The following is a 130,052-nucleotide window of genomic DNA, read 5'->3' as shown; positions in this document are numbered from 1 at the left end:
TAATGAAAACTGTCTCTCTCTATTATTAATAAAATTTTAATTATTCCAAAAAAGTGTAAGTGCTATTTTATCATTTATTAAAATGACGATTCAGAATAGAGTTACATTTTGTAAAACATTGTAAATTAGACCCAAAAGGATTAGTTAGAGCTACTTTTTGTTAGCCTTAACATCCAGTGACGTTCTGAGCTTGAATTTGAAAAGAATTACCGATGCTGATTTTTGAAAGGTTATTGGATTGGGTTTTAACAATGCTAATTTGGCTAATTTGAGACCATTAACGCACGAAAAATTTGGCGCTATTAACATGTAAGCGGATATTCATTCCGGTCATGCTTATAAATGGTCCCAAACTGAGCTGAAGCAAGATTATTATTCCAATTATTATGTTACAGGACGCTAAGAATATCATATTTTACTTAACATAACGTGTGGGAATGGGGGAATTTTTGACAAAATCAGAAAAAAAAATTGTATCTTTTGTTTTTTTTGGGTTTTTTCAATTGATGTTTCCAAAAACAATTTTGGAAACGTTGAAGGGCAGTCGGAATATAAAAATTTAGCGTTTTGCCTTGACTCGACCAGTCTTGTTCATTTTAATCTTTTACAAATAAGGGTTTTCTAGGTTTGTCTTGAATACAGCAATAATTCAGGGCTATGTATGTCTAACCAAATTTTCAGAACGTTAGTTTTGCTTGTTTTTTGAAGCAAAAAAGCCTGTTAGATATCAATTCAAGAAACATTTTGTGACAAAATATATAAATTTTTCAAACTTTCGAAATGTTAACAAAAACCACTGTTTATCAGCTTTTATCAGCATTTTCAATGATCGACCAAACTTTTCGAGCTGTCCCAAAGTAATAATGAAGCTAAATTGTCCCAAGAACTGTTGACTATTGACAATTTAGCACTCATTGAATGCAATAAAATAAATGAAAATATTTAGTGAACATTTACATTCATCTGGCATACATCTGGAATTCGAAAAAGAAAAAAAATTTAACCAAAAATGAACAAAAATTCATGAAATTATTTTCGCTCTAAGTTTTTTGTTATTATTTTTAAAATTTTGCGCAGAAGAAAGCTCTATTTGAAGCTTTGAAAACTAGTTTTCTAGTGAAAAACTAAGTTTGAATAACAGCTTTTTTCGAACACTTACTTGCTCAATTGACATGCTTGAAATTAAATTAAGGGCAAAAAAAACTCGGATCAGTTGTTCTCGACACTGAATTTTTTTTGGAAAAAATTGAAGTAGTTTGAGATACAAACGAAAGTCTTATAAAATAAGATATCACTCCGCTTTTTTTGATAATGATTTGTCGTGCCTGATTTTGCGTCAATTTTTTGCAATACTTTCTGAACTTAAATTAGCAACAGAACTTGAACTCAAAGTTTGGCATTTTAATCATACTTTCTTGGTTGATTTGTTTTTTGACTGGATTCAAAATCTCAAATTAATTTCTTACCTAATTGAGTTATTGGTCATATCACGAAGGATTGTTGGTTAAAATTGCTATTGGATTATTGTCAAAACCAAGGTTTGGCTTTTTAAAAAAACCAGGATCGGTAATAGCTGGCATTGTCTGAAAGGTAGTTGTTTGTGTTTTTTTTTTCAATTCGGGATTAAAACTGAAAACATTCTGCTTCCAAGCTCATTCAAAACCAATAGAGGAGATTAAGAATTGAGTAAAAATAGATGGAATAATAAAAAACAGTCAAGCGGAAAGCCAGATGCTTTATTGAAAACGGTCCAGAAAGCCGTCCGACAATTTGTAAGCGGCCAAAAAATATTCATTGTAATCCAGACTCGCTTACAGAATTTTTGACTTGGCTCATTGCCAGAGAAAATTAGGCTCAACATTTATGATAATTAAGCAAACAAAAATATAAATATCAAGCAGTAAATATGCAAACACCTAGGAGACAAAAGCAGTTGAAAATGATTCCCCAGACAAAAATTGATCCAAAAAATTATTTTTCTTACAACATTTTGAAAAAACTCACTTTTTTATTTTATGCAGTTGACGTTTCTTGAACTATTTCAAATCAATTCTCTCAACCTCTGAAAAATGACAGGTTTTTATAAAAAAAAAACAGTTCATAATGATTGCAAAAAAAACTCATAGTTCTATCCATTGAAAAATGTGGGGGGTTTAACATCGGGCGTTTTGTTTTGGTTTTGAGTTATCCACGAAAAATGATGCATCACAAGATGTAAAGTAATTTATCATATTAAACCCAAGCCAGTCAGGAGTCGAAAAAAATGAAGTATTTGAAAGATTCTAGAAGGCGAGCTTATTTAGCTAGCCACTCACACTTAAACGTAACTAGCTAGCCCGTCTCCAATAATCAATCGGATTGCAAAAACTTAGTTGTTTTACTGATCGAACTATTCAAGCAATGAATTTTCGATCAATTTCAAGTTCAGCCATATCATATCGTAAATCTGTTTGAAAAAAAAATTCAATGAAAAAATTGTTTGAAAAAAAATTTCAGGTTGCTTCATAGAGTGAATTAAATAGCGTAAGATAAAGTTTTTCTCAGTAAACTATTCAAGCGACGAACCTTTGAAATATTTCAAGTTATTTCATGGAGCGACTCAGTCGGCAAAAAAATCAAATTTTTCTTGAGCAATCTAATCAAGCTATGAAACTATGAGTTAATTCAGAGGATTTCATGAAGAAAAAAGAATGAAACAAGCTTGAGTTTTTCTATTAAAGCCAATCAGCCAATAAAACTTTGAAGGGTTCAAAAACCAAACCGGTTTGCAAAAAAAAATCAAATTTTTCTATAAAATTTTTCAAAGAAAACCATTGAAACCTTGAAACTAATTTCATGGAACAAATTAATCCGCAAAAAACGTATTTTTTTTTAAAAAAAAGCTAACTTATAAAAATTTGCGTTTTAAGTTGATTTCATGAGAAATAAGGATAGCGTAAAGTTTTTGTTTTTCTTTCGGAGCAACTCAACTGATTAAATTTTAGCATTATTCATTTTAGTTCATAGGCTGAAACGATGTTTGAAAAACTAACGTTTTTCTAAGCAAGCTGGAATCGGATGGCGAAAACTTTTCCAATTAAATCATTCAAGCAGTAAAATTCTGAATTATTATAAGTTATTTGATATAGCAAATCAGTCCGCGAAAAAGCAATAAAGATTTTAGAGGAGCTATTCAAGGTATTAAGTTTTTTCAAGCGAAGTTTTCAATGTTATTTTTGAAGACTGAGTCGATCCGCGAAAAGATTTAATTATTTCACCAAGCTATTCCCAGTCATGAAGTTTTGAAATGTTTCAAGCTTATTCATTGGCCGAATTGGTTCAAAAAAAGTTTCAGTTTTTCTAAGTAAGCTAAAAAAAAGTCTGAAGAAATGAAATTTTTTAAGTCATCTTATAGTTGAAACGGTTTTCTAACCGTTATGGTTTTCTAAGCAAGCTTTTCAAGCTATAAAATTTTAAGAAATTTCAACTCAGTTTAAAGATTTAATCGGTTAGCGAAAAGTTTAAGTTTTTCCAAGCAAGCTATTCAAGCATGAAACGATGAAATAATTCAAGTGATTTCATAGAGTAATTCGGTTCGGGAAAAAAAAGATTTTCCAAGGATGGAGGTTAGTGTTTTTATTGGATTAAATTCAGGCTGAAATGAACCTAATAAAGCAAAAGTTTTTTTTAAAAAAGAGGGGAGTTACTGTCTAGAATTGAAGTTGAATCGATTTGATCTTGTTTGACAAATTTTGGATTTTTTTATGAAGAATTCTAGAAATTTTCAGACTTGAGAGTGATGCTTGAACCTTCTGATCTAAGACTATTTAAACATTGTGCTCGATAGAAAATTGGAAACATTGCGTGTATAACGCAATAAGACTTTCAATTGATACTAGATCGATTTATAAAATTTTTATTCCACTGGGATATTTGATAATTAAATTCTGTTTTCAAAAATAAGTCGATCTTTTTCTCGTGACTTTTTTACGTTAGGAGTTTGATGGTGGAGTTTGTTTTCGTTTTAACAAAAGAAATGAACCTAACTTTAATAACAAATCAAAAATCAATCCACGAAAAAGTAAGTTATCGCGACCTGTTCAAGGGTATGAACTACAAATCATCAACTCAAAAAAAAATTCGTTTTTTATAGAAAAAAATTATACAAGAGATTAAATTTCGAAAAATTTCTGATTGTTTCATAGCGCAAAATAATAGTTTCTCTAAGCAGGGAGGTTGCTGTTGTTAGAAAAATCATTTCAGGCTGAAATGAAACTGAGCACGCAAAAACTCAGACAAAAATAGGACAGCAAACGTCTAGTTTTGAAGTTGAATTGAGTTGATTTTGACTTAAGAGAAGACTTCTTCAAAAAAATCTAGAGTACTCCAGATTTTTGAGAAAAAAATTGTTGACTTTTTTTAAACGCTGAACCGTAAGGATTTTCTTAAAGGTTGCGGTCGACAGAGTTAAAACATTTCATTTAGTTACACATTGCGTCAAGTTTTTTATTTCAAAAAAAGATATACTAACAAGCCCGTCTCATATGGTTAATCAGCTAAACACTTGTTCTTCTGATCCAGCAAAGAAACTTCAAAAATTTAAGTTTATCAAACTTTCAAAAATTTATATTGTAAATCTGTTTAAAAAATTTAAATTTCATAAACCACATCTGGTCTTAAGAAAAATCAGTTTTCAAGGGCAAGCTATTGAGGCTAGGAAAATTGAATGAAATTGGATGGCGCAATTTTGAAAGTTATCTAAAAAAATTTTTCCAGATTAGAATTTTTGAGATGTTCTAAGATGTTTCATGCAGCGAATCAGATGACAAAAAGTTAAAATATTTCTGTTGAAGCTCTTTAAGCAATGAAACATCAAAAATTTCAAGTTATTTTGAAGACCGAATCATTCTGCAATAAGTTGAAGACTTTCTAAGCAAGCTATTTTACCTACAAATTTTGAAATATTTCAAGTCGTATCATGGATCGACCCAGTTTCCGTTAATTTTTCAAGCAAGCTAATCTTGCGATGAAACTTTGAAATGTTTCAAGTAATTTCATGAACGAAAGCAAATGGCGAAACGTTCAAGTTTTCCTACACAAGCTGCGAAATAGTTCAAGTTGTTTCTTAGACCGAATCGTATTGTAAAACAAATATAAAATTTTTTGTTTGAAGCCATTCAAGCTAAGATTTTTTAAAAATTATATCAAGTTTTTTCATAGAGATAATTGGATGGCAAAAAATAAATTAGCTAGGAAAAAATTAAATACTCCAACTTATTTCATGTAGCAAATCGAATAGCAAACGGCTTACTTATTTCTATGGAAGCAATTGAAGCCATTGAAGCCATTCATAGACCAAATTATTTTGCAATAAGTTCAAAATTTTCTGGAAAGCAATTACAGCGATGAAACTTTGAAATGTTTCAAGTTAATTCATGGTGTAAATTGGATAGCGAAACGTTAAATTTTTACTAAGCAAGCTATTCCAGCCAAGAAACAAGAAACTTATAATAATTCGTCTTTAAATATTTCGTCTCTCTTAGACCGAATGATTTTGCTTTTCAACTCAAGCCCTTCTCAATTCAGGCCCTTCAAGTTATGATACTTTGAAATATTTCAAGTAATTTCGAAAAGCTAATCGGATGGCAAAAAATTGAATTTCTCTAAGCAAGCTTTTAGTTATGAAACTTTATAAGTTTTCAACTAAAACCGTTCAGTGAATCGGATGATCAATTAGTTCAGTTAGTCTAAGCAAGTTTTTCCTGCTAAGAAGATATGCTAATTTTCAAGTACTTTCGTATTTAAGTCAGATGGCGAAAGATTAAAATTTTCAAAGAAAACTATTTCAGCTATGAACCAATGAAAAAAATCTTTCGAAGCAAATTGGATGCCACAAATTTCAACTTTACTGAGCAAATTTTTCAAGATAAAAACTTTTGAAGTAATTCAAGCAACTTGTTGAAGCGAATTGGACAAAAAACGTTTAAAATTTATTTTGATGCCCTTGAAATGATCCAATGTTGAATTAATTCAAACTGTTTGTTATAGCAAATCAGTTCGGGAAAAATTCAAGCTTCTCTGAAACCAGCTATTTGGGCTATTAAAAAATGAATAAATAATTCAAGTCATTTCATAGAGCAAATTGGTTGGCAAAAAAATGAAATTTTCTTAGGCAGCAATTCAAGCTTTAAAACGTCAAGTTATTTCACAGAACGAATCCCTTTGCTAAAATTTGAGTTTTCTTAAGCAAGCTATCGGAACGATAAAAATCTGAAATGATTCAAGTTGTTTCATAGACCGATTTGCTTTGCGAGAAGTGAAAGTTTTGTAAGCAAGCTATTCAAGATATGACTTTTCGAAGTAAGTCAAGCTATTTTGCTTAAACGAAATGGAAGGCAAACTGTTTACAAATTAATTTTGAAGCCATTGAGTTGATCAAACGTTTAATTAATTCAAACTGGTTCTTAGAGCAAATCAGTTCGGAAACAGTTCAAGCTTCACTTAACTCAGGTATTGGAGCTATCAAAATTTGATAAATTAATTCTGGTCATTTCATAGAGCAGATTGGATGGCAAAAAAATGAGTTTTTTCTTAGGCTTCTTAGGCAGCAGTTCAAGCTTTAAAACGTCAAGTTATTTCACAGAACGATTCCCTTTGCCAAAATTTGAGTTTTCATAAGCAAGTTATTGGAACGATAAAAATCTGAAATGATTCAAGTTGTTTCATAGACCGATTTGCTCTGCGAGAAGTGAAAGTTTTGTAAGCAAGCTATTCAAGATATGACTTTTCGAAGTAAGTCAAGCTATTTTGCTTAAACGAAATGGAAGGCAAACTGTTTACAAATTAATTTTGAAGCCATTGAATTGATCAAACGTTTAATTAATTCAAACTGGTTCTTAGAGCAAATCAGTTCGGAAACAGTTCAAGCTTCACTTAACTCAGGTATTGGAGCTATCAAAATTTGATAAATTAATTCTGGTCATTTCATAGAGCAGATTGGATGGCAAAAAAATGAGTTTTTTCTTAGGCTTCTTAGGCAGCAGTTCAAGCTTTAAAACGTCAAGTTATTTCACAGAACGATTCCCTTTGCCAAAATTTGAGTTTTCATAAGCAAGTTATTGGAACGATAAAAATCTGAAATGATTCAAGTTGTTTCATAGACCGATTTGCTTTGCGAGAAGTGAAAGTTTTGTAAGCAAGCTATTCAAGATATGACTTTTCGAAGTAAGTCAAGCTATTTTGCTTAAACGAAATGGAAGGCAAACTGTTTACAAATTAATTTTGAAGCCATTGAATTGATCAAACGTTTAATTAATTCAAACTGGTTCTTAGAGCAAATCAGTTCGGAAACAGTTCAAGCTTCACTTAACTCAGGTATTGGAGCTATCAAAATTTGATAAATTAATTCTGGTCATTTCATAGAGCAGATTGGATGGCAAAAAAATGAGTTTTTTCTTAGGCTTCTTAGGCAGCAGTTCAAGCTTTAAAACGTCAAGTTATTTCACAGAACGATTCCCTTTGCCAAAATTTGAGTTTTCATAAGCAAGTTATTGGAACGATAAAAATCTGAAATGATTCAAGTTGTTTCATAGACCGATTTGCTCTGCGAGAAGTGAAAGTTTTGTAAGCAAGCTATTCAAGATATGACTTTTCGAAGTAAGTCAAGCTATTTTGCTTAAACGAAATGGAAGGCAAACTGTTTACAAATTAATTTTGAAGCCATTGAATTGATCAAACGTTTAATTAATTCAAACTGGTTCTTAGAGCAAATCAGTTTGGAAACAGTTCAAGCTTCACTTAACTCAGGTATTGGAGCTATCAAAATTTGATAAATTAATTCTGGTCATTTCATAGAGCAGATTGGATGGCAAAAAAATGAGTTTTTTCTTAGGCTTCTTAGGCAGCAGTTCAAGCTTTAAAACGTCAAGTTATTTCACAGAACGATTCCCTTTGCCAAAATTTGAGTTTTCATAAGCAAGTTATTGGAACGATAAAAATCTGAAATGATTCAAGTTGTTTCATAGACCGATTTGCTTTGCGAGAAGTGAAAGTTTTGTAAGCAAGCTATTCAAGATATGACTTTTCGAAGTAAGTCAAGCTATTTTGCTTAAACGAAATGGAAGGCAAACTGTTTACAAATTAATTTTGAAGCCATTGAATTGATCAAACGTTTAATTAATTCAAACTGGTTCTTAGAGCAAATCAGTTCGGAAACAGTTCAAGCTTCACTTAACTCAGGTATTGGAGCTATCAAAATTTGATAAATTAATTCTGGTCATTTCATAGAGCAGATTGGATGGCAAAAAAATGAGTTTTTTCTTAGGCTTCTTAGGCAGCAGTTCAAGCTTTAAAACGTCAAGTTATTTCACAGAACGATTCCCTTTGCCAAAATTTGAGTTTTCATAAGCAAGTTATTGGAACGAAAAAAATCTGAAATGATTCAAGTTGTTTCATAGACCAATTTGGTTTGCGAGAAGTTAAAGTTTTGTAAGTAAACTATAAGTTTTGAAAGTTTTAGGTTCTCTCATAGACCAAATCAGTTCGCGAAAAATTAAAATTTCGAACTACTTCTTCAAGTTATGAAAATTCAAATAAGTGAAATTGTTTTTACTGACCGAATCCAATTGCAAAAATTTTACGTATATCTAAGTTCGCAAAAAGTTCAAATATAGCAAGCTACTCCAGCTGTGAAACTTTGATTTTTTGAAGTTACTTTATAGAACCAATCGGATCTCAAAACAATTTTCAAGTTACTTCAAGTTTAAAGGTTTCTAAGCAAGCTATTCAAGCTATAAATTTAAAGCGATTTGATGAAGAAAATCGTATGGCAAAGTGTTTAAAATTTGATATTGAAGCCATTGAATTGATCAAAAGTTGAATTATTCCAACATAGAATTATTTCACAGACCAGATCGCTTTGCAAAAAAGTTGAGTTTTTAAGCAAGCTATTCAAACGACAAAAATTTAATTTGTTTCAAATTGTTTCAAAACTCGAATCGGTTTGCAAACGTTTTAGGGTTTTCTTTGCAATTCAAGCTATGAAAACTTCGAGTTAATTATCAGGCCAAACTGTTTTGGGAAAAATTATTTTTTTTTTCAGCAAGCTATTCCCGCAAAAAAATTTTTACTCTTTAAATATTTCGTTTTTCTTTGACCAAATCATTTTGCGATTCAAGCTGTTTGGTTCAGGCCCTTCCAGCTATGATACTTTGAAATAATTCAAGTTTATCAAAGAGCTAATCAGATGACAAGAAACTGAATTTCTCTCAGCAAGCTATTAGTTATGAAACTTTGAAATAATTCAACTAAATTCAATTTAAGAATCGGATGGTCAAATATTTAAATTAGTCTAAACAAGCTTTTCTTGCTGTGAAGATTTGAAATGTTTAAAGTGTTTTCCTAAAAAAAATCAAAAAGAGAGAGTTTAAAATTTTCAAAAAAAAACTATTTCAGCTGTGAAACTTTGAAGAAATTCTCATAAAGCAAATCGTATGCCAAAAATTTTAAGTTTTCTAAATAATCTAATTCTGCGATGAAATTTTCCAAATTTTTCAAGCAATTTCATAAAGCGAATAAGTTCGCTAAAAAGTTTGAAATTTTCTAAGCAAGCTATTCAAGCTATGAGTTCCAAGCGATTTGACGAAACGAATCAGATGGCAAAATGTTTAAAATTTGAAATTTGAGTCATTAAATTGTTTAAATGTCAAGTTGAAATTTTCAAGTTACTACTCTGATCAAATAGCCTCAGGAAAAAATAAAGTTTTTGTAAGCGAGCAATAAAACTTTGAAATGTTCAAGTTGAAGTTTTTATACCGAATATTTCAAGTTTTTCCATGCAAACTTTTCACGTTATGAAAGTTCAAATAATCGTATATATTTTGAACACCGAATTGGTTCGCAAAAAAACTGAAGTTTTTCTAAGCAAGCTACTCTTTGAGATTTTCAAGTTACTTCAAAAAAGAAATCGGTTCATAAAACAGTTTTCAAGTTTTTTGAAGAACAAAATGTTTCGCAAAAATTATAATTTTTTAGAACCGCCATTCAAGCTATTAAACTTTGAAAAATTTCAAGTTGTTTCATGAAGTAAATTGGATGGCGAAAGTTTTACTACGCAAGCCCCTGGATCTTATGCGGGATTAAATTCAGTTTATCAACAATCTGGATCTTATGCGAGATTATATTTAGTTATTCGTTAGAGATTTTTATTTTCAGCACAGTCACTCTTCCTAACTTCATCTTTTCAATTTCTAATTCGAACGTGATGGTAAATTTTTTTGTTTAGCTCTACTCCTGTGTTAAAATCCATGCCATTGGGTGAAGAGAACGTTTTTTTTTAGTGAAAACTCCTTGCAAATTACCCGTCTATACCCGTATAATACAATGCTCAATTCTTCGGTGCAATTGAGTTATACGGATCTTTTCTGGTTTTTCCCCAGCAAGTTAAGGGGAAGTAATTTTTCTTTGAATTTGTTGGAAAAGGAAGCGAAAGTAAAAAAAATTATGCCCTAGCATTAATTTTAAGACAAAGACATCGAGCCGCACAATCGTTTTGGCTATATAAGATACAGTCAATTTGTAATTCAGTCAATTCAGCCAAACGTACACAGAAAAATAAGTTGCAGACAATTCAGCCACTTTTTCAAAAAGGTTAGATTAAAAGTCGGAATTGCAGATCATTCTTGGATTCAGGTCGCCGGCTCTAATTTTCGTATAGAGCTCTACCCACTATGGAAAAGCTCCCAACACCATGGCGCAATTGCAGCGGTCTCTATCGAATACTTTCAAAAAAATTCTAGTTTTTGTCGTATTGGCTGAAATATCAGTGATTGCCGTGATTGAATATTTTTTTGCTGAAATGTCTGAGTTTCACATCAGCTGAATTTTCTTTGGACGAATTTTCTGGACGCGAGCCATAGTTTTCATAGTCAGTGATTATCAAAATATCAAAATCTGTTTATGAGAAGCTTATCTTTTTAGGCATCCGGAAAAAGCTCACCTCTGCATTTTTTGCAGTGACGATCTCAAGCAGCATCAACAGTGATAGCTGTGATGTGGCGTGCCCGTAAAACTAGCCATGAAAACACAAGGAAAACGAACAAAAAACTATTTCGAGCGCTATCACTCATGCCCCCAGTACTACTGAAGGATGGTGGCGAAGAATTTTGTACACGGTAATTGATCTGTTTGGCAACAGCTGGAAACATGCTGGAATAAAAGACCTCTAGAGCAGCTGCAGAAATACCGGTACACATTTCGGTTGAGCCAGCTTGCGAGAGGTTCGCAATGAAAAACCACGCATGTTTGAAATCCAAACGAGGCTGCCGGAGGCTGTTAGACAAGGGTTAATTTTGGTAACCTTTCTCTTCAATTCGGCCATCGACTGCGCATTATCCAGAACACTCGAAACAGAAGGTCTTGAAATTGCACTAGACGATATGGTTGTTGCGAATTTGGATTTTGGAGATGACATTGCTCTGCTCGACGATAAACCGGAAGACACAGAGTACCACCATGATCGAGTGTCCAAAAACAAAGCGTACATTGGATAAGAAGTAAATGTCGACGAGACAGTTCTGCTCTCACTGAGTTGTCCAGAAAGTTACTGTCAACAGCGAAAAAATAGAAAGAAAAGAACATCTTAATTATTTGCGAAACAGTATGCAACTGAATGACGACATATCAAAAAAAGTCGAAACTCAGAAAGGAAAAGCTGCCGGAAGCTTCAACAACCTAAGGTTATTTGAAGTCAAAGGCAAATTATAGAAAGCATCAAATCGAGAATTTCCAAATCATCCGTCAGAGGTGTTTTGCGTTATGGAGCTGAGACGTGCTCATCAAAGACACCGATATCAAGCGAATGAATACCTTTGATAAAAGGTGCCTACTAAGGTTTCTCTACAGTGGGTACAACTTACCAACATCAGGCTTCATGCCGAAAGCGAATCTCGAGAAGAGCACAGCAATGACTATACAACTCTGAATTGGCTAGGTCAAAATCTCTGCTTGGACCCCTCGGAGTTCCGGAGTGCTGAGCTGGATTTTGACAACCCCCAGGTGGTAGCAGAATGTCTTGGCGCACAATAGTCCAAATTGAAACCAAAACTGATATTAAACAAACCCGAAACGGTCAAGACATGGGTGAGTGAAGGGTTCGAATGATTCAAAGACTTCGTAAAAAAGGAAGAAGTGGAGAGTTTTGCATTGAGATATCACTGTGGCGGGCAAAGGGCATCATTGCATCAAAAAGCCCTAAGTGGACATTGACCTGGGAGCTCATCATATCATTGAGTTGGTAGCCTACAAATCGATTTCCTTTATAAGCTTAACACGAAGTTTTTCAAATGAGGAGGGAGATTTTTTTTGTCTTATACTCCACCTGAAAACTAACACCAGTAGTTCGATTGGGCTATTTTCCTCATTCTCACTTAATTTCGAAATTTGCAATTCTGTAGCACCTCTTCCCTCAGGGATTTGACCCCCTGACGACCCAAAGGGTCCCCCCTTTGGACTATTTTGAGATATTCATTTTTGGGTGATGGACCATAAACTTAAGGGGGTTGCTCGCGTCGAAAAAAAACGCAACTTTTTTGCCGGCTGTTTAGAAAATTCGGCCAAATTTACAGAAAGATAAAGATGACCATTGTCCATGAAAACGATATTGCGAACAAGAGCAAAAATTCTTTTTTCTTAAATGCACAATAAAGACCCCAAAAATTTTAGGCAGCCTCAACTTTAAATGTATTTATAACAAGTAAAAACAGAAGCACAAAACTTTTTATTATAAATACGCTTTTGAATTTGTGCCAGGATAAACCATATAACGTTAGAACCGAGAAAGGGGTGCAGTAACCAAGTATAAATATCTTGTGGCAAGTGGTTCATACTAAATTCTAATCAGAAGGTGCAGAAAATGGTATGGCTTTTTTCCTTACTTTTCCCCCGTGGTTTAATTGGTCCGCACATGAATTGTTATAATATCAGATGAGGTGAACGCAAATATTTTGATTGAAGATAATTGCATTGGTGAAAAAAAGTGCTAAATACCCATTTTGCTTCGAAAAAATTAATTTTATTGTTTTTTTTCTAGTTTCTATGAAAGAATAAAAGCAAAATTTTTTTATTGCCGTCTTAAAAGGTGTAAATAAAAATTCTGGCATTTTGACGATACAAAAAAAACGACAGTTGTCCAGTTTTTGACTCAGACTCAGTAAACTAGAAACGCTTGGAAGCCTACGCTGTTTGCATATATATATATATATATATATATATATATATATATATATATATATATATATATATATATATATATATATATTGGAGCTCGAAACTTCTCAGTAACATTTTAATTTCGAATAATTCTGACTCGATACTTTCATTGTTTGGCTATTTTTAGTCTTCTCTTTGGAATGTTTCAAAATCAACGTGGGAAAGTTGAAAAGAGCCAAAAGGAGCAAAATACATGTGTTAATGTGAAGAACTTAACAGAATTTTTCTGCAGTTGTAATTTGCAAATTGGAGTATAACCAACTTATAAAAAAATATAATCAAAAATTTTTTTTGCCGAACTCTGCAATGAGTATTCAAGACATCTCAATTCAAAATTGGAAAATCTAGTAACTAGTCCTACAGCAATTACTTTGCTGAAAAAGTTTCAATTTTTCTTTGTTTTGGTTTTCCTTGATTTTTAAACAAATCTATAGAATTTTTGTTATCGGTTACTCAATTTAAAAAAAAAAGCTTAGAATTAATTTTGAAGGGTATTATAATTTCCATAGCTTTTTTGTCTTTTATCAATTGGAAAATTGCTATAATAATATGGCTTGTTATGGAAAATAGTTGATGCCTGGTGGAACTAATTCTTGAACTTCTGATCTTCCTGTTTGAGCTCGTGGTCATTTTTAAAGTTATGAATATTATATACGCGGGTTGACAAAAAATGCTTATCATCCAACATTGATATATGAAAAAAATGCTTATCATACTCTTTCATACAATTTCATAGAGTAAAAGTGTATGTATGAAAATAGCAAAATAAGCATTTTTTCATATATGAAATTGTATGATAAGCATTTTTCCATACTACGAAATTGTATAAGCATTTTTTCCATAAATGAAAATTCAAAAAAATTTTATTGCGAAAGTTTTTGTTTCAACCGAAACACTAGCCAAGGATGTTTTGTCATGAGAAAACCCAGAGTGTACTGGCAGTTACCACGCATATAAACTGCGTTTGGTGGTTTTAGCCATAAAAGTTTTTTTTAACGTTTTCACATGGAAATAAATACCAAAAAAGTAACTTTTTGAATATGGCTAGATAATTTTTAGCTTGAAAATTATGATGGTTGAGAAAAAAGGCCAGTTTTTTTTCCAAGTTTATTTTTATCTTAACAAATGAAACAAAAGATAATAATCGTGCTTACAAAAAAAACATTTTCATGTAATTTTTTTGGGTTTTTTGGGTGAGAAACTCATCGTGGACTACGTTATAAACACAAAAATGTCAAATTTTGCATGCAAATTTTTTTTTCGTAAAATTACCATTTAGCACAAATGCAAATTTGCAGTCAAAAAAGGGATTAAAAATTTTTTACCTCAAATTTCTATTTTTGTTTATGAAAAAAATGCATATCATACAATTTTCATACATGAAAACTTTATGATAAGCATTTTTCTGACCGAAATTAAAATTATATTTTTGATTGTCAATATGCCCTCTATCATAGATATACTTATTTAAATCTATTTAAAGTTACCCAGACACGTTTTTTGGTGATTTTTGAAAAATTTATTTTTTCTATGACGAAATGACTTTTTTATAATTTTCATACATGAAAATTGTATGATAAGCATTTTTTCCATACACTTCTTATATGAAACTGTATGATAAGCATTTTTCTTCTATGGAAGTCAACCCGGGTATTATTCTGCTCAAGTGACTTTCTAGAAATAGTCTCAAAAACTTGGTTTGTTTTTAAAAATCATAATTTTCATTTTCTAGTGTATCATTCATCCTTTCTTTGGTTTTTCTCATGCTTCTCTATGAGTTTTTATAGGTTCTCGAGCTTATATCTAACAGTGTTAGGTAATTAAATCGATGCTAAGAAAACAGAGGTCAGATAAAAAAGACCAAATTGCATTATTCAGAGTTTTGTACAATATGAATACATCGTTCCTCAAATCCACAAACGAATTTAAAAATCCATCAAAGAGGAGCTTATTACAAGCCCCGCAAGTTTGAAATTATTCTTTTTAGGCCAGGAAAAAATAATTCTATAAAAAATTGATTAAACAATTCTTTTAATTATTAGGTGAATCGGTTCACTGATCTGGGATCTTTCTGATACTTTCTGCAGCGCACATCTTGTAGAAAGTATTCAAGTTTAGACAAGCAATATACTCAGATTTTTGGTATTTTGCAACCATGAGTATTGCCCTAAAGCGTGCTTTTGTGATGTTTCTGTGAAGTAAGCTTTTTTTTAATGCAGCTCAATCACCTTTTGTATACATTTTATATAACAGCTCAATTCAATGCTCCACAAAAAATTCTTTTAGCAATCTGTTTTTGAGCTGACAAAAAGATCGGCTACAAAGGCAACCCTCTGCATTTTTTCAGTTAATGAAATTTCCGTCATTTTTAGTCTGTTAACGCAGATATTGTTTCAGGACAATGACTTGCAGTCAGTGAATAAAACTTGGTCGAAAATCAATTCATGTCAGAAAAATGTTTCTAAAAATTTAACAGGTTGCTTAAACTATTAGAAGTATTTGCGTTTTTGTTCCGACTTTCGTTCCAAAAGTAAGGGAATATTTGTGCCATAGACCTTAAAAGGCAGTCGGAGCATTCAGGGCTTCGCCCTGATACGAGTGTCTTGTTTCTCTAAAAAATGCAATTTTTTAAACCTGCTGAACAGTGGCCCCGTTTTCTTGCATCTACATGCAGCCCAATCGCCTCTCAAAATGTTTATGATAATAACTCGATGTTTTTACTGGCGCTTGTTTGTACTTTTTGCTACAAAATTATAATATGCCATCTAAACTAAAGAAGTAATTATCTTCTCGCTTTCTTGTGATAAGGTCGTTAAGAAGCATGGGGCGGAAGAAACTTTTGATCTTCACATCGTTTCAATTTTCGAGCAAGCCTGCAGCGACCCACTTTTTACCATATCGTGAATAGTTTTTGAAATAAGTAGCGCCTAATTTTTGATCACGTTGCGACTAAATTCCAGACCATTGCGACCTAGTTACAGTATTTTCAGACTTTTTCCGCGACCATAGAACCCTGTCCAGACTATGGATTTTCGTTTTCGCTTTCAAATTGGCGGTGCGACAGTTTCAAAAAAAACACAAACCAGGGGCGGATTTAGGGGGCGCTGACGCTTCTCTTCTCAGAGATTCGATCCCCTGCCGACTCAAAGGGTCCCCCCTTTGTACTATTTTAAGATTTCAATTTTTATGGTGACTTATCCTAAAAATTTTCTAAACGCGCCTTCGGCGCCAATATATACTCATTTTGATGGGGAGCGCGCGCTGAAAAAACGCGATTTTTTGGTCAATATTTTCGAAAAAACCCTAAAAACGTCTTTTTTGGCCTAATTTTTTTCAAAGTTTTGCCTGCGGCGTAGAAAATCTGGCCAAAACATGGATTTCCTAGTGCTTGGGGAAAACTCCTAGTGCTTGGGGAAAAATTGGTCGACCTAAAAAAAAGTTCGACAAAATTTTCGAATTTTTTTGAAGATACGCCCCCCCCCCACTCGAGAAAATCCTAGATCCGCCCCTGCCACAAACCCCAACAATCAGGGCTGAAAGCTGATGCAACTATAAATGACCCCTTATAAATTACAAATTGATGCAATTTTAATTTTTCAAAAAAAAACTCAAATGCAAGTCTTTTCTGATAACTAAAAAAGTCAGCAAACTCCAAGTTTCTTCAGTATTCAACGTAAAACGAATTTTCATTTGCAATTGGTTAAATTTGGCAGTTTCATTTAACGTAATAAAATAGTTTGTCTTAGAAGTCCTAAAAAAAACCAACACAATTACAGTCGCCTTCAGAATCAATAAAGATCAAAGTTCCAAAATCTGTTTGCGCGGAGGAAGGGGAAAAAGAAATGAAACAAAAACCTTCTGAATATGAGGAACAAACACAAAAGAATGTTATGATACTTTGCTTCCAAATACAACTTTTATGGTAAAAAGTCTAGCATATTATATTCAAATTCCAGTAAAAACAATGTCAAATTGCCAAAAGTCAAAAATTTGTCATTAGTCTAAATCTCAAGTTAAGCAATTGTGTCAAATATCATCATAGCAACCCTGAAATATGATGAAACAAAAAACATATAATTTATCGAGCAGTTTATTAAGTATAAATAAAATAAGATAAAAGCATATTTCGTTGATCAAAAAAGGTTAAAAATGAAAAATCGCAGTTATTAAAAAATTCACTGACAAAACTATAAGGATTTTTTAACTGATAAAAACGTAACTAAATGATATATTTTGGATGTAATTGGTCTCCACATCAGCCTAATTATAATTGATAATCTAATGGCCTGCACCAATGGCCCATTGTTTTATGTTTTAATAGTCCAATCCACATTAGCCTTACGTTTCTTTTTCACTTTGACATTTTTTTTTTCACTTTGCTGATCGAACCGACAATCTGGAGAGTGGCCGTCACGTGTTCTAACCGCTCCACCATGTAGGCATTGAAAAAATAGCACTTAAACTTATCCTAGATTGAAATTGTTTTCTTTACTTTGATGATATACTTATAGTTTAAAAAACAAAGTCAATACCAAACGGAATCAAGTATATTTTTACAAACCAAAACAGAGTCATTTTCCTAGAAAAGCAGGAAGTGCGACGCAATTTGTATCGGAAGTTTTAAATGAAAATCGGAATGTATTATTTCTTGAAAGAGAATAAACGGAAATCGATTTCATTATCTTTCTGGTTCGATTTCTTCAATTTTGACAAACAGATAATGCTTTTTCTGTTCAGAAAACTTCAAATTGAAATATAATTTTTCCTTTAATTACTCATTTTGCAACTTTTTTGTTTTCCCGTTCATCAAACCACTATGTGTCAAGAATTGTTGAAATGGCGTACAATCCTTTCATCAATGAAAATATACGTGATTGCTACTTCGATTACCAAGAAGCAATGTTTCTAAGATTCTTGTTGTCTAGAATATCTACTATAAGGAGTACTGCCAGTCAACAAGTCAAGTTGGGATTTCTAATGGAAGAAAAGGTGACTGCACCTTCCATGCCAAAATCTGATCACAGAATAGAGTTCGGGTTGGGATTCTCAGACAAAAGCAGTTGGGAAATGGATTTTCAAAAAAAGAAAATGAAGTTTCAACAGATGATAACTTTTCACTGCAAAAAAAGTGAATTAGCTTTCACTTGTCATTCAGGAAATAAACTTAAACTTTGAAACAAGCTGGGCTGCAAAATATATCTTCATAGTTTTTTTCTGATGTGTTTTGGCAAAAATCAGGATGCAAAATCTCGAAACTTTTCTATTCCCAACCAAGTAAAAAATAATAGCAATTGTTTTGGATTGATTAACAGACTGCTTCAACGTATGAGTCATAGCAAAGTGTTCTTAAACTAGTTCTTATAAGCTCAAAGTCTACTGTGTTGCCCAGTTTGGACTCCAATACTTTTTTCATTTTCTTCAGATTATGCAGAAATCAAATTGCTTGCTAAAATAAGCTCGGTAGTTGATTTATAAAAATTTGTAAGTGTTGAATTGATGTTTTCCGCATATAGGTTTGAGTGAGGTGGGTTCAACATTTGAAAATCAGTTTGCTTATGAACGAATTAACGCTGCATTTTTGAATTTAATCAAATAGAAAAGTTCGGTTAATGTCATCAATAAGCGTTGTTGTGCAATTAGAAAAACGTTAACAGTTTGATATGCGTATATTGATGAGCAGTGCATAGATGAAGATGGATTTTACCCAATCTGGCTGTCTGTGAAATGCTAAAAGCTAATAAAACTTAATATCGCAAATTTCGAAAGCACCGTCTCAAAGCCAAGTTCTGCTGTACAAATTAAAAGCGTTGAGGTTCGCTTTGGTGTCTAAAAGCAGTGTTCATTTTCTAAATTCCGCTATCGAACAGACAGACCTAGTTAAAAAGATTCAGTGTTTTAAATGGATCGTTTGGTAGCTTTTTGTGTTTCATCTATTGCAAATTAGCTGCAAAGCTTTGGTTGTTTAACTGATTCAATTGATGCTTGACTGTATCTTTCAGTTGCTGATCTTCCTGCGTTAAACTTGTAACTTTCTAACTCGTGATCTTCCTGCTCAATTTTTCTCCGGGTTATTTTGAAACAAATTGCCGGCTTTTGTAAAAACATTTTCCGGAGTTTCTGATTTTCATTTTCTGTTGAGCTAGTGAGCTATTTTCTGTTTAATGGATTTTTTGAAATTCGTTACTGTTTCCTTTTTGTTACTGTTTGAAAGTCCTTTTTGTTTTTCATTGAGTTTAGAACGCATTCAATTTAGCTGTACTAATGTGATATCAAATTAGCAAAAAATTAACCCTGCGCACATGCTAGCAGTATGGTAATTCAAAAAACGAGGATCATTTTAAGTGAAGTTATTTTAGAATTGCGTTGTTTGTTGATCTCATGATTTTAAATGATGTATCATTACTCTCGACCATTTCTCCCTTTAAACCATTCCTCATTTAATAGTTTTTCCTGACAATAAATGAAGTCAGGCCTAGTTTTCAAATCACTTTTTCTTCTGAAAGGTTTCTGATACCGCATTACCACATCAATTTATCACAAGAGAAAAATTTCAGAATTAATTTCTTGAAAAATGATTTCGGCTAGAATTTGGCGTGAATGATTTTTGTTATATTAGAAAACTGTTAATAGTAAAAAAAATTCAGTGTAGAACACTTTCATTCTGACTGATTGCTTCTTTAGGTTAGCTGATATGTAATTTATTGCCGCTCAGATTTTTGAGAAAAATGCATTATCAGTTTTTTCCATTGAAATGTGAAGAGAAGATTTTCAGTGTCAAGCCATTGTTCGATGAGAGTATTTGTGAACGGTTGTTTTCCTTTTTTATAGAAATTTTGAAAACATCTTGAAGACAACAAAGAACTTCAATGAGCATTTAGAGATCTCGCTGAGAGTCTTACTTAGTAAGAATCCTATCTTGCAACTTTCTTGTTTTTTCTCCTACTAGTTATTTCATTTACATGAGAGCCTAAATATCCATTTATCCCCATTTTTTTTTACTATTTCATTTATAACATCACCATTAAATTCCCGAGGCTATGTCTTAATTTAAGGTTATGTGAAAATATGTTTTGCTCTTTCGACGTTTATACTACCATGAATGTCAATTTAAAGTATGAAATTTACAGATTTGTTATACAGTTTTTTTTATTCTCCTTTGCAGTGTCAATTATCTTTCCAAAACAATTAATATAATTGTACGATTCATTTAGGTTGAACAGTTTCATTTACGTATCTATTTTAACTGAACGAAAAGATTGGCTCCAAAGCCGTTGACCGAGACAGGTTATGGCCATTAAGGTCGTATGTTTAGAATTTAGACATCAAAAGCGGAATTTATTTCAGTTTCTGGACAAATATTTTGCAGTCAGTCTGAATAGAACTGTTTGGATGTCAGTTAGTAGTTAGTGTTCTTTAATTTGTGTAGGAAAATTTATAGGCTGTCTACTCGCCTTATTTATTTTTCTTATGCACCTCATTCACCTCTCAATTTTTTTTTGAAAAGCTCAATTTGTTTTACTGGTTCAAGATTTGTTTTTTTTGTTTGAGTTTTGGTGCAAATTATAACATGCCGTCTGAAAAGGTAATGATCTTCTTTCCCATCATTTTTGGTATCGTACTTCAGGTATCGTTGGCGTGAAGAAGAATTTTTTGATCTTCACATTGATTCAAATCTCGAAGTAGCCTGTCCATGAAACATAACCAATCCGTTTAAGAATTGAAAAATTTGTCCATCATCGATTCTGCACAAAACAAATTGAATAAAAGTCCGGTATGAAAATTTAATAATTCAGCAAATGCGTAGCCAAGTTTCTTCAGAATCCAGCTTCAACGCATAATTTTAAGTCTTAGAAGAAGCTGTTTCTTTTAAAATTGCCTAGTTGCTAGTTTAATTTGATATATGAACCAGACTGCTTTTATCAAGGCGAAGCCCCAAGTGTTACGACTGCTATATAAGTTCTATCAGGCAGCATTCGTTTTTAAAACAATATATGAACTTTTCAAAAAAAAGATTTGGGTATATATTTTGAAACTCAAAGCGTACAAAAGTACCAAGCAGTAGATTCCGTTTCTAGTAACATAGAAATTTTGGCAAATGGCCTGCTGCAACTATTTTAGAATGATTTCTAAGACGGATTAAATCTCCACTTACGCATAAGCAGCGCCTAAGGGTCCCAAATTAACCAAAATGGCAATCTTTAAATCCCCATTGCTTTACAAAAAAAAGATCACAGTCAAAATATTTTTTTAAAGTTGAGCTTAGAACAACATTACCTTTTGAATGATATAAACAAATTTTGTCAAAAATAGCTAGTTAAAAATCAAAATTTGTCTGAAAAAAAAAATCACCCGAACACAAATATTCTGTTGTTTTTGTCATGAAGGTCGGAACAAAATAGCATTATTTGTTTTTTTTTAAATGAGTTTGATTTTTAAATGGATTCAAATGTCAGATACATGTCACACAAATTTTTTTTTAGCACATAGAAGTGAATTGCAATAACCATTTTTGTACTCAATTGCAATCAAAATTCACAATCAAAAAAACAAGTGGCTCAAAATCCATTTAAAACAAAAGAACAGCTGCTAGGTGTGTCCAGGCAAAATTACCGACGAGCTATCCCGCCTGTACCTTCCGAAATTCAGTTATATTGAGCAGCCAATTTGACTCAAACTTCTCTGAAAACATTTTTTTTCCTTAAAAATTTTTCTCCTCCTAATTTATACTTGCCGGTTCTACTATTTATTGAACCTCAAAAGTACCCAAATCTTAAAACAGTTTGCAGACTCAAATAGATAACAAAAAATAATAATAATTTTCATTTTTATGCAATTTTAATTTCATAGTTCGGAAACAATTTAAAGGAATACCGAAGTTTTTGTTAAAAGTTTTTTCCATGTATCCCAACTGCGTCTCACAAATAAAAAAACCAAAATTTGGAAAAATCTTTATTTTTCTTTAAATAAAAAACGAGATTTAATGCTCTACAGCGTAAATGAGCGTTTCCTCAACCGTGTTAAGTTATTACAATGCTTAGAAAATGAAGAAAAAAGTTGATGTGAAAACTTCCATTTACTAATTTTTCTGTAACGTATACGTTTTGGATTTGCACGACATTTCAAAGGTTTTTCTGAAAGTGTTTAGCAGTAGTACTTTACTTTTTTGAAAGGACTCATAAAAGCATATTTTTACAAAAAAATCAGTGAAAATATTAGATTAGCTGTGCAAGAAAAAATACTCTTCTTGTACATGTAGATAACACATATATAAAGTTCACTTCAGGATTTTTTAAGGAAAAATGATTGTACAATAAACTCTATTTTTCTAAAAAAAAAACAAGAACAGAAAGTGTCAACTGCTGTCTGAGCAACAATGTTTTTGAAATGGTATCAGAAATCAAATCAGACTGCACGCGATTGCTTTGGCTATTGAAAATTAAAGCACCGAGAGCAAAAATTAAGACTAGCTCAGTAATGCGAAGAATTTTCAAACAAAATTTTTAAACAAAAATATTAGAGCTAGAGAAGACAAGAGATATAAGGGTTGACCAAAAAGGCTACTCATACACTTTTCATGCAATTCCATAAGTACAGAAAACTGCATGAAAAGTCTATGATTTATGGTTTTTCAAAAATGGAACTTGTATGACTAGCATTTAGACTTTTTTAATTTGATTTTACTCTCAAAGTATTTGGGTTGTGTTCGCAAGTGACAAAACTTTTAGTTTACTTATAAATAGAGTCACCAAACGTTTGAACGCCGTCGTGCATATACAATGCATTGGAAAGGACATGAATTGTCTGAGAGTAGTTTTACACATGTGGTATTTTGAAAAAATCAAACTTTTAAAGGTTGGCAAATCTTTTCAACGAATAGTGATTTAAGCATTAAATTTTTAGTTAATTACGCATTGATCAAAGCATACATAAATGGCAAAAATATGGGTTTTAAGCTTTTTTGAAGAAAAATATCTAAAAGTAAACAGAACACAATCTAACATTTGTTCATCCAGGACTACGTCAAGCACACAAAAACTTCAATTTTGCCTGCGCAAAATTTTTTTTTAAAATTGTTTGTTTGTTTTGCTAGTTCCTAGAAAAATTTTCATTGCTGCTTTTTTAGTGTAAAATTAGGTTTGGGCGAGAAAGAGATACTTACAGAACAGAAAATTAAAGCCTATTCTTTCTTTCTCAACTAAATTCAAATTTTTTTTACACGAATTAGACGAAAAAAGTTATCAAAATTCTTATTCTAAAAATATTTAAGAAGTAAAATTTTTTCCTGTTTAGTTTTCATCAGTTATTTTTCATTCCAGTTTGTTTTCATCAAAATTACAACAAATCCGATGAAAACAGGATTTGTTTTACAAGCCCCAGCTAGCATAGTTTTTAAGCAAACTTATGACTAATCAAAACAGAAGGTTCTGCAATCAGCAGAAAATTTTTCATCTGAAAGATAAGCCTATAGAATCGCAACTAATTAAACTTTAAAACTAAAAAAGAATCTTAGAATGCTCAAAAACAGAAAAACATAATAAAAAAACAGTAACAACTTTTAAAAAAAAGTGCAGAAAAAAGTTGAAATTTATCAAGAAACAACCAGCTTTAGTTTGAAACGTAGAAAACACTTTATGTGGGTTAAAGTTCGCATCTCACTGAAGAGAAAAAAATTGAGTATAATGGAATTGCATTGTATCGATCTATCAAACAGAATATAAATTGATGTGCACTGGATTTTAATTACAATCGATATTTTTTTTCATTTTATAGATACTGACCATAAAACTTAAAGTTATTTGATATCTATCCATGGAACTACAGTGCCGGTGAGAAGAAAAAAGAAAAAGGAAAGAGATAGGAAGAAGAAGAAGAAGAAGAAGTTTACATTGAAGCAAAGAACACACGAGTAACAAACAGATTGGAAATGTGCAAGAAAACTACAAAAATAACCTACAATTTTTCCCCGGTAAAATTGATGTTGCCAATCGACACTTAACAGGTTCATTGAAGAAGTTGGTAACAAACTTTTTTGTACTCTCAACATAAAATTACGCAGCATAAAAATGACTGAGCCATAACTTTCGGTCGCACTGTTGCTCAAATAAAATGCAATTAAACAAAAAGCTTCACAAGCAGTGCCACACTATGAAAAATTTGTCAACAATTAAGTTTATTAACAAGACTAAAAAAGTGTCACTTCTAAAGTAGAAGCAATAATGAGTTTCGATTGTCATTTGATTGGTGTAGCACGAAAAATAACTATACCGAGAAAAAACTTCAAAGTGGTTATCGATGACAATTTTTGTTGGTTTTTGTAATCAATTTAATTTAACAATCTTGGCAAATGGAACCTTTCGAATCACTCGTAACTAATTTGTGAAATTGATAGCTGGGAGAACTGTTTATTCTTTAGACCGCCGAAAATTGATGAATAACAGAATTAACAGAGAAACATGGTCTGACGTCGAGAAACGGTCGAGTTTGTACTTACGACATATTTACGATTCACTAAAACTTCTTGAAAGCTTATATTAATGAATATGAGAAAAATTACACACAACATAACTGCTAATGAGAGTCCTGTGCACGAATTGGACCTGTTTTTTTTCCGAAAATTTATCGGGAACAGTTTTTTATGACTGAATCCGATCATCAGCGTGAAAATTTTCCTAAAACTTCATCCTTTTTCTTGTGCTTGATCAAGTCACTCTTATATGACCAAGTTAATTTTTGGCGGTATAAAAAGAAAATCACGCTCATTAGCTTCCCATGGAGCTAATTTGAGCCCATATATTCAAGCTCTTTAAAATGTCTACGACATTCAAGTTCTTTAAAATGTTATTGAGGTTGTATTCACAGCAGGTGAAGTCTTTATTTGAACTAGTTGCAGAGAAAACGCAAAAAAATGTGAAAAAAATTTCGTTCAGTTGCTCGTTGAAAACAAAAAAAATGTTTGTTGTAGAAAACACTTTATGTGGGTTGAAGTTCGCATCTCACTGAAGTGGAAAAAATTGAGTATAATGGAATTGCATTGTCTCGATCTATCAAACAGAATATAAATTGATTTGCAATGGATTTTAATGCTTTATTAAATAATAACAATATAATCCATTTCAATTTAACAATTTTGACAGTTGGAATCTTTCGAATCACTCGTAACCAATATAAGCGTTTTTCTTATAAAAATGTTTAGAAATAGTACTGTTTTCGATTTCACACGCAGAAAATATTTTCCAAATTTAAAAAAGTCAGTGGAAAAACTATAATAGTTGTGAAAAAAATCATTTCCACGTAGATGTTGATACACTGGAAACAACCTGGCAAACAGTTTAAGGAATTTGAACATATGGAATCAAATTAGTTCTTTGGGAAGCAGACGAGCTTGAATTACACTTTAACGCCGCCGTCAGAAATTGATAACTGGGAGAACTGTTTACTCTGTAGACCGCTGAAAATTGATATGTAACAGAAGTAACAGAGTATCATGGTCCGGCGTCAAGAAACGGTCAAGTCTGTTCTTAAGACATAATCACTATTCACTAAAACTTCTTGAGAGCTTATATCAGAGAAAATGAGAAACAGAAGTTTCTCACACAACTTAGCACACAAAATACACACAACTTAGCTGCTAATGGGAGTCCTGTGCATGAATTAGACCAGTATTTTTTCCAAAATATTATCGGGAACATTTTTTTAGTGACTGAATCCGATCATCAGCGTGAAAAATTTCATAAAATTTCATCCTTTTTTTGTGCTTGATCAAGTCACTCTTATATGACCAAGTTAATTTTTGGCGGTATAAAAAGAAAATCACGCTCATTAGCTTCCCATGGAGCTAATTTGAGCCCATATACTGAACTTGTTTAAAATGTTAGCGAGGTTGTAAACACAGAGGTGAATCCTTTATCTGAACTAATTGCAGAGAAAACAAAAAAAAATGTGAAAAGACTTTCGTAGATTTTCTTCAAATTGTTTGTTTTGGGTTTGTCTTCCGACTTTTTGGTGTTTTTTTTTTTTGTGTTCAGAGTTAAAATTAATCTTTAAAAGAATAATTTATCCAGTTCTAAGCTGGTGTTAATCCAGTTTGGGTACTGTGGGTTCTCTTTTCTTAGTCATGCTGTTAGGTTGTGATTTATAGTATTTAGTAAGCTTGCGTTGGTTGGTTTGGATTATTATATAATTCCTTTCCAACCGGGTTAAAGGAAAATCCCGTGACTGTAGAATGCTCACCTATATAAATCAGATAATTTTCTCGTCAGGGTTTTCTGAAGAACAACTCATTGCAGCATTAATCTTATATTATACAAAAAAAGGAACAGAAAGTTTCAAGTACAGTCTGAAGTTTTTGTGGTCATTTGTTTTTTTCTACAAACATCAGATTAAAACTCGGTTGCGTCACCTCAACTCGTATATATTCATCTCAACAAAACTGCTCCAAATTATCTATTAATTAAGAATTAAAACGTCACATAAATACCTTGGATTCCAACTACTTGTGATGCAGCTTAGGAATCTGGCAACAAACTGGACTGAAGATTAAAATTCCGCTTTTCCTGACATCTCAAGAAAAATATTATAAGCAAAAAAATTTCGAAATCATTAAGTGAATCACAGTAAGCCAAAAAGTGTCTCAAAATTGATATGTTTTATGAAGTTTTTGCAATTAAATTTTGCAATAAAACTTTTGCAATAAATTTTTTAGTTTAAAAAAAGAAATTATTTGAGCCTTAGTCTTTACAGACTTTTAAAAAACCCGTTTGACCTTATACCTTATATTTCGTAATTGTGATTGTAATCGTATATTTGGTAGAGCGTAATTGTGAAAAGAGTGCTGCTCTTAAGATAAATTGTAGACTTGCCAAAAAATTGCTTTGTTTATAGAACTTTTTTTTGTTTATATATGGACCATCCCAGGTAAATCAAATGATGGAAAAATGATAGCCACTAATATAGAACAATCAATTTTTCCAAAAGTAGCAAACAAAAGACGGTGTTTTTTCTCAGACGGTGTTTTGACAAAAAATCTACCTGAATCCAGTTTTAAACGTTATTAATCGATTAAAAAATAATTTAAGTACCATTTTTACAAAACATTGAGAAAAAATCTCTGTTTTTGAAATCAAATATAATTAATTATAATACATTACAATCGATTATAATCAATTATTTTTATCCGAGTTTCTAATTCATTTGTTTTGCCGAAAAAAAATCCATTATAATCGATTATATTTTGTTTATAATCCCATTTTTTTGCCCATTTTGTCTTCGACCTTGCACATAAATTGCTTATTTTTCATGCTTTTTGTAGACGTTGCTTTATGTGAAAAATTGGGAAAATTTTACATCAATTTAAATTTATAACGTTTTTGTTTTTTCATTTCTTCTTGATTGTTTTGTTTGATGATGTACATTTTAGGTTTTTTTGACCGCCAAAATTTAGCACACTGCTTTTGTTTCATGATTTAAATAGAAGAATTATATTTCACCAACCGCGGTATTCTTTCAATTAATATGAAGGGATGTCTATGAAACTTTTGTTTCCTGGTAAATTTTTTTGCTCAGATGAACCAAAGAGTTACAAGCCTCATATCTCGTTTTTAGAAAATTTTGAAAGTAAATAGGATATTATAATGGATTATAAAAGAAAGAGATTTGCGGAAAAAACATATTCAATTACAATTGAATATAATTTATTATAATGTTACAAAAAAAGTTATCATTATAATGGATTATAAATCGTTTAAATATCTAAATTTGTCACCTATAACTAATTATAATTTTGATAAGAGTACAATTATAACTGTAAAATAATTGATTATTTTCTCTTTTTACTGAGTGCGGGTAGATCAAAATACAAGGGAAAACTGGTACAATACACAAAATAACGAAAGCCTTATATTCGAGCAAAGCCTTTGATGTGTCAAGTAGCCAATATGAAATTTTTACAACCATCTAAAACAACCGACAATCAATATAATTACTCCTTTGAGGCTCAACTGAGGACCCTTGAAACTGTTAATTAACTACATATTTACTAAAAACTACAAAAAAATTTACTATTTACCACAAAAAGTACATTATAATCATCTTCATTCTAAACCTTTATAACTTTTCACTCATTTTAGTATTTTCCCTTTATATAAAAAATTTAACTGAAATTTTTTGAGGCAGAGGGTTTCAAACGAATGAGGGTTTGGATTAGAGAGAATTAATAATCTGCAAGTACTAATTTTAGTTTAAACAAATGTGACCACTAGGTACTACTGTGTGTTGGACCACTAGGTATCAATAAGTGGTTTGAGTTGTAGTCTTGGAGCTGCTCGCCCAACATAATCGTGTTTAGTCCTTCAGATAAAAACTATTTTCTATTCTAAGGTAGGTTTAAAAAATGTTGAAAACTTCTACTAATTGTATGGACGAACCGTTTTTCATTTCTTTCTAACCAACTTAACTATTCATTCACTCGTTTCGAAGTTGAAATCAAATCTGAGAGAAGTAACAGATTAGTTAAGATATAGACCGAATTCGATAGAGTTTATAGAGAACAAAATTAGGCAAAAATATTATCACAGTATATTACGTCTTAGTTTATATGTTTTTTATTTGCAATTTAATTCTAAAGCAGATTTTTAAAATCTGCCAGTCAAATTGATTTTAGAGACTGCGCTTGGTACATTTGTTAACGAAATAGAAAAAAATAAGATCATTCCTGTCTTTCAACAAAGTTTTTCTGTTTTTGCTTTTTTGACTATTTCGTCGTAAAAATAATTGAAAGTAGAGAAACTATAAACTGTGCATTACGTTTTTTCCTTGAATTAAAATAAGTTTGAAAAAAAAATTAAGTTCTTGAATTAAAAAAATGTGTTAAAAAACAATTTTCCTCATAATTTTCATCTTATCCATTTTCAAGAACTTTTAATGAAATGCTAACTGTGCTACTGGCGCAGTCAATTGTTAATTGTGTTAGTTGTGTTAAAACGGGCAGCAATTTCATTCGAAAAGCTTCAAGTCGGATGGAAATAATCAGACTTTTTTGAAGACAAGCCACGACCGGTTATATCGATAATAAGTTTTCGGGGCCGTTCGACAGTGCCGAATTACAGCAGTGTCTAATCTGAATATGTGTTCAATTTGCTCTAATTGTTTGTTCATAAAAATTTTTGATCCCGCTTGGTGAACTTATGTCTGTTTAACAAACGACATCAAATAAAATTTTCAATCGAGGGACCGAATGATGGAAAGTTTTTATCCAATCAGAATCGCTAGACGTTTCTATTGGCTGCATGATTTTTACTAATAACCAAAGTCTTTGTCAACAGAAAACGAATTATAGCAGCAAAGCAAAGATTTACTGTACAAGTCGTGCAAATATAACAGAAAAAATTGCTTCGTTTTCATTTTTTTTTTTTCAAATTGATTTGAGGTTTTTTTTCCAATGCTCGACTTCAATTTCGCAAGTTTTAAAAAATTATGTTTCCGCTTATTTTCTGATTGGTCAAAGTTAATTTTTTTGGCCTGTTTTGATTCGTTTTATTTGAGATTTTTGCGTTTTCATTTAGGTTTTTGAAGACTTAATTCTGATTGGCTGAAATAAAAAGAAAATATATTTCCAACATTCGGTCCCTCGATCATGAGGATAACGCCACCATTTGGGAACAGTCAAAACAGTATTCAATTTTACGTTTCGGCACTAATACACTTCGGCACTGTGGTAATGTCCCAATTTTCGACTCTTTGTTTAAACATACTATGTGAAGAAACAGCCAACTTAAATCTTCTTCAAAAACTCATTGTCTTTTCATAGAAAATGCCGGTAAGTTTTGGATTCATTAGGCATTTCATCTAAGAACAATGAAAGTAATGTAATAGGCCCCGTTCATACCCCTCCGCAGAACAAGCCATTGGTTTCTTGTAAAACAATTTTCGAATTAATCAATATCAGACCGATAGAAAGAGAAGTTTTGATTGAGCCCAGACTATTGAATATGCTTTATTTCCATCATCACCTTCCAAGTTAAAATCAAATTTGAATCGTGTGACTTTTTTTTGGCCACTTGTAATATTACGCCTTCAGTTTTACAGTGAAAACCATTAGAAAGTTGCCTTCTTTTTATATAGTCGGAAAGTACAATTTTAAAGGCATTAAATTAAAGCTGTACTTTTCTTTTCTTGCATCTTTCCAGCAGCCTGTTTTATTTTGCTGTCTTTTTTCACGGTTCGCGGTTAAAAGGTAGAAGGGGTTGGGCTATAGCGTTGAAAAACGAACGGGTAAATTAAATTGAGAAAATGAAAATGACTTTAATACACTTTCAGTCGAACAGTACCGCCGGATTGACATTTTGGGGATTTGTAGAAAACAGTCGGCAAGATTTAATCGAGTTCTCCTGTTTTAATCTTCCCATACTTTCATTCTGCCATTACCCGTTTGCAACCAGTGCAAAGAACAGATTGGTGTATCAGCAGACAAAGGTTAGTTTAACTATACCTCAACTTTGTTTTAGATTGTGGTATATAATTTTTTGATTGACTCTTGTGAGCAGTTTTTAGTTTCTTAAGAACTTGTTTCCTGTTTCTAAGGTATTAGAAGTTTTGTTCTTAGTAACAAAAAAGAATAAAAAACACATCTGACAACCGTTGAAAATAAAATTGTTCTTAGAGGCAACGTTTTCCAAAAAAAAATTCAAATGGCCCCAAGTTCGAAAAATGCTAAATTGACTTTTCCAAAGAAAATTACAAATTCTCGTCTAACTTAGCTGAAAAGAAAAATTGGGAGTATTATTTACTATTTGGTGCCTAACAAAAATAAATATTTATCGAAATTTGCCTCGAAACGGTGGGAGGCGGTTCATTAAACTCACCCGTTGTCTATTAAATATCTTGTTATGTAAAAATTATTACTATATTGAGTATCAACCTGAGATTGCTAGGAAACACGGCGAAGGTTTCAACCCCAAATTGTACCCAGATTACTATTTTGGGTTAAATAACATATTTAAGGTTTAAGATCAAACTTAAGAAAACTGTAAAACTAGAGCAGAAACAGAGAGATTTCAAGCCAGATAAACCAGCTATTAATCAATCAAAGTTTTGTAAAATTTCTCGAAATTTGATGCAATTTCCATTTTGTCAAAACTATGTGGACACAGTCTTATTAATAATCACAAATTTTTCAGAATTTAGTTTTTAAATATCGACCTTGCTTATACTCAAAATAAAGCATGGTTTTTTGAAAAAAAAAACAGAAATTGACATTGAAGAAAAAAACGCGAAAGCCAGTCTGCTTTTATTATTTTCTGCATATTCGCCCTTGCATTCAAATTAGAATGAAGATTTCACCTTTCAGACTATATTTCAAAATCCACTCATTGTCTTCAAAATGAAAAGACACTTTTATTAACCAAAACACGTCAAATGTCATTTAAATTACATTCTAATCTCACCTAGAAAAACTCAGACAAAATGGACCAAATCCAAAAATAAAGAAATTCTGCTTTCAGGAAGAAATTGTGTTTTCAACAAGAATGCGTGTTTTCAATTCGAAATTCAATTTAACTTCAGAAAGGATCCCTAAATTGGGCCTTCTTTACAAGTCTGCCTAATTACATCAGCGGGAGTTATCTCCAACCTTGGGGTCATTTTGTAAGTATGTTACCAACTGCGCTTCGAATTCCCGTACTGATTCATGCCTTCTGTGGGTGAAATCTCATTCACAGTGTCCAAGCGCATCCCCCTTTAAGAAGCTTACGATATTTTAATGTTTTAATTTGAACCAAATTAGTTTTTTCAGTTTTTTTTTGAAAAATTTCAAAAAAAGTTATTTTAAAAACTAGTCTGAATCCTTTTTGAACTTTTTCTTGCTTTAATTCAATATGGAATGATTTTTAGTGAGGACTAGTTTGACACCTACGCGTTAATAGAAGACTAAGAACAGCCTTCAATGATTACTCCAAGTTGATCAAATTGGCAATTTCTATTTTCTCCCAAATTTACGAGGAAAAAAATTGATTGACATTTTGAGTTCTCGGGACCAATGTTTTTCAGGTTCAAAAAATTTAATACATTTTTTCTTACGAAAAATTACCATAACCTGAAAAGAAAAAACACCGTCGAATAAAAAGATTTCATGGCGTATTTTATCTTAAAACCGAATTTATCCAATAATTCGGAAAGTCTAGTCGTTCAAATGACAAATCTGCAATTTCGAATGCAAAAACCGGCTTTTATGAAAACAAATTGGCAATTTTTGATTTTTCTTTTTCCAATTTTGAGCTATCTCCCTTTCAACACTGAACGAACAGAAAAGTAAACGCTTATATTTTATTATTAAAGTTCAAGTCTGAAAAACTGATTTCGTTTCAGTTTTACTTCTGACTAGAAACTTGAGGCTAGCATGAAAAATACGCCTTTTTTGTGTCCAGTCATCAAATGCATGGGAGTTTTTTTTCCACGCTGAATCAGACACCATAAATCAACGCCAGATAAGGTCGATTGATAATTCATGCAAGGGATCTCGCGGTAATCAAGTCATGTTGCATCATAAGTTTTCATAGATTTTTCTCGATGTGAGTGCATAAAGGTCTGAGATTTCTGCCTTATGGTCTTCTGTGATTATTAATGACAGGTGTTTGGCAAATCAGCGAACAATGTTATGACCATATACGATATTATTTTTAAAAATATATTTTTAACAAGTAAAATACTCGAGACAAGTTTTAGTATTCTTGGTTAGCAACATCTTCCAAGATTTTTTTGAAGAAACTCTGTTTAAGATCATGGCGCTCATTTTTGTTTCATTCAAGATTTTGCTTTATATTTTAGGGCATTGGCACAGATTACTCTATTTCATCTTCTTTGTTTTTCTGAGATTCATACAGTAATTTTACTTGCGCATGACTATCCAAAATTTCATTTAAAATGAAAGGTTTACAACAACAGTGCAAAACAACCTTGAGGTAATTAGAGACTAACTTTGAAAGTAATTTTATGCGATTTTTTATAGTTCACCGCGCAGATATTCAGTCAATAATAGGAACCCGCATAACCTAGCCAACAAGCTTTGGTCTTTTTGTTAGGTATTTAAAGAGTTCGGGACAATCATAGACTTCCTGGCAAGGACGAACATTACGACGACGAATAAGATTCAGTTTTAGATTTTTCAAGAAGAAAACATTGTTCGATATTTAGACTTTTATAATAGTTACGCAACGGAAAAGCTGAAAAAATACAGATAACTACAAAAACCTTGCAAGAATTTTGCTTATGGTTTTTTTCATTCCGAACTACATGACTTTCTTGTAAGAATTTTGCATTTTTTTTATGTCGAACTGAAGAAAATAAAACTTGCTAATATCTGAAAAGGTTTGCTCAGGCAGACAGTCAAAAAACTAAACTTCTTTTTAGGCGCCGAAGAATCTTGTGCTATACAAAAGCGAATAAACAAGCATGGATTTTGGTGTTCAATCAAATTCACTTTTTTATTTTATGATATCTTCTCTTCCTGTATGTGAGCTAAGCAATTTAAGCTTGTTCACATATTATACTAAATTTTCTTTTTCTTCGGTTTTCAACAATTACCCCCTCCCCACCAGTCCCTCAAATCCATTATCTAAAACTGGCTGGTTTCAGGAAGCGATGGGAACATTAGACTTTTATGACAAACTTGGAAGAAATTGAGCGTAAAAATCACCTGAAACCGATGATGCGCAAATCAAGTAAGTATAAGTGAAGGAAAATAACGCGCTGCAAAAGCGGTGTTAAATCGCATTGACAAAACACAATTAAACCAAAAAAAAACGTTGATAGTGAAGAAAAAATGCATAAAAATAAACCTTCTGGTACTATGCGAGGCTTAGTGCGACGCTCAAACACAATGTTCGCCTCACTTATTATAAGCTGCAGATTCTTATTTCAGATTTATTCCGCGGACGTGTCTGTGGCACATTTCTTCTAAGATACACAAAAGATTGTTTCGGCGCTGAAACGTTGAATTACCGGCTAAAATGTCATAAACTTGTCGATATTTTGCATTCGCTTTTTATGGTTTCTGCTATTGGAAAAACTCCACTTCCTGGTATGAAAATGATACTTCTGAAAACAAAGATGGCCCCAAAAATGTAACGTGATTTTTTGCGTTTTTTTTTCAGCCTTGCTCTGTTTTTGTTTCGGTGTTGAAATTTTCCAATAGTTGGTTCAATTTGATACTACTTTTCCTTTCATTATTATTATAAGACAATATTAAACAAACATAATAATAAAAAGAATACGATTTTTATTTCAGGCGCCGATCTTGGAACGCGGAGTGTTATTGTAGTGTTGGTATAGTTGGTCCGTAATATCTTTATTTTGTACGCCCTTCCTTCTTGTTTCAACCAAGTTGTCCCTCAAAATGCTCCGATTGGAGGAGCTCATTTTCCAATTATTTCCCACATGTTATTTTACTTTTACTTTTTCTCCTTGGGATAAAAATTGCAATTGCAGTTGATCTAATTCCAATTTTACCATCAACATATACGCATCATTGGTGAAAAAAAAAGAAAAAAGTATTAATAATTGTGATGGTTATGTAGTAAATAACTCGCAACGAGAACTAGAGAATATCTAGCAATAGTTCTCTTTTTTTTTCAGTTTGTGTGGCGATTACCGCCCAGTATTTTTATTCATATCATAAAGCCCTGTGATTTCGCTCAATTAGCCTCATATTTAACATTTGGTCCCTCCCATTATTTAATCAGATCGAAGGCAGTACCCCTAATTTATATCCCTACATTTGCATTTACTGCCAATTACGCCAAAAACAAAGTTTCCCCATCGCAAATGGAATATAAAAGCCAACTGTTAATCTCGACTTCATTTCAACATTTTGCAGTCTTCAGAAAAAAAAGAGTACTGAAAAGCAGTTGAATAGATGGATTGAAAAAAGTTATTACCGCGGCGAAATTGACTCCCCTTAACCCAAACAGACCCGATCCATTTTCTGAATTTAATTTGTCTCAGTTCCACAAAATTAATCCTTTTTATACTTTTCTACTTGTCGATTTTACTCACAGAACATGCAGAAACGCGTTGAGCTGAAATGGTCACAACTGAATTTAGGATGTTTTGATCTAAGAATTTCCTGCAATTATTGATTTTTTGAAAAAAAATGCAGAATATTGCGAAAGAGTTGAAACTAAAATCTGAAGATCACCATCGCGACAACAAGATAGTTTTAAACGTCGGCGGCATTCGACATGAAACCTTCAAAACAACTCTGAAAAAAATTCCGGCCACTCGGCTTTCTAAGTTGACAGAAGAAGCCAAAAATTACGACGCAGTTGCCGGAGAGTTTTTCTTTGATAGACACCCGGGGGTGTTCGCCCAGATCTTGAATTATTACCGGACGGGTAAATTGCATTACCCAAATGATGTATGCGGTCCACTGTTCGAGACGGAGCTGCAATACTGGAATCTGGACTCAAATCAGGTAAATGTTTAAATCACTTTTAAGACTTCATTTTATTATAATCATCATCAGTTAGTTTTCGATAATTTACAGATTCTTGAATATTTCATATAAATAATTTTACTAACTTTATCTTGTGGGGTTTAAATAAGTAAGGAAAAACAAACGTGACAGAAGAAAATCGAAAAAAAAAAACGTGAAAAAAACTCGCAAATGTGCAAATGTGTTTAATTTTCCGAGTTTTGACTAAAGTGGCTACAACGTGAGCATTATTTGACGAACAATGACTCAAATTTTTAGTAAAAAAGCAAAAATGCTAGAAGTTTTTTTGTATCTTCATTCTTCCCAGGTATATTTTCATCTTCCGATTGACTCTGTTATACATTGTAGTTGTTTCATGTTTCATGCTAATTTTTTTAAACGTTTTTGTCAACTTAACTAGCGCTTCGATTTTTTACCAGAAGCTTTTGACTGCTTTTTTTTCGGAAAGACGTTTTCTGTGTATTCTGATTTTTGAATTATGTAAAACATTTATTAGAACGTTAATTTCATTTTTAAACTATGAAAAGTTTCATTGAATGGAAAAAAAACTAATATATTTTGCGTACATGCAGGCGCGGATCTAGAATTTTCATGTCAGGGGGTAAACTTTTAAAAGAAAATACACATATTTTGCTTTGTTTTATGTCGATCAAATTGATTTTCCGACTTCTCACATAAAACATTATCGACAAGATAACATTTTGTAATATCTTTTTGCGCCGCAACAAATTAGATTAAAAGGACGTTTTGGGCCTTTTTTGGAAGGCTTTGATAAGAAAAATTGCTGCGTTTATTGAGCTATTTCCACCGAGACTGCAAGCTTTTGTTGACAAATTGACAATAGATTATCTTTGAAAACGCAAGTAAAATTTTTTCTCTCTTCATCAATATATTTTTTCATTTGTGTTATCATTTTATCAATATTTTGTTCTTTGAACTTTTTGCGGCAGGATTTTCAATGTTTTACTAGTCATGTCTTTTTAGCGGCATCTCTCATAGTTCTGTTTGCTTTTTTTTAAAAAAATTTTCAGTTTTCTTGTACTTCTTTTTTATTATTTTTTTTGGTAGGCGTTTCCAAAGTCAATAATTTTTTTTTCAAATTATTCTTGGCCAAAATTTCTATCCAAAAACTACCCAAGCTTCAATCAAAAAAATATGAAAAGAATGCCTAAAGCGAGACGTTTAAAACGAGAGTGTCAGCCTAAAGCGAGACAGTTTATTTTTTCTCTCGTTTTGAAGCGTTTTTTTAAAAGCAAAATTATTCTCAAAGCAGCGCCAATAAATATTTGATTTGGAGCTAAGAGCGAGCGCCAAAAATTCATAAGCCAATAAAACTAAATTTCAAAACGATAAGGTTTTTTTTTATTTCTCAATTTAGGAAACATTACATAATTAATAAAAAAAAATTTGGATTTTAGTTTAAGTTCCAAATTAACATGTTTCGCTCGTAAGTTTCGACTTTATACGTTGAGCATTTCAAATATTATTGTAGAAGCGCCTATAGATAAGTAGAAGCGGACTAAACTGGCGAAAAAAAATTGAATGTGACCAATTTACACGAGAACTTAAATAGTTGAAATGTCTACTGATATATAAAAAAAATTTTGTTGAAACTAATTATATCTCAACTTAGCACATAACTTGAGTTTAGATCTTATCAAGAAAATAATGAACGACTAAAAATTTCAAATTTCTGTATCATTTGTAGAAAATAGAAAATTATATATATATATATATATATATATATATATATATATATATATATATATATATATATATATATAACTCTTTCACTGAATGATCTCTGTGCCACCTTTTTGATGTTACTTTTTCAAAACTAACATGTACTAATTATTTCTAAATTTCTAAACACGGGAGTCGTTACTCTGTTTTTGCTGACTGTCTTTCCGAAAACAAATTCGACTTTGTCTAATAAAATGTTCCTTTAATTGATAATTTCTAAAGTTAGAGAACTTGGCAGAACACTTGTTTTGTGGCAAAACGTTTTTTCATAGAAAAAAGTCCTACGAGGCGAAACTGAAAAAACTCTCGCATCCTAAGACTCAGAAAAATTCGTACAAAAATTCGTACAAAGTTACAACTGCTCAAAATCAAAATGCAGAGGGATTCAAACGCGAATGAGTCAGGACTTGACAATAAATATTTAAACATACGGCGAACTTAGTAGCTCAAAACAAAGCAAAAGATAGTTTTTTAAATAGCACTAAGTCGGAAACAAAACTTCAATTTATTCTTTGGAGAAAGAATATTAGTCAAACAAAACCCTTTCTCTTGCCGTCAATTTTTTTTAAACAAACCAAAATTGAAAAATGAGATAAAAATTGAACTTTGTGGAAAGATTTGAAATTTTGAAGCCATACCCAGAAATTGGAAAAAAAACAACTTTCCAATTAATAACAGAACTTCTGAACTTCTCTGCGTCTCAATACATATTTTAATTTTGAATTTTGAGAAGTCAGCTTATGATCAGCCTACGTCTTCCATCAGATAAGAAAACCGAAAATCCATAGCCTTTTCTCATCGAGTTTCTGCTTCCTTTTTTATGTTACTTTTTATTCTAACATATACTAGTAGTTTCTAATTTTTTTTAATGAGGTTCCTGCGAATCGCAGAGGAGCTATCATATCAGTAGGACTTAAGAATCCTTTAGAAGGATAGTCCATTTGTATTATCTCCTCACATTTCAGACTATGGTTTTTTATTGAGCAAAACTATTTTTGCTGGGGGCTCAAGGCCGTTGTTTTGCATCTAGATACTTCACGTGGAGCCATTATTGCAGCCGTAGTCTGTCGGGCTGTTGTAGACCTGAAGCTAGAGGTCAAGTGAGAGTTTGTCCTCGCACACTGTCTTTCCGCGAACAATTTCGACGTTCTCGAATGATGTTTTCGTTTTTATTGATATTTTCTAAAAATAAAGATTTTGGCACTTTTCCTCAAGTTTACGCCTCTCATTGACCATTTCCATTCAGCGAGTTCTCCTCTTCTGAATACAGAATAGTTGTTTATTGACTACCAAAAAAACTAGACGTGCTGTTATAATTCACTCAAATACAATAGTTGGCTGTCAAAAATTTCATGACTTGGGATCAAACACGACTATTTTCAGATCGAGTTTTATCTGAGTAAAAATAGCACAATTGTTAGATCATTTCGGTTATCCGGCAGCGCGGTTTTGAGGTTGTTAGAGGTTTTTGTCAAATGGAAGTTTTTAAGTCACCGGAAGTTTTTGTTAAATGTTCTGTCTATGGACTTGCCAAAAAAATAAACAAATTGGTGGAATTTTGCCTGAAAAAATTTAATTTGAAAAGGTTTCCTTCACTAAAAGACGAGCAATTTAAGCAAAGAGGTAGAGCTGGTTGCTTGGCCAAAAACCGAATCACAAAAGAAAGTTATGTTTCTTCTGCTGTGAATTGCATCGATACTCGTGGTTTCAATAGATCTCATTTTGTGTAGGATCTAAACATATAACACAGATACGAAACCTTATTAATTCATATCTATCAAACGCCCGCTGCTACCTTTGGATGCAAGGCGTTCGAGGGAAACATAGAAGCTTTCGATACCCTCATAGAATTTCATACTACCAAGTTTAATTTTACTAAGAAGTACGATTTGCAATTTTACTTCCTTGTGACAGACCTGTAGAGATAAACCGTTGGCTGTTGTGGAGGATTTTTACTCAGGCATGCCTCAAAAATTAAGAGTGAAACTTTAGAATTTCAACTACCAAATATCTGAGACTTGCTGTTATAAACTAGACGTGCTGTTATAATTCACTCAAATACAATAGTTGGCTGTCAAAAATTTCATGACTTGGGATCAAACACGACTATTTTCAGATCGAGTTTTATCTGAGTAAAAATAGCACAATTGTTAGATCATTTCGGTTATCCGGCAGCGCGGTTTTGAGGTTGTTAGAGGTTTTTGTCAAATGGAAGTTTTTAAGTCACCGGAAGTTTTTGTTAAATGTTCTGTCTATGGACTTGCCAAAAAAATAAACAAATTGGTGGAATTTTGCCTGAAAAAATTTAATTTGAAAAGGTTTCCTTCACTAAAAGACGAGCAATTTAAGCAAAGAGGTAGAGCTGGTTGCTTGGCCAAAAACCGAATCACAAAAGAAAGTTATGTTTCTTCTGCTGTGAATTGCATCGATACTCGTGGTTTCAATAGATCTCATTTTGTGTAGGATCTAAACATATAACACAGATACGAAACCTTATTAATTCATATCTATCAAACGCCCGCTGCTACCTTTGGATGCAAGGCGTTCGAGGGAAACATAGAAGCTTTCGATACCCTCATAGAATTTCATACTACCAAGTTTAATTTTACTAAGAAGTACGATTTGCAATTTTACTTCCTTGTGACAGACCTGTAGAGATAAACCGTTGGCTGTTGTGGAGGATTTTTACTCAGGCATGCCTCAAAAATTAAGAGTGAAACTTTAGAATTTCAACTACCAAATATCTGAGACTTCGGATCGCTTCAAAACAAAACTCAAACTATGTATGTATCATCTCAGACTTTGAAAATCTGTTTTCTGTTCTCAGACTTTCTGTTTATTTTTTGCTGTCTGTTTTTTTTTGCGAATAAAAGATACGTGCTGATTTTATAATATCATGCTGATTTTATAGTATCGTGCTGATGGTTATAATTGACCCGCATGATAAAAACTAATCCTTGAATATCATGCTTTTTTCAAAAAAGTTATTTTTCCACTAATTTAGGTTTCAAACTAATTTGATTGTTTGTTCCTAACTTAATCATATCAATGGTTAATTGATTTTTGAAAAACAAATGAGTTTCGATGATTTTTTTTTGAGCGTGGCGCGTACGTAATTGAATTAAAAATTGGAAAGTTGAATCAAAATTAACTAGCTTAACAAAGTTCACTCTATCTGAGAAGTCAAAACAGAAGCACTTTTTGATCACCCCATTTTGTTTCTACTTTTGGGTCTTGATTTCCGTGCTCAGAAACCGGTAAATATTTCCCCAATTAAAAAAATTGTTAGAATAAACAGAGCCTAATCTAATTAGTATCCTAGAAACGTTAGGGCTGTGTTGAAGGCTCGGGTTTCTTTACTTCCATTAAATTACTTTCTAGACTGTGTATCAGTATCAGTATCAGTTTGCTGTTTTAACCTAATTAAAGCAACCTTTTCTGTAGCTTGAAAATAGGAATTCTGTTGTAAAATGGAAGGGACGCATAAGGATGATAAATAATCATTAATTTTATAAAAAATATGACCTGTACGCACAGCACAACCTTTTAATTCCAAATCTCTTTTCTTCCAATTGAAATGTTTTCCTCCTTTATTTCCGGATAAGTAAAAATAATTCGAGCCGGCTTTTGTTCCAAAAGGAAACTGCGATGTCCAAAACAGATTTTTCTTCAGTCTTATACGCTAATCCGTAATATCTCTTAAACTTATCTTTTTATAGAATTGGGGGAAGGGTGCTGACAAAGGGCCGCTTGTTTCAAATCAATAAATAGATTTCGAAGTTAATCCTTTCATTTATTATTTTTTTCTGATAAATAAAAAACTTCATATTACATTGTTTTCAAAAAAGATAATTGAATTTGAAGTTCGAATTTATACAATATCTCAAGCCAAGATTTTAAGCCTTCTCTCATAATTAGGTTCTACCATGGGTTTTTTTAAACCCTGAGTGGTTTTTGATAATCGAATTTTCACTATATTTTTCAGATTAAAAACAAGGCTGCTCGTATCAGGGCGCAGCCCTGAATGTTCCGACTGCCTTTTAAGGTCTATGGAATATACTAAATATAATTTTAAAAAACTTAAAAAGTTTAAGAAAAAAGTTTAAGAAAGTTTATGAAAACGTCCCCCCACACGTCTTATTAAGTACAAAGTGATAGATTTTGTTCCTATTAACAAATCAATCATGGCATATAAGCTTCCTTGAACCAATTTGGAACGATTTCTAAGACGGATTAAATCTCGCTTACGCGTTAATAGCGCGAATTATATCGCGCGTTAATTGTCCCAAATTGGCCAAAATGGCAATCTTTAAACCCCCATATAATTAAGAAAAATGATCACAGGTAAAATATCTTTTCAAATTTAAGCTCAGGACAACATTAGTTTTCGAATGATATTTAAAAAATCCCGTCAAAAATGGCTAGTTAAAAAGAAGAAAAAAAAACCCACCCGAGCACAAATATTCCGTTACTTTCCTTACGAAAGTCGGAAGAATTAGTTTCGTTACGATAGTCAGAACAATAAACTGGACTCCAAAAATGGAATAATTTATTATCCCATTTTAGCCCATTTTTCGTTCTTTGTTTTTTTTCTTTGTTTGGATTACCCTGATTAGCCAACTTTTCATTTTCTTAATACTTTTTTGTTGAGATATTCGTTTGACTTATTTGAATGGCTAAATTATTTAATATACGCCACTATTGTAACATCAGTACTTTCTCAAATAAAGGTGTGTAAAAGCGGCTGAATAGAAACCAAACGGTTTAAAATAGCCATATAACTTCGTTTCCGCAATTTTCCAAAGTGTTTAGTCGCGTCAAACAAGTCTCAGTTTTTCTGCTCTTTTCTCTTGTGCCTTCCAAGTGTGCATGTTCAATCTGTAGTAAGTGGTTCAAATAAATGACCAGTTTTCTTTTTTTTTGAAGTAACTTTCTCAAAAAAGTTGAGTGTATGGGGACGAATTAAAATTGCATACGTGGAAACTGATTACACATTTGCCAGCTAACATTTTTTGCTTTGTCTTTATTTAAGCCTGTTTTTTCACTCAAACTAAGTTTAAAAGAAGATAAGCCTGCAAGTTAACTTTTCGGTGTAGATTTGGTTGCATCTATTCATTGAAATTTTTTCTGTGAAGCTTCAAGAAGTGACTGAAAACGGATTAGTCAATATTTTAATTAATTGAATCGTACATTGTCAAGGTGGGGGATCATTAGTATAAATTCTTCACAAAAAGTTAAAACTGATTTTTCTTGGAGGTATATATCTATATATCTCGAACCCATCTGACAATTAGCTCTTAAAGTTGATTGTCGCAGAAAATACCAAAGTAAACACTAAAAAACTACCGAAAACATTTTTACCAGCACGGCTGCACCAAAAACCTTTCTATTAAACCTGTAACATAGTATGTTCCAACACAGTAGCTATCAGTAGAAAGTAGACTAAAAAACGGAGTTGGAAAGATTAGGAAAAAGTTAGGCGCGCTTTCAATGCCTTGTATAGACTTAGAAGCAGTAAAAAATTAGCTTGTGCATTGATACAAGCAGTCAAGTCAGTCCAAATTTTGGTATCCATGTTTGATGAAAAAGAAGCTATTCATATTTGGGCTGTTTTTTTTTTCACATCATTTTTGACTAGTTGCATACAGCAAAGTAGTAAATAGGTTAAAGAGCATGTCTCAATACAAATTGGAACGACTTCTGAAACCAAACAAGACTGCTCGTATCAGGGCGAAGCCCTGAATGTTCCGACTGCCTTTTAAGGTTTATGGAGCAGCATTAATAACATAAAAAATTAAAAGAAATAAAATAAAACGAAATTTTTTTTTTAAACTTGAAATTTTTTATAAAAATCATCCCGCCACACGCCATATAAAGTATAAAAATATGGCTAAATTTCGCTCCTTGTAACAAATCAATTATGGCGAATAAGCTTCGTTCGAACGATTTATAAGACGGATTAAATCTCCGCTTACGCGTTAATAGCGCGAATTATATCGCGCGTTAATTGTCCCAAATTGGTCAAAATGGCAATCTCTAAACCCTCATAACTTTACGCAAAATGATCACAGGTAAAATATCTTTTCAAATTTAAGCTCAGGATAACAATGGCTTTTGAATGATATAAAAAAACTCCGTCCAAAATGGCTAGTTAATAAGTCGAAATTTGTCTGAAGAAAAAAAAACCCACCCGAGCACAAATATTCCGTTACTTTTGTATCGAAAGTCGGAACAATAAATCACCTCTAAAACATTTACAGTACGAAATATATCACGCAATCAAGGTCCGAAAATGGCTAAATACTTATAATTTTACGAAAAATGATCACCCGTGATTTTTTTTCTAAATTTGAGCTCAAGACAACAATATTTTTCGAATGTTATTTAAAAACTCTCAAAAATTACTAGTTAAAAAATAAAACTTGTCTGGGAAAAAAATCATACCGAGCACAAATATTCAATTTTTTTCTTCAAAAATAGTCGGAAAAGTAATATCTTACCGGTAGGTCGTTTTTGCAACACTATACAGGTTTTGAAAATTATCAGTTTAGCCATTTTGAGAAAAGTAATGCTCGCTATTTTCAGATGTGTGCGGTAAATGTGGGCGGTAAGTTAAATCATTCCAAATAAAATAGAAAAAATATTGTTCCGAATACCTTGTTAAGATGAGAAACTTTCAATTTTGTTCTCGATATTGCGTTTAAAAAGATAATTTAACAGCAAAAGGAAATCGTTTTTGTAAAATTGATTGTTTTTTACGGAATGATAACCGTTGGAATTGTATCCCGGGGAATTTAGTCCAAGAGTGGTACAAAAGTTGATAAAATGCTGTAAAAACTTCAAATTTGGTTGAAAATTTCAATCCAAGCCCCCCGCTCCTGTTGTATACAATAGCTACTTGTTCTTTTTATGTTCGGTCAATCAACTTTTTTGCTTCAGCAGCATTCAATTCATTCTTTTCAGCCCTTTTGTTCGGAGTTAGTTTTGTTAGATTGGAGTTTTGTGAAGATAGGTTAAAGGGCATCAAAACATTCCAGGCTTGGTCCCGATACGAACAGTCTTTTTAATAAATTATTTTGGTTGTTCTGATTTCTGAATGACCATTGGTTGATTGCGTAACTGAACACGCATATGTTAGGATTAATTGTAGGTTCGTATTCCCAAAGATGAAAAAATATTCCGTTACTTTCTTATCGAAAGTTGGAAAAAAGACACTGAAATTGAATTGTTTTTGCCTAAACAACATGTTTTTATAAGAAACCAATATGCTTTATAATTTTTGAAAACAAAAACTAACAAAAAAATTTCGGAAAAAAATTTTGAGTTTTCGAAGTTTGTTTCAGAAATTATTATAATATTTTATTTGTAGTTGAGGTACTCTTAAAAACTGCTAAAATACAAAAATTGTTTTTTGTAAGGCTACAGCTTGTCCCTGCAACCAATTGTCATTAGTTTATAATTTTTGTTTTCTGCAGTCCATTTTTTATCAAAAGCGGTTTTTAATGGATTTTAGGTTTAATTGGAGTCAAATCAATAAAGCAAGGATATCGATAATTTTCTCCCTTAATTGAACCAAATCGATGATTTCAATAGAATTTTCGAAATTCATTTTTTTAAATGAAATCATTTTAGTGTTATGGACCAAAACTGAACTATTTAATCAACGGAAGTTTTTCAATAAAAACCATCGAGGTATGAAGACGCCCATTTTTATACATTTTTCGGTTTACTTAAACTAACCATTTGGTGTACTTTTTAGCGCGTTTCTAGAGTAGATTTATTTGTCAAACGCTTTAATAGCCTCGGTTTTTGTGACGTAGCTGAAATATAAATAACGAAATACAGTTGCTTCAGACATGATAAAATTTGAAATTTTGTCTAATTTACTACTTCAAATCTAGAAATCGGCAGTTAATGTCTAGATTAATCTGACTTGTTACCATTTTAAATAAATTTATTTACTAGCTCGGCTCTTTAAATCCCGAGGATCAAATTATAGTCTGTTTGAAATAAATATACTAAACTTTTATGGTTGGAGCTCAGTTTATAAATAAATTTTCGGGTTAGAGAAAGGTTTCGGGACCATGTTAACCTTAACTGCCTATTGTTTACAACGTTATTTTAGAAATACCTCCGATGCGTGAAATTGGCCAAAAGACTGTGAAATCAACTCACTATTTGAACTCTAGTCTGTATATATTTTAGCATACCCTCCTTTAAGTCGCCAATTACTTTCCAGGGCAGAACAAATTTTCAGGCGTAGAATTTTGGGCGTGGACAAATTTTTAATCATAGAAGTTCCTTGGCGTGAAATCATCGGTATGACAAACATGAAAATTTGTCAACTCAAATGAAATTGAATCAGCCGTCTGCATTTTTCTTCAAATTTTTGATTTCAGGCAATTTCGAAAGAAAATAGGTCATTGCGAAAGGCCATAAAATTTAGGAGTATCGACAACGGAACCAGTAACTAGTATAAGTTTGTGCAACTTAAGACCAGACTTATGAAAATATCTCAATAATATGGGCTCGAATTGTTAAGATTTTAACGGCGTGCTCAAAATTAATACCTCAACTTTTTTCATTAACTTTTAAAATGCTTTTAACTAAGTTTAAAAAATCTAAGATTTTCAGATTTCGCACGAGTTAAAGTCAAATTCAGTGTCGTGTTAACTTTTTCGATTACCTTTTTGTATGAATTTTCGAGTACCCCTAATACAGAGATTACGATTTTGATTTAAGTCAATTACATTTTCATCTTGTAAATCCAGTGTTTTTTAGTCATTCGGCTTACCATTCAAATCTGTGAAAAGCAGGAGTAGAGTAACTATAACACGTCCCACCCCTCTGGCAAAATACATTATTTTTCTTCTTATTAGTCTCTCCTAGCTAGTTTTTCTTTTGTTCTTTTTTGCCCCAGGCTATTAAAAGTATCATCTCTATGATCGTGCAGATAACATTCCTGTGTGTTGAGATAGACTTCCAAATCAATTTCTAACCAAGGTAAACTTGTACCAAATAGCCAAAAAACATCCCTTGTTGGTCTTTTTTATCGAGGACAGAATGTCTGTCTTTCTTTGTCTTTCCTCTGGGGACAAATATGGTCTGAAAATGAAGGATTTTCTCAAATGCGTTCACTCTGTTTTGTCTTAGTCACATGGTACGTAGTGCTTTTTTCGCATGGTTGAGCAAAAGCCTTTATTTTAATGTTTTACTTTCTTGGGAATGTTTTTAGAAATCTGCAGGAATACCAATCTATCTCGTAACAATACTACTTGTACCAGGGTAAAAAAAATGATTTTTTCGAGAGTTTGTCTCAAAGTTTGATCCAAAATTTTTTTTAAAGTCTCAGTGATTTTTTTTTAAATTCGTAAAAATTCTCGTAAAAAACTGCAGCCTTAAACAATGAATTAATTTTTGTTTTTGGCTCAGGGTGGTATAAGATTTCTAGCCGATGAAGCCAAATTCATAAAAAAAATTTTTTAGATGAGATTCATCAATTTGCAGTTCTTGAAAACTGCATGCCTCGCATGGGGACTACTATACTTCTCTGTTACAGCGTGCCATCAATTATTATTACGTGATTCGGATGATTTGTTACATTTTGTGACAAGTAGAGTTGTTGGCTGCATCGATTAATTTTCGCGAATCTAGTAAAATTGAGTTCGTTGGTTTATGAGGATCCTTAGAACCTAAAATGTTTTCAAAACTATATATAGACAAGACTACTCGTATCAGGGCGAAGCCCTGAATGTTCCGACTGTCTTTTAAGGTCTAAAGAGCAGTAATAACATGAAAAAATTAAATCGATCTATAATTTTTTTTTTTAAATTGAGATTTTTTGTAAAAACATCCCCCCATACGCCATATTGACAAAATGACATATTTTGCTCCTATTAACAATTCAATTATGGCATATAGGCTTCCTTGAACCAATTTCGAACGACTTCTAAGACGGATCAAATCTCCGCTAACGCTTTAATAGCGCGAAATATATGGTGCGTTAATTGTCCAAAATTGGTCAAAATGGCAATTTTCAAACCCCCATAACTTCACGAAAAATGATCACAGCTAAAATATTTTTTCAAATTTAAGCTCAGGACAATAATAAATTTTGAATGAAATTTAAAATTTTCCCCGTCGAAAATGGCCAGTTAAAAAGTCGAAATTTGTCTGAAGAAAAAACGCACCCCGAGCACAAATGCTCCTTAACTTTCGTTATGAAAGTCGGAACAAAAACTATCTAAAATTATTTATTCAATTGTGTAAATTTAATACAGTAAAAATTCTTTGTGATGTATTTTGATTTTCAAATCAAATAATCACAGCTGCAAAACAGATGATTTTTAACACTAAAGCCGATTTTTGTCAGATAAAATTACGGCATCTTTTTCTTTTTTTCCTGTTTCTTTGAATTTGAATTGTGTTTTTGCAGCTTTTGTTTGAAAATAAAAACAATGCTCCGCTTGGTTTAACTATTGTTTTGATCATGATTAGTTGAAGTGGTTTCTCTTAAACAATTTTCCTTGATTTTTGAAATGCGAGATTTGTGAGATGTTTATGACAGAATGCAACATTTGCCAAAATTTTGCTGGAATAGTATAAGATATGGGTTTCCTGATCTGAAAATCGGAATTCAAAAAACTTGCATCTTTTTTGAAAGATTCTTGTAGAAAAAAATTTCTGACGTTTAGCAAAGAATTCAAGCGATTTGCGATATCTTTAATTTTTATTTAGATGACTATTACCTTTTTTGACAACCTCAATAATGATATTTTCCAAAAATTTCAATCCGCTAAATTAACTTTTTCAAAGTGATCAATAATCGTTAGAAACTTTGATTTTTATGCCATCGTGCAAATAGTTTGCTTATTTTGGAAAAAAAAAATAACAGATACCAGATTTTGCTTATTGTTTTCTAGAGACTTGCAAAAGCTATAGAGAAGCAGTGCACATTCCCAAAATAACAAAATAAATTGACACAATTTCAAAAACAATTGAAAATTTTGATATTTTTTGCAAATGGGGTTCAAACTTCTTTATAGTCCTGCTAGAATCTTGCAAGAAGAATGTGTTTCCTCCAAAAATTTCTCAGGAAGAGAAAGTTGGATATATTTCTACCAAGGTTGTGTAAAAAAACTTGCAACGTTTTTTTTCCAAGAACGCCAAGATAATCATCTGAAAAACATGAATAGCATTGTCGGCAGGTGATCTCCTTATTTTATTTGATTAACAACCACCTTGATTTTTGATTCAAAATAATTTTGAATAATTTCTGCTTTCATGGTGGCACGCTCAAAATTGAAGCAGAGGATTTTTTCTGTTTGATGTAATTTTCATCGGAATAAAATTAATTTTTATGTGGTAGTTAATCTAGAAAAAAGACTCGTCACATTATTTGATTGTTTTGATATAAATTTTTTAGATTAAAACGGCCAAATGATTTTCATTTATCGATGCCGTCCGTTTCCTTTTCGAGGTTACTTTTTGCAGACCGAAAAAGATTGTCCCCACAATTATGAATAAATTATATCGCTGCAATTGCCAAATTGAAAGTGTATTTTACTTATTATTTTCCTTTCACACTTTACTGCATGGCATTTTGCGGTGTATTAGACTGTCATAAAAACGCAGGTGCTCTAATGGTACCTGTCTTCTTTCTTTCAATCTTGTTTTGCTTAATCCGAATCTAATTCCGAACTTAAATACAAATTCACGGTTTGTTTCGTCAAAAGATCTGTTTATGAAACGCCTCTGATAAGAATGGTTTTCAAAAGTGAGTCAATCTTGTCGCTAGAAATGAATGAAAGATTAACTCCAATTGCTTTCAGCTTCATTTTAATCAACTAAGTAAGTCAGAATATTACACTCTTGCATAATGTTAATCCTAGCCGATTAGAAGCTTGTGAAACCAATTTGACCGACATATGTTACGCCTAAAGTAGCTTCTTTTATTTAAAGTAACTTGGGGTAGTCATGCTGTTTTTTGATCGTTTGACGGTTGGCTTGGTTGAGCACGAGTCCATTGACACAAATAGCTTGACCGTAACTTTCACTTTGTTTCAAATTTTGAAACTATGTTGCTCAGTTTGAAATTCACTTTTAATCTACAAGTAGACTGAATCTACAAGTAGACAATGTTTTAGTTTCAGCGTTCACATAGGATAAATATATTTTTTGAAATGGGTTACAACTTAACCATATGAAGTGTCTTTTTGTTTTTTTTTGTAAGGCGTTGTTGCACAAAATTTTTTTTGGGTGGTTGGAGGCGTTTTTTCACCATTTTGGGTTTAGTCACTGTTCAAAATTTTCGAAGAAATTTCTTATTTAAGAAGCAAAAATTGTTTCTATGCTCAAACGTTTTTCAAAAATTTAAATTATACAAAATGTTAAAGGCGGATGAAAATTAAAAAATGTTTTGGGTTTTCTTTACAATTGCCACCCCTGTTAATAAAACCAGTAAATTAGCGCTAAAGCTTTGTATTGAGACTTCTAATTTTGCTGCAATCTGATCGGTCGAAAACGCGTTATATTAATCCACTTAACAATTGCCCCCTTTTCTTAAAAGGGGGTAATTTTTAAGTAGATCCAATGTTTTATACCAGAAATTAGAGTAATTGTTTATTGCTAGGAAAACCACCATTAGGTCCATTTTGAGATGTCTCTGATGTCACTGTATTCAAAATCTGTTCAGCTTGTTTTTTTTTGGCGGCTGCATTTTTAATTTTGTTTTAAATGCGAAAACTCATGTATTTTGCGGAATGGATTGTTTTAGGTTTCTGATAAGAAAGTTTTGAAGTCTTTCAATTGGCGTTAAAAAAATCAATTTGACTTCAATACAAATTATTTGGCTAGAAATAAAAAAATAGCTGATTTGTAGCTTTTTTAAGTTTTTGCTTTTCTTGAAGTTCTGTTTTGATTTATCATGTTCAGGCTAATGTCTAACAACCTAATTATACGATCAGTAGGGTTTTTTGTTTCTCTCGAAGTATAAGTATATTGACGCGAACAGTATGCTTAGCATCCCGTAATAAAACAAACGAATCAAAGTGATTTTGACTTTTCTGTAGTACTGCCTAAATGTGGAACAAGACTGCTTGTATCAGGGCGAAGCCCTAATTTTCCGACTGCTTTTTTAGGTCTATGGTGCAGTAAAAACATGAAAAAATTAATTGTAATAAAATCAAATGAAACATAAAAAAAACGCGATATTTTGTGAAATCATCACCCCACACGCCATATAAAGCACCAAATGATAGATTTCACTCATAGTACCAAATCAATTATGGCGAAAAAACTTCCTTAAACGAAATTGGAACAATTTCTAAGACGGATTAAAACTACGCCTACGAGTTAGTAGCTCGAAATATATCGCGCATTAATTGACCTAAATTGTTCAAAATGACAATCTTTAAACCCCATAGATTACGAAAAATAACCACAGGTGAAATATCTTTTCAAATTTAAGCTGAAGACAACAAAACTTTTCGAATAATATAATTTTTTTTTGTCAAAAATGGCTAGTTAAAAAGTCGAAAATTGTCTGAAGAAAGAAAACCAATCCGAGCACATTCATTAATTTTGTTTCGAAAGTCGTAACAGTTAGATGAAAATGAAAAATGGCTCACCCACATTTTCTTGCTGTTTGGGATTAAGTTTTTTTATTTCGTCATAATTTTTGACAATAACATAAATTCAATACAATCAGTAAAGTTTCCGTTGAAAATTTTTTTCTGCACTGTTTCCTCACTGCGTTTTTTAAATGAAAAACGACGAAAAATAAATACTTCAAACTAAAATTTTTGAATAAACAAAAATAAGTTATTTGTAAATCTTTCTCAACTAATTTAAAAACTGTATTAGCGCATGAAAAATGTACTAATATTTGAATTATTGTAGGTTAATAATAAAGTCTGGGTTTTTGCGAACTAAAATCAGAAGAAAAGAATTGTTAACTGATTAGTGATATAATGAGAAAAACTTTCATTGCGCAACAACAAATATCCCTGTCTCAGTCTTAACCAGTCGGAGACTCTCAGTCTGACTCGAGACTGCCTACTGACTAGCAGGCAGGACATTGATTTTCCTAAAAGTGTTTATTTTTTGTCAAATGTTCAAATCAGTAGTTCAAATGCCCATGAATTATGAAAAACCACGAATTACAAAAGTCCATGAATTACAAAAGCTCATGAATTAGAACAAAATTAATCGTTGGTTCAATTTATTTTTAATTTTTCCTTGTTTTTTAGTTAAAAATTCAAATGGTTTAACATACATCAAAACTTGATCGAGAAAAAAACACAAAAATAGTTAGCTTACTACAAATGAAACAAAAGGCGTTAATTGGTCGTACACCTTTTGTTTCATTTGTAGTAAATTAATTGTTGTTAATTCTTCCGACTTTCGTAACAAAAGTAACGGATTATTTGTGCTCGGTGTGGGTGTACTACCCATTCTGTTGTTGACATTGTTTTTGTCCAAACTTTTTTTATTTGGAAACGAAATTCATAAAACAAACAAGGCTATCTGGTTGTTGAACAAGTAGCACAGAGTGTCCCGACCTCATTAAAAAAAACTATTATGCTTCCTTTTTTTGTGTCGCAATTTTATCGTTTTTAAAACTACTGTGACGAGAGATCAATAGAAGAAAACGCGTAGAACGTAAGTGATTCATCTGAATCAAAAAAATTCTGCGAAATTTTTTTTTTGCGAAAAAAAAATTTGATTTTTTAAAATTTTTTTACAAAGAAAGCGCTGAAGGAAGCTTCATAAAACAGTTTTCTTGGCAAAGAACCTTTTAATTGGAAAAATTCCTCCTACGACCTACTTACTTGCTTTACTTGCTCAAAAATAGACTGAAACTGAAAATTTTCTTGCAATTTTTTCTCGAGATAGGGAAAAATTCAGCTGTCTTTTTTTCATAATTCGAATCAGGAGTGGAAGAGCTTTAACATGATTCATCATTCAACTCTTTCCAATGATCAATAGTTTGTGGAACCTGATTTTGCGTGGACAACAAAAAATTTTAAAAAACTGAAATACACCAAAAGAGAGTTTTTGATATCGTTTTCAAAAGTGGGATCAACAAACAACGCAAACAATTTTTATGAAATTTTTTTCTCAAACCACGTTACTTGATTTAAAATTTTCACACAAAAGGAAAAATTGTGGAAATATGTGGAAATTTTAAATGCCGTTTTTGCAATATGAATCAAAATTAGACCCAAAAATACGAAAATTTTTAAAACATTTTTATGGTTTTTCCTTTTTGAAGGTTTCACAGAGGTTCTAATAACCTGATACGATAACCAAACACGGTAACCTGAAACTACGAAAGATACTTGTATTTTTAAGAATTGTAACTTAGCGTGATTATAGATGCATTATTAGTAATTATAGATTGCTACTCAAATTTAAAAAAACGACATATAGCTTAAAAAAAAGTAAAAACCATCATTTCTACCCGCATCAGGGAATTTTTTGAGTTCTCTAGCTGTCGAGTTACATAAAAATTGAAATTAAAAAAAAGAGACACTTCAAGTGTTAAATGCATCAATTGCGCAATATTTTTTAATTCCCTTGCTTCAACCTATTTTCGATTGGTTTCAGAGGCGTATTATCTAACTGCCCACGCTATGCGATAACAGAAACATGGAAAGGAAATTTGATTAGGAATTTAAATTGAAAATTATAATCCCAAATTACCTGAAATGTCACATTTCAAACCAACAAGACTGCTCGTGTCAGGGCGAAGCCCTGAATGTTCCGACTGCCTTTTAAGGTTTATGGAGCAGCAGTAATAACATTAAAAAATTAAATGAAATAAAATAAAATGAATTTTTTTCCTTAAGTTTGAAATTTTTTATGAAAATCATCCCCCCACACGCCATTTAAAGTACAAAAAGAGAGATTTTGTTCAATGTAACAAATCAATTATGGCAAATAAGCTTCATTCAACCAACTTCGAACGATTTATAAGACGGATTAAATCTCCGCTTAATGGTTAATAGCGCGAATTATATCGCGCGTTAATTGTCCCAAATTGGTCAAAATGGCCAAAATGGCAATCTTTAAACCCTCATAACTTTAAGAAAAATGATCACAGGTGAAATATTTTTTCAAATTTGAGCTCAGGACAACAATACTTTTTGAATGATATAAAAAAAATTCCGTCAAAAATGGCTAGTTAAAAAGTCGAAATTTGTCTGAAGAAAAAAAAACCCACCCCGAGCACAAATATTCCGTTACTTTCGTATCGAAAGTCGGAACAATAACTGTTCAAAAAATGGTCAGAGTTGAAATGTGCGGTTGATTTTGAGCTCAAATGTTTAATGTCGTTGATTCTGTTACAAAAAAATTGTCAGAAATTGCTACTTGCAGAGTCAACTATTTGCTGGACAGAAAGCTCACCGAGGTCAATTACTACTGCCTTTTTTTGCGCTGCGTTTTTTTGGAACCGACTCAATTAAAAAAATACACTTGAACAAAAAAGGGGTTTTCGTGCTATTTTTAAGCCAGCGAAATATGTTCACCAATCAATGATAATTTACATGGTCAATTTCAACAATTTCTGAGTATTTTTTTTCATTAGACAAAAAGCAAAAAGTAAACTTTTTCGACTAAAACTTGCCGTCTCTTTGAATAAGTTAATCTTCAATGAGCATAACTTCCCATTGAATTAAAAGCAAACAAAATGGCATAAATTTCAAGGTTATTGTTGCAATGATAATTGATTCTAAGAAAAGAAAGATAGTTTTGCAAATTATAAAACACAAGCAAATCAAATCTATCAATCAACTGTTTTTTTTTTGGCTCTTGAAGAAAATTTTCAAAAGAACTACGTTAGATCAGAAATTTAAACTTATTAAATTGTTGAGAATAACTTTCCATCTAAATTTATAAATCAACTATTTTTTTAAAAATTCTTATCAAAACTAAAAACTTATACATTTTATGATTTTTTGTAATGCGCGTCAGAATTATGCCATTTTGAAAAGAACCATGGCTAAATTCAGGCTTTATCATTTGTTACGTGAAATGAAGAAAATAAGGTTGTTTTAGTGGTCTTTTCATTCTAATAATTTCGCTCGAGTTTTTTTGAAGTTCGAACAATTTACGGATGAAGTAATTCAGTCGAACAAAAAGGCAGAAACTGCTTTGGGCTTTCGAGTTCAGAAAAGAAGTAAATTAGAGTTGTTTGATCTAAAATTGTCTTTTTAGGCTTAAAAAGCACGTTTTATCTAAAAAACGGGTATCGAGTGAAGATGTAAAATAATGACCAAAATCCACTTCCCGTAGTCAAAAAGGTTTGCATTTTGTTGTAATCATTAACTTTGAAACCCTACCTCCATAGATATAATTATGAGGTTGATTTGGCTCTCATACCGATTATTTGCACTAAGTCTTGTTCCTTTTTCCTCTTTTCTGAACTAATTGATCCAATTTATCCACCAAATAAGACAACCGCTTGAATGAAGACCAACTTATCTAAAAATATATACAAGCGATTTATCCTAAGCTTTGAAGTTCACTATCAGAAAAATTGTCAATCAACTTATCGTGGTTCAATTACAGCGTCTTTTGTTTCTATCTCGAAATCAATAGACTTGAAATAAAATTGAATTTTTCCTGGAAGCTAATTGAAAAAATTAGTCATGCTTGTTTGATGATTGCAAGCGCGGATTGATAGCATGCAAAATACCAGGGGGAATATACACTTTTGGAAGTTTTTGCAAAAAGAAGGAAAAATATAATTATTATCGCTGAGCTGAGAACAATATTGTTATTTTAATTGACCGTCAAATAAAAGTTTACTCAGTGTCTATATCATTTCTTCAACTTAGAGTTCAGGTTTTAAAAAGAGTTTTTTTTCGCTCAATGATGATTAATTAATTTTTTGAGTTTTTCTCTCAAATTTATAGAAGACCTTCAAGACTATTGTTGACCGAGAGAATGAAAAAATAACCGTAATTAGAAGAAGAAACCAATGAAGAAAAACTCGCGTGATTATTTCGCCAATTTTGGAGTCATCTCCATGACTGGAAACGGCAGGGAAGTTTCAATCTTGTTTGTTGTCCTTTTCAGTGTACCAATCACCCCGTCAGTTAATTGTGTCGCTCCTTAAATCGGCCTGCCTACCCAAATTATGTCACCATAATAAAGTTAACACCACCCCCCCCCCTTCCAAATAGACCAAATTAAGATCCTCCAAATCAGCGTTCAATATAAAGTAATTTGCAAAGCTCTGGTTTTAAAATCATCTATTCTGATTGGTTGACAATTCGAACTCAGAACTAAGTTAACATCATCCCCCCTAAACGAAAATGGGGCGAAATGTGTCAGAGGCAAGACTTTCCAATATCAGTTTGGTCATTTATAAATTTCGACTGGATGAACCAAAGGCCTTTCCATTTTTTCGTGAGGAGGTTGGTCGCTGCTCTGTAAGAGGATCCGTGTTTCAAAAGGAGACACGTATATTCGATGACAGAATACACCTTAATACGTGCCACTCAACAAGACCCAATTCGGCCGTCCCACCTAATGCTAATGCCTTTATAGCAAACCATCAAAATTTTTAATAAAAACATCATGCTTTGCCTATGATGATAAATTTGATTTCAATTTTGTCAAGAACCTATAAAACTTCAAATGGAAAACAAGATCTTGACCTCTGTTTAACTTGACCCATAGAAAACATAGTTTTTCAGTGAGCGGAAGAATTAAAAACATGATTCAGCAAATTTTGTAAAACGATCTTTACGCAAGTTTAATTTTAATTTTACCGTCTAATTCTATCAGTTTTGAAACTTATGTGTTGTTGGATAAGAATGAAGATCAATGACTTTTTTGACCTATATATATATTTTTTTCGACCGTTTGGTAACTTTAAAAACTGGGTAATATTGGATAAAATGAAGATGAATTACTTTCTTAACCGAATATTTTTTCAACCGTTCCGCTTAATGTATTTTAATACTTGTGTGTACCGACGTACTTTGTTCACACAAAAATCGACCGAAAATACCAAAAGAAGAATCGCTAATGGATTAAACAATTTGGTGTAAACATATCAAAGCACAGTCGTTATAAGCTGAATATGAAAGAAAACTAAAAAGGGTAACGGATACATGGTCTTGTCAGATTCAATATAGCGCTGGGTGATCTAAAACCGGTTGCTTTGATTCAATTTAGGGTTCATCAATCACAGCCTGCGTTTTGTCTCATTTCGACAAAAATAGATCAATGAAAGTTATACCAAGCACAAGTATGGTGACAATTTTAGCTAGGTATTAGACAATTTTTTTCAACACTGATTTTTTTATTTCAATTTTTTTTAATTTTTCAGTGATTTCGAAACTCTAAAAAGACCTTTTTAATAGTTTTATAAAAAAAATGTTCAAAGGTAGCATTTTTGGAAGAGCCAGGCTGAAATAGGCTAAAGAAAATGGCATTTTTGATAATCTTTTACAAAAGTCAAACTGAAACTTCTCAAAAATGATTTTAATTGGCATGCGCACCCTCGCAATTCTGCTTAATCCAATCAAAATCATCCCAGAAACAGTGAGCGGAACTTGCACAACATATTCTGTTTTTGCACGCTTGATGACGGATAAAAAACTAGGAGTCCGGTCGAAAGGCATCTTAAAAGTCTGATCAAAAAGAAACGGCAAGCTGAACCTCATAAATAACTCAAAGCTTGAAGTATCGTTTTTTTTTTATAAACCTGAATAAAACTGCTTTTATCAGATCAAAGCCTTGAAAGTTCCAACAACCCCTCAACTTGTTTTTTTTTCATAGAACTTAATAATTAATAAATATATACTTTGCTTAATCAAATCAATTCCGTTTGGGTCAAAACATCAAATAGTGAGTGTTAAAATTTGGATCTTATTGTTGTTCCGACTTTTGAAGAATGGAAAGAATTTTTATGCTTTGTGTATTTTATTTCGACGTCCGGAGCTCAAATTAACAAAACATTTAGAAAAAAACGGTGATTTGAAAGCTGTCAAATTAGTCTAATTTGATACAGCTGACGGGCAATAGATTTCGTTTTTTTTTAAAATGCGGGAGCGATGATTTATTCTTATTCAGAAAGCGTGCCAATTAGATTTGAGCTACGTTATTAAGAACAATTATTGTTCCGACTTTCGAAAAAAAAGAGGAATAAATATGCTCGGGTGGTTTTTCTATTCAGACTAAATCTCAAAAAATTTTCCTTCAGGGGCTCACTCCATGGCTCTGCGTGGTCCCAGAAGGGGCTCAATCTCCACTAAACTATCTTGGTTTAAATATTACTTTGAAACGCACACTAACAGACAAAAGTGACTATAAGAGCGCTGTGTTACTCTAAAACTGAAAATTTAGAGCGCACTATTTACGCGTGGCGATTTATCCCGCACCACAAAATCGTTCGAAATTCAATTGAGGCAGGCTAATTGGTCTTTTTTTATTTCATACAAGAGTCTTAATATTCAGCTTAAAAATCGTATTTTTCTATATTTCCCTAAGCAAAAACTATTCGAGACCAGTTTATGGACACTCAGAACACTCAGTTCATTGCGCTGATACGAGCAGTCTTGTTACGTTACTAGATGCCAAGTGAATCATTTTATTCGTTACAAAGCGCGTGGGGGGTATTTAAAAAGAAAAAATTGATTTTTTTAAACTCTTTTTCGTAACTTAATCAAAACTAGTTTTCCTAAATATGAAACTTTTTCCTGGGACATTAGAAGACAGTTGGAGCGTTCAAAGTTTTGCCCTGATGCTGCCAGTATTATTAACCAATCAATCTCGCCATTTGACATCGATAGGCCTCAATTCGTAAAGGGCGACAATTCGTAACATGCGACAATTCCTAACAAACGACAATTCGTAACAGTAGATTAAGCGGGGAACACTGATTCACGCACAAGCGTAATCTACTTGCCATAGTTTGGTTATGAACTGTCGCTTGCTACGATTTGTCGCATGTTACGAATTGTCTCCTGTTACGAATTGTTACGAATTTAACATGCATCAGCTCGATTTCCAATTTTGTGAGTGCGGAAGAATTTGGCGCTGTTAGATAATTTGAATTGAATTGCACACCCAATACTTAGCATCCCACTCACAAACTGATTGCTGAAATTTAGTTTTCAAGCCCTACATAAATAATCAAACTACAGGGTGTTTCAGATAGATGTAATAAGTAATACAGCATTCAGTTTCACGATGAATTAACGTGCTAAAAAATCGGCAATTTCCAAACCCCCGGAACTTGGATGAAAAACACAGCTAATATCGAACAAAATGTTTCTTCATCTTTATTGAGGTATAAAGTTTTTGCTAAATATTTTAATTTGGTGAAATAAATTTAAAAAATCAGAGGAAATTATTGGGATGTTGTCTTGGAATTATTTTTTGCTTGGTTTCATCTATAGTAGGAAGAACTTTTTGAAAATTTTTACACATTGTAAATGATGTAAAAGTGTACAAGTGATGAAACTGTTTGTCAAATAAGGCATTAGTAAGACCAAACAGCCTACCGCAATTCAGTTTTTTGGTAAACTCTGAGCTGTCAACTTTATCCAATAGTTGTAAAATTAAATTTATTGCGCTTGGATTATTTAAAATTGAAGAAATTGGCAAAATTTATGAGCCAATATCTTTATAAAAAAAAAGTTTTTTTTTTTAATTTTTGATTTGAGGGAACCAATTTTTCAGTTGGCATATAAGAACTGCTGCTTAAAAATTGAACTTGAAATTAAAAATTGAATCACACTCATCCCAAATATTGCGTCTCTTCCTTCGGAAATCGGAAAAATTTAGCGCCCCTGTATACATTGCAGGTTGATGATTCTTTTTTTGGACAAAAAATAACAAAGTGTCTTTTTTTGTATTTTGAAAAAAATTGAAAATCTATAAAATGAAAAAGTTTTTATTCCGATTCGTTTTGTGCGACTTTTCCAGATTCTATAATTTGATTAGCCTGAACTTCATTTAGTTCGAATTGCTATAGCCAAAACCTGTATTTATTCACCTTGTTTTCCGAGGAAGAAACTGCAGACAAAACTAAGTAGTAAACATGTCACAATTCATTTTGTTTCGATTTTCAGCTTTCCTTTTGTTTTCGTTTATTTCGGCCGAATAGATCAGCGAAGCCAGACTTTTACCCAAATTTAATTGGTTTATGGCTCCATATCTCGCTGCGGGTTTAATTTGAACATTCAGTTTGAAGTTGACCTGGTCATATTATTTAAATGATATAAATGGAAGATATATAGAGTGGTTTGCTTCGGTCAAATTTTCTTTTTGCATACTGTTTCTAAGAAAAATACCCTATTATTTGAAGGAAAATAATTAGACATATTTTTCTGAGTTTGCTGTCAAAACAGAATACGTTTGAAGCAGGAAAGTTGATGCTTTCAACAATATTAAGACTACGCTTTGTATAACATCTTTCAAAATTAGGCAACGTTAAAAAATCTTTAATCAAATTACCTATTCTATTATATAGTCTTCAATGCCAAGGCTTTCTAAATCAAGATACTTATACTGACATTTGAAGGGTTTTTAGGACTGTTTTCTTATTGTTGTTCACAATTTTTGAGCTATTCAAATATCGACTCCCCAAAGTTCAAGCAGTAAATTGAGTCACTATTTTCCCAGCAGCAAAAAATGAAGAACTGACTTTAAATGGTTTACTTGAAGAAAGGAATACATATTATTAAATAGCCCACAAAACGATCATCAACGATTTACTACTTCGTTATTTGGAATTCCAAATTACAAATAATTGAAAAATGGAGTTTTAAAGATACCATATTTTGGCATATGTTAATTATTGGCAGGTGGTTTTTCGTTCAAAAAAAGCTTTCATGCACTAGCAAAGAATGCCCACCCCTATAAAAAATTAACCCACTAGTTTAAGATTTCACAATAATTGAAAATTTGGGACCAAGTTAACATCCTCCCCCCAAACGCGATGAGGGGGGGGGGATTTTAAATTACTTCAAATCTGGATTTTTCAGCCAATCAGACTTGAGCAAATTGCACGCAGTGCTGAGCATACTTAGTCTAAATAAAATGTTGCGAGGAACATCTTTACCTGATTTTAACTTGGGTCTTGTTAGGGGGAAGATGTGTCAAAGCAAAAAGTATGATCTCATTTTTCGAAATTTTACAGAGAGATTGTTATACAAAATTGTACTACATAAAGCTACGGTAAACAGGAACTTCGCCTAATTTCGGGTGCTGAAATTTGACACCTGTTTAGAACTCATAAGTGTGAACACGTTGCGAACAGAGAACGTAATTTGTTTTCAATTACCGGAAGCAAAAGCTCACAAATCGCAAATTGATGCGTGGTAGGGTGGCTTACTATCTATTAAAGGAGAAAAAATCGCTGAAGAAAATTCGCTATTTTTTACTGATTTTGTCCAAAAAGTACAAATGTTTTAAATCTCGATTTATAGCTCCAAAAAATCTAACACACGCATCTGGAAAACGAATAAACTTCAGTTCAATGTTCATTAGTATCCTTTTCACCTACAGGATTTGGTAGAAAGCAAATAGATTTTCAAATCCACTCAAAAAACTACAAGTTGATCGTAATCAACAGAGGCTAAAAGATTTCCCTAAAATGGAGTATTTTAAATCGCGGGGAGAACTAAAAGAAAGGTGAAAAGAATAAACTTGTTTGTTCCATATTATCTTCCTTTGTTTCAAGCTAATTGGTTCAGATGGTTAAATGTTTGCGAGTATATGTTTTCCAGCTATACTTTTCAGCTGTTTTAAATACTTCTTGCATGTTTTGATTTTGCGAAGGTCAATTTAAACTGCCCCAATCCCAATTTGCCGTCCGAAAAAAATTAAAGCAATGCAAAATTTCTTGATTTTGATCTAAAATCAATTAATTTCGACGTTTGAACAAGACTGCTCGTATCTCGGAGCAAAGACATGAATGTTCCGACTGCTCCTTAAAGTCTAAGAAAAAAGTGATGTATATCATATAAAATTTCAAAAAAAAATGAAAGGTTTATTTTTTAAGATTTATTGAAAATACTCCCGCCAGCCACACGGTTTGATAAACGGATAAACGACAACGACGCAATTAGCAAAAAGCAACATATTAATAGTTCCAGACAGCTTGTCTCAAGTCAAATTGGATGGTTTTTTGATTGGACTAAGGACCCGCTTGGCCGTTGAAAGAACGAATGATATCGGGCAATAACTGTCAGATTTTAGTAAAATGGCTAATTTCAAACAACAATAAATTTACAAAAGCAATCAGAGGTCAAATTTTTTAGAGCTCACAACGTCACTACTTTTCATGAGGCATAAAACTAGTAGTGGCTAGTTAAAACTTCACTATTTGTGTGAAGAAAAAACCTCACCTGGAACAAAAGTTCCATCTTTGTTCGGAAGTCGGAGCAATAATTTGAGTAATTGATTGCAAAAACGCTTTTAATTTTAAGTGAATGCAGCAAAATTTTCTGTAGGCGAACCTAAAAACACAATTGCTGAATTTCTACCGCCAAATTGTGGGTAAAAACTGTATAGTTGTAAGTACAATCTATCGAATCCCATGAAATAATGGTTGTTTCTATTGAATTCAAATTTATGAAGCAATTGATTAATAACAAATTTTGCTCTAGAAAAATCCCAACGAAATGCAGTAATTGATTTCAAGTTTTTGATTTTTTGACTAATTGATTGCAACAAACAAAAAATACCTCGAGGGTGTTAGTTAGTTTTTCAACACAGCTGGATTGTATACACTTATTTACCGGACACCATTAGGCTGCAGAAATCTGTTTTTGAGCGCGTCAAGACCGAAACAAAATAGATCGATTTGCAGTTGCAGTTTTTGTGTTTTTATGCGTCTGTAGTATAGATAAATATCAAGACTTACAAATCTTAAATTGTAGTTCTTGATATTAATTTACAAAACACCTATAATTAATTTTCTAAATTGAATGATCCCACTTTACTTAGATTTTAAAAAAAAATTCCAGGGTTTATGATCGAAAACATTAATTTCCTTTGTCGAGGCTCTTTTGATAAATATATCCAACTTTGGAAAAAAAATATATATGTTAATTGAGCATTTTTTAACATCCATATGCAATCAAATTTATTACGAAATTCTTAAATTAAATGTATTTTGTGGCAAAAGTTTGCTATTCGTAAAATTGGGCTATCTCGGTGTTTTTAATTATAGTCCGTCAAAATGTATAATTCATTTTTTTTTATTTTGAGCGATAATATCAAAATTTGCCATGCAGAGAGTTCTGCCGGTTAAAACAATCTTTTTTTTGCATTTTTTGTTGGTTAAAACAAACGTTCGTAAAATAATAGTTTTTGTTTTTGTGGCAAGGTTGTCTTTGCTGCTTCAGAATTTAGTTTTGCTATTTTTTTTTCCGATTAATGCAATAAATCGTTAACATTGTTCGGTTTGTTGTGACACTTTTACTTGCCAAGCTTCTTCATCTCTTTTCATTTCCGTAAGACTTTTTTAAATGATCACTTCAAAAATTGTTTTGATGAAAGTCACGCTATGAATTTTCAGTTTCGTTAGTTGAAACTTTTAAACGAAATTTCTATTTTTTACTGCTGCTTTTTCGTTGTCAATCCATATATTTTGCTGGCTAAGTCCAGATGATCGTAGTGGAAAAAACTTTTCAATTAAACTATTTAACGAAAGATTCATTTTGAGATGTATATTTCCCGATCATGGTGTCCGTTTTAGTAATCTCTACAGTGTTTTTGAAACTGTTGTGTCAAATAGTCATAACGTTTTTTTGCTAAATGCTCTTTTTTGAAGTCGTTTTACTTCATTTTTTACTTCATTCAAAGATTTATTCTTCATTCTAAGATTTATTACTTCATTTTTTACTTCATTCTAACGCCGAGCAAAGATTTTACTTCATTTTTGACTCTGAGTCATTATCTTACGTAGTTTTAGCAGTGAATTCTACATCATTATCAATTGATGCGTCATAACTACCTAAAATGAGGAGAATAATAATTTAAGAATTTGACACCTGTTTAGAACTGATTAGTGTGAACACGTTGCGAACAGAGAACGTAATTTGTTTTCAATTACCGGAAGCAAAAGCTCACATATCGCAAACTGATGCATGAGAGGTTCGCTTACTATATTTTAAAGGAGAAAAAATTACTGAAGAAAATTCATTACTTTTTACTGATTTTTTCCAAAAATTACAATTGTTTTAAATCTCGATTTATGGCTCCAAAAAATCTAACACACGCACCTGGAAAACGAATAAACTTCAGTTCAATGTTCGTTAGTATCCTTTTCACCTAAAGGATTTGGTAGAAAGCAAATAGATTTTCAAATCCACTCAAAAAACTACAAGCTGATTGTAATCAACAGAGAGTCTAAAAGATTTCCCTAAAATGGAGTATTTTAAATCGCGGGGAGAACTAAAAGAAAAGTGAAAGAAACAAATATTGTTTGTTCCATATTAGCTTCCTTTGTTTCAAGCTAATTGGTTCATATGGTTAAATGTTTGCGAGTATATGTTTTCCAGCTATAATTTTCAACTGTTTTAAATACATCTTGCATGGTTTGATTTTGCAAAGGTCAATTTAAACTGCCCCAATCCCAATTTGCCGTCCGAAAAAAATTAAAGCAATGCAAAATTTCTTGATTTTTATCTAAAATCAATTAATTTCGACGTTTGAACAAGACTGCTCGTATCTCGGAGCAAAGACATGAACGTTCCGACTGCTCCTTGAAGTCTAAGAAAAAAGTGATGTATATCATATAAAATTTCAAAAAAAAATGAAAGGTTTATTTTTTAAGATTTATTGAAAATACTCCCGCCAGCCACACGGTTTGATAAACGGATAAACGACAACGACGCAATTAGCAAATAGCAATATTTCCGAACAATATATTAATAGTTCCAGACAGCTTGTCTCAAGTCAAATTGGATGGTTTTTTGATTGGACTAAGGACCCGCTTGGCCGTTGAAAGAACGAATGATATCGGGCAATAACTGTCAGATTTTAGTAAAATGGCTAATTTCAAACAACAATAAATTTACAAAAGCAATCAGAGGTGAAATTTTTTAGAACTCACAACGTCACTACTTTTCATGAGGCATAAAACTAGTAGTGCCTTGTTAAAACTTCAAAATTTGTGTGAAAAAAAACCTCACCTGGAACAAAAGTTCCATCTTTGTTCGGAAGTCGGAGCAATAATTTGAGCAATTGATTGCAAAAACGCTTTTAATTTTAAGTGAATGCAGCAAAATTTTATGTAGGCGAACCTAAAAACACAATTGCTGAATTTCTACCGCCAAATTGTGGGTAAAAACTGTATAGTTGTAAGTACAATCTATCAAATCCCATGAAATAATGGTTGTTTCTATTGAATTCAAATTTATGAAGCAATTGATTAATAACAAATTTTGCTCTAGAAAAATCCCAACGAAATGCAGTAATTGATTTCAAGTTTTTGATTTTTGACTAATTGATTGCAACAAACAAAAAATACCTCGAGGGTGTTAATTAGTTTTTGAACACAGTTGGATTGTATACACTTATTTACCGGACACCATTAGGCTGCAGAAATCTGTTTTTGAGCGCGTCAAGACCGAAACAAAATAGATCGATTTGCAGTTGCAATTTTTGTGTTTTTATGCGTCTGTAGTATAGATAAATATCAAGACTTACAAATCTTAAATTGTAGTTCTTGATATTAATTTACAAAACACCTATAATTAATTTTCTAAATTGAATGATCCCATTTTACTTAGATTAAAAAAAAAATTTCCAGGGTTTATGATCGAAAACATTAATTTCCTTTGTCGAGGCTCTTTTGATAAATATATCCAATTTTGGAAAAAAAAGAGATATGTTAATTGAACATTTTTAACATCCATCCGCAATTATTTTTATTACGAAATTCTTAAATTAAATGTATTTTTGTGGCAAAAGTTTGCTATTCGTAAAATTGGGCTATCTCGGTGTTGTTAAGTATAGTCCTTTAAAATGTATAATTCATTTTTTTTTGAGATTTTGAGCGATAATATCAAAAATTTTGCAATGCAGAGAGTTCTGCCGGTTAAAACAATCTTTTTTTGCATTTTTTGTTGGTTAAAACAAACGTTCGTAATATATTAGTTTTTGTTTTTGTGGCAAGGTTGTCTTTGCTGCTTCAGAATTTAGTTTTGCTATTTTTTTTCCGATTAATGCAATAAATCGTTAAAATTGTTCGGTTTGTTGTGACACTTTTACTTGCCAAGCTTCTTCATCTCTTTTCATATCCGTAAGACTTTTTTAAAAGATCACTTCAAAAATTGTTTTGATGAAAATCACGCTATGAATTTTCAGTTTCGATGGTTGAAACTTTTTAACGAAATTTCTGTTTTTACTGCTGCTTTTTCGTTGTCAATCCACATATTTTGCTGGCTAAGTCCAGATGATCGTAGTGGAAAAATTTTTCAATTAAACTACTTAACGAATGATTCATTTTGAGATGTATGTTTCCAGATCATGGTGTCCGTTTTAGTAATCTCTACAGTGTTTTTGAAACTGTTGTCAAATAGTCATAACGTTTTTTTGCTAAATGCTCTTTTTTGAAGTCGTTCCGAGCAAAGATTTTACTTCAGTTTTGACTCTGAGTCATTATCTTGCGTTGTTTTAGCAGTAAATTCTACATCATTATCAATTGATGCGTCATTTTGACTTATTTCAGAACTACCTAAAATGAGGAGAATAATAAATTAAGAATTAATTGGCGAAAGAAGTTTCTGTGCAGATTAATCATCCGAATTGGCAAGCTGACGAAACTCAAAACCTCAGAATTCTGAAAAAATGATCGAAATTTCCCAAAATTTAATAATCATGAAGTTAAACTATACAATCTTTCTGTCCGTATAAAGATTTTTATCAGAAACTTCTACATGAGATTTCTAAATTTGCATCAAGGAAAAAAACACAGAGAACAACTATTTCAACCTTTCTTCTAAGCTCGAACCAAAACTTGAATCATACAATTGTTTCCATTGTTGTGAGGGTATGAGCCAGTTGATGCATAGATGAATCGAAAACCAGCTTGGGTTAATCAGCCGGAAGTTACGTCATACACATTTAATCTTGCTAGATTTTCATAAATGTCAATTGAAGTGACCACAAAAAGTGGGGAGGAATTTTGTCTTCGTATATTTCCAGTTTTTAATGATTTTCATTCACGCAAAACTAGATGCCACAATAGGATCATCAGAATACCCGCCTTCAGTAAAAAGAGAAAACAAGGAATTATAAAGGATTTTTATGGTCATTCTCTATAAATTTCAAAAAGAATTAATTATAATTGATTAAAAAAGGGATTATAACGTTACTAATTTTCGAAACAATAAAAATCATTATTTTATGAAAGTTTTTTTTTCTCAATTTTTTTTTGAATTATAATCCATCATAATAGATTATAATCCATTATTATTCAACAAACGTCATCGCTCAATTTCTTTTTAGTTTTGTTTTGTTTTGTGTGCTTTTCAGCAGTTGGTTATCGAACTAAAAGAAACTGTAATTTTGTACTTATAGCCACCAGCGGATTTAGGAACGCCCCACTCCCCTCAGGGATTCGACCCCCTGCCGACCCAAAAGGTCTCCCCAATTTTCACTCAACTATTTTGAGATCCCCCACTGTTTTGAGCCCCCCCCCCCCCCCCCCCCCCACTGTTTTCAGATATCCATTTTTTATCAAGCTATTTTTTGGTCAAATTTTTCCAAAAAGTGCCTAAAAATGCCTTTTTTGCCCCTTTTTTTTCAAAAATTTGCCTGCGACTCATAAAATTTGACCTAAACAGGGTCTTTTTAATGCCTTGGGAAGCTTGGAATCAATCTTGTCAACCTTTATAGGGCTTAGAAGAACTGGAACCTGATCTAAACTATATTTTATGATTGGATAAATTAAATGTTTTACCAATGTAAAGTATTTAATATTAACCAATCACGATCCATCTAACTAACAACCCACTTATTTGTAAGTGCTGAAGTTACTTGTAATTTCAGCACCAGAGAGATTTGAATTTAACTTAGAAATTAGTTGGACTCTCCCGAGCACTTCAGCAGCCGCAATAAACCAGTATACCCTAGATCTATTGAGCCTAGCAGAGACTAGTTAAACAACCTGAGACTAGATAGTATAAGAGTAAGATTAGGATCGGTATTAGACTAAGAAGTTGCACGAATCTATCCGGCCGAAAATAAGATAGCGTGACGAGCAGACGGTGTACCCTATCCGAAATTACTCTATGAGTTAACCACTCGGTCCTAACTCATCTGGTGCGACCATAAGTCTCGAACAAGACCTTAATAGCTTAGAATTAACCAAAATAGATTAGAAATTAGACAAAAAACATTTACAAAATGTTATACGACAATAATTTAATCGAAATGTCTCTACGACTCAATAGATCAGAGCCAATATTCCGAACCATAACAGAACTACCCGGAATTGGAAGAAGACCTCGAACCAGAGACGACATACGACAAAGTAGAAACTTGCCATATAGCTATATGATAGTTAGGCAAAAACCAGAACAAACTTTTATATTTAGAATATTACTGGCAATGAATTTAGATTTTCATTTGCAAACATAAACCTTGAAGTTAATCTTCAAAATCATTTCAGGCGCTAAACAAAATTATTAATATACAATAACGATTGATAAAAAGATCTAAGATCGTTTTCCTAAAATTCTGCAGTAATATACAAAACATGTTTGAAAAATATTTATTGAAAAATAAAAATAAAAATTAGTAGCATGACAATAAATGGTTAGTAATCATAAATCATCCTGTTGTTCCAGCTCCATCATCTAAAACATAACAGCAATCATAAACCCACTAATATCATCAAAACACTAAATCTTTCCTTTACACACATTTAAAATTTTATTAAAACTTAAATTCACTTAATTTTAAAACCAGATCATCAAGGCTTATCCTTGGATCTTAAATCATTTTCTTCTTAATTAAATTTCAAATTTGATCATCAAGGCTTATCCTTGGATCAAACAGAACAACTTTGTTCTCCCCCACCCACTTAATTAGTGTCTAACGACCTCAAACGTCGATTCACTACCCAACCCTTTCTAAAGACCCAAGACTAATAGAAATTTTTAAACAAAACTAATCATTCAAATTAGGATAAACAGTGAAGAACTTCGGTTATTCATCCTTCACTTGACCCCCCCTCTTACCAGACCCAGGATAAATCTTAGACTTAGTAAGTTTAAAATAGTATCTAACGAACTACTCGCGTTCTAATTATACCTGAACCTTGTGGATCGATTTACTATTCTCCAACCCTTGAACACAATCACTACCCCTAAGTAAGATTAAGTAAGTTAACACCTTAACTTATACTAGCCACGAGAAAGTAAAAAATCATTCTTCGGAATCGATATACTTTTCTCTCCAACCCTGAACGAACAGACCCAGGTTAAGCTAACCAAAAAATCGTAAGAACTAACAGTTTAGGAAAATAGAAATCATTTAACAACCCTTTGCATCCGTCATTCTAAACCTTATGTCATTTAAAAACCTAGGAAATAAACAAACAATCGTTTTACACAATTGTGAAATAGATAACAAAAAATACGACCTTGTAATCACACCTCATACACAAACAGTTGGATACATTCGAACAAAACGACAAACACTAAAGAGAAAAATAATAACTAAACAAAGACAAATAACACGAAAAAGATTTTCAAAAAATCGAAACGCATTTTCAGAATCAGAAACCAACAGTTTAGACGAACTTTACAAACTAAAAGAATCAATAGATAAAAATTGCCCACTTCACGATCAATTATATTTCTCTGACTCAGAAACAACTTCAAATTCATCACAAAGAGGAAAAAGAAGAATAAAAAAGCAGTACAAACACAAACCAGTACATTTATACAATTGGAATCAACCAATTCGACACATTAATAATTACATATTAACAGTCATCAAACGAAAAAATGAGCTCAACGCACACTCCAGGTGAAGAAACTCCAGATGATGATGAAATCTTTCCTTTTATAGTAGACGCAGATACTGATAGAGGACAACACATATTTTGTCAAAATTTACTCGTAAATTTATTTACACCCGGAATTAGTCCATGTAAAACAGAGTTCCCAGATGTAAAAATCAAAAGACAAATCATAGACCACTACTTAAAAGATATATGCAACATAACACAACAGTATGGAATCTACTCCATAGAATTCACCTCACCAAACCATAATAATAGAAAATATACAATTCAAACAGACGATCTTGATTTAGAATTTTCAAAAGTTTTTTCAGAATATATAAAAAGCATCCAATATCAAAACTCACAAAGAGCAAACTCCATATTCACCAATGAAGTTTTCGCAATAATATATAGTTATATTTCGATATTAGAAAACGAAATCCCAATAACAAATGTCTCACCGACAAAAACATCTAAACATTTGAAAGTACGACATGAAATCACACTACTCTCTAGTTATTTAAACATCATTAAAGAAAATTTCACGAAAGACGACGTTTCACAACATACAAAACACGATCTACAAAAAATTTTGGCATGGTTCATAATAGATTATTTCACACACAATATTGATTTAATTGCACAAGCAAGAAAAAATTTTAGACCCCAAAACTCGAACGATGATACCGCTATCACAGAACAATCAGATTATGTTTGGGACCCCGAATGGTCTCATCCCGCATTTATAAGCTTCCCACAATCAATCTCAAGTCAAGCAATAAGTACGATATCTTACATAAGAGATTATGTAAAAGTAATACCATTAACCATTGATGCAACACCATTAAACTATAATACATTTTTACCCGATACACAAAATAATAGTTTAAACTCTACAGTTATACACAATGAAAACCTCAATGGAACTAGGAATCTTACTCAACAAGATATCCAGACACCATCACACTTCATAAATGAAGAAATTGTACACACAACAACTACACAACAAAGTATTTCACCAATACGCCCAAATTTAACAACACCAAGAAATACAAATCCTTCACAAACACAGGTAACCTTACAATCAACCGTTAAACCTTCGGTTGCCCCTAAATATTCACATATGGATTACCAAACATACAGACCCATGACAATACCATCAAAAACACGCAAAACATTCACTAGAAACAACTTTACAGACCATAATTATAATTATACACATCCATCAAAAACATATAACCAACCACAAAGAAATTTTAACCAATATACAAAATCTCGAAATTGGGATAACCCAATGACCCAACCTAATTCAATAAATTTCCAAACAAATCCTCCACAGGATCACAGTGAAAATTACCCATTTTTTCAACAAAATAAAAATAAAAAACAAACATCTTATCAAATGGATTATTTATCCTCAGATGATGATTTCTTACAACCAGATATATTTGCACAAAATACTCAAGAATATCGTAGACAAGGAATACAGAGAACACGTACAAATCATAGAAATTTTTCTCCACAACCAATAGATGCACAACATCAACAACCAACTCAACAACAAAATCTAATTAATACACAATCTATTCAACCAATTCAACAACAAAATCCAATGACTGCACACTCGTATCAACCATCACAAATGCAAAATGAAATACCACTCCCATATTATCTCCAACAACATGAAATAACAAGAAACCAACTTTCAAATTTTTCTCAAATGCCAAATGCAGCAGAATCATTACAAATGACAATGAATCCATACCTTATGGGTGGATCATCAATAACATCAAACAAACCTTTAATGGTTTTCACAGGAACAGACCCTGAATACTCTGTAGAAGATTATTTAAATGCAGTAACAGCAAACCTGATTTTAAATATTGGACCTGAACCAATAAATACGCCACTACATCAAAATTGGATACATCGACGCACAGCGTTAATACAAACAACCTTAGATGGCGCAGCCCAAAAATGGTTTTTAGTACTACCTCTAGAAATAAAATCAAACTGGAAAAGGTTTACACAAGAATTTTCAAAAATGTTTGACTCCGAAAGAAACAAACAACAACAAAGAGTTTTATGTAATGAAATTCGCAGATTACCAAACGAAACCATCAAGCAAATAGCAGTACGAATCGAAACACTAGTTCGAAAAGCATATTCATTAAATACACATGACTATAAAAACACAAAGATGACAGAAATCTTAATGATGACCTTAACACCACAATTAAGGAAAATAGCAATAAAAAAGAGAGCATCCCATCCTTCTTCAATTCGAGAACCCGATTTAGATTTTCGAAAACTAGTAGACAAATTAGAACAAGCAGAAATCACGATGAAACTAGAAGAAACGGAAAATCTGAAATTACAATACGTTAACAGAATTGAAACGACTCCCACTAATATTAATAATATACAGGAATCAGAGACAGACCTCGTTGAAAAAATCACTGAAATACTCAATATTTACGAAAAGAACCCAAACTTTAAAGGCAAACCATCTTTCAAAAAATGGTGTAATTATTGCCGACGATACGGACATAGTATTTCCGAATGTAGACAAAAACAGCAAGACAATCAAAATAAACCTCAAAAATATAAAGAACCAAATAAATCATTCTATCAATACATGAAAAAAGATCAAAATCTACCGAACAAAACAGTCTACAGCAACAACAGTTCAGGAAAACCACTCCCGAACAATACAAATTATACAAGAAATCAATCACCATATAACTCAAGTTATAGAGGAAGATCGCCAGAACGAAGAAATACACAAAATTCATCACAAAATCACTACAATAGACCAAATAGTAGAAGTAACTACTCCAGATCAAATTCAAATACACAACGATTTGTTTCTAGATCTAATTCCCAATCAAGAAATAACTACTATCCAAACAACCAATCACGAAATTCATCATACAATAGGAATAGAAACTACTCCTATAATCGAAATAGAAGTTATTCAAACAACCGAAACCAGAATTACCCGAACAGTCAATCAAGGAATAACTCATATAATAGATCGAACTATAACAGACCAAACAATAATTACCAAAACAGATCGCGAAATAATTCACAAAATCGACACTCAAGTTATAATAATCGTTATAGAAATTATTCCCAATCACCACACCGGAATAATAATAACTATAATAATTCTAATAATCGCCACAGAAGTAGTACACCTAAACATCAAAGACATATTAATCAAGTACAATCTAACCCAGAAACAACATCAGACCCTCCAGGTATTGATGACACAGTAACTGATACGTTACAACTCAATCAAATAAACTGTACATTATCAGATTCAGAAAGTGATACTGAAAACACTCTTTCTATCAATATGATAAAAGTCAAAAATGACTATGAATCTGTCATATATGAACAACCCTTTTCATCACACATATATGAAAATCAATCAGAATTTCTTCAAAATTATTACACTACACCCATAAATTCCACACCAACGACGCAAGAAACAAATGAGATTAACACTACAGATCAAACCAATAAAAATAACAAAACAAAATGCTTGAGTACAAACCATATTTATCAAAATATACAAAAAGAACAACCCAAAGAAAAAATTTGGACAATACCATTTCTCTTAGAAAGCCCAAGAAACAAAGAATTTCAACCACCAGACCTTGAAATAGATTTTTTAATTGATTCAGGAGCAGAATCAAACATAATAAACATCCCCACATGGAATGAAATAAAAACTTTACACCCAAAACTAACACCTCTTGAAACCTCCAGTAAGTTAGCAACAGCACAAGGATCAACATTGATAAACTACGGAAAAATCCAATTATTTCTCCTCCCCACCAGAACAATGGAACAAAGCAAAATTTTAAATAAGCCATTTAAACAAATATTCCATATCACTGACATTAAATATAATATCATTGGAATACCATTTATCTCTAAATATATACCAACAATCAACATCTTGAATAGTAAAATATTAATCAGAGATAAGTACACAAAAACAAAAAATACAGCTCTAACATTTTTTCAAAGATTAAATAAACAACCACCATTCTTTTCAAAATTTTATCCAATTTATAACCAACAACGGAAACACCTGAAACCACTATCAGGAAATATATATAACTTTTCAATAAAACAAGTTCACCAATATGATAAAAGTCAAAATAAACAACAACTCTTTATGTCAGACTTTGAGTTTAAATCTATCCATAAGTTTTTCAAAATCACGATTTCATCTATAAAATATTTGAAAAATACGAATTCAGACATCATTTCGCTACAGGTGTATAACAAAACACCGTATCAAGTAACATTACCCTTAGGACTTTTAGGATATTGCGAAACAAACGCTACAACATCACCCGTACATGAAAAAGCATACCGCGTAAACAATATACTCCAATTATTAGATAATTGTCAATCCACAATTCTTATCGAAGAACTATCCATAAATAATATAATAAGTAATGAAAAAAGAAATACAGATTATTTCACAAAAACCCCATATTTCAAACCTACATTCAACATAACCAACTATACAGAAGATCAACAGAAATTTTTAACAATGTTTAACTTCCAACATTCACAAATAACGCAAAATGAATTTGACAAGTTAGCTAAACAGCTAATAAAATATTCATCAGTCTATGCAACATCAAAATTTGACGTTGGGAAAATCAGTTCATCACTCCATCTCCCGTTAAAATTTGACGCAGTTTTCAAAAAACAAAGAGCTAGTAAAGTACCAATTCATTTACACGACAAAGTAAATAGATTACTCGATATTTTAGAACAATACAAAATTATCTCACCAGTAAACAAAAAAGAACAACCAAAAGGTAACACATTTATTAACCCTGTTATCATCCTAGCCAAAGGAGAATCATTAAAAATAGTTTTAGACGCTAGATATCTCAATTCACTAATAGATGAATCATTATTCCTTCTTCCCACAAGAACAATGGAGCAAAATAAAATTCTAAACAAACCATTTAAACAAATATTTCATATCACTGATATTAAACACAATATCATTGGAATACCATTTATCTCTAAATATATACCAACAATCAACATCTTGAATAGTAAAATATTAATCAGAGATAAGTACACAAAAACAAAAAATACAGCTCTAACATTTTTTCAAAGATTAAATAAACAACCACCATTCTTTTCAAAATTTTATCCAATTTATAACCAACAACGGAAACACCTGAAACCACTATCAGGAAATATATATAATTTTTCAATCAAACAAGTTCACCAATATGATAAAGAACAAAACAAACAAAAATTTTATATGTCAGAATTTGAATTCAAACCTATTCACAAATTTTTCAAAATCACAATCTCATCCATAAAATATTTGAAAAATTCGAATTCCGATATCATTTCCTTACATGTCTATAACAACACACCTTACCAAGTAACATTACCTTTAGGACTTTTAGGATATTGTGAAACCAACGCTACAATATCACCAATACACGAAAAAGCCTATCGCGTAAATAATATACTCCAATTACTAGATATTTGCCAATCTACAATTCTTAATGAAGAATTATCTATAAATAATATAATAAATAACGAAAACAGAAATACGGATTATTTCACAAAAACTCCATATTTCAAACCTACATTCAACATAAGTAACTACACAGAGGACCAACAGAAATTTTTAACAATGTTTAATTTCCAACATTCACAAATAACACAAGACGAATTTGAAAAGTTAGCCAAACAGCTAATTAAATATTCATCAGTCTATGCAACATCAAAATTCGATGTTGGCAAAATCAGTTCATCACTACATCTCCCGTTAAAACCAGACGCAGTTTTCAAAAAACAGAGAGCAAGTAAAGTACCAATCCACTTACATGATAAAGTGAACAGATTACTCGACATTTTAGAACAATACAACATTATATCACCAGTTAATAAAGAAGAACAACCAAAAGGCAACACATTTATCAACCCCGTTATCATTCTAGCTAAAGGAGAATCATTAAAAATCGTTCTCGATGCTAGATACCTCAATTCACTTATAGATGAATCAAAATGTAATTGGCCCATTGAACCAATACAAGTTATTTTAACAAAAATAAACGGCAAATACTTTACAACCGCCGATATGAATAGTGCATACAATCAAATGCCACTAGATGAACAATCACGACGTTTAACACAATTTGTTATCGGAAACCAACAATATGAATTCAACCGCTTATTCTATGGAATATCCATAGGACCAGCAGCATTTTCAGCTTTTATGAGCAAAATTTTTAGACCACTAATACTCAAGAAAAACGCAATCACCTATTTAGACGATGTTTTTATGCAATCACAAACAAAAGACGAGATGTTCAATGTTTTAGAAAAATATCACCAAATACTTCAGAACGAAAATCTGAAGGCCGCCCCCGATAAATCACACTTCTTTTTGACAAGAGTTAAATTCTTAGGACATAATATAGAAAGAAAAACAATCACTCCATTGAAATCACGCATTGACGCTATTCAAAAACTTCAACCACCAACAAATAAAAAGAAAATCCAAGAATTTCTTGGAATGTTAAACTTTTTAAGTAAATATGTTTATAAAATGCAATTATATCTACGACCATTTTATAACATCCTTAGACAACAAAATAATTTTGAATGGAACACAGAACATCAAACACGATTTGAAGAAATAAAGAAACTTTTAACTGAACAAATTTCAAACACAATTCCAGATTCAAATCAACCATTTTATGCAATGTGCGATGCTTCGAACTTTGGCATCGGTGCAGCACTATTACAATCACAAAATGGTACAAATAAAATGAACCTCATATCAGCAAATTCTCGATTATTCACTCAAGCAGAGCTACGACTCTCAACTCTAATGAGAGAATGTACAGCCATAATATATACACTGACAGAATATGAATTTCTGATACTTGGATCAAAACATCCAACAGTTCTATTCACAGACCATAAACCAATCATCTTTCTCTTTACACAAAAATCTAACCCAAACCACCGAGTTTACAGATTTCAACTAATTCTAATGAAATTTCCAAACTTACATATAGTTTGGACTGCAGGAAAAAATCTTGCATTACCAGACACCTTAAGTCGAAATACACCACCTGAATTACTTACACGAAAAACAACAGTTGAAATACCCAAAAACATAAAATTCTACCTTGCAGAAAACGAAACAGCACCCCGATTGGAATGCAAATATGCAGTAAAAACTGATATTGAACAATCACAAATAAATAATTTACAACATTTCCCACTTTATTTAGATTGTCAAAATAATCATTATGAAGTTGATTTACTTGGAACATCAACTTTCAAACCAATCCCATATTCTCAATGGATAAAAAATAACACCCAACAAAAACGAACAAAACAACACCCGCCTAAGAAAGACCATTTTCCACTAATTGAAAAAGAAGATTTAACTGATAAAATAAATTTATCAGGACCACAAACAAATGATTCAAAATACACAATAAATCAAGTTTTTGACCTCCATGACCCACTTGATACAATACCCTTATCTACATTAGAAATCGAAAACATTTTTCTCCCCCCAACAGAAACAATTACAATTTCAACACTGAAACAATATCAAAACCTTGACCCAGTAATTCGACAACTGAAATCATGGCACAAATATAAAACTAAACCTATCAAAGCAGATTCAACCATTTTAGGAAATAAAACACTCCTCCGATATTTTCGAAAATTCAATAATACAACAATTAACGAAAACACAGACCTTCTAGAATACAAATTAAATGAATCTACAGTTCCATGTCTCCCTTTAAGTATGATTCTTATAGCTTTTAATATTTCACATACACAAAATATTAAAGGACACTCTGGATCAGAAAAAACATATTCAAATTTTATACAAAACTTTTATTTCCCAAATGCACCAATTTGGATAAAAGTACTATGCAATGACTGTATAGTATGTCAACTAAATAAACCTTACCCAAATCAAAAACAAATAGCACAAAAACAAGATTTTAAAGGACAAAGTTTGTACTTTAATCATCGTATCTCATTTGATACCAAAGGACCAATTTCACCCTCATCAGAAGGAAACTCCTACATTATGGTAATTGTTGACGCATTTACACATTATGTAGCACTTAACCCAGTACCACATTGTAACGCTTATTACGCTTACACAACACTCTATGAACACTGGATAGCAAAATTCGGACTACCAGAAATTTTAGTTACAGACAACGGTACAGAATTCATAAATAATGAAATTATCACACTATGTCATTTATATAACATTAAACACAAACCACGTACATCTCATGCACCTTGGACAAACGGCTTAGTCGAAGGTATGAACCGTTCATTACAAGAATATCTTAGATGTATCATCAACGGAAATGATACAAAATATACCGAATGGTCAGCAGATGTAAAATTATTTCCCTTAGCGTATAATTCACAAATTACGACAACTTTAGGAATGTCACCATACGAAATGGTTTTTAACCAAAAGCCACGCAAACCAATAATGTTTACAGCAAATTCTCATAAAAACGCACAAGGTTATTGTCAACCAAATAAAGACTCAATTTGTTATAACCTACCTTTACATACACACGATGAAGATCATTTTCATCACCCACAAATTCTTAAACTAGCCTCCGGTACACACACCGAATGGATTCTAAATAGAGATAAAAAACACAATGAAATTTATCAAAAAATAACAAAAAAGTTATTACAAAGACAAAACATTAATGAACAAATCAATTCACGTTTTACACCAGCCTCCGAATTAAAAATTGGAACATTTGTTTTAATACCTAATTTTAATACTCAAAAAGGAATTTCTAAAAAATTACAACCCCTTCGAAAAGGACCATACCAAATAATTGCAAAACCCACTGATGTCACATATAAAATTACCGACTCAAACAAAAAAGAAATCGTTCAACATCGAAACAACCTATTACCTTATTACCCAAAAGAATACGCACTCCGCGAATTAACTCAATTATATTCTTTCACAGGATTAAAAATCATTCAAAATGAACCACATCTGAAAAACACAGAACAAAATGATAACCCCACCGAAAATCAAAACACGAAACCAATCGCCACCAAAATCAATACACAAAATCATAAAGAATCACCAAAACAAAGAAAAAATAGAAAAATGACCGAACAAATAATACCCCAAGAACAAATCGACAAATCAGAAAATAGAAAAACAACAAGACTCCGAAATCAACCACGTAAAAACTATAAAATATTCATCCCCCAATCTAAAATTTTAAAGAAAGTAGAATTTCAAAAGTAATTTTAACATTTGCTTCACAATCTTGAAACCTCCGAAACATTTTTCATTTACATTTTTCAAAATAACATGCTGACAAGTACGTAATAATTCTAGTTCAAAATAGACCAATAGGATTCATCCAATCCGTCACTTTCTCTAACTCAAACTAAGACCAATTAGACGAATCATATAGAAATCCAGGCACATCTATAACTATAACTTTACGACCTCCAGGTCAAAAATAAGCAAACCACTCCAACTTGACAACTAAAATAAATATCACCATAATACCGTACCCCTCCCTTATCTAATAACCCAAAGATCAACAATATTTCCCCAACTCAGACCACGAATACCCCCAAAGCAAATTTGTTAACTTAGCCTAAAGTAACAAAATGAACATTTTAATTAGCCTAAAGTATAAAAATCTCACCATACCCCGGATCATTTGACAAACAAAAATAAAGAAAAAGACGACCTCCCAGTCACCATAAAAATCGCCCCCAACAATTTTTTACAAAACTCAACCCACTTGTCAAAAAACTAATAAATAATCCGACCACACTAGAAAATCGCCTCAAACAGCAAAAAATATTCGACCAAGAGATCATTTCTTAAATGCTCTTCTCTCAATCAGTTACTCAAATACTCATAAATCTTAAACATTTTTTTACAATACTTGAAACCTTTATAATATTTCTTTTTGATATACTTGAATCTTTTCTAATAATCCTAATCATTTTTTGTAACATTTGTTTAATTTTCTACACTATTCTCGAACTATTCCTCCAACTTTCCAAAACCCTTGATTATATCCACAGGTACGATTTATACAACTTGTCTAAATGATACGAACAATTTTCAGTAGAACCGATATTTTTTTATTGTTTGTAATTTTCATAGCATTCTTATGATCCCTCAATTTGACCATCTGTAAATGTATAAAGAAAGCAATCCTCACATTTGCCCTAGCAACAGTCCTTCTAATTCTTTTTTTGGAAGAATATTATAATAAACACAAAATTTCTCACTAAAGTAATAATTCAAAAAACCATCAAAAATTGCTACCCAACAGTCACAGAATCAGTCTTCACCGACATCATCCCAAGATAACCAAACACCACCTTCAACTACTCAAAATCCTCAAACATCTACACGAATTTCTTTTCAAGACAATCCATACACTTTTGAAGAACGACATGCTCGTTTATCAGAACCACTAGAACCAGTTCAACGACAAGCACCTTTAAGCGAACCAACATATAACCTATACCCAACACTACCACAAGAACTAAGTAGAATAAGAAATTCTAGTCAAAACCAAAAAACAGTCGAAATAAATAGACAAATTATACATCCTCGACGAAACAGAAATCTTCAAACTCCCCGAGTTCATTTTGATATACCTCAATCCCCATCACAAAACACTCCAGAAAACACCATTGATACATTACCAGAAACCCCTACGATTCTTTCACAACGTAGCACCTCAAGCCTACCATCAGATTACTTAGGTTCAACACCAACATCTGAGCAAATACGTGAAAATCCTTTCAACCCCACAAACCAAACATCACGATTTCCATATTGGACTACACATTCATTTACACAAGGTGAACCAAATTTAGTCAATGACCCCATAGATATTTCTACGGATACAACAACATCCTCATCACTACCAGAAACATTATCACTACCATCAACACCATCAATAAGCCAGTTTTCACCACCACCCTTTAACTTAAATTTTCCAAATAATCTCGACGCCAGATATCGAGAACAATCAACAACAAATATTCCTTTAAGACTAGATTGGAATACATTTACAGCACCTCCACCACTATTTGGACAACATCAAGAAAGTAACCGCCTTCATAACTGGGCACTTAATAGATTACAATATCGCCAAGATATTCACAACGATATCCGTGATCACAATATTCAAATACTCCAACAAAACAGTTTACAATTAAAGTTTGAAATCACAGTTAAGTTAAATAATATTACCCAACATCCCTACCCATTAAATCCACCTAACATAACAGCTCAATCACTACCACCACCGTTTATAACTACTGAAGTAATATACAAATACGACAGATATACCAAAAACAGAATTGGCTACATTACATTTTATAATCCATACTCAGGATTATCATACACATGTATATTCTAAAATTATTAATTTTTCTCCAACTCCTTTTTCTAGTAATCTCAAATCAAAACATAAACCCTTCCCCTCGTACAGGACCACAAGATTTACTAGTAACACATTACGATTGTGAAGAAAATGAACAAAAAACACTACATAAATATGCAATAAATCAAGTATCACAATGTGAAACAGAACCACAAGCAATAGAAACCACAGATGTAATAGCAACACTCTATTCAAAAGCCCGAGCAACAACAGTTACAGGTTATAAATTCACAGCAACATTTTCCGAAAAGAAAGTACATTGTTCACAAGTCTCGAATGGAAACAAAAACCGACTTGACCATGAATCATTCTATCAAAGCAATATAGAACGTCTTTTACATCTCAATCCCGACGATTGTAAAAATGAATTACTTAGACTAAACATCACACAAAATAAAAACTCCCAACGAAAATTAGTTAATTTTCAAGTTTTTCCAGACTCTGTACATCAATCACAACTTGAAAGACACCAAGGACATATAAAACTAGACGAAAAATACCCGTATAATGGCGCACACGGACGATTAACCTATGACCTACACGATAAACATTGGATACCACACATTGGTATAAATGACCCATCAAACTGCAAAGCAGACACAAAAAATAAAGGATACCAAGAAATAATGTTTTTTGATTGGAAAATACAACTCGAAAAAATACAACCAACACGAGATTTATCAGATAATACAATGATCTATCAAGGAATCCGATTACCTTGTAAAAATGATCAAGGTTATTGCGACCCTACAACGAGAACACAAGCAACCATTGTTTGGTTCCCCGAAGATACATGTACAACATTTCAAGTAGCAAAAATACACGCTCGTATGATAAAATTTCACGAAAAATATTTTATACAATCAATTCCATATGAACAAGTCCATCCATCACGAAAACTAAGTTCTAATTTTAGAAACATAGACAATATAGAAAATAAATTGACACGTTTTCAAATATATCAAGAAACAGAACTTGCATGTAAATACAGGAATCCACTTCACAGAACACAATACTCTGAAATATTAGTTGAATACGAAAAAGGATTCGACATGACCACTGGAAAAGTAAAAATCGACCCATATGCCACAGGTCATCCTCTAAACGAAGGAACATCCTATATACCAGTTAATTTTGAAAAAAGCAACGGACAACCTGGTGGACATCTAAAACCCCATGACACCAGAAGCACACGCTTACAAGAATTATCACTAATGAATACTACATATTTCGGTAATATCCACTATGATATTCATTTAGATATGAAACTAGATTATACAATTAGCCGAATTTTTCAAGAAATGTCACTCTCCGAATTAGAAACACTACACCACCTATGCGAATTAGAACGAACACAAATATTACAATCACTTGCACTAGCAGTATTAAAAATACCCTATGCAGGATACTTATTATCTGGAAATAGATCAAATTTTTTAGACTATGAAGGAAACATCTTATGGTTTTATACTTGTACTAAAAAGTATCACCACTATACGTTTTTGAAGATAAACGATGTTATAAAAGAATCCCTATCTTTTATAAGAATAAAGTACATTTCGTGGATACACTTTCACGAAGAACCTATTTCTGGGATACCGCAGTCCCATGTGGATCAGAAAACAGCCACAATGTAGTACAACTAAACCCTGATGAAAATAAATACTATCTTCTCACTCCATATCCCACATTAATGCAATCACTCAAAAAATTTTCACCAGAAAGCATTCGCGCTATTGCTCGAAACCCAAATATAGACTTACAATCAATAGGAATCTATTCAAAATCAGATATTCAACATCACATTAGAACACAACAATTCCAAGAATTATTAACACAAATGGACACTATACAAAGACAATCAATAGACCAAAATTTACGCAAACTTGCAGAAACCGCAGGATTTGCCGATATCTACACGCAAGACTATAGCGGATATTTTAAAGACATTAAAGATTATATATATCTAAACGGTGAAAAATACCGTCCCCAAGATATATCACCAATTAACATTTTTAGCTTTGTTACACTCAAAAATGAGATCCTCGATTTTCTAGGATGGCCCTACTACATCTTAGAAAAATTGACTATTTTATACGCAATGTTTAACTTTATTGGATTTCTTTTCTCACTTTTAAAAGGAATCTACAACACATGTGCTATACACACACAGGTCAATCGACAAGCAAGTGTAGCACGCATACTCTTTGCAGGATTTTTTGGAATCTTTTCTACATCTATAAACAAAATTCTTTTAGACGCACAAATAAAAGAATATAACACAAAAATAGCAACACGACAAAATACATACGACGAAGAACATAACAATGTAGACATAACGCCAACGGCACCACAATTACCACCCCTACCAAATAACCATCCACTATCCCTAGTCCCACGAAATTTTCGAAACTTAGCCATCACACATAATCCAAATTTTCGACTCACCACATCACAAAGTCCCATTCAACATATAATGACACACCAGTCACAAGATGATAATACTTATGAACAAATTATTGAACAACCCCATACCACCGCTTTTCAGTCTCAAAATAATCATTTTTTTAGCCCACGATGAGCCGCCAACTTGGATCACTACACCGATCAAATTCCCACCCAACCAATCTTACCTCTCCAATCCCAATAATACCACTTTTTGCTTTTCCGCCACCCGATTTTCCATCTAGTAATGTAACATCAGGCATGAATTCCGATACTAATTCACACATCTCAGTTTTATATTCCATCTCACAACTCAATAACCCGAATATTGAAACCCCCGATGAATTTGCCGACTCAGAACCATCCCCATCCAATAATTTTCATAACTCTTCTAATTTTTCTCAACCCCCTTTTCAACCCATATTATCCAATAACCCTGACCCAATCACCCCCACACCCTCTTATGCTTCCCAAGTTACCCCAACCTACTTCTCATACCATTCTGACCAATCATCTCATTCTCCAGACACCCCCCGAATCTCCCCAGAGCTAGATAATTTTATTACCCTTCAACAACAACCCTACCACCTTAATACCCCAACCATAAACCAAATCTCCTCCACAATAAATTCATCCAACCCCCCTACCCCTACACCCTCTTCAAACTATACTGAATCATTAGCACCATCATCCACATCAACTGAATCTTCACTCAACACTAATAGAGCTTACCGCACTTTTAAAAGAAAGTTCCCCAACCATCCTTTCCCAGCAAAACCAGGAACAGCCCGTGAATACATCAACCACCCCAAGCATACTAACACAAAAGAATTTTTGGCCATCACCTTACCCTCATTCCCACAATACACATTAAACACCCCCCACGACACTAACGAAACACGCAACTTCGTAGATGAATACATTTTAATGCCCACTCTCTCTTGGACCTCATATTATCATTTTACTAACCCTCTTTGCTTACCATTATCTAACACTCACATCGATATAGAGCGAAATACGGACATGCTATATCGACTCACTACACCACTAACCGCTAGACAATTTACTTACGTTGGATATAAAAAATCACTAAAAACACACACTGCACCTAGAGCTAACGAATATACACTCGAATACTATGATCACAACATCATCAGAGCTAACCAAGATCAATTCTTAGACGACGATCGCTTCGCTAATCCACAAATTACCGAGAAATTTTTCATCAAGACACCATATATATTTACACTAAACATCTTCGACCGAAAGTTTGATCACATTATTTCAGAAGCACTAACAGACACACAAGCATACGAAAGTTTTAAAGAACGCTTCCAAATATTTTCACTAACCTTTCATTTCCTTGCACCACACGAAAGAGATTTACACTGCTCACACGATATTATGTTGCGCACTAAACAAACCCACACATATAGTTATTATCGCTTCATCCAAAATCACTTTGACCTACACACACCCTCTAGACAACCACACCATCGTTTTCAATTCATTAATTCCAAATACACTTCACCATTTTTCCTAAATTTCACATATTGTATTAAAGACACTAACCTCCATGGTATTCTTCGTAATTATGACCCCATAACCCAAATGTACATCTTCTGTCCCATCACCAAGACCTTCAACGCCGAAGAATCCCGACCCTTCCTTATCCCGCACGAGTTTGTACAACCCATAGAAATCCCAATTTTAGAATTCATCCACAACACTAAATTCAATCACAAATTATATAATCTAATCCAAAACACACCTTATGAGTTTGCAGTTGGCACTGAAGAACTAACCACTATTAAGGCACTTCAATTGCTTTGGCCACTGCTTCAAACTAAAAATATCATCCGCATCTTAGCTAAACTACTAACAACTTCAGAACTAATTCACGACATCTTCCCCCACGGTTTTTTCCCCGACGACTAACAGGTAAGTATGAATTAAATGAATATAACTAACTAATTGAAATATTAAAAAACTCACCATACTTTATCCATGTTTTCCTTAGATTTTTAGCCTTCATCCGACGATCACCTACAAAAACCACAAAAGACAAATAAAAATCGCAAATTTCATCAAACAGATTTCAAAAATTCTATTAATCTCTTACACTTATAAATTTATAAATTTAATACCAATGCAGTAAATTCATTTCTAAAATTTTCCCCACAAGCAGTAAATCTAATTATGATGAAAATTTGTAACTTAAAATTCCCCCATAACTAGCAGTAAATTTCCAAATTCTATGCAGTAAATTAATAAAATGCAATTGCAGTACTAACCTTTTGATATTTTCATTCATTCGCACAGAAATTCTATCCACACTCGCACAGCTCGCCCACGAAGAATTGTTTAAAATAATGAATTTCAGTTTCAAGTTTTCACACTCAACAACTCTAACATATAATAACATGTTTCAAACTTTCCTTTAACCCGGTTGGAAAGGAATCATATACTAAACAAAACTAACCAACGCAGCTTACTAAATACCACAAATCATAGAATAACAGCATGACTAAGAAAAGGAAACCAACGGTACCCAAACCGGATTAACCCAGTTTAAAACTGGATAATTTATTCTTTTGAAGACTATTATAAAGTCTAAGAAAGAAATAATAAAACACAAAAAAGTCGAAAGACAAACCCATACCACAAACAATTTGATTTTTGAAAAAAGGACACAACCAACAAAACATAAGAAAAACCACAACAAACCCAACATAAAACGTTGTCACATAACAGGACCCCTCACAAAAACCGCATGAAATCATACTCCCACTCCTGGCCTAACCCACCAGGAAGGACGTCCTGAGCATGCTCTATAGCCGGCCTAACCCACCGCGCTACATCCACGCTTTGTGACCACACCTCTATTTTTAATAAGAGCTACTCAAGTGTGAGTAACTCTTCAAAATAACCGAACTAAAACAAAAAGCTTTTGTGAAAACAACTAACTAAAATCATTATTAAAAAATATTAAACTAATAAAAGTTTTATAAAATGTAAAATCACATGATGCAATACATAGATCAGAATACAACACCAAGGACGAACATCTAAAGACAAAACGACCCCACTACACTCGAGAGAGAATGACCAACCACAATCGATATGCCACTCACAATCACAACTCAAAGGATTTAGAGTACGACTTGACTTCGCAGAAAAGGACTTCATTGAACTAGACCAATGACCACCTCGATGTTCAAGTATACGTACAGATCCGAGTAACCAGGCATCCCCTCCACGCACAATCTCCACGCCATTCCCAAACTAGATCAGACACAAAAGAAGTTCTCCACGCAGAACAAAAAAACCTGACATAGCCAACCATTCTGAAATCAGATTTGAGTTTGTTGCGAAGACTTAGTCGTTGTCACTAGAAGACACAACGTCTTATGTCTCTAACTCCAGCTTCCTGAAACTTCTTTAACAAAGAAGAAGCGGAAGAAAATTATGATGTTCACCAAATACCAACGTCCATCATCCATCCTTGAATTACAGAAGAACTGTTCTAAAAAACTCTGTAAAACCCGGATGGGTGGAACCTGATCTAAACTATATTTTATGATTGGATAAATTAAATGTTTTACCAATGTAAAGTATTTAATATTAACCAATCACGATCCATCTAACTAACAACCCACTTATTTGTAAGTGCTGAAGTTACTTGTAATTTCAGCACCAGAGAGATTTGAATTTAACTTAGAAATTAGTTGGACTCTCCCGAGCACTTCAGCAGCCGCAATAAACCAGTATACCCTAGATCTATTGAGCCTATCAGAGACTAGTTAAACAACCTGAGACTAGATAGTATAAGAGTAAGATTAGGATCGGTATTAGACTAAGAAGTTGCACGAATCTATCCGGCCGAAAATAAGATAGCGTGACGAGCAGACGGTGTACCCTATCCGAAATTACTCTATGAGTTAACCACTCGGTCCTAACTCAGAACCCCCCTCGCGAGAATCCTAGATCCGCCCCTGGTTTACTTATTCTTACATCTTACTGATTTTTATTGTGTTTTCATGCAGAATAGCTAAATTACAATCCATTATAAATGATTTTTCCTGTCAAATATTATTTTGATAGAAAAAGGGATTATAATCTATTATAATAGATTATAAGAGTTTAAAAGAGATTTTAGGAAAAATTATAAATGATTGTATTTATTAAAACGTCACCAAAAATGTTATCATTATAATGGATTATAAATCGTTTAAACATCTAAAATTGGCGCTTATAATTAATTATAATTTTGCTAAAAGTACGATTATAATTATAATATAATCGATTATTTTCTCTTTTTACTAAGTGCGGGTAAATATATTATATATCATTTTAAAGCTTTTACACTCATGACTCAAACAATTTAATTTTTTTATTAGTGTTGGTTTACATAACACCCTCTTAAACACAGACATTTATTTTTCACTGCTTAATTTGTTGGAGATTACCCTCGAAACAAGGAGCAGATAGAATCTTACAACTTTTTATAAGAAACCGGTGAGGGAGAATAATAATGCAGAGCACAAAATAGTTTTAGCTCAATACTTCAAATTCTAGATTTTTCTAAATGCAGCAACCAGGAAAATTCTGCTAGATTGAAACAACGGAAACTGCTCTAGTTTTTGAATCATCACTTTGACAAAGTCTAAGAAATCAAAATTCAGATTCAAATTGTAACGTATTTTTTTAAATTTCAGGTGTTTTTCTGACCTTAAGTTGTCCTAATTTCCTGTGCACTCCACTGTTAAAGTCCTCTTTGAAATAGGAGATTCAATCTCTTAATTCTATGTCATCAAATCTTAATTAAAGTAATAAATTGCTAATGATTGGCAGGTGGAGCCATGTTGCTGGATGACCTACACCAAACACAGGGACACGGATGATGTGCTGGAGGTTCTGGACAGTTTGGAGATAGACGGACACGATCCAGACGTCCTTAGCGACGAGAACATATACGCCAAGTTCAAGGCCAGTTACAACCATACATTTGTAACAAAAAGTTTGATAGGGGAAGGGGAGTGGGTAATTGTTAACGAGACCCGGCGCTATTTTATTGCTAAAATTTATTTTATTTGATAAATATTTGGTTTGGGAATTGAAAACTTTTTAAATTATTGCAATAAAATAATTAAACTCGACATTGATGTTGAAAAAAAAATTAAAAATTGAGAAAAAAATCTCGATATCTTGCAACACAATACCACGCAATCAGCTGTCTAAACAACACTGGAACTATTTTTGCTCATTTTTTTTAAGCAGAGACTATTCATGATGTTAAAAATAAATTACTCTGTTCTTTTTTTTTAAATTTCGCAAAAAAATGTTTTTTTTTTCAACAAATTACGCCGGTTTTTTTCATAAAAATTTGGTTTTTTAGATAGAAAAGGACCACGCTGACAACTGGAAAATAACCAGACTGAAGAAAGTCCAGATAGAGCTGTGGAAGTTGTTTGACGAGCCCTATTCATCTAAATCTGCGAAGGTGAGATTAAAAAAAAACCGAAATCTCTGCAAACGCAAAAATTGATAATTACGAGGGGTTTTGAAAACTGGAAAAACGATGGTACGATTATGGTATAAAGTTGTGACTGTTTTTAATTTTAAAAAATCAATAATTTTTTCCAGTGCTTGTCGTTTTCTGTGTGGAAGTTTTTGATACAGCGCAGATTTTACGTCACTTAGTTTCTGAAATAACAATAACGTCTCAAAGAACATAAAAATAAAAACTTTCCAAAATGGGGTATAAATTCGATGAATTAAAAGCGTTCGATGCATCGACAGCTTGTAAAACATTACTTTTATAAAAACGTGCGAAAAGCAGAAGTTCGTCAATTTAAGTGTTGACTGACGTATTTTCTCAAAATTAACAGAACACCGTAACACCAAATCATAATTTGGTTTTCGACATTTCTCTCAAAAATTTTTCCAAAAAAATGGCCAATCAACATTTAATTGAAAACAATTTATTTCACGTTCTATTCAGAAAATTTTCATGCTAATAATTGTTCCGAATTTCGGAAAAAGTTACAGATTGTTTGTGCTCGGGGTGTTGTTTCAACTTGCAAATCTTGACTCAGTCAATTAGTATAATTAGTTAATCGACTTTAATTTTTTGATGGAACTTTTCACACAGGCTGATCGGTGATAGGGTTCCCAAGCTTATCACCCCGTGTTTTGTAACCCCCTTTTTCTTAACCCCCTCTCATATAAACCCAAAATCAGATAACCCCACTACAATTTAACCCCTTTTTAAAACCAATTGTAAGAATCAAAGTGAAAGTTACTTGAAAAAGATTCGGAACCATATCGTCGGTAAACATCAAAGATTTAATTGCGAAAAATGACCTTGCCGATAGTCTAGACTTTGATATGAACCTGAAAACGAACCCGACCGACATGATTCAAATTGGTGCATATACAAAACATTTCTTGACCTTGATCTTTTGGCGCCGACAGAATTGATCTACGCTTTGAAAACTCAAACATGGGCTTAATTAAAAATCAAAGAGCCAAACTTGGAAGAATAATTCGGATGACAACCAAATGCCTCATGGTATAGTGGTTAAAGCTTTAGTCTCAAAATCTAGAGATCAAAGGATCGAATCCCTGGCGGCAGAAAATTTTTTCCAATTTTCCCAAAAATGTTGAATTTCGGGTAAATATGATAACGGGTATATCAAGGGTACAATAAATGGGTTCATCTTAGGGGGTTGGGCGGAGGGAAAAGAAAAGTCAACACCTTGTATGTATTCATTATTTTGCCGGTTTCAAATCGACTCTAGCTCAATTTTGAAAAATCAAGGAAAATAATTAAACTTGGAAAAAATTTTATTGCTTGGCAATACAGATTAAATAGCAAATATTTAACTCAAATTCGCCATAGCGCGAAAGAAAAGCAAATCAGTTTTTTCTTCGTAAACAAGCATAATATTCTGCACTTTTTCATTGAGCACCCGGTATTTCTTTTTTTTTGTAAATTGGTGCCCACTCGAGGCGTTATAGAAATTAAGTTTTTGGACGGAAGCGTCTTTTTGCAAATTTGCAATCACTTTCCATATTTTGGGATGCGATCCACTGAAGTATGACTGTATGCCATAATGCCAGCCCTCTACAGCATTTGTTGTTCTGGCCAGACCCGATGATGCCGCATCCCTTCGATTCCATAATGAAGGGGGGAATAGGGCTTCCCGATTCGGGACGAGACTTTTTATGTAGTTAGATCCAAAATAAAGGCAAAGCTCGTCAACTTTTGCTAATTTTTCCGACTCTTTTATGGTGTGATCGCAAACTATTTGAATTTCCTCCACTATTTTATCGTATGAATTTCCTATTCCTTCTTCTTTTTCGAAAGCCAGTGCGGGTAACATTTTGAGTGCTAAAGCGAACTCGTGGTTAGTTTCGTAATCCTTTTTCAATCCGAGCTCCGCGATTTTTCTCATAAAATTTTGTGAAAGATGGAAGAAACATCCCTACAGCTTGGTCTCGGGAAATTTTTTCTGAAACGCTTGAATAGCGGCCTGCTCAAAATCCAGTAAATTTTTTTCAGGTCTACTATCAGGGACTAGTATTTTTAGGGCTTCTAAGAAACGGTGGTAAGTTTTTTCTGTTTTGTTTGGCAGAAACGCATATATGCAAGCAGGGGCTATTCCTGAAAGACTAACGTGTATGGAGTAAAGTTGATAAAACATTTTCGGGGTGACTTTAAAAGTTCCATCAGCCAACCAAAAGTTGGATGTTTCAAGCACAGGTAGCATTTCAGGGTCACCGAATAAAATAATCCTCTCGTGATCATTTTGCCCACTGTCAAATCTAATAAAAATTTTTGAAAAGTTCGGGTATTTCGAAACTTCTGGTTGCTGGGGAGACTGGTAAGACTTCTTCTCGTTGCTTGCGCGCTCGTTGTGCGGTGCAAACTAAATTTTCTTTGGATGGTAGGGCTAGTTGAATTGCAATGTTGTCTGTAATGGGCTGAATGGCGGTTGCGACTGCGACGGTTGGGGTGTTATAAGGGGTGTTTAAATAATCATTGTTCAAAAACGTTGCTAAAATTTAAAATATGGTTACTTTTGTTATATCATTTGTGAAAGACAGCTCAAAACCGTCAAACTCTTGGTGCGTTGAGTAAACCAAAGTCTTTGTCACTTGCGGTCGGTTACGAACACAACTCAAAAAAGTTTCAAAAAAATTTAGAAAAAAAAATCAAATTTTTGGTTCATGGAAAAAAACTTGTTATACAAATTTCATAAGTGGAAAAATGCTTGTCATAGAGATATCATACATTTTCTGTTGGCATGGAACTGTATGGAATTGTATGGTAGGAAGTTTTTCATATATGGAAAATGTATGATAACAAGTTTTGGTGACCCGGGTAATTTGTGGCACCTGATTTTGCATCGACCCAAATACTCCTCTTTTGCAGTGAATGGAACAATAATGGTTTGTTTTGTATAACCTGGTTATAAATTTTTTTAAATTGAATTTGATTCATTTTTTATCAGTTTCATTCAGATTTTGTGAGCAAAAACAAAATCAATTTACATTAATCTTCTTTTTTGATCAAATGTTCTTGTTAAAGTTTACTCATTTCATGAAAATCTGTGAGAAATATGAAACGCAGATAAAAAACAAAGGTTTAGGTTTTGTAGTAAGCAATAATATTAAATTGAATTGGTCTCAAACTCTGATTTATGTTGACACAATTTCTTCATTATTATTTTTTAGTTTTTCTGCATTTTTTCTCGAAATAAATTTTTTCATTACCGGATTATTGAATTTCGGGGCTCTTTTGCAGTCCCCCCTTTCAAAATACCGAGTATTATGTTTGTTTTACGTTTTATTACGGCTAAATGCGTGATGTTACGCTGTAAAGTATGAACAACAAATCTGTTCAGAATTGTCTATTTGTTCACCACGCAAAATTTTATTGCTTTATGACAACGTTAAATAGATTTTTCAAAAATAAAATTCAAAGGGGGGACTGGAAAAGTGCCGATTTTGGTTCTGGATCTCGATTTCTGATGTCTCAGAAATTTGTCAACTTCTTTCGTTGCGTGGTGGCGTTTACGGTCGGTGAAATCGCACGTGCTAGATACTATCTATAACTTTTTGAGCTCATAGAGCTCCAAAACTTATAGTAGCCATAAACTATTGCGCTCATCTTGATTAAATGAGCTCTAGTTCAATCTTAAATAATTAACCTCCGGGTTAGGCTTCCGGGCTGGCTTTCTTGAAAAAACTTCAAAATTATCTGGCACTCTTCAAAATTATCTGATAATAAAAATAATAACAACTTGCCCTCATCTTGACTCTATCTATAACTGTTGTTATTAGCTATGGTGCTGCTTTTAGACAGCCCCGATTTTTCATTACATTTGCTATATGAAAATATTGAGATATTTCCGGGCTAAACCCCACGAGAATAAAAAAGAGGGTTGTTTCGGGGTAATTTGAACTTAACCCACTCCCCTTACTAAATTGCGATACGCACTAAATAGCCATCAGTAATGTTTTCTTTTATTACAAAATACAAAAGTAATATCAAAGTTAATTCAGCCAGAAACTAATGCAACTAGCTAATGGTTCTGTTTTCTACTCATTTCATGGAATTTGACGATGCTTTTCAATTCATAACATAACTTGATTTCATATCATTTGATAAGTAGATTTTATTCTGCTTTTTACGCAACTCACTTTCTATTTTTTCAAACTTCATTTAAAAGCTTTGAAAATATATATTTTTTTCATTATTTGAGCTAACATTTTTTGAGAAATAAGAACATTTTCTCGCGAGAATATAAAACTAGGAAAAGTCGAAACCAGCCGGTTAAATCTGTCACTAGCACTTGTTAAAAAAATTGAGAACTATGAGATGATGAATTTTACTTTCAGAGCTTTCAATCCTGACATGTTAACCAAATAATCTGTTACTCAGCCATAACCATATATAAATCACTTTTGATTAAACGAATTTTCTAAAGATCGGATAAAAAAGAATGTTTATGATCTTGTTCTTGTTTTTGTTCCGGCTTTGGAAGGAAACGGAATATTTATGCTCGGTGTGGTTTTTTTAATCAGTCAATTTTCGCAGATCGAAATAATAGTTTTCGACAAAAATTTTTTTATACCCCATTGAAGATATCGACTTCCTGAGTTCGAATCTAAAAAGATAATTTACCTCCGATTAATTTTTGGTCTGGTGGTTTGAAAATTGCCAAATTGGCCATGTTCTGGACTAAATTATGCGCGTTTTGAAGAAGTTAATAAAATTGCTGAGAGCGTAACGCGAATTATTTATGCGTGGCAATTTATACCGCACAAAAAAAATCGTTCCAAAGTGAAGTAAGGCTAGCTAATCAGAACGGTTGTATTAATTTTGTACGACTAAACATTTCACACTTTGAGGTAGTTCAAATTTTTTCAAGTATTAAATATTTTCTTATCGCAAAGACTATTGGATCTAAATTAAGGGACAGTCGGAACATTCAGCGTTTTGCCCTGATATACGAGCAGTCTTGTTTATTCTATCTTCGCTTATTTGCTCCAATTGTCAGGGAACTTTATTTAATAGGCAAAAAAAATTAAGGAATTGCTAGGGAAAGATATTAGAGCAAATGACAATGAAGTTACCTGATTTTTTAACCTTTATATATCTAATTCAAACTATTTCTGCCGGGAATGATTTAGTGTTTTCTATAGTCCTAACTGTGTTTTAAAATTTTGATCGTTTTTGTTGATTTCCACCGATGCGAAAATTTTTTCCCATGCAAAATCAGGTACCACAAATAATCATCGGATTAGGTGGATTGATATATCCTGTCAAAGCCCTTTCAGCCGTGGTTCGAACGACATAATAAAAAAAATTCCAAACTTAAAAATTTCTGTAATTTTATGGGGTTGTTATAATACCAATTGGACCAAATTGGGAAAAAAACATTCGAAATATGTCGTGCTGATAACGCGTAAGCTTTAAGTATGTCTGGCTCAAAGTTTGTTTCAAAATAAAATAAAGCAAGCAGACTTATTGATATGTTGCTAGGCGCTAATCAAATCACTTTCTGTTTTGCAAAACGTGTGTTAGGGCTATTTGATTTTGTCTTTGCCCTGATGTGAAGTCCTGTCGAGAAGATAGACATTCTCATTGACACCTTGTGGATGCTGCTGGAACTGCGCTGAAGCTTCAGTAAATCAACATAGATTTTTTGTTTTCAACAACTTCAATAATGAGCAAAATATAAAAAAAAAAGTTTATTAGTTTCTTGGTCATTCATGCAATATCTTCCGAAATTTTTTTTGCGTAACCAGATAAAGTTTCAATTTAATTTTTTTTCATCAAAGATAGCAGATAGATAATTTTTTGATCGTCAACTGAGTCTGCTTAGCTGTCCTACTAATTAAACGAGATTTTGAAATATTTGTCAGAAACGAAACTACAAAAAAACGTCAAATTGAAGAAACAATAAATATCTGTTAAAAATGGTACTTTATTGGTTTTCTGTCTCTTGTTTTGTTATTAACTCGATGTTGCGTCGCTTTCAATCTATATTTGATATAATGAGCCTTTGTTCTTGTTAGAATTTAGGAAGCTAAAAAGCAAAACTAAATAAAAATGAAACTTAGTTTTAACTCAAGCTAATGGGCTGTGCAACTACTTTTTTCCACATTGGCACCTCAAGTCTGAAACTTTAAGCTATGAATGATGTCCGATTTTGTTGACAAGAACTGCCTTGAAAATGCGAATGAGAAACTTTGATTTTCTGTGAAGGTTTTAAACTTATACCAATAAAAGAACACGAAAGTAATTTTACTCAAGTGAGAACACGAGACCAACACAATCTAAACAATTTTTTTCAACTCACTATTTTGTTTCGCAAAAACGCGTTTGCATGCGAAGTTCCCGAGCCGATGTTTATTACGTTCTGATACAGCTCAGATTTAAACATGAGCGTAGCCCTTTATTCGAGCGTAAACTTTTATACCCAACCAATCTAAGCAGGATAGAATTGCTTCAATACTAATCAATTAAAAATAATGTTTTTGGTAGATGAAGTTTTGATACAGTATAATTTTGGACTTTCAATGCCAAACAATTTTTGGACTGTCATTATCAAATATCAATATCAAGCCCTAAATGCTCCGAAATTTACAATTTTTGGCTGCCAAAGTTACTTTTTAAGTCCTGAGTTTTAAGTCATATGCGGAAATAATATGGCCAATTTAATTTGGAAAGACAATGAGTGCAGGATATTTCAAAAAAAACAAGATTGCTTGAATCGGGGCGATACCCGAGGTTTCAAACTGCTTTTAAATTACTGAAGTTGTTTCTGAAAACATCAATTAAAGAATAAAAATTCAGAAATTGTACGAAGGAAAAGAAAAAATTAGTTTGATTTCTTTCTCCACTTTTTTAAACTTCCTTCATATGCCTTGCAAAGTACAAAGCAATGTCCTTGGCCTCTTGTAACGTGTTAAAAATACAAATAGTTTGTCTCAAAACGGTTTCGAATGGGTGTTTCAGCGGATTAATTAGCCGCTTACGAGTTGATGGCTCAAAAAATGCAAGGCTTTAGATATTACAAATTGGCCAAACTGGCAATTTAAATCCATCGCCCCAATTTTTTGAAAAATGTTGACGGGTAGTTTTTGTTAAAAGTCGAAGTTTTTTTGGAGAAAAAATGCACACCAAGCACAAATATTCGGTCACTTCTTCGTACGTCGGAAAAAAGTTCGGCTTTTGAAACTAAGAAAAAATCAAAGGATAAGTTTCCATCCGCAACCACACTCGCCTCGCCTGGTAATCCGAAGATTCCATGGTCCATCCCCAAGCATTTAAGTTTTTCTTCGTGAAAACACAGAGCACAAATATAAGATAGCTTACGTTTTCTCTATAAAACCAGAATTCTAACGTTTGTGGAATTGAGGCTTGCTCGATCATTAGAGATCCAAGATGAAAAATGATGAATTTTTTGGTTTTAAATTTCACTGATTCATTGATAACGTGAAACTATACTTTGGCGTTTCAGAGCTGTATTTTTCATTATTTCAAAATTTGTTACATTATCATGGGGTCTGAATTTCCTGTCTAATCAAAGTAAACCGGTCATTTTAAATAAGAGTCTGTTTATTTCAATAACTGATGTTTGCAACTTCAAAAAAGGATCTATTCAAAAATGAAGGAAATATGGCTAGATACCCGGAAAAAATCCGGAAAAAGCGTTCGACAGTATGAAAGCAAATTGAAAATGTTCTAGTTTAGTTAGGGCTACTGGACAAAGTAAAAGAGATGAGTTGAGTTATTGAAGAGAAAACCACATATTGATTATATTCTCAAATCGTTTGATGGCTAGATTTTGTACAAAAGTTAGGATTTTTGTGCTGGGTGTGGTGTTTTGTTCCGACATTTGTAATCGGTGAAGTTTTTTCAGACCACTATCGATTTATCTAAAAGCTACTTTCTATTGTGATCTTTTTTCTAAAGATATGGTGGTTTGCTATTTTGGGACAATTAATTGGGTCGACCGGCAATTAAACCCTCTCAAAAATAGTTTGAATTTAGTTTGAGGCCAGCTTGTGGAAACTAATAAAACAATGGTCGCGTGACGCGAATAACATGAAATGAATTTAAGGTAAAAATACCCTGTGGGGGAATATTTGCAACAAACAAATTTTGAAAAAAAAATTTCGAAGTATTCCAACTTTTTTTTTGAAAAACGAATTTTTGCTTAGAGCAAAACGGGCAGTAGGAGCATTCGGGGTTTTGTCCGGATACGAGCGTTCTTGTTGTTCCGACTTTCGAAGAAAGTGACGGAAAACTAATGCTGGGCGTGGTTTTTTTTCAGTCTAATTTCGACTTTTCAACAAAACGTTTTTGACAAAGTTTGGTGATTCGTCATCAAAATATCGTTTTATTCGGATCAATTAAAAACAAATTACCTGTGATTGTTTTTCTTGCAGAGTTTCTAGGACTTGAAGTTAGCTAATTAGGACAGTTTGGAAAAATTTACGCGCCACATTTTGCGTTATTATATCCTGGCTTGGCCGAGCTTTAAATAGTTCCAATCCATCTTGAGGCCATCAACTTGGTCTTATTAAAAGTAGACGAGACTCTTAATATATCAATTGTAATACATCAATAACATGTGGGTAAAAACAAAAACAATTGAAAAAACCATCCTTTATTTTTTCGATTAGGCTTTAGATTTTTTTTGAACAAAAATTTGTTCATCAAATTTTGGGATGAATTCAGAACATTCAATGTTTTTCCTTGATCTACAAGCAGTCTTGTTGTTCCGACTTCAGAAGAAAGTGACAGTCTTTTTTCGACTTTTAATTAAGCGTTTTTTGAAGGATTTTTTCGGTTAAATCATCTTCTTTCCGTTGCTCAAATATTAAAACAATCGCCTGTAACCATATTTTGGTAATTTTTTTGTAAAATATGTGATACAAAAAAGACGCTAAATACCTCTCTCAATGATTTGGAAGAAAAGTTTCATACAATAATTGCAATAAAAACTTATAATTTTTTCTACCCTCCAATCCAGTGCCATGTAAAATAATAAGGCTTAATATTTTTCATGACACTGGGGTGGCGGGTAAAAGAAAAAAAAATTATGAAATTTTTATCGCAATGGATTATAATGGATTTTCATTTCAAAATAATCGATTATAATGGATTATCTTGGCAAAAATAATCGATTTCAGTGAATTTATCAGGCTCGGTAATCGTTCTCCAATTAAATCGATAGTGCAAGCTAATTGAGCGCACAGTACAATTACTAGATACAAGTGACATCTGTCGTAGGCACTGCGCGTAGTATTTCAGAAGAAACAAAAATGATCGGTTGCTGCGCAAGAATCACAATTTTTCAAACACAGTTATAAATAAAGAAAAATAGAAAAGGCCAAATTTAAAAAAAAATGGCATTGGCATCTTTAATGTCTTTTTTTAGTCCAAAAAAAGGCAAAAAAGTGCATGATTAAAGATGATTCTCACTCAGTGAGCTTTTCATCTTTTTAAAGATGATTCTCAGTGAACTTTTTAATCTTCTTTCAAACGACTCAAAATACGACTGAAAGATATCAAATAAGATTTGATTGATGGCTATGGCTCAATCTGACGTTTTTTCTAGTAGGGATCGACGAGAAAATAAAAAACACCCAAGACCCAAGTTGACTACGAAACCGATTCTTTTTGAACCAAAAGTACCCGATGCAATTCGAATGGTTTTTGAAGAAAATAATATGTCAGGGCTTAATTTATTTTTAGAAGACCACATCTTCGTTTCATAATGATACGATCAAGCGTTTTTCATAAAACAGGCAAAAATCTCTGTGGAATGAGAATTCCATTTATGTAGTTTTCGATCGGAAATTGATTTTTTATCAAAAAAAATGATTTTTTCCTCTGCAGAAAAATACAATTTCCACTTCTCTGCTTATCCAAAATCAATCAGACCCCATCTGAATTCCCAGAATCTGATCTGAGTTTTCTACTGACGCATTTCTAAAACAACAAAGAAAAACTTATCATCACAGGTTAGACGCGCTGAGTTGCTTAGGGCAACTTTTTCGCTACCCGGGAGTTACTATTGATCTATAATTGACTGTTTTTCCCTTTTCTTAACATCACGTCTATTTGAACCGTTTTTTGAACTGGATTTAACCCCAATTTAAACAATGTTGATCTAGGTAGAGCTGGGTCGTCGATAAGAGGCTCTCAAGGGTTATTGAGCTTCTTGAAGCCCTATTCACGCCGCGGGCTCCCCTGTCTTTAATTGGAAGGATGTGCTCTTGCGAATTTGAAATCTAGTTTTTTTTTCAGTTCAGCACTGAAAAAAATTGCTAAGGAAAACAATTTTTAAGATGCGTTGCACGACAAAAAAAAACAATTAAGTAAACCATAATGAGTTTTAGCCTTAAACATGAGTGATTTTGTGCAGTTTTATCTCGCGTTGATTAGACTTCATTGCAGTTCATTGCTCAAAATAAGCACAACTAAATATCTTTTTGTTTTTGTTTTTTTTGTAAGAAAAAGTTTGCCACGTTTTTGTAATAACGCAATACTTTCATAAAAATATGATTTTATACATTTTTTTAAGATCATTTATCCACGAGGGATAGGACCAACATACGAGCTGTACAGCTCATCACGGCGAACCGCTGTTGTGCCCCTGCTTGCCCCAAGTTTACTCAGAATTATCTAAAATTGCTTTATGAAAAAATACTATTAGTATAATTTGTGTCTCAATTTGCAGTGTCAAATTTTAGCGTTTTGATGCAAGTGGGCAAAAATGGCTTGTAATGCGAATCTTATGACTACAACAATTACTGATGACAAAATCGATCTTTTAATGACAACATGAAAAACATATATTCAATTTGAAATTTAAAAAGTACCTAAACGTATTTTTAGTGGCAACATTATTCCTTACTCTTACAATTTTTTCAGAAATTTTTTTCACACAAAGTTTCATTGTTTTACCAATAACAGACAAATGCACAAAAATTGAAAAAAAATTGTTCTTATTATATTGAATTGTTTGCGTTCAAATGCATTCAAACTTTAACTTTTGACCGGTTCTAGAGAAATTGATCCATTCAAAAAACCCTCAAAAGTAATAATGTCCCAAAAAAGTCAAGGAAAAATTTTTTTCAGAACTGAATCATAAAGTTTTGCGAAATATTTTTAAATGGATGGTTTATCTCAAATTGCACTAATTTGTGGAATTTTGTATCACTCTCAAAATTGGAATGTTTTGTTATTATCCAGTTCAGGGTACATTATTTGAAAAGAAAATGAATTGAAATGAAAAGTTTGCTTTTTTACTAGTCATGCTCTTTCACTATTCACTGAAAGATTGAATTATTATACTGCAATATGATGAGATAAGGCTTTTCAACTAGTCTTTCAAAAATTATTGTTGTTTTGAGCTTAAATTGAAAAGATGATTTACCTGTGATCATTTTTTGTAAAGTTATAGGGTTTAAAGATTGCCATTTTGGCCACTTTTTTTTTACAATTAACGCGCGATATAATTCGCGCTATTAACGCTTAAGCATACATTTAGTTCAGTCTCAGAAATGGCTCCAAATTGGTTGAAGGAAGCTTATTTGCCATAAATGATCTGTTACTAGGAGCGAAATTTATCAGTTTGCACTTTATATGGCGTATGGGGGATGATTTTCACAAAAAATCTCAAAAGTTAGAACAAAAAATATCATTTAATATTTTTAATTCAGTTTTTTCAGGTTGCTACTGCTCGATAGACTTTCAAAAGCAGTCGAAACACTCTACACTTCACCCTGATACGAGCAGTTTTTTTATATATATTCAGCAATGATTCTTGTTTGAGTTCAGGAAATTACAAAGCACCTTTTACAAAAATGAACTCTAGTTTTAATTCAAGTTAATGGGCTCCCAAATAGGTATTTCTTACATCGGCACTGCATCTCTGGCTCATAAAATGAGACTGATTTCCGTTTTTACTTACAAAAATAGCTTTAAAACCGCGCATGGAACAAAACTTGTTTTCTGTAGAAGCGTTACATTTAAACCTGTATAAATAAACTTATCAATGTGGTAATGAACATGAATTTTGCATTCATGTTCTGATACTTCACCAGCTAATAATGAGTATGGGCTTGACCAATATTAAGCGAGAATATGTCTTCGATCCGGTCGCAATTATAATTGAAACTGCTTACAAAAGTTTTCCTGTTTGAAAGTTCCGATAAAGATTTTTAGAAAACCACGAGATTTTTTTTGAGTCAACTGAGAACATGCAAAAAAGAGGAATGGAGACTAAAATAACCTCGAGGTTTTTGAATTTTTTAGTGTGTTTAAGAACTGAAGTTCTATTCATAGAAATTCAAAAAACATTCAACGTAACTCTTTTTCTTCCCTTCAGTCCTTCGTCTCGCAAAATTAGGGCTTTCACCCGTTCTTTCCGTGCCAATATTAAGCTCATGTACAGTTCAGGACTGAGCGGTTCTACGGGGTTTTAGACAATTGTTAAGCGCAACCCAAATGATTCAACCTAGTCAAAATGAAATGGAAGCGAAGAAAAAAGTGTAGAAATAATTGAAGAACTGAAATAATACAAGACGGCTTGTATCAAGGCAAACCCCTGAAATTTTTGACTGCCTTTTAAGGTTTTTGGAGCAGTAAAATCTTGAAGAAAATAAATGTAAGAAAATAAAAACGATTTTTTTTTAAATTTGAGATTTTTTTGAAAATCAATCCCCCCAACGCCAATTAAAGTACAAAGTGATAAATTTTGCTCCTATCAACAATGATTTATGGCAAATAAGCTTCTTTCAACCAACTTGGAGCCATTTATGTGTCTTTCGAACGTAATGTTGGTTTTCTTCACAAATGCTTGAAAGAAATTTGAAAGAAATTTGACTGCGTAAATTTTTGGCCGAAGATTTTCTTTGCTTCGTTTCCGACGGCTAAATAAAGGAAAAATCAGAATTTTTTGTCAGCTTCTTCAAATCTTATGCCATTGAATTTTTTTGTTTCCGACTTTATCAAAGCTGTCTCTTCCTCGTCATATCTCTTTTGTTCACGGATATTCTTTTCCAAACGGGTCAGTTTTTGGATTTCCGTTTCGCCCTCCGGTGGATTTTCCAATAGTGGTGGGTGTGGGTGGTATCGTTCTGTCGGGTTTAGAAGGTTATCTATGTCGATATTTTCCTTTGCGATTACTGCCAGTTGAAATAGATCGCTCCACTCCTCCCAGGGAATTGGTGGGTCCACCGTATGGTTTTGCCAAAATGAAGTTATACGTCTCACGTTTGATTCGTTACTGTTTGACTGCGCCATGATAAAATGTTTCTTTGTTACAGCTAACTCTACTTTTGTACAGATAAAAGTGTAGTTAAAAGTTAATTAATCTCAAAGTTAAAATATTAAAAAGTGAAAGAGCATTCTCTCCGCCGGAGGGAATGAACGTATCAAGGTCATAACTAAGTACCAGTTATGTTGACTAACAAGTTAATTACAAAATACGGTTAAGATAATACAATTCACAACAAAGACGGAATAAATCTACGCTAACGCGTTGATAGCGCGAAATAAATCGCGCGTTAATTGTCCAAAATTGACCAAAATGGCAATCTTTAAGCCCATATAACTTTACGAAAATTAATCGCAGGTAAAAAATTGGTCTGAAAACAATTTTCCCAAGCATGAATAATCTCCACTTTCTTCGGAAGATGGAACTATAAAATTATGACAACACGCGAGGAAAACTTTTGCTCTCGTAGTTACAAGTAACAAAACACAAGATAAGTTAGTTATTTCATCCTGATCATCTGCTGCTCTCGTGGTTTTTTACTACGAAGCTTGATGATGTGAAAAAATACGAATTTTAGTGAAACCTTTGGATAAGTTTTAAAGTGTGATCATCAAACTTGGAGAAACATACGCAACGCATACAATTTGCGACTTTTTTCACACTGACAAAAGATTGTAAGTGTTAGGTCCAGTTTGCACAAACAAACGCGAGAGCAGATCCTCGGTCAAATTATAGATATTACAGATTAGCGTCTTCGTCCATATCGCAAAAACTCAGATACTTGAATCAAATATTGAGATTTCATCAATAATGTCATATTTGATGACCAAGCTGAAACTTTCAAAAAAAAAATTGCAGGTTGAATTCATGCATTTTTGTGCAAACGTACAAATTTATTTTTTGTTCTGACCATTGACAGTAGGAAGGAACTTTGTCTTTGGTTGTGTTTGAGACTTTTTCAGGTTTTTTTCCGACGCAAAAGCAGGTATTTTAAATAAGCACCGGAATAAGTGGAGTGATATATGACTTTAAAGCCCTTTCCGCTTTATCCGGTTTGAATTTTTTTAGCGATAGTGCAGGTGTTTAATAGGACAAAAGGCTTAATTAGAGTGAGAAGCTTTTAAAACTTAGTTTTACTCCAAGAAAACTAGTTTCCAAGCTACATTAAGCGCTTCGCTAGCACAAAATGATGTTTTTAAAATTCAATAAAGTATTCTGCTAAATATTTCATAGAAATTTGTAACACATTTTTTGATTTTCTCTTTATTCTGTATAGAAGACAAACGTAGACGAAAGCGTCTTACTTACTCATGTCCTAAGTTTTTGGCTACTCAATCTCGTCACACATGCACAAAAATGGCACAAATTTCAAAAAAAAACTAGGTTCTTAAAAATCTTTTAAGACTTGGACAATAACATGTGTTATCACTTTATTACTTTTGCCAAGTTCTTCCTTTACGCACGCTAAATTTCATACTCATTTAATGTTTTATTATTTCATTTCAGTTTGTGGCGACCCTTTCGGTTCTTTTCATCCTCATATCAATCTGCTGTTTCTGCATGGGAACCCACCCCACATTCCAACAGTGCGTGCTCCCCGTAAAGTCCCAGTCCGCCCTTCGCGACCACTATCAGACATCTACCCTCTCCCCAAACGGCACGAACAACACATTGAATCCACTCTCTTCACTCAGTGCCACGGCGTCAACCCAAGGATTCGATGATGAGGTTCTGATGTCCAGTACAGACTATATCCAGTACTACCAGGGATCCGAACACGTCGGCAGATCCGGATCCGAGACTGAGGATCCGAACTCGGATATCAATCAACAGAATATGGACTGTCGTCCAGTTGAGTGGCTTCTCTACGTTGAGATCACTTGTAACATTTGGTTCACTTTCGAAGTGTTCATTCGTTTGTTTTGTTGTCCCGACAAAAAAGAGTTTCTGAAAGGTGGCATCAATTTGTTGGATATTGCAGCAACCACGTTTTTCTACACTGAAAGAGTAAGAGATTTAATATACCGTAGTGCCAATTTTTTTTCTTTCAGTTTTGCGCTTCGGCAATATTTTAATGCACTAAATGTTCTCAAGAAATAAACGTTCTGGCCACTCATTTATTAGTTATTGTCTTCAATAGAAGTTTTCTGACCAGGGGCGGATCTAAGATTTTCTCGAGGGGGGGGGGGGGGGGGGCGGCGGCTAGCGGATTTTCAAAAATTTTGTCGACTTTTTTTAGGTCGTCCAAATTGATTTTCCCAAGCTCTCCCAGTGCACTAAAAAACCTTGTTTTAGCCAAAATTTATGCGCCGCAAGCCAAATTTGAAAAAAGCAGGCCAAAAAAAGTGTTTTTAGGCATTTTTTGGATTATTTTGACCAAAAATTGCTTTTTTTCTACGTGCGCTCCCCTCAAAATTAGTATATATTGGTAAAAAAGGATATCTCAAAATAGTACCAAGGGGAAACATTTTGGATCGGCAGGGGGTCGAATCCCTGAAAGAAGGCGATATCCGCCCACCCCCGCCCCTCCTTAAAACCGCCCCTGTTTCTGACCATTACCTACTGTTTTTTTTGTCAATTCGGACGCAATTCGTGAATTAGGATCACAAAAATAATGTTATTAATTTGACGTTCTTAGAGAATGTAGTTAAATCTTACATGCTACTTGCATACATACCGTTTAGGCCATAACTACTCATTTTGGTTCAAAAATTGCATGACGGTTTTTTGAAGTCAATTAAGGGGTAATTTTGTCTCAATTAAAAACTGGAAATCTAAATCAGTAATACGCGAATAGACTAAGCTAAAACACAAAACGATTCGACAAGTCTAATTGTACAGAAGTTCCGAGCTCAACAGACGCGCTTTATATTTTTCTGACTTATGTCAGCACTTAAAGGAAGTGAATGTCCTTTGCCCCCACCTTAGTTTCCGATCTGGGGGGTCAATCTACGGAAGGTTGGAAGCAAGGAGAGGGTAAGGCTAATTGCAAATTGAACACTGTTTCCGCAAAAGTCAGCGGGTAACTCATTAGGTACTAAGTAGTAGATGAATGCTCTTTCAAGAACCCCCCCCCCCGCACAATACTGTTGCAACCATTTCAAGACTTCCATGCCATTTTTCAGTATTTAATGGACTTCGTGTTCAATGAAAAATTGAGCGCTTTTTTCATGCCATCTCAATAGTCTCACTTGAATACCACTTAAAATTGATTTGATGAATTCATAAAAAGGCAACTTTGTTAGCAAACGCTAAACATGTTTCGCCAACGATAAATCGTTCAAAAGAGACATCAATATTTTTAAAAAAATAACAAATGATCAAATATTTCATATATTTATCAGTCTAGTTGTTAGCCAAACAATAATGCGCGGAAGTTGAAGAGCTGAGCTGATGATTATTTAATCCTGTATTTTAAAAGATTAAAATTTTGTTTAGACCCTAGCTCTCCTTCAAATCAGTGGCATCGGAGTCGACTTCCTGGAATTCATGCGCGTGATCAGAATATTCCGACTGTTCAAACTAACTCGCCATTCAACTGGCCTAAAGATCTTGTTGCATACACTTTACTGCAGTGCCGGAGAACTGCTTCTGCTAATCTTCTTTCTCATTTTCGGTATAGTGATCTTTGCGTCGATGTGTTACTTTGCAGAGCGCATTCAGACCAACTGGGCTAGGGATAAAGACAATGATTTTAAGAGTATAATCGATGGATTCTGGTGGGCGGTGGCTACTATGACCACTGTCGGCTACGGAGACATGGTTCCCAAAACATATCCAGGTACATTTATGTTTCGACCAAGTAATTTGGACCCCCAATGGAGCCAAGTAACGAACCTCAATGATAAATTTGTTGGCGTCCGTCATGATGGAGGGACCGGATGCTGGAAATTTATTTTCAGTTATGTTTAGACAATCAGAAAAAAGTATTCAAAAATCTGAAAAAATCCAAAAATCTCAGAGAAAGCATCCAGGCCATTAAAATTATTATTTACCGATTAAAAAATAGGGAGATAAATGAATTTTCAATTATTACAAAATCTAAGTGGGGCATTGGAAAAACGATTTTTAAAAAATAGCAAAATTTATCGTACGTCTGCATGATTTTTACACCAAAATCTTGCAGGGATCTATATAACAATTGCCCCTCCAATGGTATCTACTAAACAACTGCCATCCCTATAAATAAAAGCACCCGCAATGAAGTTCCATCGATAATAATCGATCAGAATCGATTTTCGTGGTCAAGATTATTGAATAAAATTATAACCACATTTTGGGACCACAAAATCGATTATAATCCATTGTAATGGATTATGATCACTTTAAAATGTTTCCAAATTTTTTGCAAAAAATTTCTTGCTGATTTTTCTGCATTTTTTACAGCCTATTGAATTTTTAAACCTACTCACACCTGCTTAAATTTTGCAAAACGATTTTCAGCACACCTCCCCGAACTTACCCCCACAACAAATATACCCCCACCAACTCGATCTCACTAACCCCGAGATAGGGGGATAAATGTGTGCAAAGGAGATTATAATGAGGGGAGGGGTGTAAGTGGGTGAGGGGCGTTGATGCCCCAAATAAGAAAATATCGAGAGAAAAAAATCGTGAAAATAAAACAAGAATAAAACAACACAACAAAGTTTACAAGCCACATGTAAATTTCAATTTAACGATTGCAATTTTCAAGATTTGAAACTATACGAAAATTTTTGGAAACTCCAGGCTCTTGCGCAAAACAGCTTATGATTCATTACAATCCATTATATTCCGTTATATTCCGTCATAATTGATTACATTGGTTTAAACTGATTTATTTGTTGTTTGGTTTTTAATCAATAGTTAATCCAGTATAATCTTTAATTTTGATTTTATGGATACAGACGTTGAAAATTCGATATAATTGATTATTATCTATGGAACCTCATTGCGGGCAGTATTTTAGGACTATTGATTCCGATTGGTCTAAATCTCCACTAATTTAATCCACCTAACAATTACCCCTCCCTTCTTCTAGAAAGGGGTGAATTGTTGAGTAGATCCGTTTGCCGTGAAGCTATAATTCATTTTCTGGTGATAATGATTTCGGTTTTGTTCGAAAGCCATTTAGCCTGTATCAACGTCTATCGAATCTGATTGGTTACAATTTTCCCATCATTCGGTCCCTCCAAGATGGAATTTGTATTTCATAGTTGAGATTCGTCATTCGTAATTGGGACAAACTGTCGTTTTTTCCAAATTGAAAAGTAGGCGGATTATTAGTATTTTAATTGAAGCTTTTTATGCGCCGAAGCGAAAAAATTTGTATTTTGGCGCATTTGTATTTATTTTGTAGTTTGATTTTTGTAAATACACACCAAATGAACGCCAGTAGGGGTCGAGCGAGAGAAACATCAAAGTCTTATCAGAGGTAGTTCGAAGCCCTTTTCAGGGTCGCAACTCGAGCTACAATGAAAGTTATCAAGCATTTTTTCTTTAATTTTCAAGTCTCTTAATCGGATTAACGATGGAGTTTTCTGTTTCCATATCTGGTCTAGAGGCATTGAACACCGACTCAAAAGGTTGTTTTTACCTCAGAAAAAAAGATATTTATATTATGTACATTGAAGTTTTGACCTTCAGCCGAAATTAACAATCTTAATTTCCCTTTTTCTCCCCATTTGCACTCTCCCTCAATCTGTTCTCCCGACCTCGCCCATATATCAAATATCTAATCTCGAAACTACTTTGTTATCACTAAATAAAAAAGGAACTGCTAAACTACCCCATCCTACTATTCTACTATGGCATCATAATGTGATATTGTGACGCTCCGGTAGTGATGGTGCCCAGCAATCATATAATTGCTGGTTCAAATCACACGTGCACTGCAATTTGTTAGTTGAGCTCTTGCAAGTAAGTCATAGCTTAAAGGGCGCTGAAAATATGCGCCCATGGCAACCTAAAATCAAATAGGACAAGTTCAACGGTTAAGAAAGTGCAAATAGTTTTTACTACACGGCATGGGGTACTCGACTTTAAAAGTTCCAACTTCAAAAATCAAGAAGGAGCAGTTTGCAGTTGAAAACCGTGGTCGAGAAAACAGCTTTAATTCGAGCAAAAAGACTAAACATTCCCATTATTGGTCTAGAAAATCGAAAAGTGTCAGGCAGAGTCAAGAAATATCTCGAGTCCTGTCAAAACCTCAGTTGAGCGCTGCTTATTTTTTTGAAAAAGTTTTTCAACTTTTTGAAAAACTTCATTAATTTGAAATACAATTGGACCAAAAAATCTGCTCATGAAAACCTCTGTCAAAGTTTGCATGCAGAGAAGAGTTGCTGACAGCAAACTAGAACTTTCAGAGAAACACCATAAAATTTTGAGATGTTAGGTTTTCCTCAGTTAGAAGCAAGCATTTTATGATTTTCGCTGCCATTTTTCGCTAAAAATTAGGTTTCGTTGCCAATATTCTCACTTACTTGATTCTTATAGTTATTTTTAATTCCAGCAACACCCAAAAAATGTTGCCTGAAAAGCACACATGAAATTTTTTTTGATTTAACTCAAATTAGTTGATAGTCGAGACAGTAGAAGCATATCGAAGGGTCGATAAAATGAAAACTTATCTGAAACGCGTCGAGCGAAACGGCATAGTTTTTTCTTTGGTCTACAGTCGAAACCTACAGAGTATTGGTCGATATTAACATTTGGTTGACACTAAAGTATTGCTTAAGCCCGTCGACGCAATTTACAATGACCCCCTTTGCAAAAAAGGAGAGAAAAACTCAAAAATGTAGGAGTAAAATTAGCTAAATGAGCTAGAGCAAAACAAAATTCAGGTTAAAATAATCTGAATTTTACTTTAAAAATATGAGCCAAGTTTTAATTCAATTGATTTAAGTTAGATTAAAATACGAAAGATATCATGTTGCCAATAAAGTTTTGGAAAACGTTTTTTTTTTAAATATAAAATTGATCTTTTATTTATTTGTGTCGGTGTATCTCCAATAAATAAAACCCTTCTGTGAAAAAGAAACAAAAAAATAGTTGTCTGACTCTTGTTCACTTTCTGTTATACAGCTGATTGGCTGTTTAAAAACAAACAAATGAAATTTGTGAGGTTTGGGAAACAAAATTTAGCGCCTTCACAAAACCTAACCAAACTTTGAATAACTGCGTTTTTAACTGCGTGTTTATAAATTACAATGTGCAAAAAGAAAATTGTCTTTCGAACAGTTGTTCTAAGATAAATTGTTTTAAAATAATCTTGGACCTTTTAAATTTATCCCAGAACTTAGAAAATTAAAGTAAATTTGCCGAACTCTGAAGGCAAAAATTTTTTTAATGAATAAAATAATTGGTTTTAAGTTCTATTTAGTCTAACTTTTATTTAGTTTAATCTAGCTAAATTTACATTATTTTTTTACTCAGGAAAGAAAAAGTATTAAAATAACCCACCTTAATGTCAGCGTAATTATAGATAAAGTACCTAACTTTGCCTCATTTTTGATGGAAAATTCAGTAGGTGGTAGATTGCAATTCCCTTTTTAGCAGGCACAAAATTTACCTGGTAATGCGTATCAGGGAATCAAATCAAAAATATGAATAGAACAGAACTTACTTCATATAAATTTTTCCGTCGTTTTTAATTTTCTCTCAAACAATTATCTATGTATGATTTTTTAAATGTAACAAAGATAAAATTCTTTTGTATCTACTTGGAAAAGTTCAATCTTTTCAAGTAGATACATTTTTTCATCAAATCACCAGTTTTAAAATATCACCAGTTTTTAATTTAACAGTCTATCCAAAATTAAATTAGTTTTTCCAACTCCGGAATGGAAAAATTTCAAGTAAACTTACTTTAATGTCAACATAATTATAGACACGTTACATAATTTTGCCCTATTTATTTGTGGAATCATTCAATAGGTGGTAAAGTTGCAGACTCTACTTTAAGCACGCGCAAAATTACTTTGTATAAATAGATCAAATCAAAACTACTAACAGAACAGCAAGTTTTTCGTCATTTTTTATCTTTCTTTAGTAACAATACCGACATGATGTTTTAAATGTAACAAAGATAAAATTCATTGTCTCTAATTAAAAAATACCACTGTATTTTAATATATCATCAATTTATTTTTGTGCATGATGTACTATGTTTTTATCTCTCGATGTGACTAAAAATGTTTATTTAAAGATAACTATTCTTCAACTCAAGCACTTTGTCAACTTTTGAAGGGTAAACTTCCTCAATTTCAGAGTTGTGATGCAAAACACAGATTCAAAATTATATAATCTAAAAGTATAAGTAGAAGCAAGGCTAGTAAAAGGTATTTATTTTTATTTATGTTATTTATGTATTTATGTTATTTATTTTACGAACCGAATAAAAATGCAATAAATAATATTACCACACTGTTGATTTGAGTTATCCGGACAAAACACATTAAGCTGTAAATTTAATACACGTTTTTCTCAAAATGGGTCAAACTTAGGCGAGAATCAAAGACAAAACTAGCTTAGACTTTCAGCAGAATAAATATGCGGTACTTTTTTGTGAAATTGGGGTCTAAAGTTTTACCCCAAACCTGGATCATTTTTGGCTTTTAACTAAATCAAAAATTACGCCGAAACTACCTCGTCGATTACTAGCATCATTATATCTAAGTAAGCCCCTTCCGTAAATCAACAAACTTCAACAAGGGTGTCTTTTCGAAAAAAAATGCACAACAATTAAAAATTGCTTTTTTAAAATTGGTGTATTATATTGTAAAATGCCAATTTTTGTCTATCAAACGAAAAAAAAAATCTATAGAACTTTTTGAAATTATGCTTTTCCTAAAGTTTGCTGAGATACGCAAGAAAAGGGCTCAATATAATATAATTATGTCAGTGATCGACTTGATAGTTTTGGCGTAATTTTTGATTTTTGGGTAAAACTTTCGGTCCAAATTTCGCAAACAAAGTACACCATTTTTGCATAAATTCTAAGCACAGTTTATCTCCTTCGTTTGTCAACTAAAGTCAATCCATTTTGAGAAAAACGCTTTAAAGTTTCAGGATTAATGCTTTTATTTTAATGCGTTCAAGTTTAATGAGTTTAATGCTAAAAACAAGATCTTTTAAAAATTTAGTTTGTTAAATTTCACTTTTTTATCAGGCAAGATGATCGGTTTTCTCTGTGCAGTGGCTGGTGTACTTACCATCGCCCTCCCCGTTCCCGTCATAGTGAGTAATTTCGCCATGTTCTACCAACACGCCCAAGCGAGGAAGAAGTTGCCCAACAAGAACAGACGCCGGGTTGTGTTGACCACGCCCTCTTCGCCCAAACTGGCCCGGCGGAGTAATAATCCCCCTATTAGTCATGACCTCATCGATATGTCCATCAGGAACAGACGACAAGGCAAGTTGAAAAAATTAATGAGGGGAGAAAATGAAGATAGCTTAAAAACAATTTGAGTGGAAAGATTGAGCAAGATTATTGAAAAAAGAGTTTTTGTTCCGACCAGCTGAAGAGTGAAAAGGAACTTTAGATTCGGATATGTTTTTTTTTCCAGCCAATTTCTATTACAAGGAAAACTCGTACGGGGTTCAAGTGTGGTATCATATTCAAATCTTTTGACCTTGATCTGGATTTTAAAACATAAACTTGAAAACTTTCTCCCAGTGTCGAGTAAAACTGGTCTGAATTTTTTCGTTTTTCAGGCTCAGTGATTTTCAAAGCTGGCCTTCAAATTGAATTCTAACTTCAATTTCAACGTTATTTTAGCTATTTTTACGACACATTCTTATGCTAGTTCACCTAACTCAATATATTTTTCTAAAAAAAGCAAGTAAGTAAGAGCAATTTTGGACCGAACTATTATAAAGAAAGTTGAAGAAAATTCAAATATTTTTTCTTCTCTTCAAAAATTTTTGAAATTTTCCAAAATTCAAAATGGTTGGAAAGAACCTCCTGTACTAAATGAGTAGCAATCTTCTTGCCTTGTTTTGTTCGAGGCTTGAATCAAGTATTAAAAAACTTCAATCGAAACTCTTTTTCTGTCCTTTTTTAAATTTCGTAAATTAAATTTGGTTTAGCTCTCCGCATTCCTCAAGATGACAGCATGGATTATCCTGAAACCTATAAAAGCAATCACTCCCATCACAACCACAGTCATTTTCATGGCTCTCACGACTCACAAGGCCATAACTGCGAACACGACCATGATTTTGGTCACGTCGTGGACACCGAAATCACGGGTCATGGAGTTCGTAAAGCTGCTACTAACTTCAAGCACCTGGTCGATAAGTCACGCAAAAAGAATAATAGTCTACCCAAGTCGCCAAAACCGACCGAACCGAGAAAGAAAACGAGCTTAAGCGTCCCAAAGATGATTCCGCTGAAGCAAAGCAGTTTTGACTCCGCTGCTTCTGCTGATTCAACCAGCGATACGAATCGTCAAAAGGTTGCGAAACTCGACACTCTGCAACTAAACTGGAGCCCTCAAAAAGCAAGCAGCGAAATCCTTTTAGGAGTAGAATCTCCTTTCATAAAACCAGGATCAAATTCTACTTCCGATTCGAATCATTCAAAACTGAAGCCTTCTTTAAGCGAAGACTTGTGGCCTGAATGTGCGAGCAATCTGCAGATTTTACATAACGGGAGTATTTCAAACTCTATAAATGTTAGTGATCCCAAATTAGGCTTGGGATCCAAAGGTCGAATCAATTCCTCGAAAAAACCTTTCCTCACGTCAATCGACAAGTTTTTGCATGCACACAAGCGGGCTAAATCATCGCGAAAGACGAGCATTTCATCATTCACAACTGAAAATCCAAGAAAATCTCTTCCTGATACGAATCATTTATTGCAGTTAATGGAACCGAGTGTTTCTCAGAAACGGCAGATGTTTAAGTCGTTCAAGGGACGAACGGCGGGTCCCGCGATTTCGATTGGAAGCGAAGAAGCTTCGGGGAACTGTGTACCGAATGATCTGGAAGAAAATGGTGATATCTCCGAAAACGACGAGCTCCTTGCGAAACCCTTCGAGTCACCGAGGTTGATTTCGATCCAGAGATCGAAGCCGGCGAATGTAAATGTGGTTCAAGCCAGACCTCCTTTGCCAATTTTGCAGCCATTTGTGAACAACCGTGCAAGTTATACTAATCATATCTAGTGGTAAGATATAAATTTAACCCTATTATTTGCAAAAAAAATAACACTCCCCCTCCTTAGTGACAACGGTTGGGTCATTGATTGCTAGTGAGTTATGACCGATGTGGTTAACTCATAGAGTAATTTCGGATAGGGTACACCGTCTGCTCGTCACGCTATCGGCCGGATAGATTCGTGCAACTTCTTAGTCTAATACCGATCCTAATCTTACTCTTATACTTTCTAGTCTCAGGGTGTTTAACTAGTCTCTGCTAGGCTCAATAGATCTAGAGTATACTGGTTTATTGCGGCTGCTGAAGTTCTCTTGGAGAGACAACTAATTTCTAAGTTAAATTCAAATCTCTCTGGTGCTGAAATTACAAGTAATTTCAGCACTTACAAATAAGTGGGTTGTTAGTTAGATGAATCATGATTGGTTAATATTAAATACTTTACAGTGGTAAAATATCTAATTTATCCAATCATAAAATATAGTTTAGATCAGGTTCCACCCATCCGGGTTTTACAAAGTTTTTTAGAATTATCTTTCTGCAATTCAAAGGATGGATGATGAACGTTGGTATTTGGCGAACATCGTATTCTTGTCCGGTTCCTCTTGTTAGAGAAGTTCCAGGACGCTGGAGTTAGGGGCATCAATCGTTGTGTCTTCTTGTGACAACGACTGTGTTTCCCAACGAAATCAATCTGATTTCAAAATGGTTTGCTATGACGGGTTTTTCTGTATTATGTATTTCTGTATTGTTTTGTGTTCAACCTCGTCTGGGAATGGCGTGGAGATTGTCCGTGGAGGGGATGCCTTGTAACTTGGATCTGTACGTATACTTGAACATCGAGGTGGTCATTGGTCTAGTTCAATGAAGTCCTTTTCTGCGAAGTCAAGTCGTACTCTAAATCCTTTGAGTTGTGATTGTGGACGGCATATCGGTTGTGGTTAGCCATTCTTGTTCTAGTATAGTGGGGTCATTTTGTCTTTGGATGTTCGTCTTTGTTGTTGTATGCTGATCTATATACTGCAAAGTATGATTTACATTTTATAAAATTTTTATTAGTTCAGTTTTTTAATTATGATTTTAGTTAGTTGTTTTCACAAAAGCATTTTATTTTGTTCGGTTATTTTGAAGAGTTACTCACCCTTGAGTACCTCTTATTAAAAATAGAAGTGTGGTCACAAAGCGTGGATGTAGTGCGGTGGGTTAGGCCGGCTATAGAGCATGCTCAGGACGTCCTCTCTGGTGGGTTAGGCCAGGAGTGGGAGTATGATTTCGTGCGGTTTCTTTGAGAGGTCCTGTTATATGATAACGTTTTATGTTGGGTTTATGTTGGTCTTTCTTATGTTCCGTTGGTTGTGTCCTTTTTTCAAAAATCAAATTGTTTTTGTTATGGGTTTGTCTTTCGACTTTTTTGTGTTTTATTATTTCTTTCTTAGACTTTATAATAGTCTTCAAAAAAATAAATTATCCAGTTTTAAACTGGGTTAATCCGGTTTGGGTACCGTTGGTTTTCTTTTCTTACTCATGCTGTTATTTTATGATTTGTGGTGTTTAGTAAGCTGCGTTGGTTAGTTTGGTTTAGTATATAATTCCTTTCCAACCGGGTTAAAGGAAAGTTTGAAACTTGTTATCGTGTGTTAGAGTTGTTGAGTATGAAAACTTGAAACTGAGATTCATTATTTAAACAATTCTTCGTGGGCGAGCTGTGCGAGTTTGGATAGAATTCTTGTGCGAGTGAATGAAAATATCAAAAGGTTAATACTGCATTTTCATTTTATCAATTTATTACATAGAATTTTAATTTTACTGCTAATTTTGGGGGAAAGTTTAAGTTATAAATTTTCATCATAATTAAATTTACTGCTTTTGGGGAAACAATTTATAAATTAATTTACTACATTGGTATGAATTTTATTATATTATCTTGTGCAAAATATTAATGAAGTTTAGAAGAATTTTAACAAGTTTTATTTTTTATTTTTCTTTTCTGTTTTTTGCAGATGATCGTGGTATGAAGACTAAAAATCTAAAAGAAACATGAGTAAAGAATGGTTAGTATTAATTTTTTTAAATTTATTAGTTAAGAATATTTGTAAAGTATACTTACCTGTTAGTCGTCTGGGAAAAAAACCGTGGGGGAAGATGTCGTGTATCATGTCTGAATTTGTTAGTAATTTTGCTAGTATGCGAATGATGTTTTTAGTTTGAAGCAGTGGCCAAAGCAATTGAAGTGCTTTAATAGTTTTTAGTTCTTTGGTGCCGACTGCAAACTCATAAGGTGTGTTTTGAATGAGATTATATATTTTGTGATTGTATTTAGTATTGTGAATGAATTCTAATATAGGGATTTCTATAGGTTGGATAAATTCATGTGGGATAAGGAAAGGTCTGGATTCTTCAGCATTAAAGGTCTTCGTGATGGGACAAAATATATACATTTGTGTTATTGGGTCATAATTGCGGAGGATGCCGTGGAGGTTAGTATCTTTGATGCAATAGGTGAAGTTTAGAACAAATGGCGAAGTGTACTTAGAGTTAAGAAACTGAAAACGATGGTGTGGTTGTCTTGATGGAGTATGTAGATCAAAATGATTTTGTATGAAGCGATAGTATGTATATGTAAGAGTTTGTTTAGTGCGTAACATAATGTCGTGTGAACAGTGCAAATTGCGTTCATGTGGTGCAAGGAAGTGAAAGGTTAGTGAAAATAATTGAAATTTTTCTTTAAAACTTTCGTAAGCTTGCATATCAGTTAGTGCTTCAGAAATGATGTGATCATATTTTCTATCAAAAATATTGAGTGTAAATACATATGGTGTTTTGATGAAGAATTTTTCTGTTAGTTGTGGGTTAGCGAAGCGGTCGTCATCTAAAAATTGGTCTTGATTAGTTCGGATGATATTATGGTCGTAATATTCGAGTGTAAATTCGTTAGCTCGGGGTGCAGTGAATGTTTTTAGTGATTTTTTATATCCTATATAAGTAAATTGTCTAGGTGTTAGTGTTGCGGTGAGTCTATATAGCATATCTTTATTCTTTTTTATATCGCTATGAGTATTAGATAGTGGCAGGCAAAGGGTATTAGTAAAATGATAATATGTTGTGCAATGAAGTGTAGGCATTAAAACATGTTCATCTACAAAACTACGTGTGTCGTTAATGTCGTTAGGTGTGTTTAAAGTATATTGTGGAAATGAAGGTAAGGTGATTGCTAGAAAATCTTTCGAGTTGGTGTGGTGTGGATGATTAATGTATTCGCAGGCTGTTCCTGGTTTGGTCGGGAATGAATGGTTTGGGATTTTTCTTTTAAAAGTGCGATAAGCTCGGTTAGTGCTATTTGATGATTCGGTGGATGTAGATGATTGTGCTAATGATGCAGTATAAGCTGAGGAGGGTGTAGGAGTAGGTGGGTTTGAGGATTCTATTGTGGAGGAAATCTGATTTATAGTGAGGGTGTTAGGGTGTATTAGTTGTTGTTGTAGGGTGATAAAATTATCGAGTTCTTGGGAGATTTGAGGAGTATCGCGAGAATTAGATGATCGGTCGGAATGAAATGGAGAATAGGTTGGGGTTACTTGTGAAGCATAAGAGGGAGTAGAAACGGGCGGGAGTGGATTATTTGGTGGAATTGGTTGAAAAGGGGGCTTTGAAAAAACTGAGGAGTTGGTTTGAAAATTATTGGATGGAGATGGTTCGGAGTCTGCAAATTCGTCAGGGGTTTCTATATTAGGGTTATTGGGTTGTGAAATGGAGTATAAAACTGAAATATCTGAATTAGTATCCAAATTCATGCTTGATGTTATATTACTAGTGGGGAAATCGGGTGGCGGGAAAGCAAAAAGTGGGATTATTGAAATTGGAGTGTTGAGGTTGGTTGGATGGGAATTTGAGCGGTGTAGGGATCCAAGTTGTCGGCTCATCGTGGGCTAAAAAAATTATTATTTTGAGACTGAAAAGCGGTGGTATGGGGTTGTTCGATAATTTGTTCATATGTTTTATCATCTTGTGAATGATGTGTCATTATATGTTGTATGGGTCTTTGCGATATGTTTCGTCTAAATTTTGGGTTATGTGTTATGGCTAGGTTTCGGAAATTTCGTGGGACTAAGGATAATGGATGGTTATGTGGTAGGGGTGGCAACTGTGGTGCTGTAGGCGTTACTTCTATATTATTATGTTCTTCGTCGTACGTGTTCTGTCTTGTCGATATTTTTGTGTTATATTCTTTTATTTGTGCGTCTAGAAGAATTTTGTTTACTGATGATGAAAAAATTCCAAAGAATCCTGCAAATAGTATGCGTGCTACACTTGCTTGTCTATTTACTTGTGTGTGTATAGCGCATGTATTATAGATTCCTTTTAAAAGTGAAAAAAGAAATCCTATAAAGTTAAACATTGCGTATAAGATAGTTAATTTTTCTAAGATGTAATAGGGCCATCCTAGAAAATCGAGAATTTCATTTTTTAGTGTAACAAAGCTAAAAATATTTATAGGTGAAATATCTTGTGGTCTGTATTTTTCACCGTTTAGATATATATAGTCTTTAATGTCTTTAAAATGTCCGCTATAATCTTGTGTATAGATATCTGCAAATCCTGCGGTTTCGGCAAGTTTGCGTAAGTTTTGGTCAATTGATTGTCTTTGTATAGTGTCCATTTTTGTTAATAATTCCTGGAATTGTTGTGTTCTACTGTGATGTTGGATATCGGATTTTGAATATATTCCAATTGATTGTAAATCGATATTTGGATTTCGAGCAATAGCTCTGATACTTTCGGGTGAAAGTTTTTTGAGTGATTGCATTAATGTGGGGTATGGGGTAAGAAGATAATATTTATCTTCATCAGGGTTCAATTGTACTACATTGTGGCTATTTTTTGATCCACATGGGACTGCGGTATCCCAGAAATATGTTCGTCTTGAAAGTGTGTCAACAAAATGTACTTTATTTTTTTGAAAGATAGGGATTCTTTTATAGCATCTTTTATCTTCAAACACATATAGTGGTGATACTTTTTTGGTACAAGTATAAAACCATAAAATGTTTCCTTCGTAGTCTAGAAAATTTGATCTATTTCCTGATAATAAATATCCTGCGTAGGGTATTTTTAATACTGCTAGTTCAAGTGACTGTAGGATTTGTGTCCTTTCTAATTCGCATAGTTGATGAAGTGTTTCTAATTCGGAGAGTGACATTTCTTGAAAAGTTCGACTAATCGTGTAGTCTAATTTCATATCTAAGTGGATATCATAGTGGATATTACCAAAATAAGAATTATTTATTAGTGATATTTCTTGTTCTTGTAAACGCGCGCTTCTAGTGTCATGTGGCTTTAGATGTCCACCAGGTTGACCATTACTTTTTTGAAAGTTAACTGGTATATATGATGTTCCTTCGTGTAGAGGATGACCTGTGGCATAAGGGTCAATTTTTATTTTTCCAGTGGTCATGTCGAAACCTTTTTTGTATTCAACTAATATTTCAGAATATTGTGTTTTGTGAAGTGGGTTTCTGTATTTGCATGCGAGTTCTGTTTCTTGATATATTTGAACTTATTTTTTATATTATGGATGTTTCGAAAATCAGTACTTTGTTTTCTTGATGGATTGACTTGTTCATATGGAATTGATTGTATAAAATATTTTTCGTGAAATTTTATCATTCGAGCGTGTATTTTTGCTACTTGAAATGTTGTACAGGTATCTTCGGGAAACCAAACAATTGTTGCTTGTGTTCGTGTTGTAGGATCACAATAACCTTGATCGTTTTTACAAGGTAGTCTAATTCCTTGATAGATCATTGTGTTATCAGATAGATCTCGTGTGAGCTGTATTTTTTCGAGTTGTATTTTCCAATCGAAAAACATTATTTCTTGATATCCTCTATTTTTTGTGTCTGCTTTGCAGTTTGATGGATTATTTATACCAGTGGTATCCAGTGCTTATCGTGTATGTCATAAATTAATCTTCCGTGTGCGCCGTTGTATGGGTATTTTTCATCTAGTTTTATATGTCCTTGATATCTTTCAAGTTCTGCTTGATGTACAGAATCGGCAAAGACTTGAAAATATACTATTTTCTGTCGGTATTTTTATTTCTTGTGATATTTAGTGAGAGTAGCTCGTTTTTACAATCATCGGGAGTTAGATGTAAAAGTCGTTCTATATTACTTTGGAAGAATGATTCGTGGTCAAGTCGGTTTTTATTTCCGTTTGAAACTTGTGAACAATGTACTTTCTTTTCGGAAAATGTTGCTGTAAATTTATATCCTATGACTGTTGTTGCTCGGGCTTTTGAATATAGTGTCGCTATTACATTTGTAGTTTCTATAGCTTGTGGTTCCGTTTCGCATTGTGATACTTGATTTATTGCATATTTGTGTAGTGTTTTTTGCTCATTTTCTTCACAATCGTAATGTGTTACTAATAAGTCTTGGGGTCCTGTGCGGGGAGAAGGATTTGTGTTCTGATCGGAAAATATTAGAAAAAAGATGTATTGAAACGTTAATATTTTTAGAATATACATGTGTATGATAATCCGGAGTATGGGTTGTAAAATGATATGTAACCAATTGTCTTTTTGGTATATCTGTCGTATTTATATATTACTTCAGTTGTTATAAATGGTGGTGGTAGCGATTGAGCCGTTATATTTGGTGGGTTTAATGGGTAAGGATGTTGAGCAATGTTGTTTAATTTAACCGTGATTTCAAATTTTAATTGTAGACTATTTTGTTGGAGTATTTGGATGTTATGGTCACGAATGTCTTCGTGGATATCTTGTCTATATTGTAATCTATTAAGTGCCCAGTTGTGGAGTCGGTTACTTTCCGGGTGTTGTCCAAATAATGGTGGGGGTGCTGTGAACGTGTTCCAATCTAATCTTAAAGGGATATTTGTTGATGATTGTTCTCGATATCTAGCGTCGAGGTTATTTGGAAAATTTAGGGGGAAAAGCGTTGGTGAAATCTGGCTTATTGATGGTGTTGATGGTAGTGATAATGTTTCTGGTAGTGATGATGATGTTGTTGTATCTGTAGAAATATCTATTGGATCATTTATTAAATTTGGTTCACCTTGTGTGAAAGATTGCGTTGTCCAATATGGTAGTCGTGATGTTTGGTTTGGGGGGTTAAAGGGATTTTCACGTATTTGTTCAGATGTTGGTGTTGAACCTAAGTAATCTGAGGGTAGACTTGAGGTACTACGTTAAGAAAGAAGTGTAGGGGTTTCCGGTAATATGCTAATTGGGTTTTCCGGAGTACTTGGTGATGGGGATTGGGGTATATCAAAATGAACTCGGGGGGTTTGAAAATTTCTATTTCGTCGTGGATGTATAATTTGTCTATTTATTTTAACTGTATTTTGGTTTTGACTAATATTTCGTGTTCTACTTAATTCTTGTGGTAATGTTGGGTACAAGTTATATGTTGGTTCACTTAGAGGTGCCTGTCGCTGAACTGGTTCTAGGGGTTCAGATAAGCGAGCGTGTCGTTCTTCAAAAGTATATGGGTTATCTTGCAAAGAAATTCGTGTAGATGTTTGGGGGTTTTGGGTAGTTGTAGGTGCTTTCGGGTTTTCTTGGGATGTTGTCGGTGAAGACTGACTGTGTGATTGTTGGTTAGCAATTTTTGAGGATTTTTTGATTGATTTCTTTTATTGAAAAAATTTATGTTTATTGTAGTATTCTTCTAGAAAAAGAATTAAAACGATTGTTGCTAAGGCGAATGTTATGATTGCCTTCTTTATACATTTGCATATTGTCAATATGAGGGATGATAAAAATGTTATAAATATTACAAATAGTAAAAAAATATCTGTTCTACTAAAAATGGTTCGTATCATTTAAATAAATTTTGGGTTTTCGTACCTGTGAATATGGTCAATGACTTGGGAAAGTTGGAGATATATTTCAAATAGGGAATAGAAAATTTAAAAAATATTACAAAAAATGATTAAAATTATTACAAAAGCTTCAAAAGTATCAAAGAGAAATATGAATAAAAGTTAAAGTATTGTTAAAAAGTTTATGAAAATGTTGAAACTTATGTTGACTGATCGAGAGAAGAGCATTTAAAAAATGGTTTCTTGGTCGAATATTTTTTGTTGTTTGGGGCAATTTTCAAGGGTGGTCGAATTATTTATTGGTTTTTTGACAAGTGGGTTGGGTTTTGTGAAAAGTTGTTGGGGGCGAATTTTATGGTGTTCGGGAGGTCTTCTTTGCTTTATTTTTATTTGTCAGGTGATCTGGGGTATTTTTGAGTTTTTTGTACTTTAGGCTAAATTAATATGGTCGTACTTGTTCTTTAGGCTAATTTAACATTTTTGTTTGGGGGGTTTTTGAGGCCTGAGTTGGGAAAATATTGTTGATCTTTGCGTTATTAGATAAGGGAGGGTTATAATATTATGGTGGTATTTATTTTAGTTGTCAAGTTTGAGTGGTTTGCTTATTTTTGACCTGGAGGTTGTATAGTTATAGTTATAGATATGCCTGGAGTTTAAAATCTTTCTATTGGTTTGTGTTATAGTTATAGAAGGTGACGGATTGAATAAATCCTATTCGCTAATTTTGAACTAGAATCGCTGCGTGTTTGTCAGCATGTTATTTTGAAAAATGAAAGTTCAAAATGTTTCAGAGGTGTAAACCTTATTAATTTTAAAATTAAAGCTATTTTTGAAATTCAACTTTCTTTAATATTTTAGATTGTGGGATGAATGTTTTGTAGTTTTTGCGTGGTTGATTTCTAAGTCGTGATGACTCTCTATGTTCTGATTTCTCGACTTGTTCTTGGGGTATAATTTTTTCTACCATTCTTCTATTTTTTCTTTCTTTTGAGGTATATTTTGATCTAGCTTTTTTGTATTGTTTTTGGTTGTAGTTGATTTTTTAATTTGTTTTTCAAGGTGATCATTTTCCGTGTGTGGGTGTTTTTGAATAACTTTTAAACCTGTGAAAGAATATAATTGAGTTAGTTCGCGTAGTGCGTATTCTTTTGGGTAGTAAGTTAATAGATTGTTTCTATGTTGAACAATTTCTTTTTGGTCTGAATCGGTGATTTTATATGTTACGTCAGTGGGTTTGTCAATTATTTGGTATGGTCCTTTACGAAGGGGTTGTAATTTTTTCGAAATTCCTTTTTGTGTATTAAAATTAGGTATTAAGACAAATGTTCCAATTTTTAAATCGGAGGCTGGTGTAAAGCGTGAATTTATTTGTTCGTTAATGTTTTGCCTTTGTAACAAATTTTTTGTTACTTTTTGGTAAATTTCGTTGTGTTTTTCATCTCTATTTAAAATCCATTCGGTGTGTGTACCGGAGGCTAATTTAAGGATTTGTGGGTGATGAAAATGATCTTCATCATGCGTGTGTAAAGGTAGGTTATAACAAATTGAGTCTTTATTTGGTTGGCAATGACCTTGTGCATTTTTATGAGAGTTTGCTGTAAACATAATTGGTTTACGTGGCTTTTGATTAAAAACAATTTCATATGGTGACATTCCTAGAGTTGTCGTAATTTGTGAATTATATGCTAAGGGAAATAATTTTACATCTGCTGACCATTCGGTGTATTTTGTATCATTTCCATTTATGATACATCTAAGATATTCTTGTAGTGAACGGTTCATACCTTCGACTAAACTGTTTGTCCAAGGTGCATGAGATGTACGCGGTTTGTGCTTAATGTTATATAAATGACATAGTGTGATGATTTCAATATTTATAAAATCTGTACCGTTGTCTGTAACTAAAATTTCGGGTAATCCGAATTTGGCTATCCAGTGTTCATAAAGATTTGTGTAAGCGTAATAAGCGTTACAATGTGGTACTGGGTTGAGTGCTACATAATGTGTAAATGCGTCAACAATTACCATAATGTAGGAGTTTCCTTCAGAGGATAGTGAAATTGGTCCTTTTGTATCAAATGAAATACGGTGGTTAAAATATAAACTTCGTCCTTTAAAATCTTGTTTTTGTGCTATTTGTTTTTGATTTGGATAAGGTTTATTTAGCTGACATACTATACAATCATTGCATAATACTTTTATCCAAATTGGTGCATTTGGGAAATAAAATTTTTGTATAAAATTTGAATATGTTTTCTCTGATCCAGAGTGTCCTTTAATGTTTTGTGTATGTGAAATGTTAAAAGCTATGAGAATCATACTTAAAGGGAGACAGGGAACTGTAGAATCATTTAATTGATATTCTAGAAGGTCTGTGTTTTCATTAATTGTTGTATTAGTAAATTTTCGAAAATATCGGAGGAGTGTTTTATTTCCTAAAATTGTGGTATCTGCCTTTACGGGCTTAGTTTTGTATTTGGGCCATGATTTTAGTTGTCTAATTACTAGGTCAAGATTTTGATATTGTTTCAAGGTATTAATTGTAATTTTTCCTGTTGGAGGGAGAAAAATGTTTTCAATTTCTAATTTAGATAAAGGAATTGCGTCAAGTGGGTCATGGAGGTCAAAAACTTGATTTATTGTGTATTTTGAATCATTTGTTTGTGGTCCTGATAAATTTATTTTATCAGTTAAATTTTCTTTTTCAATTAACGGAAAAAGGTCTTTTTTATGCGAGTGTTGTTTTATTTGTTTTTGTTGGGTGTTATTTTTTATCCATTGTGAGTATGGAATTGGTTTGAAAGTTGATGTTCCAAGTAGATCAACTTCGTAGTGGTTATTTTGGCAATCTAAGTAAAGTGGGAAGTGTTGTAGGTTATTTATCTGTGGTTGTTCAATGTCAGTTTTTACTGCATATTTGCATTCTAGTCGGGGTGATGTTTCGTCTTTTGCAAGGTAAAGTTTTATATTTTTGGGTATTTCAACTGTAGTTTTTCGTGTAAGTAATTCAGGTGGTGTATTTCGACTTAATGTATCTGGTAATTTAAGATTCTTTCCTGCTGTCCAAACTATATGTAAGTTTGGAAATTTCATTAGAATTAATTGAAATCTATAAACTCGGTGATTTGGATTTGACTTTTGTGTAAAGAGAAAAATGATTGGTTTATGATCTGTGAATAGAACTGTTGGATGTTTTGATCCAAGTATCAGAAACTCATATTCTGTAAGCGTATAAATTACAGCTGTACATTCTCTCATTAGAATTGAGAGTCGTAGCTCTGCTTGAGTGAATAATCGAGAATGTGCTGATATAAGGTTCATTTTATTCGTGTCATTGTGTGGTTGTAGTAATGCTGCGCCGACGCCAAAATTTGAAGCATCGCAATCTCAAACACAGATCTGGAATTGTGTTTGAAATTTGTTCAGTTAAAAGTTTTTTAATTTCTTCAAATCGTGTTTGATGTTCAGTGGTCCATTCAAAATTATTTTGTTGTCTGAGAATATTATAGAATGGTCTTAAATATAATTGCATTTTATAAACGTACTTGCTTAAGAAATTTAACATTCCAAGGAAATCTTGGATTTTTATTTTGTTTGTTGGTGGTTGAAGTTTTTGAATAGCATCAATGCGTGATTTTAATGGAGTGATTGTGTTTCTTTCTATATTATGTCCTAAAAATTTAACTCGTGTTAAAAAGAAGTGTGATTTATCGGGGGCGACCTTCAGATTTTCGTTCTGAAGTATTTTATGATAGTGTTCTAAAACTGTAAACATTTCTTCTTTTGTCTGTGATTGCATAAAAACATCGTCTAAATAGGTGATTGCGTTTTTCTTAAGTATTAGTGGTCTAAAAATTTTGCTCATAAAAGCTGAAAATGCTGCTGGTCCTATGGTTATTCCATAGAATAGGCAGTTGAATTCATATCGTTGATTTCCAATAACAAATTGTGTTAAACGTCGTGATTTTTCGTCTAGTGGCATTTGATTGTATGCACTATTCATATCTGCGGTTGTAAAGTATTTTCCGTTTATTTTTGTTAAAATAACTTGTATTGGTTCAATAGGCCAATTGCATTTTGATTCATCTATTAGTGAATTGAGATATCTAGCGTCTAAAACTATTTTTAATGATTCTCCTTTGGCTAGGATGATAACAGGGTTAATAAATGTGTTACCTTTTGGTTGTTCTTTTTTGTTTACTGGTGAGATAATTTTGTATTGTTCTAAAATATCGAGTAATCTATTTACTTTGTCGTGTAAATGAATTGGTACTTTACTAGCTCTTTGTTTTTTGAAAACTGCGTCAAATTTTAACGGGAGATGGAGTGATGAACTGATTTTCCCAACGTCAAATTTTGATGTTGCATAGACTGATGAATATTTTATTAGCTGTTTAGCTAACTTGTCAAATTCATTTTGCGTTATTTGTGAATGTTGGAAGTTAAACATTGTTAAAAATTTCTGTTGATCTTCTGTATAGTTGGTTATGTTGAATGTAGGTTTGAAATATGGGGTTTTTGTGAAATAATCTGTATTTCTTTTTTCATTACTTATTATATTATTTATGGATAGTTCTTCGATAAGAATTGTGGATTGACAATTATCTAATAATTGGAGTATATTGTTTACGCGGTATGCTTTTTCATGTACGGGTGATGTTGTAGCGTTTGTTTCGCAATATCCTAAAAGTCCTAAGGGTAATGTTACTTGATACGGTGTTTTGTTATACACCTGTAGCGAAATGATGTCTGAATTCGTATTTTTCAAATATTTTATAGATGAAATCGTGATTTTGAAAAACTTATGGATAGATTTAAACTCAAAGTCTGACATAAAGAGTTGTTGTTTATTTTGACTTTTATCATATTGGTGAACTTGTTTTATTGAAAAGTTATATATATTTCCTGATAGTGGTTTCAGGTGTTTCCGTTGTTGGTTATAAATTGGATAAAATTTTGAAAAGAATGGTGGTTGTTTATTTAATCTTTGAAAAAATGTTAGAGCTGTATTTTTTGTTTTTGTGTACTTATCTCTGATTAATATTTTACTATTCAAGATGTTGATTGTTGGTATATATTTAGAGATAAATGGTATTCCAATGATATTGTGTTTAATATCAGTGATATGAAATATTTGTTTAAATGGTTTGTTTAGAATTTTATTTTGCTCCATTGTTCTTGTGGGAAGAAGGAATAATTGGACTTTTCCATAATTTACAAATGTTGATCCTTGTGCTGTTTCTAGTTTACCAGAGGTTGCAAGAGGCATTAATTTTGGATGTAATGTTTTGTTTTCATTCCATGTGGGAATGTTAATTATGTTTGATTCTGCTCCTGAATCAATTAAAAAATCAATTTCAAGATCTGGTGGTTGAAATTCTTTGTTTCTTGGACTTTCTAAGAGAAATGGTATTTTCCAAATTTCTTCTTTGGGTTGTTCTTTTTGTATATTTTGATAAATATGATTTGTTTTTAAACATTTTGTTTTGTCATTTTCATTGGGTTTATTTACCGTGTTAATTTCGTTTATTTCTTGTGCAGTTTGTGTAGTATTGATGGGTTCAATATAATAATTGTGAAGGAGTTCCAATTGATTTTCATATATATTTGATGTAAAAGGTTGTTCATATATAATAGGTTCGTAGTCGTTTTCGACTGCTATCATATTTATGGAGATGGTGTTTTCTGTATCACTTTCTGTGTCTGATGATCCACAGTTTATTTGATTTAGTTGTAGTTCGTTATTTCCTGTGTCATCAATACCTGGGGGGTCTGATGTTGTTTCTTCATTTGACTGTACTTGATTAATATGCCTTTGATGTTTTGGTGTACTACTTCTGTATCGATGTTTAGAATTATTATAATGGTTAATATTCCTATGTGGTGATTGGGAATAATTTCTATATTGATTATTATAACTTAAATTTCGGTTTTGTGAATTATTCCGTGATCTGTTTTGATAATTGTTGTTTGGTCTGTGATAGTTTGATCTGTTATATGAGTTATTTCTTGATCGATTGTTCGGGTAATTCTGATTTCGATTGTTCGAAAAACTTCTATTTCGATTATGTGAATAGTTTCTACTTCTGTTATATGATGAGTTTCGTGATCGATTATTTGAATAGTGTTTATTTCTTGGGTTTGATTGGGATTTGGATCTAGAAACAAATTGTGTTGTATTTGAATTTGATCTCGAATAGTTATTTTGGATATTTGATCGATTATAATGATTTTTTGAAGAATTCTGTGTATTTCTTCGTTCTGGTGATCTTCCTCTATAACTTGAGTTTGCTCTTTGTGAATTATGATATTGCATGCTTTTAATATATTCTAAGAATACTTTTGAAAATTCTAATTCAAGATCGTCTGTTTGAATTACATATTTTCGATGATTCGGATTTGGTGTGCTGAATTCTATGGTGTAGATTCCATATTGTTGTGTTAAATTACATATATCTTTCAGATAATGTTCAAAAATTTGTCTTTTGATTTTTACAATTGGGAATTCTGCTTTGCATGGGCTGATTCCGGGTTCAAACAAATTTACAAGTAAATTCTTGCAAAAATGATGTTGCCCTCTATTATCGGGTGGTTCTATGAGGAAGGGGTAAACCTCTTCGTCATCTGGACTATCGTCACTTTGAGTGTGGCTCATTTTTTCGTTTAATGACTGTTAATATATAACTATCGATGTGTCTAATCGGTTGATTCCAATTATACAAGTGTACTGGTTTGTGTTTATATTGCTTTTTTATTCTTCTTTTTCCTCTTTTTGATGAATTTGAAGTTGTTTCTGAATCGGAAAAATATAATTGATCGTGAATGGGACAATTTTTATCAATCGATTCTTTTAATTTATAGAGTTCATCTAAATTGCTGGCTTCTGATTCTGAAAATGCGTTTCTATTTTTTGAAAATCTTTTTCGTGTGATTTGTCTTTGTTTGTTTATGATTTTTCTTTTTATTGTTAGTCGTTTTGTTCTAATATATCCAACTGTTTGTGTATGAGGTGTGATTACAAGATCGTATTTTTTTTATCTATTTCACAGTTGTGTAAAACGATTGTTTGTTTATTTCCTAGATTTTTGAATGACATAAGGTTTAGGATGAGGGATGCAAAAAGTTGTTAGATGATTTCTACTTTCTTAAACTGTTAGTCCTTACGATTTTTTGGTTAGCTAAATCTGGGTCTATTTGTTCAGGGTTGGAGAGAAAGGTATATCGATTCCGAAGAATGATTTTTTTTCTCGTGGCTAGTATAAGCTAAGGTGTTAACTTACTTAATCTTACTTAGGGGTAGTGATTGTGTTCAAGGGTTGGAGAATAGTAAATCGATCCACAAGGTTCAGGTATAATTAGAACGCAAGTAGTTCGTTAGATACTATTTTAAACTTACTAAGTCTAAGATTTATCCTGGGTCTGGTAAGAGGAGGGTTCAAGTGAAGGATGAATAACCGAAGTTCTTCACTGTTTATCCTAATTTGAATGGTTAGTTTTGTTGAAAAATTTCTATTAGTCTTGGGTTTTTTGGAAGGGTTGGATAGTGAATCGACGTTTGAGGTCGTTAGACACTTGCTAAGTGGGTGGGGGAGAACAAAATTGTTCTTTTTGATCCAAGGATAGGCCTTGATGATCAGGTTTTTGAATTTAGTGAAATAGAAAATTAATTAAGATCCAAGGATAAGCCTTGATGATCTGATTTTAAAATTAAATGAATTTAAGTTTAAAATGGTTTAAATTTATTTAAGAAAAAGATTTAATTTTTTAATGATATTAGTGAGCTTATGATTGCTGTTTTGTTTAGGTGATGAAGCTGGGACCACAGATGATTTTATGATTACAAACAATTTATTGTCATGCTACTAATTTTTATTTTGATTTTCAATAAATATTTTTCAAACATGTTTTATATAAGACTGCAGAATTTAAGAAAACGATCTGAGATCTTTTTATCAATCGTTATTGTATATTAATAATTTTGTTTAGCGCCTGAAATGATTATGAAGATTGACTTCAAAATTTTATGTTTGCAAATGAAAATCTAAATTCATTGCTAATAAGATTCTAAATATGAAAGTTTGTGTTGGCTTTTGCCGTACAATCATATAACTATATGGTAAGTTTCTACTTTGTCGTATGTCGTCTCTTGTTCGAGGTCTTCTTACGATTCCGGGTAGTTCTGTTATCGTTCGGAGTTTCGGCTCTGATCTATTGAGTCGTAGAGACATTTCGATTAAATTATTATCGTATAACATTTTTAAAATGTTTTGTCTAAATTCTAATCTATTTTTGGTTAAATCTAAGCTATTAAGGTCTTATTCGAGACTTATGGTCGCACCAGATGAGTTATGACCGATGTGGTTAACTCATAGAGTAATTTAGGATAGGGTACACCGTCTGCTCGTCACGCTATCTTATTTTCGGCCGGATAGATTCGTGCAACTTCTTAGTCTAATACCGATCCTAATCTTACTCTTATACTTTCTAGTCTCAGGGTGTTTAACTAGTCTCTGCTAGGCTCAATAGATCTAGAGTATACTGGTTTATTGCGGCTGCTGAAGTTCTCTTGGAGAGACAACTAATTTCTAAGTTAAATTCAAATCTCTCTGGTGCTGAAATTACAAGTAATTTCAGCACTTACAAATAAGTGGGTTGTTAGTTAGATGGATCATGATTGGTTAATATTAAATACTTTACAGTGGTAAAATATCTAATTTATCCAATCATAAAATATAGTTTAGATCAGGTTCCACTAGGTTCAATCTTCATGTTTGCCGACCGCTGCTCAGTTCATTATATGAGAAAAAACTTGCAATTGGCTA

General features: G+C 32.7%; 2 protein-coding genes and 1 long non-coding RNA gene across 3 annotated transcripts in view; 2 read left to right on the top strand and 1 right to left on the bottom strand.

Moving 5' to 3' along the window:
• The window catches only part of LOC134848163 (uncharacterized), a 17,122-nt gene extending 15,454 nt beyond the window's left edge, over window positions 1-1,668 (bottom strand). Inside the window, exon 1 of the mRNA XM_063865522.1 lies at window positions 1,467-1,668. The gene's annotated coding sequence lies outside the window, so the exon portion shown is untranslated. The remainder of the gene's footprint in view (window positions 1-1,466) is intronic.
• A 28,212-nt stretch (window positions 1,669-29,880) lies between these two features.
• Window positions 29,881-34,716, top strand: LOC134847526 (uncharacterized). Its single transcript, XR_010162854.1, has 4 exons — window positions 29,881-30,058; window positions 30,559-30,714; window positions 33,871-33,956; window positions 34,523-34,716. It is a non-coding gene; the product is annotated as an uncharacterized LOC134847526 (long non-coding RNA).
• Window positions 34,717-34,726: 10 nt separating this feature from the next.
• LOC134848742 (potassium voltage-gated channel subfamily C member 1-like) lies at window positions 34,727-113,396 on the top strand. The gene is made up of 7 exons (XM_063866254.1): window positions 34,727-35,707; window positions 88,286-88,420; window positions 88,830-88,934; window positions 103,753-104,253; window positions 105,685-106,027; window positions 111,398-111,640; window positions 112,318-113,396. The coding sequence occupies exons 1-7, from the start codon at window positions 35,387-35,389 to the stop codon at window positions 113,394-113,396; spliced, it is 2,727 nt and encodes a 908-aa protein (XP_063722324.1). The 5' UTR covers window positions 34,727-35,386.
• The last annotated feature ends 16,656 nt before the right edge of the window (window positions 113,397-130,052 follow it).

This window comes from Symsagittifera roscoffensis, chromosome 6 (genome assembly GCF_963678635.1).
Source record: "Symsagittifera roscoffensis chromosome 6, txSymRosc1.1, whole genome shotgun sequence".
Lineage (NCBI taxonomy): Eukaryota > Metazoa > Xenacoelomorpha > Acoela > Convolutidae > Symsagittifera > Symsagittifera roscoffensis.
The sequence above is the reverse complement of the archived record's forward strand: the minus strand, read 5'-3'. Positions and strand labels throughout refer to the sequence as shown.

Coding starts and splice junctions, on each gene's coding strand:
- LOC134848742 (XM_063866254.1), top strand. CDS start 35,387: ATGCAGAATATTGCGAAAGAGTTGAAACTAAAATCTGAAGATCACCAT. Junction 88,421..88,829: donor ACATATACGCCAAGTTCAAG/GCCAGTTACAAC, acceptor TTGGTTTTTTAG/ATAGAAAAGGACCACGCTGA. Junction 111,641..112,317: donor CATCAGGAACAGACGACAAG/GCAAGTTGAAAA, acceptor AATTTGGTTTAG/CTCTCCGCATTCCTCAAGAT.